Source organism: Oryctolagus cuniculus, chromosome 8 (assembly GCF_964237555.1).
Source record: "Oryctolagus cuniculus chromosome 8, mOryCun1.1, whole genome shotgun sequence".
In the NCBI taxonomy this organism is placed as follows: domain Eukaryota; kingdom Metazoa; phylum Chordata; class Mammalia; order Lagomorpha; family Leporidae; genus Oryctolagus; species Oryctolagus cuniculus.
In genome coordinates this window covers 43,891,162-44,035,340 of record NC_091439.1, presented here as the reverse complement: position 1 = coordinate 44,035,340, position 144,179 = coordinate 43,891,162, and the positions used below count along the sequence as shown (strand labels likewise).

Below are 144,179 nucleotides of genomic sequence, written 5' to 3'. Positions count from 1 at the left end.
GGACAGCTTCTCTTTCCTTCTGCTTTTCCTGCTCTGCTGCTTCTGTGTCTGGCTTCCTTCTCTATATGTTGCAGAAGAAGGAAAGCACAGGGAAAGGGCACAAAACTCACGAGATCCCTATGTGTGGTTGCTTGGTGCAACCTGGTCTGATAGTAGGTGCAGTGAGGCAGGCAAAGTCCAGGTGCCCTTTTTGAGCATAATTGTGAGGAGTTTTTTTTTTTTTTTTTAATTTCTATGTGACTTTGTGAAAGGGTTAATGATCTTGGTTAATTTTCAAAATGGCAAAATACAATCTTCCCTTTGATTACTCTGTAGTCACATTCCTGAAAATTTGGAGTGTGATAAAAGTATGCTGGGGGCAGCTGTTTGGTGCAGTGGTTAAGACTGTTTAAAATACCTGCATCCCATATCAGAGTGCCTGGGTCCAAGGCTTGGGTCTGCTTCTGATGAATTTGAATCTGCTTTTCACTAGCTTCCTGCTGATGTTCATCCAGGGAGCCAGCAGCTGATGACTCATTTGGGAGACACTCTGGAAGTCCAAGCTCCTGGCTTCAACATGGCACTGCCCATGCTGTTGTAGGCATTTAGGAAGTGAACCAGTGGATGGACGATATCTGTGTGTATGTGTGTTTGTGTGTGTGTGTGTGACTCCAAATAAACCTGAAAAAAAAGGTATACCAGAAATAGTTGGTGTTCATATGAATATACTTCTAAAAATTCATGGAAAGCTTAAAAGATGTTTATTTTGGTGCAAAACTTCTGAAAATGTGTATTGTGAAATACCATGCATGAATTTCTAAAATTTGGTTTTGGCACCAAACAAAACCCTATCTCTCAATCACATTTTCTATGATTTTTTGAAGTTTCCTCAAATGTACATTGTGTGAAGTTCTGGGTTCAGAAAATTAAAAGAGGTTTTTCACCTGTGGAACATTTGAAGGTTGTGGGGGAAGTGGGACAACTCTTTAGTCGGTGAGACTGTCTTGGGCATCGTGGGACGTCAAGCATCTCCACCTCCTCCCACTAAATGTCAGAAGTAGCACTCCCACCCCCTCAATCACCATGACAGCCAAAATTACCCCTCAAATTTCCAGAAACTCCCCATCAGGGAATAACACTGACTCCATTGAGACCTCTGCACTAGTAGCTGCTTCTTAGGTATGGGGGCAATTATTGCATCTTGTTCTCAACCCTGACCTTTATCTGCTTGTGAAAGGTAAGAGCCTGGCTAAAAAAATTACCATGAGGAGCTTCAGATTAAGCCCTATTAATTTTGCTATGCACCAAGAGTATAAATTCTCATTCAATTATGTTGGGTTAAATTTTTGTAAATGAAGAATCTCAGAAAAGTTAAAAAACTGATCTGAGGTCATTTAGCTAACAATTAGCAAGTACATTAAAATAATTAAATTAGGTAAGAACGATTGTAGCAAAGAGAAAGAGAGTGATGACCACAGTATAAAATGGAGCCAGGGATAAAGTCTATTTTCATAAAATGCCTAATATAAGCTTTAGTGTGCTACTTAAGGATGGATCACAAATTTAGGTTTGAAATAAAAGAAGGAAAATGTTCACCTACATAATTCACGAATGCGGAGAGATAAATGTAAGAGAATCATGATCACCTTTCTTTCCTTGCTTTCTGAACTCCTGTGGTTTTCATTGTCTAGTGCCCTCACTTACCATTAGTACTTGTTACCTTGAACTCTTTTTGTCTCCTTATGCATGACTTTTCTCCCCCAGCTTCACTGTATATGCCTTAGCAGAAACTGTGTTGCATTGCTTTGTACATTCTAGTATGAGTCTTTTCCCCATGTTGTTGTTATAAGAAACTCTAATATAAGGCATAGATGAATAAAGGAGATTTCCTAATGGCAGCACAAGTAGAGGTCAAAATTCCTTGTTTTTATATCCCTGTTTTCTGCCTGCACACATGCATGCACACTTGCACACACATGTGAACATGGGTGCTCTACACCACCTGGACTGCAAGCCCAGTAAGCACCATGGGACACAGTTTTCAACAAGGACTCAGCACTGGAAGTTTTAGCAGAATAACTAGTAGCTTACTCTTGTGGGGCATCCCCTCTCCCAAATGCCAGGCATACCTGTTGTCTCTTTGAGCCTTGGGAAAAAGTATTTTCATGATTGCTCATCCCTTGATGCTTCATCACACCCAGTTGGTTTTAACACTGCCCAATTCCCTCTAATTTGTCCTCTCATTAAATTTTCTCTCGATATACACTCATATGTGTACTGTTTGCTTCCTGAGGGGCTCCATTTGTAAGCTGAACAACTCACCACGAATCAGTGAAAGCCAATTTGCAGAAGCAAATTTGTTAAATTACCAAGATTGCTTGCCTGGAAATTTCCTGACAGCTTAACTGCTCCTTCTGCCACCTCTCACCTGGTGCCTAGCACTGCCCGTACTCCCCCATGGCTACCACTGCCTCTGGTCCCCTTCTACTGCACCTGCATGCTAGCCTACACTCCATTTCTATTACCATCAAAAGGTTTGAGGAGGAAATTAGTCAGTCAAATGCCTTTAAAGGAATTTGCATTTGGCTAATTGATTTTCAGAACTGATCATGCATTCAGAGCCTTACTTTTCCTGAAAACTGGTTGAAAAGGTCAGTGGATTTTAAGTTTTGAGAACTTCCCCTGAGCTCAATTTGAAAATTATTATAGATACCAGTTTCTGTGAAAGATAATGTCATCATTGATGATGGGCCCCCTCTCTGGGGCCTGTATTCCCCTCTGGGTGTTGTTTTATTCTATCTCCATCTCTTGCCCTGCTGCAAAAATACTCCACATTGTTGTAAATCAGTCTTTCTAAAATGTAAACCTTTTATTTGCTTAAACTCTTCCACTGGCCTCTTATTACCTGCAGGATCAATGTTAAACCCTTAAGGGTCTTCAAAATGTTAACTAAAAATGTGTATTATGAAAAACTATAGATGAATTTCAACAGTTTTTGAACCAAAATAAACTCATCTTTCAATTTCATTCTTTTTAAAATTTATTTATTTATTTATTTGAAAGAGTTTCAGAGAGAGAGAAATCTTCCATCTGCTTGGTTTACTTCTCAGATGGCTGCAAGAGCAAGAACAGGGCCAAGCTCAAACCAGTAGCCAGGAACTTCATCTGGGTCTTCTACTCAGTAGCAGGGTCCCAAATACTTGGGTCATCCTTTGCTGCTTTTCCCATGCCATTAGCAAGGAGCTGGATTGGAAGTGGAGCAGCCAGGACTCAAACTTGTGCCCATATGAGATGCCCACATCACAGATGGTGGCTTTACCTACTATCAACGATGTCATTCCCATTCCACAAACTTTTTGAAGCATGTTTGTGTGGTTATAAACTCTGCTGTGATACTCTGGTTCCTGCTTAGTGCAGGCAAGTGTTATGCCCCTCTCAATAAGCGTTACTATTAATTGAACAACTTGCAGTGCATCCTAAGCCTTTCTGGGCCTGGATTCACTCATCCTGTTCCTCCTGCTTGGAATACAATTCCCATCCATCCTCATGATACATATATCTTTGTTTTGATCAAAGCTCATTGGATTAGTGAGGTTTCAGTTGGTATGTGGAGGACAATGAATAATTCCAAGATATGGGTGGATTCCAACCATCACCATTGATCTCCCATCCATGAATCTGCAGATCAGTTGGACCAGCTCTGTTTTAGATTGTGGATCGGGATCACCCCTGCTCATGTCCCTTGCTGCAGCTACCAGAAGCTTATTTTTCTCTTGGTGGATAACAGGACACTTTCTGCTTTTCATTTTTTATTGGTCAATTGCAAGTCAGAGGTCCAAACAGAGTCAGTGATAGGGACATGGAAGGTATATGCTGCCTATTCAACAGTTGGAGCCATAGCAGTCACGGTCAGTGTGAGGGTAGATATTTTTGTTACACTGAAGTGGTGACATTAGAGAACAATCATTCAGGTGATCTTGATCTTGTCTATGAGTTGTGGGGAGCAACTCGGACTAGACTAAGTTACTGGAATTAAGACTTATTCTATGCATCTGCTCTCCCACAATATGGCGCTGAGAAGGGAGAAGCAGCTTCTACACAGCTGCCTCCAGTTCAACCAATAAACAGCAGGACCTGCTCCTGATTGGAGGAGAGCAGCGTACTCGGCGTGTGGGTAGCAGAGTTGGGATTGGTGGAAGAGGACTATAAAGGAGGAGAGAGACAACATGCACCAGGAACATCTAAGAGGAACATCTAAGGGGAACACCTGTGCAGCCCCCGAGAGAGCCGGCCGGCGGTGTGCCGCTCCCCCGCGGAAGTGGGGAATGTGGCAGGGGGAACCGCCCTTCCACGGAGGTGGAAGGGACGGTAGCCAACCCGGGAAGAACCAGCAGCAAACCCGGGGAGGGCCGAGCAGACGAAAGAACAGCGCAGGGTCCTGTGTCGTTCCTCCATGAAGAGGGGGAGCGACAATGAGTTTTACCTTCAATAAAATCTCTGCTCCTTTCTCTGAGAGCACTCCACAGGACAAAATTTGAAGATAACATGTATTTGGTAAACTTCCTTCTTTAAATGTCTTTCTCTATGGCATGGTAAAACCTTATTTTGTCCATCATTGTGTTTTCAAGGTTAACCACAGACCCTGGCCTACGTGAATAAATATTTGTTGCATTAGTCAATTGTTTAACCTCATCACTAAATATATTAAGCAAAAGAGTATAAATGAGTTTAGAGTCTAAATAAATCATGGAAATCCTTGGCTACAAATGGGAAAATAAGTCATAGATTATTACCACCAAATTCAAAAATAGAAGAGAGCCTCTTAGTACCTACCTGTCTTTAAAAAGCATAAAATAAAAATGTCTAAGCAAAGACTGATGTCTTGTGAGTGTGTGGGGCAAATGCTCAAGGCTGAGATAATCCAAGCATGGGCAGACTCCTTGTGGGAGAGAAGGAAGCTCACCACAGGGAAAGCGGAGTAAAGGTCTGTTAAGAAGAGGAAGCCCTTGGTGAACAAACAGTTCTAAGACTGTATTCATGGCATTTTGTAACACATGGATGAGGAAGTAACTATTTTTAAGCAGAGATCAGTCTGCTGAAAAAAAGGGACACCATTAGTTACATATTTTTACAGATAATTCAACGAAACTACATGAGTTATATATCTTTATAGAGAAGGCACTAAAATTAAAAATATCTTTGCATGTGTATTGAATATTTATAAAATGGGATTAAATAAATTTGTGAAATTTCATAACAATTAATAATTAATAATAACAATTAACAATTAATAATTATGTTTTCAACTGTCCGTAACATACTCTACATGAAAAGTGTTTATTCAAGAACTTTTTGTGAATATTAGTTATGATTTTTAGCCTTTTTTAAACCAAAGAATCATTTATTATGTTTTGGCAAGCCAAGACGGACAGTGAGCCACATGGAAAAATATTATTCAATCTACAAGAAAGAAAAGATTAAAATTTCAAATTCTTCTAAATTCCTTTGTTCTTCACAAGTCTTATTTTTCACCATTTCCCAGACCCAGCACAGGAGGAATAAGAGTGGGGAAAATTAATTTACTGTAACACTTTACACTAAGTTTTCAGTTGCCTTTTATTTTCCACAACCCTTGGAGCTGTTTTTTTCTCCACAGAGTTAGGTCCACTGGTGGCCAACAAAGATCTTAAAGTATAAAATCCAATTGCTTAACTAAGTACCATTTTCTTTTGGTATTTGGTTTTTAATCTTTCCTATTTAAAAAAAGGAAACTGCTGATATATCATCTAAACAACCTGTGGTAGAATGAGAAGGCCATGCCACGATGGCCGCTGGCAGGGGAGCATCAGTTACTCAGGAATGGCTTCAAAACCACCTGGTAACGGAGCCTGCCTGGCAACAGGCTGTGATTGGTTAGGGCATAAACCGCCCCTTGACTGGATTGGCTGCTTCAGCAATATAAGCTGCTGTACCAACTGAAATAAACGAGTCTGTGCACAGGCTGCTCGCCTCTGCCCCGCTTTCACCTGACTCCTGGTGTCTGTATGGTGACTCCACACCTCTTGCCCCCACCACGCTCATCCTCTCAGAATGAATCCACAGCAACAGTAACCTGTTCCCTAAATCCCTGAGTTTCTAGTAAGAGTTTGGTTACTCTTCATATCTCTGCATCCCAACTTCCCAGGCATTTCTCACCACACTTTGCTCGGATTCCCACCTCCTGAATGTCTTCTGCAATATCACCGACAGCCTCCTGGGCATTATGGGCTTAGCATCTAAAAGTTAGTGCTCCCCACCAGTCTGGCTCAAGACTTTTTCTTCTCTACAGGCTATTTTTGCATGATTTAGACCACCCTCATCCACCTCCTTGGCTTCAGTTTATACCTCTTTTCTGGCAGTGCCCAGATTCATCACAGTAATTGAGACCACCCCCGTACTCCTGCCCACCATCTTCAGGTCAGTGCAGTCAAGATCAAACAAAAATATCTACATGGTAGGTCCTACAGAAGTCAAATTCAATATATTTCCTATCACAGATGGTGTTATTGCCATTCCTCCCATCTGACCAAATCAGAAATGTGGAAATTCTTCTTGGCTCATTTTTCTCCCTTGTCCGTGACTTCCAAGTGTTAATCGAGTGAATTTGCTTTCTTAGTACTTATTAATTCACCATATATTTTTAACTGCCATTACCTAAGGCAAGGCTGTCAGTGTCTCTCACCTTACTGAGTACTACAGCCTTGCAACTACTTAGCTCACTCTTGCCCCTTCTCAGTTGTCCCCACACTATTATCTGAACTGCAACTGGGATTTTTTCTGTTAAGACAAATGTAATTTTATTACATCCCTGCTTATTTTCCTCATGATAGAACCAGTAAATCTTAATGTGGCAAAAAAGACCTTCAGAATACCAACCAAATGTCTCATTGATCTCATCATATAAGATCTAGGGCCCCCAAGTCACTTTCCACATAAAAATAGCTTCTTCAGACACACAGAATTGTTTCTATTTCCTAAAATGTGTTGAACTCTGTCTTGCCCTGATCTTAAATCTGCTGCTTTCTGTGTCTGGCACAACTCACCCCTCCCTGTATCCACTAACATCTGACCTCTTTATTCTAGACTTCCCTGCATGCACCACTGAGTTAGCCACTCATCTCCCTGTTAGTCTCTGTAAGTTCCTTTAAGCAAAGAATAGCATCTCATTCATGATGGTATCCCAAGAACTTACTAAATGATGAATATAAACAAAAGGCTAAGTAAGATTGATGATGAGAGAGATGGATGAAAATGAAGTTAATCTGCCTTTGGATAGTCTCTGGCAAGAAGAACAGTGTTCAAAATCTTGACAGCTTCTATAAAAGTTCTTTATTCTACCACTTACAAAGAGTAGCCTAAAGAAATCAATCTGCCTTTGCTTAAATCATTAAAGATGCCCAGAAATATCATTTTGTTGAGTTAATCATACTGAGCCAGTGTTTAAATTACTTCTAGGAAATTTAATAAAGTAGTATTCCTTTTAGTTGCTTGAGTAGCATTAAATAAATACTCCTATGCACTAAGTGGTCCTACAAAATAAAAATGAAAGTATTTGGAGGGATAATCAGGTAGTTGTGCAGTGGTCTGTAATGCCCCTGCATTTCACTAGGGCAGATGAGGAACCAAAGAGGCTCCCTATAGGAAGTTCTGGATGGTGTCTTGGCACACAGCCTGGCAGGCAATGCAACCCAGAGAAGGAATCAAGACTCCAGAGCCTATCAGCTTCAGCTGTAGACTTCATAGTTCTGCCCCAAGTGTGCTTTGCACCTGACCAAATCCTGCCTTCCTTCCATGTTCCTCTCACTTCATTTATAGCCATGCACCAAACCTAACTTTCTTGATTCTTTCAAGTACACTAGCTTCTATGTCCCCAACAACTTGTCCTGTTCCATACTGGAATACCCTCACCATTTCTTGCTACAAAATCTTTTCCTTTTATCTATTTTAATATTCTTCATGACTATCAAGAGCATATACTTTCTTTTTTTAAAAGACTTATTTATTTATTTAAAGTCAGAATTAGAAAGAGAGAGGGAGAGAGACACCTCCCAATGATGAGCTCTATTATCTTGCAGAAGCTTTCTGGATAAAACGAGGATAATGACAGTCTAATAGGGTTAATGTGAAGATATACTTTTTTAAATGCACACGGCTTGGCTGTTAGGGAACTGGTTGCACTTTTCCTTTTAAAAGTTCATCTACTCTTAGGCTAGCCTTATAGAACACTGACGGATCCAATTGTCCTAATTGGTCGAAATCACATGTGTTGTAAGCTGCCCTAATGCATTTCCTTATCTGTTTCTCTCTATAATTTTCCTTGATTCTGAATGTTATGTTACCTTTGTTCATTTACCTATAGTACCAAGAATTTGTTATCATCTGCTTTGAACTCCCGTGGAACTCATGCATAGTGGCCAAATGGTGTAGTTAGAAGAACAGGATCTGGAATCACACTACAGGTTTAAGATTTTCCACCTCCACTCACCAGTATGTGACTTTTAGCAAATTATTTAAATTCTTTGTGCTTCTGTGTCCTCACTTGTGAAATAAAGCTAATAGAACAGTTGTGAGGATTAAAGTAATTTAGTAGAAGTTAAACACTAAGAATAAAGTCTGTTACCTTGTGAGTACTGTACTTCCGTTATAAATAGTCATGCACAACTAATGCTTTCAGCATGCTTCCTTATTCTTTGACTGCTTTCATTTAGCAGTAAATCTTTGTGGACAAGGTACTATGCCGTAAACTTCTTAAACTCTTAAAAGCACCTGAACTAAAGCAAGGTATATAGTGGTTCCATAAATCGTGATTGTAGTTGATAAAATGTGATTTCATAACCTGAGTGTATTCACTCATCAACTCAGGATACAAATATGTTCACATATCTTTGTTATAATTCAGTTAATCAAGGTTCTTTCCTTGTGGCCTCAGAAATTTAAGGAGCCCAGAAAGAGTCAAGCTCCTTTTCTAAACAATAGACAGTGTCTTCCACATGGCTACTTGGGTCCTGAGTAGGTTGTAGCTGCTAATTTATCCCTATAGGGATATCCTGACTGGCCTGGATCTTTATCCAATTCTTAGTCATCACCCTTGAGACTTTATTCTGGTTGACTCTAGAGAGGCTTCCTATGTTGAACTTGCCTTGCGCAAAAATCAGTCCCAGGCTCTGAATCTTGGATCATTAGCTGAGGTCATTGCTCCTTTCCTTTAAGGTCCCAAGGGTGTTCTTTTGTGCCCTCAGCTTCTGATTAGGGTCATGTCATCACGATGAAACACATTTCTCTAACTCCACATTGTAAGGAGTGGGGTTTAGGGGATATATTTTGTCCTTTCCTTCCCAGAAGGTTATTGGGCTCCTTATTCAACTTCTTCCATCTTAGTTGAGCTCTGTACACCAAAGGGGCAAGGCCACATATCAAAAAACAAAAACAAAACTACTTAAAAGTTAAAAGAGTCTGACTCATACTTTGCAAGGGCAGGCTGTGCATTTTAGCCACTTAAACAATCTCTCCTGGCAGCCATCTGTCAGAAAAGAGCTGATCAATTGTTGATCAAGATGCCCTGGTAGAACCTGGAGACAGTGAGCTCACAGCTAGCTGCTGGAGTTCCTCCAAAGATTATTCTGCAGTCACCTTTAAGAGCCACAGTGGTTTTCATTCTTTCATACTTTTGTTAATTAAGGATTCAATCAATCACAAAAACACAAGCATTAGAAGACTATGAAATGCTAAAAAAGCAATCAATAAAATCCTATGAGAACAGACTAGATCTGTATGGTACTGTCCCAGTTTTAGCAGTGTGAAATTAAATGTAATTTTAGCCTCAATTCTGGGTCTTAAATTACTCAACATATGTACAAATGACTCTTGTGGGAAAAATATGCAAAGCAAAGGTTTTGTCTCAAATAGAGTCAGCACATTCTTCTCCAAGAGAAGACCGAATCACACACACTCCATTCACAACTGAAAGGTGCTGTTACTATTGTTACTCACATAGTACTCTCTTTTGTTAAACTGAACAGAAGACACTGCAATTTCTGAACATAAGAAATGAGTTCAAATATTTCTGGTTTGATGAAGGCTAAAATAGTATGAAAAGATTTTATTTTCTGTTTTTACTTGTGTGCAACAGAAAGCAGGAGTTTGTCTTACTATAGAAGGAAGGACTTGGCAACTCCAGACATGTCCCTTTCTGATTGGTCAAAGTTAGAGAAGGTCCTGAGGCTGTCTCTAGTTGTCACATCATCATTTTCTCTTCTCATTCTTGTGCTTCCTTCTCACATTAATGTTTACGTCAGGTTTTATGAGGATCTCTTGAGAAAGCCAACAGAAGAGGAGGTGGGGTGTGGTCTTTGGTGTGTTGGATGGCACGATTAATTCTGAAAAGACAATACAGGTACAGAGCAGACCCCAGCAGCCCCCTCAGACACCTAGAGTAGAGAGTATTATTAGGAAAGTAGGCTGGTGATTTCACTTTGTCTTATGACTCCTGCTCCCTAGCAGCCTACCCACCTCTTGGACTGAGTTCTGAGAATCTCTTTAGGGGGAAGGAGCAGATTTTTTTCAAAACTGGAAGCCTGGGGCTGGCGCTGTGGCTCACGTGGTTAATCCTCTGCTTGCGGCGCTGGCATCCCATATGGGCACTGGGTTCTGGTCCTGGTTGCTCCTCTTCCAGTCCAGCTCTCTGCTGTGGCCCAGGAAGGCAGTGGAGGATGGCCCAGGTCCTTGGGCCCTGCACCCGCATGGGAGACCTGGAGGAAGCACTTGGCTCCTGGCTCCTGGCTTCGGATTGGCACAGCCCACCAGCCGTAGCGGCCATTTTGGGGGTGAACCAGCCAAAGGAAGACCTTCTCTCTGTCTCTCTCTCTCACTGTCTAACTCTGCCTGTCAAATAAATTAAAATAAAAAAAAAAACTGGAAACCTTGCCCCTCTACTGTGATCCTCAGGAAGATGATAGCATTGAAGCAGAATAATACGCAATGATTCTTTTCTTTAAATTAGAAATTTTTTCTTTAAATGCAATTCCATGCGTATGTTTCATGTAGGTAGAGATTGCTATTCATTTACTTTATGCATTTAAGAAAAATTATTGAGCACCTATAATGTTCATGTGGTAGATAATAACCTTTAGATGCTAATAAATCCTACAGCTTTTCAGTCTAAGTAAGAAGACAACTCCAAGAAAAGAATAATGGATCATGACTGTCTCATTATAGCCAAATGGTAATATATGAAATTATAAGTGGTGAACTAGCCCATATTAACCATTATTTATGCCTGTAAGTCAGATATTTTTACCATGAACAACTTGTACAAAAAATCATAAGCTAGATCTAAATGCATATAATAACCACACTTCTGAATTTTATGGAACCAAGACAAACCATTTTGATTTAATCTGTAAGATATGAGCATTCGAAGACTACATTGAAGAAAAAGTTTTAGGTGTTAGGAAACAAAGGGAAGTTCCTCTAAACTATAATTATCAAAATAAACCAAGTGACCATGAAGTGTGAGAAGAATGACCCAGGAAAATAATGTCAGCACAATGGTGAGTAAGACTTTCCAGCACTTATCTCCCTGTAGAAACATCTAACCATGCATAAAAACATGACAGACACAGGATCCAGGTGAAAAAATTATAGAACCAGGGTGTAGCACCAAGAACACTGAACAAGGGTAATGTAACATCCAGAATCAAGGCAAAAATTACACTTTAGAGAAAAACAGATAAGGAAATGCATCAGGGCAGCTTGCAATACGTGATTTTCACCAATTAGGACAATTGAATCAATGTTATACAAGTTTAGCCTAAGAGCAGATAAACTTTTAAAAAGAAAAGTACAACCAGTTCCCTAACAGCCAAGCCATGAGTTGAAAGCTTATTTAAAGAAATAATGACAGAAAACATTCTAAATATGGAGAGGGAAATAAACTTCTACAACCATGAAGCCCAAAGAACTTCAAATAGATTTATAGGAAGAGATTTTCACCAAGATACATTATAGTAATTTCTCAAAAGTCAAAGACAAAGAGATAATTATGAAAGTAACAAGAGAAAGGTAAACAATCACATACAACAGAACTCCTAAAATTATTACCATATTTGTCAGCAGAAACCCTTAACCACAGAAAAAGTGAGATGGTACATTCAAAATGCCAAAAGAAGAAAACTATCATCAAGAGCACTATACTCAGTGGACAATCTTTCAGAAATGAAATAGACAAGGACATTCCCAAATAGATGCTATGGGAGTTAATTACCACTGTAAATTCCATCCAAGAAATGCTAAAAAAAATTCTTCGTGTTAAAATGAAAGGATACTAAAAACAACACGGAAATATATGTTGGTATAAAACTCATGATAGGGGCTGGAACTATGGCATTGCAGGTAAAGCTGCCACTGAGGTGTTGGCATCTCATATGGGTGCCAGTTTGAGCCCAGGCTGCTCCACTTCCTATCCAGCTCTCTGCTTTGGCATGAGAAAGCAGTAGAAGATGGCCCAAGTGCTTGGGCCCTGGCACCTGCATGGGAGAACCAGAAGAAGCTCCTGACTCCTGGTTTTGGATTGACCCAGCTCCGGCTGTTGCAGCCATTTGGAGAGTGACCAGTGGATGGAAGACTTCTCTCTCTCTCTCTCTCTCTCACTCGCTCACTCTCTTTGCCTCTGCCTCTCTGTAACTCTGCTTTCTTAATAAATAAATAAATAAATAAGAAATAAAATAAAATAAAACTTATGGTAAAGGTAAGAATTTAGTCAAATTCAAATACTATGATACTGTAATAATGTGTCATTTTGACTCTAGCATAATAATTAAAAGACAAAAATATTAAGAATAAACACAACTGAAATAATGTATTAATGAATAAGCAATATGTAAAAGATGAAAATTTTGACATTAAGGACATAAAATGTGGTCAAAGTCAACTTGTCAGATTAAAATGGACTGTTATACCAATATAATACATTTTATGCAGCTTCATGATAATCAGAAATAAAATAATTTTAGCAAATTAATGAAAATAGGAAAATGAATCAAAACATACAACTCCAAAAATATTATCAAATAACAAAGAAAAAGGAAGAATGGAGAAAAGGAAGTAAAAAAAACACATGACAACAGTCCTTACCTATTAATAATTACTTTCAATGTAACTGAATTAAATTCTCCAATCAAAAGATGAAGATTTAATTAATTAATTAATTAATTGGAAAAAAATAATGTTCTTCTACATGAAGTCTAAACAAAATTCACTTTAGCTTTAGGAACACACATTGGCTGACACTGAAGGGATAGCAAAGTTATGCAATGCAAATGGTAATAAATTTTAAAAACAGCTTAACAATAACTCAAAACCCTAAGGCTTGCTGACTTCTTTATTTAGTGGAGCATTAAACCTTTGACTACAAAGTAAATTTAAAATATCTCAAACATTGGAGCTGGTGCCTTGGCTCACGTGGTTAATGCTCCACCTGCAGCACGGGCATCCCATATGGTTCTAGTCCTGGTTGCTCCTCTTCCAGTCCAGCTCTCTGCTGTGGCCCAGGAGGGCAGTGGAGGATGGCCCAGGTGCTTGGGCCCTGCACCCGCATGGGAGACCAGGAGGAAGCACCTGGCTCCTGGCTTCAGATCGGTGCAGCGCCATCCGTGGCGGCCATTTGGGGAGTGAACCAATGGAGGAAAGACCTTTTTTTCTGTCTCTCTCTCTCACTGTCTATAGCTCTACCTGTCAAATAAATAAAAAATTAAAAATTAAATCTCAAAAATTATCAAAAATCAGGGTGGCTATACCGACATCAGTCAAAATAGACTTTAAGTGAAAAACTGCCATAAGATAAAAATAACATCATCATATATAAAGGCTAATTCTTCAAAAGAGTATAGCAATTGTAAATGAATCCATATGCACCTGATTGTAAATCATCTAAATACATAAAGCAAATTAAACAGAACTGATGGGAGAAATAGATGGTAATGCAATGGAAGAGAACATCATTACTTCATTTTCAACAATGTATAGACATAAAATTAATATGAAAAGAGAAGACTTCAAAAATATCATACAGCAAATTAATCTAATAGATATGAGGTTAATTCAAAAGGTTTGTGACATAATGTAATTAAAATACAGTTTTACTTTTGTGCAAAGAATGTTGAAATCCATGCATAGTTTTTATACAATATGCATTTTCCATTAATTTGTTGAGGGCCCTTTGTATATCCCAGAACATTGCATCCAATAATAGCAAAATACACATCCTTCTCCAGTGCACATGGGGTATTTTCCAAGATAATCAAATGCTAGGTCACAAAGAAAGTCTTAGCAAATTTTAGTAGACTGAATTCATACTGAGCATCTTTTTCGACCACAACAGTCTAAAACTAAAAATAAATAGCAAGAGGAAAACTTGAAAATTTACAAATATGTGAAAAATACATAACACATTCTTGCATAACCAGTAGCTCAAAGATAAAATCAAAAAGGAAAATAAAAAAATATCTTGACACAAATGAGAATGGAAACACAGTGTATCAAAACTTACATGATGCAGAAAAAGCAATTCTAAAGGAGGAAATTTAGAGCAATAAATGTCTATATGAAGAAAATAAAAGATTTCAAATACACAACAAAATACTACACCTGAAGAAGCCAGAAAAAGAACAAATTAAACCAAGCATGAGTAGAAAGAGGGAAATAATAAAGATCAGAATAGAAAAAAATTAGAGACTAGAAAAACAATAGATAAGATCAATTCAGAGTTGGTTTTATAAAAAGATAAAATTAACAAACCATTAGGTAGATAAAGTTAAAAAGAAGACTCAAATACACAAACTTATAAATAAAAGAAGTGACATTAAACTGATACCACAGAAATATACAGAATTTTAAGAGGCTACCATGACCAATTACATACTAGCAAATTAGATAACTTAGAATAGGTTTGTAAGTTCCTAGAAACATAGACCCTATCAAGCCTAAAACATAATGTAAACTCTGAACAGATTAATAATGATTAATGCGATTGAATAAGTAATCAAAGACCTCCCAAGAAAGAAAATTGAACAGGGTGTATGTTTGGCATGAGAGTTAAGTCACTGCTTAGGATGACTACTTCCCACGTCAGAGTGCCAGGTTCAAGTCCTGGCCCCTCCAATTTCCATCCATGTTCCTGCTAACGTTTTGGGAGACAGCAGAAGATGGCCCTATTATTTGAGTCCCTTCCATTGAAGAGGGAAACCTAGCTTGAATCCTAGGCTCCTGAATTTGGCCTGACCCCAACTATTGCAGTCCTTTGAGGACTAAACCAGCAGATGGAAGGTCTCTCTGTCTGTCTGCTCTCTACCTTTCAAATAAAATGAAACTAACTAAATAAATAGAAAGTTGCAGGAATTAGTGGGTTCTTTGGTGAATTCTATCAAACATTTAAGAAAGAATGTACACTAATTTTTCTCACATTCTGTTCAATGAATTGAAGAGAAGGAATCACTTTCAAACTCATTTCATGAGCTGGTAACATCTTGAAACCAAGCCAGATAAGAACTATAGGAAAACTGTAAAATAATATCCCTGATGAACATAAACACAAAATCCTCAGCAAAATACTAGTAAAATAAATTCAATAGAACATGAAAAGGATCATATCATGATTAAATGAAATTTATCCCTGGGATGCAAGGATAGTTCAACATATGCAAATCAATGTGTGATACACTACGTTAAGACAATGAAGGATAAAAACTATATGATCATTATGACTAATGTGGAAAAATTATATAACTAAATCAAGCAATCTTTCATGATGAAAACTCCTAACAAATTAGATGCAAGAATAATGCACCTCAAACATAGTAAAATCTACATATGACAAGTCCATCTCTATTACATCAGAAAAGTAAGCAGCCACCCTCAGTGATGTGGGGCATCTTCCAATCTGAAGGCCTCAACAAAAAAAAATTAGAAAAAGGAGGACAACTGGGCCTGGACATCTCATCTTTTGCTGCCTTTGTGCTGGTGTTTACACCATCAGTTCCTCTGGTTCTCCAGTCTTTGGACTTGGATCATTGGCTTTCCTAGATCTCCAACTTGAAAATGGCACATTGTGAAATTTTCTTAGTCCCACTAATTATGTGAGTCACCTCTAGATAGATATATACATGCAAATATAAAATGTATATATAATGCATATTATAATTCTATTATTATATAAATTATATGTCATAGAATGTGCATGCAGAGAATGTGCATATGTGTGTATAATTTATATTATAATTTTAGACAACAAAAATAGATAAATCTAGGATTTAACAAAGCTTCTGGGATATTCTTTTTCTGGGAAAATACATAGAATGGTGGGATCTGTGAAACTGTGTGTATCACACACACACATTTTCTACTATTTCTGTCTCTGGAAAACTCTGACTAATCTTAGAAATGCAAAAAATAAAATCTGAGGAATCTCCAGACTGACTTCCATAGTGGCTTAACCAATTTGCATTCCCACCAACAGTGGGTTAGTGTCCCTTTTTCCCCACATCCTCTCCAGCATCTATTGTTGGTAGATTTCTGAATGTGAGCCATTCTAACTGGGGTGAGGTGGAACCTCATTGTGGTTTTGATTTGCATTTTCCTGATTGCTAGTGATCATGAACATTTTTTCATGTGTCTGTTGGCCATTTGGATTTCCTCTTCTGAAAAATGTCTATTGAGGTCCTTGGTCCATCTCTTAAGTGGGTTGTTTGTTTTGATGTTGTGGAGTTTCTTGATTTCTTTGTAGATTCTGGTTATCAACCCTTTATCAGTTGCATAGTTTGCAAATATATTTTCCCATTCTGTCGGTTGTCTCTTCACTTTCCTGGCTGTTTCTTTTGCAGTACAGAAACTTCTCAATTTGATGCAATCCGAAATGTAAATTTTGGCTTTGACTGCCTGTGCTTCTGGGGTGTTTTCCAAGAAGTCATTGCCGGTACCTATATCTTGCAGGGTTTTTCCAATGCTCTCTAATAATTTGATGGTGTCAGGTCGTAGATTTAAGTCTTTAATCCATGTTGAGTGAATTTTTGTGTAAGATGAAAGGTAGGGGTCTTGCTTCATGATTCTGCACGTGGAAATCCAATTTTCCCAGCACCATTTATTGAATAGACTTTCCTTACTCCAGGGATTGGTTTTGGATCCTTGATCAAATATAAGTTGGCTGTAGATGTTTGGATTGATTTCTGGTGTTTCAATTCTGTTCCATTGGTCTATCCATCTGTTTCTGTACCAGTACCATGCTGTTTTGATTACAACTGCCCTGTAGTATGTCCTGAAATCTGGTATTGTGATGCTTCCGGCTTTGTTTTTGTTGTACAAGATTGCTTCAGCTATTCGAGGTCTCCTGTGTCTCCATATGAATTTCAGCATCATTTTTTCCAGATCTGAGAAGAAAGTCTTCGGTATCTTGATTGGTATTGCATTGAATCTATAAATTGCTTTTGGGAGAATGGACATTTTGATGATATTGATTCTTCCAATCCATGAGCATGGAAGATTTTTCCATTTTTTGGTATCCTCTTCTATTTCTTTCTTTAAGACTTTGTAATTCTCATCATAGAGATCTTTGAGGTCCTTGGTTAAGTTTATTCCAAGGTATTTGATTGTTTTTGTAGCTATTGTGAATGGGATTGATCTTAGAAGTTCTTCCTCAGCCATGGCATTGCCTGTGTATACAAAGGCTGTTGATTTTTGTGCATTGATTTTATACCCTGCTACTTTGCCAAACTCTTCTATGAGTTCCAATAATCTCTTAGTAGAGTTCTTTGGGTCCCCTAAATAAAGAATCACATCATCTGCAAAGAGGGATAGTTTGAGTTCTTCCTTCCCAATTTGTATCCCTTTAATTTCTTTTTCTTGCCTAATAGCTCTGGCTAGAACTTCCAGAAGTATATTGAATAGCAGTGGTGAGAGTGGGCATCCCTGTCTGGTACCAGATCTCAGTGGAAATGCTTCCAACTTTTCCCCATTCAATAGGATGTTGGCTGTGGGTTTTTCATAGATTGCTTTGATTATATTGAGGAATGTTCCTTCCAAACCCAGTTTGCTTAGAGTTTTCATGATGATAGGGTGTTGTATTTTATCAAATGCTTTCTCGGTGTCTATTGAGATAATCATATGGTTTTTCTTCTGCAGTCTGTTAATGTGGTGTATCACATTGATTGTCTTGCGCACATTAAACCATCCCTGCATACCAGGGATAAATCCCACTTGGTCTGGGTGGATGATCTTTCTGATGTGTTGTTGCATTCTATTGGCGAGAATTTTATTGAGGATTTTTGCATCTATGTTCATCAGGGATATTGGTCTGTAATTCTCTTTCAATGTTGCATCTTTTTCCGGCTTAGGAATTAAGGTGATGCTGGCTTCATAGAAAGAATTTGGGAGGACTCCCTCTTTTTGATTGTTCTGAATAGTTTGAGAAGAATTGGAGTTAGTTCTTCTTTAAATGTGTGGTAGAATTCAGCAGTGAATCCATGTGGTCCTGGGCTTTTCTTTGTTGGGAGGGCCTTTATTACTGTTTCAATTTCTGTCTCAGTTATGGGTCTGTTTAGGTTTTCTATGTCTTCCTGGTTCAATTTAGGTAGGTTGCATGTGTCCAGGAATCTATCCATTTCTGATAGGTTTCCCTGTTTGCTGGCATACAAGTCCTTGTAGTAATTTCTGATGATTCTTTTTATTTCTGTGGTGTCTGTTGTTACGTTTTCTTTTTCATCTCTGATTTTATTGATTTGGGTCTTTTCTCTTCTCTTTTTAGTTAGTTGGGCCAATGGGGTGTCAATTTTGTTTAACCCTACCATTCAACCCAGCCATCCCACTCCTTGGAATTTACCCAAAGGAAATGAAATTGGCAAACAAACAAGCTATCTGCACATTAATATTTATTGCAGCTCAATTCACAATAGCTAAGACCTGGAACCAACCCAAATGCCCATCAACAGGAGACTGGATAAAGAAATATGGGACATATACTCTATCGAATACTATACAGCAGTCAAAAACAGTGAAACCCGGTCATTTGCATCAAGATGGAGGAATTTGGAAAATATCATGCTGAGTGAATTAAGCCAGTCCCAAAGGGACAAATATCATATGTTCTCCCTGATCTGCGACAACTAACTGAGGACCAAAGGGGAAACTTGTTGAAATGAAATGGACACTATGAGAAACAGTGACTTGATCAGCTCTTGTCCTGACGGTTGATGTACAATGTAATACTTTATCCATTTTAGTATTTTTTTTTGTTCTAGTACCATTGGTTGAACTCTGTAATTAACACACAATTATTCTTAGGTATTTAAATTTTAACTGAAAGGTGATCCCTATTAGGAATTTGGAAAACATTATGCTGAGTGAAATAAGCCAATCCCAAAGGGACAAATACCACTTGTTCTCCTTGATAGGTGACAACTAACTGAGCACCAAAAAGGAAACCTGTTAAAGTGAAATGAACACTATGAGAAACGGTGACTTGATCAACCCTCACCCTGACTGTTGATGAGCAACTTGATATGTTATCCCTCTTAGTATTTTTTTTGTTTGTTCTACTTAATACTTTTGGTTGAATACTGTAATCAATACACAATTCTTCTTAAGTGCTGGAACTTAACTGAAAAGTGATCACTGTTAAATATAAGAGTGGGAATAAGAGAGGGAAGAGATGTGCAATTCGGGACATGCTCAAGCTGACTTACCTCAAACGGTAGAGTTAGAAACATACCAGGGGATTCCAATTCAATCCCATCAAGGTGGCATGTACCAATGCCATCTCACTAGTCCAAGTGATCAATTTCTGTTCACAATTGATCATAAGGATAGGACTAAGAACCAAAGGGATCACAGAAACAAGAATAGTGCCTGCAAATACTAGCTGATAGAATAAAAAAGGGAGAGAATGATCCAACATGGGAAGTGAGATACACAGCAGACCCATAGAATGGCAGATGTCCTAAACAGCACTCTGGCCTCAGAATCAGCCCTTAAGGCATGCGGATCCGGCTGAAAAGCCCATGAGAGTATTTCAGGCATGGAAAGCCAAGACATTCTGGGGGAAAAAAGACAACCTAAATGAAAGATCTCCACGAGTGAGATCCTAGTGGAAAGAACGGGTCACCAAAGAAGGAGGTACCTTTTGCTGAAGGGTGGAGAGAACTTCCACTTTGACCATGGCCTTGTCTAAATATGATCAGAGTCAGTGAACTCAGGGGGCTTCCATAGCCTTAGCAGCTCATGACAAGAGCCTAGCGTGATTACTGAGGCCATAAACAAGAGTGTCAATTTGTTAAGTCAACAACAGGAGTCACTGTGCACTTCACTTACTCCTCATGTAGGATCTCTGTCCTTAGTGTGCTGTACATTGAGATTTAATGCTATAACTAGTACTCAAACAGTATTTTTCACTTTATGTTTCTGTGTGGGAACAAACTGTTGAAATCTTTACTTAATGTATACTAAACTGATCTTTTGTATTTAAAGAGAATCGAAAATGAATCTTGATGTGAATGGAAGGGGAGATCCGGGAGTGGGAAAGGGGAGGGTTGCAGGTGGGAGGGACGTTATGGGGGCGAAGCCATTGTAATCCATAAGCTGTACTTTGGAAATTTATATGCATTAAATAAAAGTTAAAAAAATATATAAAATCTGAAATTAAGAACTCTTGGTAGATTTAACAGCAGATCAAATATATAGAATTTGTATATTCAAAATGGATTAACTGAAAATATTTAAGAAGCCCAGAAGAAGGAAGAGTGGAAAGAACAAAATAAAACAGATATAAGAGGTGTGGGACATGATTAAACAGTCTAACATACATATAACCAGAGTCCCAAGAAGAAAAGAGAGAGTTTAGGACAAAAAGAAGTAGAAGAAATAATGGTCAAAACTTTTTGAATCTCATTAAAAAATGCAGATTCAAGAAATTCAGCGAGCCCCAAATAAAATAAATACAAAGATAACTTTAGCTATTATTATTCTGGAAACAAACAACAAGAGAAATTTTTTAAAATAGAAAAAATAAATATTACCTCCAGAGGAAATAACAGTAAGAAATTCACTGATCAAAATCATGTGCTGAAAGACATTATTAAAGAACTAAAAGAAAAATAAAACAAAACAAATGTTCCAAATCAGAATTCTATACAGAGCAACAATATCTTTCTGGAAGTGAAGAAATAAGGACCTTTTCAGATAACCAAGGCTGACAAAATGATTTTTAGTAGATTTGTAAATCAAGGAATATCAAAGGATGTTATTTGCATTAAAGGATGATGGCTCCAGATGCATGCTTACAAATACAAGAACGGTTCAAGAAGAGTTTATAAATTATGTAGGAGTAAAACAATGTGACACTGGAGGAGAAAAAAGATAGGAGAATTAACTATTGTAAATTCAACTGTTATGATTTCTTTGCAGTGTGCTTGGGACATAGTAAAAGCTTATTGTTGTTATGATTACATTTTGTTAGTTTCCAAGCTAATTTCTAAAATAATGACATAAAATCTTTAACAAGAACAAGAACCTAAGATTCAAAAACAGAAGGTAATTAACTAATGCAAAAGAAATAGGCAACCAAAGTCAGTAAAGAATGAAAACATTGTATAACTTTGACTTTTACAATGCAAGGTTTAGTTGTTTTAAACACTGAGCCTCTACTTTGCATTTTTCATGTAATTTTAATATGCTATTAGAAATGACATCTACCTTACTACAGTCTCCATTTTCTTTCCCACTCTGTAGCAGTATGTCCACAACTTGGGTCTACTGTTCTCTGTATAATTTAAATTATACATGATTGTTCATTAAATTCTATCTTCTTAATTCACTTGACACTCATTTAGATTAAAAGTTTATAGAACCAAAGAGATATAAGATTAGTAAGCAGGTAGGCAGTGCATCTAACAGCCAAAAGAGGATTGAGCTCAGAAAGAATCAACCCAGCTCAAAGAACACTATTTTTCATCAAAATATATTTTGTTCCTCTGCCAAAAATGATCAGAAAATAAGTATGATGCCACCCTTATGATACTAAAAAGAACTTGAGAGAGAAAAGAATTTTACTTAAGATTTCATCAGAAGACAATAAAGTTAGATTTCCGAATTTCAGAACACAAGCATCATTTCTTGGGTTCATCATTTTATTCATTTTTCATTTTGTAAATGTAAATTTTAAAATTGTATCACAAATCTTAGAAGTACAGTCACTCGCATTTTCTTTCTGTTTCTAACACTAATTTTCTCACATTCCTTCACTACAAACCAGGACACCAAAAGGCTCAACTTCTTGTATTGCTTAACAGAACTGTTAGGGTCAGCAATTCTAGGCTCTTGCCTCAGACTCAACTGCGTCACCATCATCTTCTTCAAGGATAGAGCTCAGAAGTATTTTGTTTTAAGATATAAGAAACCACTGTTTTTGGCTATTTTTTAAAGCAAAACCTCCACCTACTGAAAATGTCCTTTTTCTATAAAAATTATCCTTTTTGAAGCACACAGCAGGGAAGACAGTGAACTTTCCTGATGAGAGCTGACCAACGGGTTATGGTGGATGAACGACTATTAAACATGCCTATCAGTGTGAGTATGTAATTATTGCAATTACATGCTTTCACAAATAGGTGCCTCAAATTGATCTCTGAATTGTTTTAATTCTCTAGGATTTGCTATTCTTCCATGCATTTTCAAATTTTCTGGAGGATTTCAAGATGTGGCCTTGAGAAGAATGGATGGTAGCCAATGCTCATTTTTGTGTCATTGCCTGTTTTTCTGAATAGGGTAGAGTCTTGGAACTAACTTATTTTCACTTGGGCTTTATTACTGACATTGTTATTCTCTTTAATTTTTCTTTCAAAAAATAAAGTTTTAGGGAAATTAATTATTTTATAAAGCGAAAGTCAGACACAGAGTTTTGTTATCAAGGTAAGAACAGGTGCCTTGAGAAGAGGAAGAAAAATCATGAATCTGTGAGAAAATTAGCAACACCTTCCCCACTGTCATGTGTTCTAGCAGACAACTCTCTTTTCCCGTCTTTCCACTAAGACCAACTCTGGATTAGAGTAATGCATTTTGTTTTTTTACCCACCAGTCTATGTGAATCAGAGTTTTTTTTTAAAAAAAGATAAAAACTGGTCTGTCAAGGTCACTCTAATAAACTTTACAGTTCCCAAGTGGGCATTGTTGCACGGTGGGTTAAGCTACAGCTTTTGACATCCACATTCCATATCTGAATTGCCAGTTTGAATCCCAGCTTCTGTACTTCCAATCCACCTTCCTACTAATGCGTCCTGGAAGGCCGCATATGATGGCTCAAGTGCTTGGGGCTCTACTACCCATATGGGAAGCACAGATGGTGTTTTGGGGTTCTGGTTTCAGTTTGGCCCAGCCTTGGCTATTACAAGCCTTTGAGGAGTGAACCAGTGGATGGGAGATCTCTTTCTTTCTCTTTCCCTCTGCCTTTCAAATAGAAGAAAATAAACAAACATTTAAAAAATAATAATAAAGCACCACACCTCCTCTCATGGTGCCAAACCCACTTAAGGGATTGCATCATCCAAGACTATTTTTAGCTTTACTTTCCAGACATTAGCGAAATCACCAACATTTAATCACAGAGCAAAGTTGGAAACACTTAGCTCTGACCTAACCATGTGTTCCAGAAGCTCTTTGGGATTAACCCAAGTCCTTGTAAAGGCCAATTCCTTGTGCAACTGACCTGCCACAATGCAGCAATAACGCCATCTACAGAGCAATGTTGGGGAGAATAAAGAATCATCAGATGGAAGAAAAAGAGTGGTACAATATATACATTTTTCCCACTCTATTTTCTGGATACATTTGGTAGGCTAATAATGTTTACATAAAACAGTGGCTCAATATTTTCACTTTCAAGAGTTAATTATATTTTAAAATAGGACAAAGGTACACATAAAGTACACAAGATAAATGAAGAATGACCAAATTACAATCCATATGAGTGCATGGATCCTGATAGATATGTGGCCTTGAAGCCAGAAGTCATGGTGGTGGCTTCTTGATTGCCTCTTTTGCAGATTTTGGCCCAGAAAATGCCATCTGTCTGGCCAATTACTTTTCGTTGACAATGATTCGTGAAGGGCCAGCTTACAGTCCAAGCTTCAGCCCTTCCAAACATTCAGGAAGTCATCTAAAAAAACTGCTATCTAGTCTCTTTTTACATAACCAAGAAGTGAGGATTTGGTTGCCTTCAACCTAAGCCTGACTCTGATGATACAGAAGTGAAATTAATTATGAATGGATCTGAGGCATGAGTCAGGAGACCTCTACTGAAGTTGGCACAGAAAACCACCTGCACATCTTGGCTATACTGACCTGCAGAAACAGCACAAGCAGCGGAGGAAGATGGGCCTCCTTCTCACTTACATCCTCAAAATGATAACAAAGTGACAGTTGCATGGAATGGGAGTAAGACAGGCATGTGTGATGAGCCTGTCTCCTAGATCCCAGGCCCATACTAGGTACCCCTGAAGCCAGATCTCCCCCCACACTTGGAAAATTTAGCTTAAGCTTTGAGATTGCACTTTGCAGTAAGGTCCATTCCACCCAACTAGATGGATGTAGACAGCAGAGCTCCAGCATCAGCCTTGCCAACAACCTGAAAGTTCTTTCTGTGATTCACCAAACTCCGTTTTGTTCCCTTTTCAGAGGCAGTTTCGTTATAAAGCACAACTGAGAGTGAAAAGTTTTTTTCAAATTTCAATCACTCATATATCACAGTTAAGCCTAGTACTTGCTTAATATTTCCAAAAATTTACTATTTTTCTTTCAATGTTTTCCTAAGCAAGTATATCTGAAAATCTATAGGCTTTATGTAACCATTATATTTTTCTACGACAATTAAGATAAATAAATGACAATTAAATTCTAAAATGTTCAACTGTATACCATCAAAAATTCTTCTTGTTGGCTTCTGTTAAGCACCCTGAAATATGGGAAGACTACAGGGTTTAGAAACAGGTCTGACTTTTTCTTAAATAAGATCACTTGATTGATTAGCTTGAAAGGCAAAGTGATAGGGGCAGGAGTGTGGGGTCAGGGTGGCAGGGAGAGAGAGAGAGAGAGAGAGAGAGAGAGAGAGTGCTCTTTCTTCTGCTGGTTCACTCCCTAATAGCTTCAATATCCACTTTGAACCCAAGAGCCAGGAACTCCATCCTGGTCTCCCACATGGATGGCAGGGACTGGGCGATCTTCTTTCTGCCTTCCCAAGCACATTAGCAAGAGGGTAGATCAGAAATGGAGTAGCCAGGACTCAAACCAATGCTCTGATATGGGATGTTGGTGTTGAAAGTGGCAGCTTAACCCATTGTGCCACAGCTCTGGCCTCAGGTCTGCCTGTAGATCCTACTCTACCTTTATGACCTTCACTGAGCTGCCGCCTCCTGTGAGCTGAGGGGAAAATTACCTCCCAGGAAGACTCACTTGGAAGGAATGGAAATGCACACCAGGTCATGACCACCAGGTAGCTCTGAAGATCATAAACTGGAGGGATCTTCTAGTTTTTCCATCCTTGTAGTACAGTAAGTGGCCTTCCTGGAAATTAAAAAATGATCAAGTTTTGAGACATTTAACTATATACTTTTTGACAATTATTTTCAATGAGACATGATAGGATTCACTCAGGAAAAATATATGGTGTAGAGTTCACGATAAAGTCATTGGCATCAGTATACAAATGTTGAAATCCCTTTTTGTTACTTAAGATTTTTCTACATATGTCATGCTCTAAGAATAATGTAATAAAAAAGAGAACTAGCAAGAAATTTCACTCAAATAAAGCTGACACATGATCAGTTACAGAAGCAGAGTCTAGACATATTCTAGAGAAAGAATGGGCAGTGAATACTGAGCAGGCATTCGGGTAGAATGAAAAGAGCAAAAAAAAAAGATGTATACATCTGTGTTCTAGGAATCCTGACACAGAGTATTAATGTTTTGGTCCACTTTCTATTGCTATGACAACATATCTGGGAAATTTATGAAGAAAAGAAATTCATTCAGCTCACAGCTCTAGAGGCAAAAGAGCCTGGAGCTGGCATCTGTTTGACCCTGCTGAGAATCTCCTGCTGCATCTACTCAGGGCAGAAATAGAAAGGAAGAGGGTGTGTGCACACAGAGAATGAGTGAGGCTTGAAGCCTGGCTCATTTTATAATACATTGCTCTTGTGAACATTAGTCTATTCCCTCAAAAGCAATAATTCATCCCACAAGAAAAGTATTAATACCTCCTAAGGGCTTAATGATCTTTTAAAGATCCTATTACTTCTCTACATAATTTTGTTGTGTATCAAACCTCAACAACAGTTTTGATGGGGACAAACCACACCCAAACCGTAGCAATTGTTTTTCAACTAGAAGATCCTTTGATTTACACCATAGTATGAATAGATTTATGTATTCAAATAGAAAAATTCACAATTGTTAAGAATTACCTTTTGGTGGTAAGCCTTTGGCACAGCAATTAAGGCACTGCAATGAGACAAGTGCATTCGATCTTGCAGTGACTGGTTTGAGTCCTGATTCTACTGCTTCCAATCCAGCTTCCTGCTAATGCACATTCTGAGAGGCAGCGGATGACGGCTCAAGTACTTGGGTTCCCGCCAGCCATGTGGGCGACCTGGAGGGAGTTCTGGGCCCCTGGCTTCTACCAGGCCCCCCTGACCTAGCTGTTGTGGGCATTTGGGAAATGAACAGTGTATTGATTCTCTCTCTCTCTCTCTCTCCCCCTAACATTCTGCCTTTCAAATAAAATGAAAATAAATAAATTTTTGTTAAAGATATGATTGTTCGGCTGGCACCACAGCTCACTAGGCTAATCCTCCACCTGTGGCGCCAGCACACCGGGGTTCTAGTCTCGGTTGGGGAGCCAGATTCTATCCTGGTTGCTCCTCCTCCGGTCCAGCTCTCTGCTGTGGCCTGGGAGGGCAGTGGAGGATGGCCCAAGTGCTTGGGCCCTGCACCCACATGGGAGACCAGGAGGAAGCACCTGGCTCCTGGTTTTGGATCAGGGCAGCACGCCGGCCGTAGTGGCCATTTAGGGGGTGAACCAAGGGAGGGAAGACCTTTCTCTCTGTCTCTCTCTCTCACTGTCTAACTCTGCTTGTCAAAAAAAATATGATTGTTCAAAGCCACCAAGTTTATTGCAATTTGATTTTAAAAATTACCTTTCAATTATGAGTCTCAGTTGTCTGTTTCCCCCACTCATTTGAGTAAAGGTTAGTTTTTTGTCCCTTGTCACATAAGGTATTTCTTTTTCTTTTGTCTCTATAGTATGATGTCCCCAGTCACAGACATTTTAATGTTAAGTACTCTTCCTTCAAATACTTGAAAAATATAATTATTTTTAACTTGGCAAAGATGTAGTGATGATGTATAGAGGGAGCTGAAGAAAAATTTAAATCTTGGAACAAAATATGTAAACAGTGATAGAACAGTGATATAAACATGAGTTATGTGAGAAGTCTATTAGAAACTCTAAAAACATAAAAGGTGAAATAAACAAGGAACACATTAAATGTCAGAGGATTCCATCTGTAGAGAAAATGAGTCAATGATTCTCGAAGTGGTTCAAATTGTAGTGACAAAAAAGTCATTAAGAGATTAGAAAATTTGATTGTATCCCAGCAGGTATCACTTTAAAGATGAATAAGATGAAAAAAAAAGAAGATGAATGAAAATTTGGATTCTCTGTGGTGGCTGTAGCAGAGGACAGATGACTGAGTTACTCATTCTCTAAGGTAGAACCACATAATCTGGGACATACATTTGAAATCGGAGATGACCCCCTAAAATCTATACAAAAATGTGGCCCTTTAGAGTTCCCCAGAAGTACTATCTGGGGTGCCACATATGCTCCCGGAAAATGGGGGGCCATATGATATCACTATATGCTTATTAATAAATCCCCAATATTAATAAGAATGAGGCCAGTGCCGCAGCTGGCTCAATAGGCTAATCCTCTGCCTGTGGCACCGGCACCCCGGGTTCTAGTCCTGGTCGGGGCACCAGATTCTGTCTCGGTTGCTCCTCTTCCAGTCCAGCTCCTTGCTGTGGCCCAGGAAAGCAGTGGAGGATGGCCCAAGTGCTTGGGCCCTGCACCCCCATGGGAGACCAGGAGGAGGCACCTGTCTCCTGGCTTCGGATCATCGTGGTACGCCAGCCACAGCGGCCATTGGGTGGTGAAGACCTTTCTCTCAGTCTCTCTCTCTCACTGTCCACTCTGCCTGTCAAAAAAAAAAAAAAAAAAAAGAGAGGGTTCTTGCTTAATATTTAGAGAAGAATTCTAAATACCGGCACAGATAAACAAGGCAGCATGGTACATTTTAGGCTTTTATTTAGTGAGAAAGATGCATAGGAAAGTGAGGGCTTTAGTTCAGTTTCAAGAGAGGGGAAAATCTGGATACTAGGGTAGTGTACATACCAAGCAGAGAGCAGGCCAAAAGCCATGTGCAGTAAGTGCCTTGAGCTGCTATCCACCACCTATCACCAAAGGCAGAGGCAGAGAGCCTTTTGGGACAATCCATGACTTTTATATATTTTCCACAGGGGAGTGGCTTGTGGGCAGGTGGGTGCTCAGGTATGGTCAGGTAGAGCCTGATGTCACATGGGGGCATGGTGAGGGTATTAGGGAGGGTGTGAGGTCACACACGGGCATGGTGAAGGTGTGGTCTTCTAGCTCACAAACCTAATCGATTTTAGCCTGTATGCCTGCCTACTTCACATTCTGCTGTCACAGGTCATAGTGAAAGTGCTGTGATCCTGGAACCAGCAGTGGGAGTTGGGTCCCAGTTCACAACTCATAAATAGCTAGGATTTTTTTTTAAGTCTGTTTTGATTAAACACATGAGGCTACAGTGTATGTGTTCTGTTGCTGCAAATTGAACCTAGCCAAAACAGGATTGACAGAACAGGAAAACAAATCAGTCGCAAAAATATGTAAAAACAAACAAAAAACTAAAGAAAAAGTTTTGAGGAAGAATGGTAGCCCATTTTCAGAGGTTTAGGATAAAATTGGCAATTATGTGGTTTCAATGGCTTAGTGGACTCTTGCCTAATGTTAAACTGAAGAAAATATGACTGCTTCTAGTTCCGTATGTCTATGCAGTAGCATGGTAGAAGAAATATTACCCACTTCAGCTCCCGACTCTAGCTTCTGGCTAATGTGAACTCTGAGAGACAGCGGTGATGGCTGAAGTAGTTGGGTCTCTGCCACCCATATGGAAAACCCGAACTGAGTTGAGTTCTTGGCTCCTGGTTTCTTTCTTTTTTTTTTTTTTTTTTTTCTTTTTTTTTTATTTATTTTTTATTTTTTTTAAACTTTTATTTAATGCATATAATTTTCCAAAGTACGACTTATGGATTACAATGGCTTCCCCCCCATACCGTCCCTCCCACCCACAACCCTCCCCTTTCCCACTCCCTCTCCCCTTCCATTCACATCAAGATTCATTTTCGATTATCTTAATATACAGAAGATCAGCTTAGTATACATTAAGTATGGATTTCAACAGTTTGCTCCCACACAGAAACATAAAGTGAAAAATAATAGATGATTTTTTTTAAATGATGATGAAATCAGAGCAGACCTATGCTCATGTTTAATCCCAGTGAGAGTCAAGTTGGGAATTGATAATTTCTTTTTTTTTTTTTTTTTTTTTTTTTTTTTTTTTTTTACAGAGGATCAGTTTAGTATGCATTAAGTAAGGATTTCAACAGTTTGCACCCCCATAGAAACACAAGGTGAAATATATTGTTTGAGTACTCGTTATAGCATTAAATCTCAATGTACAGCACATTAAGGACAGAGATCCTACATGAGGAGTAAGTGCACAGTGACTCCTGTTGTTGACTTTACCAATTGACACTCCTGTCTATGGCATCAGTAATCTCCCTATGCTCCAGTCATGAGTTTCCAAGGCTATGGAAGCCCTCTGAGTTCTCCGACTCTTATCTTGTTTAGACAAGGTCATAGTCAAAGTGGAGGTTCTCTCCTCCCTTCAGAGAAAGGTACCTCCTTCTTTGATGACCTGTTCTTTCCACTGGGATCTCACTCGCAGAGATCTTTTGCTAGAGTGTCTTGGCTTTCCATGCCTGAAATACTCTCATGGGCTTTTCAGCCAGATCCGAATGCCTTTAGGGCTGATTCTGAGGCCAGAGTGCTATTTAGGACATCTGCCATTCTATGAGTCTGCTGAGTATCTCACTTCCCATGTTGGATCACTCTCCCCTTTATTTACTCCATCAGTTAGCGTTAGCAGGTACTAGACTTGTCTATGTGCTCCCTTTGACTCCCAGTCCCTTCACCATGACCAACTGTGAACTGAAATTGATCACCTGGAACAGTGAGATGGCATTGGTACATGCCACCTCGATGGGATTGAATTGGAATCCCCTGGTATGCTTCCAACTCCACCACTTGGGGCAAGTCAGCCTGAGCATGTCCCAAATTATACATCTCTTCCCTCTCCCATTCCCACCACCATGTTCAACAGGGATCACATTTCAGTTAATTTTGAACACTTAAGAATAACTGTGCATCAATTACAGATCTAAACCAGTCATATTAAGTAGAACAGATAAAAAAAACTACTAAGAGCGATAATGTATTAAGTTGTTCATTAACAGTCAGGGCTATGCTGATCAAGCCACCATTTCCCATAGTGTCCACCTCACTCCAACAGGTTTCCCTCTTGGTGTTCAGTCAGTCGTCACCGATCAGGGAGAACATATGGTATTTGTCCCTTTGGGACTGGCTTATTTCACTCAGCATGATGTGTTCCAGATTCCTCCATTTTGTTGCAAATGACTGGATTTCGTTGTTTCTTACTGCGGTATAGTATTCTAAAGAGTACATATCCCATAATTTCTTTATCCAGTCTATCGTAGATGGGCATTTAGGTTGGTTCCAGGTCTTAGCTATTGTGAATTGAGCTGCAATAAACATTAGGGTGCAGACCTCTTTTTTATTTGCCAATTTAAATTCCTTTGGGTAAATTCCAAGGAGTGGGATGGCTGGGTCGAACGGTAGGGTTATCTTCAGGTTTCCGAGGAATCTCCAGACTGACTTCCATAGTGGCTTGACCAGTTTGCATTCCCACCAACAGTGGGTTAGTGTCCCTTTTTCCCCACATCCTCGCCAGCATCTGTTGTTGGTAGATTTCTGCATGTGAGCCATTCTAACCGGGGTGAGGTGAAACCTCATTGTGGTTTTGATTTGCATTTCCCTGATTGCTAGTGACCTTGAACATTGTTTCATGTGCCTGTTGGCCATTTGGATTTCCTCTTTTGAAAAATGTCTATTGAGGTCCTTGGCCCATCTCTTAAGTGGGTTGTTGGTTTTGTTTTGGTGGAGTTTCTTGATCTCTTTGTAGATTCTGGTTATCAACCCTTTATCTGTTGCATAGTTTGGAAATATTTTTTCCCATTCTGTCGGTTGTCTTTTCACTCTCCTGACTGTTTCTTTTGCAGTACAGAAACTTCTCAATTTGATGCAATCCCAATAGTTGATTTTGGCTTTGACTGCCTGTGCCTCCCGGGTCTTTCCAAGAAATTCTTTGCCTGTGCCAATATCTTGAAGGGTTTCTCCAATGTTCTCTAGTAACTTGATGGTGTCAGGTCGTAGATTTAGGTCTTTAATCCATGTTGAGTGGATTTTTGTGTAAGGTGTAAGGTAGGGGTCTTGCTTCATGATTCTGCACGTGGAAATCCAATTTTCCCAGCACCATTTATTGAATAGACTGTCCTTGCTCCAGGAATTAGTTTTAGATCCTTGATCAAATATAAGTTGGCTGTAGATGTTTGGGTTGATTTCTGGTGTTTCAATTCTGTTCCATTGGTCTATCCATCTGTTTCTGTACCAGTACCATGCTGTTTTGATTACAACTGCCCTGTAGTATGTCCTGAAATCTGGTATTGTGATGCCTCCGGCTTTGTTTTTGTTGTACAAGATTGCTTCAGCTATTCGAGGTCTCTTGTGCCTCCATATAAATTTCAGCACCATTTTTTCCAGATCTGAGAAGAAGGTCTTCAGTATCTTGATTGGTATTGCATTGAATTTATAAATTGCTTTTGGGAGAATGGACATTTTGATGATATTGATTCTTCCAATCCATGAGCATGGAAGATTTCTCCATTTCTTGGTATCCTCTTCTATTTCTTTCTTTAAGGTTTTGTAATTTTCATCGTAGAGATCTTTAACGTCCTTGGTTAAGTTTATTCCAAGGTATTTGATTGTTTTTGTAGCTATTGTGAATGGGATTGATCTTAGAAGTTCTTCCTCAGCCATGGCATTGTCTGTGTATACAAAGGCTGTTGATTTTTGTGCATTGATTTTATACCCTGCTACTTTGCCAAACTCTTCTATGAGTTCCAATAGTCTCTTAGTAGAGTTCTTTGGGTCCCCTAAATAAAGAATCATGTCATCTGCAAAGAGGGAGAGTTTGAGTTCTTCCTTCCCAATTTGTATCCCTTTAATTTCTTTTTCTTGCCTAATAGCTCTGGCTAGAACCTCCAGAAGTATATTGAATAGCAGTGGTGAGAGTGGGCATCCCTGTCTGGTTCCAGATCTCAGTGGAAATGCTTCCAACTTTTCCCCATTCAATAGGATGTTGGCTGTGGGTTTTTCATAGATTGCTTTGATTGTATTGAGGAATTTTCCTTCTAGACCCAATTTGCTTAGAGTTTTCATCATGAACGGGTGTTGTATTTTATCAAATGCTTTCTCGGCATCTATTGAGATAATCATATGGTTTTTCTTCTGCAGTCTGTTAATGTGGTGTATCACATTGATTGTCTTGCGCACATTAAACCATCCCTGCATACCAGGGATAAATCCCACTTGGTCTGGGTGGATGATCTTTCTGATGTGTTGTTGCATTCTATTGGCGAGAATTTTATTGAGGATTTTTGCATCTATGTTCATCAGGGATATTGGTCTGTAATTCTCTTTCAGTGCTGCATCTTTCTCTGGCTTAGGAATTAAGGTGATGCTGGCTTCATAGAAAGAATTTGGGAGGACTCCCTCTTCTTCGATTGTTCTGAATAGTTTGAGAAGATTTGGAGTTAGTTCTTCTTTAAACGTCTGGTAGAATTCAGCAGTGAATCCATCTGGTCCTGGGCTTTTCTTTGTTGGGAGGGCCTTTATTACTGTTTCAATGTCTGTCTCAGTTATGGGTCTGTTTAGGTTTTCGATGTCTTCCTGGTTCAATTTAGGCAGGTTGCATGTGTCCAGGAATCTATCCATTTCTGATAGGTTTCCCTGTTTGCTGGCATACAAGTCCTTGTAGTAATTTCTGATGATTCTTTTTATTTCTGTGGTGTCTGTTGTTACATTTCCTTTTTCATCTCTGATTTTATTGATTTGGGTCTTTTCTCTTCTTTTTTTAGTTAGTTGGGCCAATGGGGTGTCAATTTTGTTTATTTTTTCAAAAAACCAGCTCTTCGTTTGGCTGATTTTTTGTAATGTTTTTCTTGATTCAATCCTGTTGATTTCTTCTCTGATTTTAATTATTTCTCTTCTCCTACTAGATTTGGGTCTGATTTGCTGTAGGTTTTCTAGATCCTTGAGGTGAATTGAAAGCTCATCTATTTGGTGTCTTTCCAATTTCTTGATGTAGGCACCTATTGATATAAACTTTCCTCTTAACACTGCTTTTGCTGTGTCCCATAAGTTTTGGTATGTTGTGCTGTTATCCTCATTTACTTCCAGAAAGTTTTTGATTTCTCTTTTGATTTCTTCTATGACCCATTGTTCATTCAGGAGCATGTTGTTCAATCTCCATGTGTTTGCGTATGCTCTAGGGATTCCTGAGTTGCTAATTTCCAACTTCATTCCTTTATGGTCTGAGAAGCTGCATGGTATGATTCTAATTCTTTTGAATTTGCTGAGGCTTGCTTTATGGCCTAGTATGTGGTCAATCCTAGAGAAGCTTCCATGTACTGCTGAGAAGAATGTAAAATCTTTAGCTGTAGGATTGAAAGTTCTGTATACATCGGTGAGATCCATTTGGGCTATAGTGTCGTTTAAATCTACTGTATCCTTGTTGATCTTCTGACCGGATGATCTGTCTATTTCTGAGAGTGGAGTATTGAAGTCCCCCAGTACTACTGTATTGGGGTCTAAGTCTCCCTTTAAGTCCGTTAATAAATCTTTTAGATAAACTGGTGCCCTGTAGTTAGGTGCATATACATTGATAATTGTTATATCTTCCTGTTGAATTGATCCCTTAATCATGATATAGTGTCCCTCTTTGTCTCTCTTAACAGTTTTTGTGGTAAAGTTTATGTTGTCCGATATTAAGATAGCTACGCCCGCTCTTTTTTCATTTCTGTTGGCATGGTATATCTTTTTCCAGCCTTTCACTTTCAGTCTGTATGGATCTTTGTTGGAAAGATGTGTTTCTTGTAAGCAGCAAATAGATGGGTTTTGTTCCTTAACCCAATCAGCCAATCTGTGTCTTTTAACTGGACAGTTCAGGCCATTCACGTTCAAAGTGACTAATGATAAGTGGTAACTTTGCCCTGCCATTTGCCAAAGATAAGTTCTAATATATGCTTTGAATTCCCTGTGATCTTTTGCTGTGAGGTTTCCTTCCTTGGTTTCCTTCCTTTACCTTCTTTCATATTGATGACCGTGTTTCTGTGTTTCTGTGTGTAACACATCTTTAAGCATCTTTTGCAGGGCTGGACGAGTGGCAACAAATTCTTTCAATTTCTGTTTGCAATGAAAAGTCTTTATTTCACCTTCATTCACAAATGATAGCTTTGCAGGATATAATATTCTGGGCTGGCAGTTGTTCTCTCTTAGTACCTGGGCTATATCTCGCCATTCCCTCCTAGCTTTTAGAGTTTCTGATGAGAAGTCAGCTGTGAGTCTGATTGGAGATCCTCTGAGAGTAATCTGACGTTTCTCTCTTGCACATTTTAGGATCTTTTCTTTATGTTTCACTGTGGAGAGTTTAATTACAACGTGTCGTGGTGAGGATCTCTTTTGGTCGTGTTTATTAGGGGTTCTGTGGGCTTCCTGTACTAGGATTTCTCTGTCCTTCTCCAAACCTGGGAAATTTTCTGCTAATATCTCACTAAAAAGGCCTTCTAATCCTTTCTCCCTCTCCATGCCTTCAGGAACTCCTAGAACCCGAATGTTGGGTTTTTTAATAGTATCCTGAAGATTCCCGACAATATGTTTCAGATTTCTAATTTCCTCTTCTTTTCTTTGGTCTGACTGTATCCTTTCCTGTTCTCTGTCTTCTAAGTCCGATATTCTCTCTTCTGCTTCACCCATTCTGTTTGTAAGGCTCTCTATTGTGTTTTTCATTTGATCTATTGAATTCTTCACTTCAGTCACTATCACAGTTTCCTGTTGTACTAGTTGTTTGGTTTCATTTTGATTCCTCCTTAATATTTCATTTTCACGAGAGAGATTTTCTATCTTGTCCATTAAGGATTTGTGTAGTTCCAGAATTTGTTTTTGAGAACTTCTTAATGTTCTTATCAATTTTTTGAGATCTGCTTCTTGCATTTCTTCTATGTCATCATCTTCATAGTCTTGAATTGGGGTGTCTTTTTCATTTGGGGGCGTCATGGTGACTTCCTTGTTTTTATTACCTCGGTTTTTGCGTTTGTTATTTGGCATATTGGAGATATTTGGTTTCTTCACTGTGGTGGTTTTTCTTGTTATACTATGACTCTAGATTAAGTGGACTATCTGTTTTAGATGGAGCCTTAGGGCTTGAGATGGGTGTGGCCTGAGAGCTCTGTTTGGTGTGCCAAAGGTGACACTCCCAGGTTGGGCGTGGTAAATCTCTCTCTCTCTCTTTCTTTTTTTTTTTTTTTTTTTTTGATTCAAAAGGGAAGTAATTCCGCACAGCTGAACGAAGTTGGAGGTAGTTAGCAGGCAAATGATATACCCACAGGAGCCAGAGATCGGAAGCTCTTTCCCAAGATCCCCACAGGGAAGCTGTTCGGCCCTCAGAGTGGGCTCAAATTCTCCTTCAGCCTCCCACTGGGTTGCCAAAGTTACGGAACTGTAGCGTCTCTGGAGAGTGCTCACGTGAATTCCGTGAGTTCTCTCCCCCACCGTCTCTTTTTTCACAGTCTCAGTTCAGTAGCACCACCAATTTACTAGGTCCTAATCTCCTGTTAATTTGCCCCTCCCAAAGTCAGGTTTTTCTGCTAGGCTCAGGGCCGGTGCAGACCTGAGGTCGCTCTGCTTATGACGTATGTCCAAGGTGGTGCCTGCTCTTTGTCTTGCTCGCCCTTGAGAGGTGAGCGGAGAGAGAGAAACCCGTGTCCGTACTAGTCACCCTTTTTTTTTTTTCTCTCTCTCTCTCTCTTCCAGTTAGCCTTGTGAACTTCCCCCCCCCCGGGGGTCGTTCCTTCTAGTCTCCTCTCTCCGCTTGCCTGCCGGTGTCTCGGGCTATTGAGGTTCGGCTCACCTCGCGTTCCAGCGCTGGTGTGTTGAGTCTGCCGCTGATGTCCCGAACTGTGGGCTCCCACGCTCTCCACGCAGGTCCGCTGTGAGTCACGCGTTCCGGAAGAGTTTCTTCTGCTGTTTCCTCCCCTACTCTTCCTTGAACCTGCAGTATCTCCACTTTTATTAAACTATCTCTCCCCAGACTATCAGTGTGCTCCCTTCCTATTCCGCCATCTTGCCGGAACCCCCGGCTCCTGGTTTCAACCTGGCTCAGCTCTAATCATTGCTGGAAATTAGAGAATGAACCAATTGGTGGGAGCTCTCTGTGTTGTTCTGTATCGGCCTTTCAAATAAATAAATAAATAAAAACTTATTTTGGTGCAAAAATCTATATGATTGAATCATATTCTGTAGGAAGAAAATAAATAAGGCCTGTGATATTTCAGGCAGATCTTCCCTATTTCAGGATCTTGTATTACCAGTACATTCTATAGTTATTCTTGGGAACTACAAACAGGAAAGAGTGGAGAACTGGGTCAGTTCAAGGCCACCTGGAAAACCATCAGGTACTACATTTAACAAGACATTATTATAGTAGCCTAAATTTAACATATACCAACAAATAAAAGATAATTAATCCAAAATAGAAATGGGGAAAGCATTTGAACAGACATTTTCCATAGAAGATATACAAATGGCAAAAAGGACACATGAAAAATGCACAACATCATTAGTCATTGTAAATCAAAACTGCAAGGAAATACCACTTTACACCTAGGAGGATGTCTGTGATCAAAAAGACAGAACACAGTAAGTGTTGATGAGGTTATGGAGAAATTATAACTCTCATATATTGCTGTAAATAGTTTCACAGTTCCTTGAAAAGTTAAATATAGTTACCTTATGATCTAGCCTTCTACTCCTGGTTATATACCCAAGAGAACCGAAAGCATATTCAAACAAAAACTTGTACACAAATATTGATGGCAGCATTATTCACAGTAGTAAAAGGTTAAACAAAACCCAAAATGTCAAGCAACAGATCAACTGGTACAAATTGTGGTATATCCACACAATGGGATATTATTTATCCATAAAAGATGAAGTGAATACTGTCACATGTGATCATATGATGAATGTTATAAACAATATACTAAGTGAAATGAGGCAGATACAAGGTCATATATGGTGTGTTTCCATTTTTATTAAATATCAAGAACAGACAGATTCATAGAGACAGAAAGTAGATTAGTGGTTTCCAGAGGTTGGGAGAAAGCAGAATAGGTGAATGACTGCTAATGAATACAGGATTTCGTTTTGGGATTATAACAATACTATGAAGTTAGATAGTGAAAATAGCTGTCCAACTCTGAATATAATGGAATCGACTGAATTTCACACTTCTAAATGGTGAATTTTATGATATGTGAATTATACTGCAGAATGTCCAAGTCTGTATTTTTAAAGGCAAATCCTTTTGTTAAACATTACAAAAATAATTTTCTTCCTGTTATGCAAATGAGCTACATTTAACTTGATTTGCTCCTGTAGATTTTTCCTCCTTAACAAGCAGAAATTTGTTAAGTATTTCAAATTCTTCAATTCTCAGAACTCATCTCTTAAAATAAGTGAGTTCTAAAAACATTCAGAAATAGAATGAGGGAGAAAATTCCTATCAATCAGTAACTTCCACGTGCATCACTGTGCTGGTGCACTCAAGTCTTTTCTTAATTCTCACAATAACATTACATGCTAAGTTTTAATGCCTATTTAAAAATTTGTACATTCATTTAATACATTTTATAATTATACAATTTATTATGTTTGATTTATTTACTATGTTTATTGTACTCACAGAGAATAGAGCTCACATAGCAAAATGTGAGAAAAAGAAAGTAAAACTAAGAAATTCTAATGGAAGACTGCCAGTCCTAATTTGAAAATTGAACAATCATACTTACACAAAAATCATAGAGCAAATCAGAGACAATTCTTGAAAGATAACCAGAAGGGAGGCACCAGGAATCTGTCTCCTTATGTATAGGAAAGTTACATTGGCAGTACATGTCTATTTAACACTGTTACAAATGTAGGGTTTGTTGAAGTTTTGCAATTAGTTTCAGCTAACACAGTAGAAGCTGTCCATCTTCCACTCCAGCACTGTGGAAGGCTGCTGTGTATTTACATTCCTGGAGCAATCTGAATACAGTTTGCTAAACCCAGCAGGGAAAAAAGGAACCCTATCCTCTATGTGTTGGCATGTGTGCCTGACAGCTGACTGTTACAAAGAAGCAGGAGTCCTTTGTTGCACTACCTACAATTGTTGCAAGCCTCTCTTCTAGCTGAAGTACATTCCAGGAGATTTAAAGGGCTTGCACTCCAATCCCCCAGACCTCCAGACCACATTTTCTAGGATAGACCACATATTATGCCACAATTAAATATTTAAAAATTTTAAAAGATAGATATCATACAAACTATCAGAAATAAATAACAGAAGCAAGACTGAAAAGTTCACCACAGAATTGTGGAAATTAAACTACACACTCTTAAGCAACAATGGATTGAACAATCACAAAGGAAATTATAAAAGAGACAACTGGATTAAAAACAGCAAATCACAGTTTACAAGGCACAGTGAAGAAGTGCTGAGGGGGAATTTATAAGCATTGACACACTAAAAATCAAAATCTCAAATCTATGACCTAACTTTCAACTTAGGGAACTAGAAAAAGAAGAATGAATTAAGTCTAAAGATATCAGAAAGGAGTAAACACTTGAGCAAATACAAACTGATCATTCAATAGAAATTACAAAGACAATAGAGAGGATCAATGAAACCAAAAGTTGGCTCTTGGAAAAGATGAATAAAATTGACACAACGTTACCTTGATAGATGAAAGAAAAAAAGGAGGGAAAAAACGAGAGAATACTCAAATTACAAAAATTAGTAGTGAGAATGGGGCCATTACTATGATTCTATAGAAATAAAAAGGATTATGAGAGTACTACAACATTTTTATTAACAATATTTTTATTTAAGTTATACAAATTTCATATATTTCATATATACAGATTTAGTAACTTAACACTACAAACATTTATACACCAACAAATTAGATAAATTGGTTGAAATGGACAAATTACTATAAACTGAAAACAAATACTGAGACTAAGTCAAGAAGAAAGAATATCTGAACAGATTTACTAGTATGGAGATTGATCAGTAACCAGAAAATCTCTCATCAAAGAAAAGCTCTGGACTTGACTGGTCCTATTGTGGTAGAGGCCTTCCCAATGTCAGAAAAAAAAGTAAAAAGAAACTTACCCTGGGAATGCACTGTAGTCATTATCTACTTGCCTATGAATGCTTTAACTGTAGTTATTATCTGCTTATGCATAACCATTTGGGCTCTGCTTGCTAGTTCAGAGAATTGATGTTAACCCTTGCCAGACAGTGTATGTGAGAAACATCATCAGTAACAACATACACTTGTGCAGTACTGTAGCATTAAAATATCCAATCAAATGTAAGTATATAGCCATATTAGGGAGACAAAGAAGCTAAAAATGTATATAGGAAATACCCTTCTCTCTTAAGGGCTCAGGTTTTTTTGGATATGAATCCAACTGGGCCTTATGTTGGCATAATAATAAAAGACTGCTTCCTGGCCTTGGTGTCTCATCTCTGTTCACAAATCCCATTACAATAGTAGTGAATTCTGCCAAACATTTAAAACACTAGCACTAACAGTTTTTTAAGCTTTTACAAAAACTTGAAAAAAAAAAAATTTCCTAATTCATTCTATGAAGCCAATTCCACCCTGATGTGTAGGTAAGACAAAGATACTGCAAGAAAAGAAAATTATAGATCAATGCCATTAATGAACATTCTTGGGAAAAAACAAGTCCACAACAAAACACTCCACAACCAACCGAATTTATCAACACATTAAAATAATACACCATGATCCAATGAGATGTATTTCTGGATTGGAAATACAGTTCAACATATGAAAATGAATCAATGTAATATATCACATTAAAAGAGTGAAAGAGAAATGTCACATGCTCTTCTCAATCGATGCAGGAAAAGTATTTGGCTGGGCAAGCATTGTGGCACAGAAGCTTAAGCCACCTCTTGGAAGCCCCACATCCTGTACTGGAGTGCCAGCTTTAGTCCCAGCTACTCTGTTTATGATCTTTCTTCCTGCTCTTGCACTTGGAAGGCAACAGATGATGGCCCAAGGACTTGGATTTCTGTCATCCATGTGGGAGACCCAGGTTGAGTTTCTGGCTATTGACTTTGGCCTGACCCAACCCTGGCTGTTGTGGGCATTTGGGGATTTAGCCAGAATATGAAATATCTTTTTCATCTCTGTTTCTTCCTAACTTTCTGTCACTCTTCCTTTCAAATAAGATACATAAATAATTTTTAAAAACTATTTGGCAATAATCTTTCTCTTTTCTCATGGTAGAAGACATTATACAACCTAGGAATAGAAGGAAACTACCCCTGCATAACGAAAGCCATACATGAAAAACACACGGTGAACATCATGCTCAATAGTGAAAGGCTGAAAATTTTTCCTCCAAGATTAGAAACAACACAAGGATATTCATTCTTACGACTTACTTTAATTCAATACAATGCAGTAAAATCTAGCCAGAGCAATTAACCATGAAAAAGAAATAAAGGAGATCCAAATTGAAAAGGAAAAATGTAAAATTATGCCTGCAGATATTATCATATGTATAGAAAATCCTAACTTACACTGAAAAATGCTGGAACTAATAAATAAAATCTATAAAGTAACAAGATACAAAGTCAACACATAAAACAATTATATTTATACATACTTAATGAGCAACATGAAAAGGATATTATGAAAGCTTCATTTATAATAGCATCAATAAAAATAAAAAAAAACATAGTAATTACTTAACCAAGAAGGTGAAAGAAATAAAAATTACAGAACATTGCTGAAAGAAACATAAAAGGACACAAGTAAATAGAAATCCATTCCATTTGATTGGAAGATTTAATATTGTTAAATGGCAATACTACCCAAAGTGATCTACAGGTTCCAAACAATCCTTATCAAAGTCCTAATGCTGCTATTCGCAGAAATTAAAAAGCTATTCTAAAACTCATATAGTACATCAAGGAAACTTGACCGGCCAAAACAATCTTGAAAATTAAGAATAAAGATGGAAGAGTAATGCTTCCTCATTTGAAAACTGAACTACACAAAATGGAGGAATCTGGAACACATCATGCTGAGTGAAATAAGCCAGTCCCAAAGGGACAAATACCATATGTTCTCCCTGATCAGTGACGACTGACTGAACACCAAGAGGGAAACCTGTTGGAGTGAGGTGGACACTATGGGAAACGGTGGCTTGATCAGCATAGCCCTGACTGTTAAGGAACAACTTAATACATTATCCCTCTTAGTAGTTTTTTTATCTGTTCTACTTAATATGACTGGTTTAGATCTGTAATTGATGCACAGTTATTCTTAAGTGTTCAAAATTAACTGAAATGTGATCCCTGTTGAACATGGTGGTGGGAATGGGAGAGGGAAGAGATGTATAATTTGGGACCTGCTCAGGCTGACTTGCCCCAAGTGGTGGAGTTGGAAGCATACCAGGGGATTCCAATTCAATCCCATCGAGGTGGCATGTACCAATGCCATCTCACTGTTCCAGGTGATCAGTTTCAGTTCACAGTTGGTCATGGTGGAGGGACTGGGAGTCAAAGGGAGCACATAGACAAGTCTAGTACCTGCTAACGCTAACCGATGGAGTAAATAAAGGGGAGAGTGATCCAACATGGGAAGTGAGATACTCAGCAGACTCATAGAATGGCAGATGTCCTAAAGAGCACTCTGGCCTCAGAATCAGCCCTAAAGGCATTCGGATCTGGCTGAAAAGCTCATGAGAGTATTTCAGGCATGGAAAGCCAAGACACTCTGGCAAAAGATCTCTGCGAGTGAGATCCCAGTGGAAAGAACAGGTCTTCAAAGAAGGAGGTACCTTTCTCTGAAGGGAGGAGAGAACCTCCACTTTGACTATGACCTTGTCTAAACAAGATAAGAGTCGGAGAACTCAGAGGGCTTCCATAGCCTTGGAAACTCATGACTGGAGCATAGGGAGATTACTGATGCCATAGACAGGAGTGTCAATTGGTAAAGTCAACAACAGGAGTCACTGTGCACTTACTCCTCATGTAGGATCTCTATCCTTAATGTGCTGTACATTGAGATTTAATGCTATAACGAGTACTCAAACAATATATTTCACTTTGTGTTTCTATGGGGGTGCAAACTGTTGAAATCCTTACTTAATGCATACTAAACTGATCCTCTGTAAAAAAAAAAAAAAAAAAAAAGAAATTATCAATTCCCAACTTGACTCTCACTGGGATTAAACATGACAATAGGTCTGATCTGATTTCATCATCATTTTAAAAAATCATCTGTTATTTTTCACTTTATGTTTCTGTGTGGGAGCAAACTGTTGAAATCCTTACTTAATGTATACTAAGCTGATCTTCTGTATATTAAGATAATCGAAAATGAATCTTGATGTGAATGGAAGGGGAGAGGGAGTGGGAAAGGGGAGGGTTGTGGGTGGGAGGGACGGTATGGGGGGAAGCCATTGTAATCCATAAGTCGTACTTTGGAAATTTATATGCATTAAATAAAAGTTTATAAAAAAAATTAAAAAAAAAAAACTGAACTACAATGCTACAGTAATCCAACAGCATGTTATTGGAATAAAAATAGACATACAGATCAGTGAAATAGAATGCAGGTACCAGAAATAAACCCTTGTATATGTTGTCAAATGATTTTTGACGAGGGTAAACAGACCATTCAATAGGGAAAGAACAATTAAAAAAAAACAACAAGTTGGATTCTTACCTAAGAATGGATCAAAGACCAAATTTAAGATGTAAAATCACACAACTCTTGGAAGAATAGACAGGGTAAAGTGTTTAAAACATTTGGTTTGGTGATGATTTCTTGAATATGACACCAAAGGCATATGTAATATAAAAAATAGACAAATTTAGAAACATACCAGGGGATTCCAATTTAATCCCATCAAGGTGGCATGTACCAATGCCATCTCACTATTCCAAGTGATCAATTTCAGTTCACAACTGATCATAATGAAAGGACTAAGAGTCAAAGGGAGCACATAAACAAGTCTAGTACCTGCTAACACTAACCGATAGAATAAATAAAAGGGAGAGTGATCCAACATGGGAAGCGAGATACACAGCAGACTCATAGAATGGCAGATGTCCTAAATAGCACTCTGGCCTCAGAATCAGCCCTAAAGGCATTCGGATCTGGCTGAAAAGCCCATGAGAGTATTTCAGGCATGGAAAGCCAAGACACTCTGGCAAAAGATCTCTGTGAGTGAGATCCCAGTGGAAAGAACAGGTCTTCAAAGAAGGAGGTACCTTTCTCTGAAGGGAGGAGAGAACCTCCACTTTGACTATGACCTTGTCTAAACAAGATAAGAGTCGGAGAACTCAGAGGGCTTCCATAGCCTTGGAAACTCATGACTGGTGCATAGGGAGATTACTGATGCCATAGACAGGAGTGTCAATTGGTAAAGTCAACAACAGGAGTCACTGTGCACTTACTCCTCATGTAGGATCTCTGTCCTTAATGTGCTGTACATTGAGATTTAATGCTATAACGAGTACTCAAACAATATATTTCACTTTGTGTTTCTATGGGGGTGCAAACTGTTGAAATCCTTACTTAATGCATACTAAACTGATCCTCTGTAAAAAAAAAAAAAAAAAAAAAAAGAAATTATCAATTCCCAACTTGACTCTCACTGGGATTAAACATGACAATAGGTCTGATCTGATTTCATCATCATTTAAAAAAATCATCTATTATTTTTCACTTTATGTTTCTGTGTGGGAGCAAACTGTTGAAATCCTTACTTAATGTATACTAAGCTGATCGTCTGTATATTAAGATAATCGAAAATGAATCTTGATGTGAATGGAAGGGGAGAGGGAGTGGGAAAGGGGAGGGTTGTGGGTGGGAGGGACGGTATGGGGGGAAGCCATTGTAATCCATAAGTCGTACTTTGGAAATTTATATTCATTAAATAAAAGTTAAAAAAATAGACAAATTAAAATTTATGAAAAATTTTAGAATTATGCATCAAAGAAAGTACATGATGGACATAGTTAAAATGCAGGCCACAAAATGGGAGAAAATATTAGCAAATCATGTAACTGACAAGAAACTAATACCCAGCATGTATGAAAACTTGTAAAACTGAACCACAATGAAAACTGAAATAACCTGAATCAAAAATGGTCAGACCACTTGGAAAGACATTTCTTCCACAAAGATGCTTAAATGACCAGTAACAACATGAAAGGATACTCATCATCACCAATTATTAGGGAAATACAAGACAAAATTAAAATTATACACCACCTGCCTACCACGATGGCAACTATCAAAAAAAAAAAAAAAAAAACAGAAATAGCAAGTGTTGGATGAGGTTGTGAAAAAGTCAGGACCACTGAGCATTGTTGGTGGGAATGTAAAATGAAAGCTACTTTTAATATGAAAGTTCCTCAAAAATTCAAAACAGAATTATAAAATTCAGCAATTCTACTTCTGGGCTTATACCCAAAGAATTGAAAGCAGAACTTCAAAGAGATGTTTGTACATCCATGTTCACTGCAGCAGGGCTTTCAGTAGCTAAACAACCCAAGTACTCATCTACAGAAGAATGGATAATTAGAATGTGCTGTATATATATACACACAGTGAAATATTTTTAAACTTAAAAAGAAAAATGACAATATATACTACAAGGATGAACTCTGTGAATATTATGTTTACTGAAATGTCAGTCACAGAAAAAAAAATCCTTAACAATTCCAGTTACCTGAGGCAATTAGAGTAGTCAAAATGATAGAAACAAAAAGTAGAGTGGCAGTTGCCAGGGGCTGAGGGGAGGAGCAAATGAAAGGTTACTGTTTACTGGGTAGAGAGTTTCAGTTCCATAAGATAAAAAGTGTTTTGGAAATGGATGGTGGCAATGATTGTACAGCATTTTGAATGTCTTAATAATACCATACTCAACACCCTGAAAGGATTAAGATGGGACATTTTATGCAACATGTATTTTTCCATAGTTAAAAAAATTGATACTGAAAGCAATTTACAGATTCAATGCAATTTCATTCCAAATACCAACAACATTTTCTCAGATCTAGAAAAAAATGATGCTAAAATTCATATGGAAATACAAGAGATCCTGAATAGCTAAAGTAATATTATGCAACAAAAACAAAGCCAGAGGCATCACAATATCAGATTTCAACACATACTACGGGTGGGGCCAGCACTGTGGTGTAGTAGGCTAAGCCTCTGCCTGTGGCACCAGCATCCCATAATGGCACCCATTTGTGTCCCAGCTGCTCCTCTTCCTATCCAGCTCTCCGGTATGGTCCACGAAAGCAGCAGAACATGGCCCAAGAGCTTAGGCCCCTGCATCTGCATGGAAGACTTGGAAAAAGCTCCTGGCTCCTGGCTCCTGGCTCCTGGCTCCTGGCTCCTGGCTCCTGGCTCCTGGCTTTGGATTGGTCCAACTCTGGCTGTTGCAGCCATTTGGGGAGTGAACCAGCAGATGGAAGACCTTTCTCTCTGTCTCTCCCACTCTCTCTATATATAACTCTACTTCTCAAATAAATAAATCTTTTTTTTAACTTTTATTTAATGAATATAAATTTCCAAAGTACGACTTATGGATTACAATGGCTTCCCCCCATACCGTCCCTCCCACCCACAACCCTCCCCTTTCCCACTCCCTCTCCCCTTCCATTCACATCAAGATTCATTTTCGATTATCTTAATATACAGACGATCAGCTTAGTATACATTAAGTAAGGATTTCAACAGTTTGCTCCCACACAGAAACATAAAGTGAAAAATAATAGATGATTTTTTTAAATGATGATGAAATCAGATCAGACCTATTGTCATGTTTAATCCCAGTGAGAGTCAAGTTGGGAGTTGATAATTTCTTTTCTTTTCTTTTTTTTTTTTTTTTTTTACAGAGGATCAGTTTAGTATGCATTAAGTAAGGATTTCAACAGTTTGCACCCCCATAGAAACACAAAGTGAAATATATTGTTTGAGTACTCGTTATAGCATTAAATCTCAATGCACAGCACATTAAGGACAGAGATCCTACATGAGGAGTAAGTGCACAGTGACTCCTGTTGTTGACTTTACCAATTGACAAAAAAAAAAAAAAGACATACTACAGGGCAGTTACAATCAAAACAGCCTGGTACTGGCACAAAAATAGACACGTAGGCAAATGGAACAGAGTAGAAGCTCCAGAAACCAATCCACACATCCACAAACAACTTATCTTTGACAAAGGAGCAAAAATCAATCCCTGGAGAAAGTACAGTCTCTTCAGCAAATAATGGTGCTGTGAAAATTGTATCTTCGTGTGCAGAAGTACGAAACAAGACCCCTACCTTACACCTTACTCAAAAATCAACTCAAAATGGATCAAGGATCTGAATCAACAACCTGATACCATCAAATTACTAGAGGAGAACAATGGGAAACTCTGTAAGACATTGGCATAGGCAGAGGCTTCTTGGTAAAGATCCTAGAAGCACAGGCAATCAAAGCAAAAATAGACAAATGGGATTACAAAAAGCTGAAAAGCTTCTGCAAACTGTGAAAGTGATAAAGGATTGATACCCAGAATCTATAAACAGCTAAAAAACAAACAAACAAAAACAAAAAACAAAAAACAAAACCCTCAACTACAACAAATCAAACAATCCAGTTAAGAAATGGACAGGGGGCCAGCATTGTGGCGCAGTAGGTTAATCCTCCACCTGCAGCGCTAGCATCTCATATGTGCACTGGTTCTAGTCCCAGCTGCTCCTCTTCCAATGCAGCTCTTTGCTATGGCCTGAGAAAGCAGTAGAAGATGGCCCAAGTGCTTGGGCCCCTGCACCCACATAGGAGACCGGGAAGAAGCACGTGGCTCCTGGCTTCAGATTGGTACAGTTCTGGCCGTTGTGGCCATTTCTGGGAGTGAACCACCAGACAGAAGACCTTTCTCTCTGTCTCTCCCTCTCATTGTCTATAACTCTGCCTCTCAAATAAATAAATAAAATCTTTAAAAAAAAAAGAAATGGGCAGAGGATTTGAACAGGCATTTTTTTTTTTTTACAGATTTCGAAGTTTTATTGACAAAGATTTTAAAATTGCTTTACAGAAAGATTGTACTAAATTGCTATCTCACCAGAAGGCTATGAGAATGTCATTTGTACAAATAAGTACTATGATATGATTTGCTAATTTAGAGAGTAAATATTTGTTATGCTTATATTTTAATTTGCATTTCTTTATTTTTGAGTTTTTTCAATTTTTTTACTAGTTCCATTTTTCCTATTAGGTATTTTTGTTCATACTGTTTGTGATATGGTTTTTCCATTGATTTAGGTGTGTTATTTAAGGCTATTAATGTTTATTCACTATTTTTGTGACTACTATTTTTATATAATTATTTTATTCCAAAGTTTATAATTTGCTTTATTTTAATCCTCTCATGCCAAAGGTTTGACTCGTGTGATATTTAATAAAATCAGCTTGTGAATTATGTTACTGAAATTGTATATATTATATAGTTAGTATCCTTTAAAGTTTGGCAAATCACTGGCTCATGGAGTGAAATTCTCATTTTTTTTTAATTTCTAATGCCAGTATCTAAGCCTTTGCTTTAATATTTAAATGTTATTATATAGACTGAATAAAGTACTATTTAATGTTAAAGATTATATTTTTCTCATCTATACTCACCCCATCATAGGAAAACATAATACAACTTGCTCTCCTACTTAAATTTCAGTTTCAGTTGACCAGTCTTTTCCCATCTCTTCCTCTTTCCTGCCTCCCCTCAGCCTATGGTAACTGCTGTTCTACAGAGATAAATAGAAAGACAGAGAGAGAGAGAGAGAGAGAGAGAGAGATCTTCCATCTGCTGATTCATTCCCCGCAAGTGCCTGCACTAACCAGGTTGGGCCAGGCTGAAGACAAGAGCTCAGAACTCAACCCAGGTTTCTCTGTGGGTAGCAGGGACTGGTACAGTGCCACATGTTTTGCACATAAGCAGGAAGCTGGATTGGAAGTGGAGGAGCCAGGACTTGAATCTACGTTTTGATATAGGATGTGGGAATCCTAAGTGTCATCTTAAGCCCTTTGCCAACTGTTCACTCCTCTTTCTCTCTCTCTTCCTTCATACTTAAGTGATTTTTTTCTGGTAGAATATTTTGGTTCCTTGGTAATTACTTTTGGGTGTCTGTTATATATTTTTGCTTGTAGTTACCATGAGATCTATAGCCTTTGCTGTCCCAAAGCTCCCATAAGCTTTCTTCATCATTCTTCGTTCTTTTCTCTCTTTTGGTGGTTTATTTTAAAATAGCTTGTCTTCAAGATCACTGATTCTTTTTTGCTGTTTGATCTGGTCTATCACATTTTTCATTTTATTTAGTTTACTTCTCAGCTTCAGGATTTCTGCTTGATTTTTTTTTTTTTTTGATAGACAGAGTGGACAGTGAGAGAGACAGACAGAGAGAAAGGTCTTCCTTTGCAGTTGGTTCACTTTCCAATGGCCGCCGCGGCCAGCGCACTGCGGCCAGCACACCGCACTGATCCGATGGCAGGAGCCAGGTGCTTCTCCTGGTCTCCCATGGGGTGCAGGGCCCAAGTACTTGGGCCATCCTCCACTGCACTCCCGGGCCACAGCAGAGAGCTGGCCTGGAAGAGGGGCAACCGGGACAGAATCCGGCACCCCGACTGGGACTAGAACCTGTTGTGCCAGCGCCGCAAGGCAGAGGATTAGCCTAGTGAGCCGCGGCGCCGGCATCTGCTTGATTTTTAAAAGTTACTTCATTGTTTTAAGAATTATTATGAACTATTTCTATGGTTTCCATGGTTTCTTGAAGTTCACTGAGTTTCCTTAAAACATTTGTTGAAACTTCTGTGTCTGAGTTTATGCATATCCATTGCTTTATAGTCAGTTTCTGGTGACTTCTGTTGTCTGCTATGTGAAGTTATGGTTTTGTGATAGTTCTTGATGCTTGTTGATATGTGACAATGTCTGTGCATTGAAGGATTAGATATTTATTCTAGTTCTTGTAATTTGGTTCCCTTTATGCCTGTCCTTCCAGAAATTCTAAGCAGAGTAGTTATCTTCACTGAGACTGAGGCCTCTGCCACTATTTCAGCACAAGTTGGTGCCCTATATCTACAGCTGTGAATCCTCAGTTGGTGTGTTGCTACTGTTTCAACACTAAAAGGTGTCTGTCCCAAGCTTAACTTTGTTAGAAAACCACAGTTGGTGTATTGTTCAAGAAGGACTATGGTAATACCTTAAAAAGGAAAGTTCATCACCATAAACTTCCAACTGAGGCTAGGGAGGCCCCCAAAACATCACCCATAGTAATCAGCTTATGATCAGACACTGCAAGGGAATCTACCAGGTTCTAAATATCTTTTTTTTTTTTTGACAGGCAGAGTGGACAGTGAGAGAGAGAGAGACAGAGAGAAAGGTCTTCCTTTTGCCGTTGGTTCACCCTCCAATGGCCGCCGCGGCCAGCGCGCTGCGGCCGGCGCACCGCGCTGATCCGATGGCAGGAGCCAGGAGCCAGGTGCTTTTTCCTGGTCTCCCATGGGGTGCAGGGCCCAAGCACCTGGGCCATCCTCCACTGCACTCCCTGGCCACAGCAGAGGGCTGGCCTGGAAGATGGGCAACCGGGACAGAATCCGGCGCCCCGACCAGGACTAGAACCCGGTGTGCTGGCGCCGCTAGGCGGAGGATTAGCCTAGTGAGCCGCCGCACCGGCCAAGGTTCTAAATTTCAACCTGGCAGGACTGGTACTAGGTTCCAAGTCTGAGGTCTATACTTATTTCAATGTTCTTCTCCCAAGCAGGAGGCATCTCTTCATGCTGTGCTTCGTGGAATTGGGGAAAGGGAAGACAAAAATCAGTGTTGCCTTCCTATTTTCTTTAATGGGTCTTTATCATTATTATCCTAAGTCCTAAATCCAGAGACTATGATCTCTCAATTGATTTCTTCAACTTCTGTGTAGGAGGTCTTGTGTGTGCAAGGCTGTTCAAATTTCTGTTTCTCTGGTGAGATGATGTAGAACAGTTTTAATCTGTCTCCATCATACTGTAACTCCTGAAATTTAAAAAAAAATTTTTTTAAACTTTTATTTAATGCATATAAATTTCCAAAGTACGACTTATGGATTACAATGGCTTCCCCCCCATACCGTCCCTCCCACCCACAACCCTCCCCTTTCTCACTCCCTCTCCCCTTCCATTCACATCAAGATTCATTTTCGATTATCTTAATATACAGAAGATCAGCTTAGTATACCTTAAGTATGGATTTCAACAGTTTGCTCCCACACAGAAACATAAAGTGAAAAATAACAGATGATTTTTTAAAATGATGATGAAATCAGATCAGACCTATTGTCATGTTTAATCCCAGTGAGAGTCAAGTTGGGAATTGATAATTTCTTTTTTTTTTTTTTTTTTTTTTTTTTTACAGAGGATCAGTTTAGTATGCATTAAGTAAGGATTTCAACAGTTTGCACCCCCATAGAAACACAAAGTGAAATATATTGTTTGAGTACTCGTTATAGCATTAAATCTCAATGTACAGCACATTAAGGATAGAGATCCTACATGAGGAGTAAGTGCACAGTGACTCCTGTTGTTGACTTTACCAATTGACACTCCTGTCTATGGCATCAGTAATCTCCCTATGCTCCAGTCATGAGTTTCCAAGGCTATGGAAGCCCTCTGAGTTCTCCGACTCTTATCTTGTTTAGACAAGGTCATAGTCAAAGTGGAGGTTCTCTCCTCCCTTCAGAGAAAGGTACCTCCTTCTTTGAAGACCTGTTCTTTCCACTGGGATCTCACTCACAGAGATCTTTTGCCAGAGTGTCTTGGCTTTCCATGCCTGATTTTCAAAAGGAAATTCTAATGGCCAACAGACACATGAAAAAATCCCAGCATCACTAGTCATCAGGGAAATGCAAATCAAAACCACAATGAGGTTTCACCTCACCCCAGTTAAAACGGCTTTCATACAGAAATCAACCAATAATAAATGCTGATGAGGATGTGCAGAAAAAGGTACCCTAATCCACTGTTGGTGGGAATGTAAACTAGTACAGCCATTGTGGAAGACACTACGGAGATACCTCAGAAATCTGTAAGCAGATATACTATTTGTCCCAGCCATTCCACCTCTGGGAATTTACCTAAGGGAAAGGAAATAAGAATATGAAAGAGTTATCAGTACCTCCTGTTTATTGCAGCTCAATTTACAAGAGCAAAGATGGAATCAGTCCAGATATCCATCAACTGATGACTGGAAAAAGAAATTATGGTATGGATGCACTATGGAATACTACCAGCCTTAAGAAAAGAATGAAATCCTGTGTTTTGCAACAAAATGGATGGATGTAATTGGAAACCATTATACTTAGTGTAATAAGCCATTCTCAAAAAGACAAATACCATATGTTCTCCCTGAACTGTGGTAACTAAGAGAGTACCAAAAATGTAATGTATAGGAGTGAAATTAACATTTTGAGCTTTTTGTTTACAGCCCTGAACAGTGTTTTTCTGTTTTCTTCTTACTATTTGTTGAACTCTTTACTTAGTGTAGGGTTAATCTTACGAGTATAAAGTAAACTAAAAGTAGATTATTGTAAAAATAAAGAGAGGGATTAGTAGAATAAGGATGGGAGCATGGGTGGGAACGTAGGGTGTTCCTGAATCTGTATACATGAAATAAAATTAGTACAAGTTAAATAAAATTTTTATTTATTTATTTATTTTTGACAGGCAGGCAGAGTGGACAGTGAGAGAGAGACAGAGAGAAAGGTCTTCCTTTGCCATTGGTTCACCCTCCAATGGCCGCCGCGGCCAGCACGCTGCGGCCGGCGCACCGCGCTGATCCGATGGCAAGAGCCAGGAGCCAGGTGCTTTTCCTGGTCTCCCATGGGATGCAGGGCCCAAGCACCTGGGCCATCCTCCACTGCACTCCCTGGCCACAGCAGAGGGCTGGCCTGGAAGAGGGGCAACCGGGACAGAATCCGGTGCCCCAACTGGGACTAGAACCCGGTGTGCCGGCGCCGCTAGCCGGAGGATTAGCCTAGTGAGCTGCGGCGCCAGCCCTAAATTTTTAAAAAATAATAAAGAGAACTAGGGAAAATACTTCAAAAAAATCTTGAGTCAGAATAATAGTAAAATAAAAGAACTTGTTAGGAGACAGAAAAATACTTCTACTGAAATTTTCAGGGCATAGAAATTCAGTGTCCATCCCATTAGCTTCTCACTAAAAATATTAAATATTTTTTGAAAAAATGTCTGGCTGCTTCAAGCCTTTATCCCTGTAACATAAGGCCAGCTTTTTATTGACTTATTTGTGATTCCTGCTCCTCACCATCTCCAGCAGAGTCCCTTCATTCCAATCTAGCCAATTACTTTATAGTGTTGTATTGTTCTCTTCAACGTGCCCATTTTATTTGAATTTTCTTTCCCTTCCATACATCAATACAGACTGTAAACTTTCAGTGTGAACATTTGAGTTGCATGCCAAATATATTAATTACTATAGGCACCTAAAATTATATATAATTAATGTAATACCTAAGGCAGAGTTTCACTGTTTTGGTTAAGTGAGAAAAATTCCAATATCAAGTACAATCATGTTATAAGTATACTTGTATTCTAAACCCCAGTATAAATGGATTTATCTGCTTATTATCCTTTCCATTAAATCTTTACAGTCATGAGGCAATAAGGATGTATAATCTGAGGGTCCAGCACAATGGCACAGCGGGTAAAGCCACACTGCCTGCAGCACTGGCATCCCATATGGGTGCTGGGTTCAATTACTGGGTACTCTACTTCCAATTTAGCTCCCTGCTAATGCCCATAGGAAGGCAGCAGAAGGTGGACCAAGTCCTTGGGCCCCTGCACCCATGTGGGAGGCCTGACTGAAGCTCCTGGCTCCTGGCTTCAGGCTGGCCTAGCCCTCACCATTGTGGCCATTTGAGGAGTAAACCAGCAGATGGAAGATATTTCTCTCTCTCTCTGCCTCTGCTTCTCTTTCTCTGTAACTCTTTCAAATAAATGAATATTTTAACAAATAAATCATTTTTTAAAAAGATGTACAATCTGAGGAAAGTGGTACTACAATTTAGTGGACAAAATAATACCTGCTTTCTTTTAAAGTCTTGACTTTTATGCTCTCAGTGATCCAAAAATAAAGTCTTAAAACATTTTTATCTATTGATCACAATTTGCTTAAGTTATTCTAATTTGAATTTTTATTTACTCAATCCATTTATTTTCATTATGTAGTTAAACTCTCTTTTTTAGCCAAAGAAAGCTATAATTTATCTCATTTATCATCCCTTAATTATGTGTCTAATTAGTTTTTTTTTTTTTTTCAAATCATGTTACTGGAAAACTTTAGTTCCAATTTAGTAGACATTTAAATTAAACCTATATAGTAAGGTGCAAGGTGCAAATTTCCTAGGCAGAAAAATATATATAAACAAATATTTACAGGAGTAATACATCTAAAATTTCCACCCAACCTGATAAAATGGCAATTGTACATTTAGATTTAATGTTATTAATTTAAAAATTTTAAAGATAATTAAGATGATATATTTTACATTTCTGAGTTTTATGATTTAAACTCTTTAAGCACTGTAATCTCATTAAATCTTTTTCCTATAACTTCATTCTGTGAGTAAGAAAAGTAAGATTCAAAGAGATGAAGTGACTTACCCAAGCCAATTTAGCAAACAAACTGCAGAGTTGGGGATGTGAACCCAGGATAAGACCTTAGCTTATGTTCTGTCCATATTGCAAAATGACTAACTATATAGGTAATGGGAAGTAGCTCAGAAAAGGAATTCAAGACTGTTGAGAGCATCCCTCCACCAAGATTACAAAGCTCTTCTTTTTCCTAGGTATTTATTTATTTATTTGAAAGGCAGAGCTGTGGAGAGAGAGGGAATCTCAGAAATATTTTGTGCCTGGGCAGGCACTGTGGCACAGTGGGTTAAAGCCTTGGCCTGCAGTACTGGCATCCCATATGGGCGCTAGTTTGAGTCTGGGCTGCTTTACTTCCAATCCAGCTCCCTGCTAATTTGCCTGGAAAAGCAACTGAGATGTCCTGAGTCCTTGGGCCCCCGCACCCATGTAAGAGATCCAGAGGAAACTCCTGGCTCCTGGCCTCGGATCAGCTCAGCTCTGGCTGTTGCAGCCATTTGAGGAGTGAAACAGCAGATGGAAGACCTCTCTCTCCCTTTCTCTCTCTCTCTCTCTCTGATTCTTTCAAATAAATAAAATAAATATTTTAAAAATATTTTGTACCAAAAAACTTATCTTTTCGTTCTACTTTTCAATTTCAAATTTTGGAATGAATAAAATTTTTTTATATAATACATGCTTTTAGTAAACAATTTTGAAGTACACTGGTACACATGTTAGGAGAGACACAGAACTTACAAGGTCTAAGATACCAAGATACTGGAGTTGTGGCACAGTGGATAAAGCTGCCACTGAGACCCTGCCATATCATATGGGCACCAGTTAGAGTCTTGGCTACTTCTCTTCGGATCCAACTCCATGCAAATGGCCTGGGAAAAGCAGTGGAGGGTGGCACAAATGTTTGGATGGCCCAAGTGTTTGGACCCCAATCACTTATGTGGGAGACCTAGATGAAGCTCCTGACTCGCCTGGCCTTGGCTGTTGTGGCTATCTAGGGAGTGAACCACCAGATGGAATATCTCTCTGTCTCTCCCTCTTTCTCTCTAACTATGGCATTCAAATAAGTAAATAACCCCTTAAAAAAAAACACATAAGGCATAGCAGGAGAAAGTGCCGAAGACACATGCTACAATGTAAAGTGCTTTAGGAATTTTCGGAGTGATTATAATTTAATTTAAAATACAGTCAGTAACATTCTGACCTTCATATAGGAAGATGATGCATGAAAGGAAAAAAATAAAAAAGCACTTCTGCTTTTCTCCTCCACTAAATATTAATGTCTGTGAACTGAGTCAACCATTTATTTTTATCCTATCTGTGACATAGACAGGTGTTTATCAAAGACCTGCTAGGGCAAGGGCATTATCTATAATCATGGAAACACAAATGTTTAAACAATTCTTGGACATTTAGGATCTAATCTTTCTCCTACTGTATGTGAGAGTAACAATGACGTTACATCCCTAGAAGACTTTCTTACCAGCCAAGCCCTGAGCCCCAAAGGTAAAAGTGCAGCCTTCCCACCCTCCACCCTGGGAGATAATGAGAGAAGGGTATCTTGGGCTTCACCCACACCACATTTTCAACTGGGATGGTGATATGAGATGATCTTCAATCTTGTCTGTTCACGAAAGTCTTGCTGACAAATGCTTTCCATGCCACACCTCATACTTCTTAACCTCCTACTGTATCCAGCCCTATTATCTGTGCTTGACAACAAGAAGTAGCCCTTCACACTCATCCAAAGCAGCTCTGCTCCTCCCCCCATCCATCATCTTTTGCTTTCTCATATTTTCTTCCATATTAAAGTAGAACGGTCATTACATTTTCATGGAAAAAAAATCATTATTGTAGTGTTCTTTTTTTTGGTTCCTCTTCTCTGCTGATCTTTATGTCCCAGACAACCACTTTACCCTCTGGCATTGTTAGAAAATGCTATAAGTCTTGGTAAAGAGTGTAGGATATGCACTTTTACCTAGTCCTAGAAAGATAAAAGAACAGTTTTGGCATCAATTTATTTTGCACCAGTCTTTATGCTACATTCTTTTTATTTTTATTTTATTTTTTTATTTTTATTTTTATTTTTTTTGACAGGCACAGTGGACAGTGAGAGAGAGAGACAGAGAGAAATGTCTTCCTTTGCCGTTGGTTCACCCTCCAATGGCCGCCGCGGCCGGCGCACAGCGCTGATCCGATGGCAGGAGCCAGGTACTTTTCCTGGTCTCCCATGGGGTGCAGGGCCCAAGCACTTGGGCCATCCTCCACTGCACTCCCTGGCCACAGCAGAGAGCTTGCCTGGAAGAGGGGCAACCGGGACAGAATCCGGCGCCCCGACTGGGACTAGAACCCGGTGTGCCGCCGCTGCAAGGCGGAGGATTAGCATAGTGAGCCGCAGCACCGGCCATATGCTACATTCTTTATAAGTGTTTGTCATTCAACTCTTATGTCCACCCCAGATCAGATAGTGTATTTTTTGCTGTACAAATTAAAAAGCCGGCTTGGGAAATTTAGACAACTTTCTCAGTCCTTCAGCTAATTAAGTTGGGTAACTAGGACATGATCACAGTTTTAATTTGACCCTTGCACCTCTTATCCTACCCACTGCATTTGGTTATATTCATGAAGACAGGTGCAACAATCCTGCTTTTTTAAATCAAGATTTTTGACCCCTTAATCTATCTGCATAATTTATGAAATTCACAAAAATTATAGCAAAGTTCAAGGAAGTAAAAACTCTGTATTTATTAAATATCATTTTGTTTTAAAGAATAATAAATATATCTTGAGCCTTATTATTAAAATGTAATAGTTGTAAATTTTAACTTAGAATCTTTTACCTGTATATATTATGTTTGATATATGAATGACCTGGAAAAATGATAATTAAAGAAAGTTGTTATAAAAAAAAGAAAATTCTGTAAGTCAACATGCCCAGGTTGACCATTCACTTGTGAAATCTTATTTTATCTAGCTCAACTGTGCATGTACAGACACTCTCAATCATATCCTACTGATTGACACATTCTAATGGTTTGACTGTTCTGCACTATTTCTATACATTTTTTTTTTTGAAAGGCAGAGTTAGACAGTGAGAGAGAGAGAGAGAGAGACAGAGAGAAAGGTCTTCCTTCCTTTGGTTCACCTCCCAAATGGCTTCTATTTCTATTTCTATACATTCTAACATTCTAAATACTTATAGTAGGTGACTTTTTTTCAAAACCATTTTAGTTTACATTTCTATAAAATCCTCTATCACCATCTCCAGGAATCTTTATTTAGAATCAGCTTTACCTAGAAATTTTTTCCTTCCTCAGGACATTTTCAACCCTAAAACTAGTCTAAATTTTTCAACCTTCAGCCATATTTTCTTCATTGTTTTGTTGACTGTTTCAGAATCTTCTCTTAATTTCCATAATATTTGAATCTTTCATTGGACTCTTATCCTCTGCTGCCTAGTATTAATTGTTTATGTTTACTCTTTCTTTTTGAGTAGTGATAAACATCACAGGCACAAATCACTTGATGGTTCTATTGCAGGTTACCAAAGTTTGCATTTAATAAGGTTTCATTTTAGGGTATGAATATTATTTTATGGATATAAATATTTTAATTTTCACATTTTATAAATTCTAGCTTTACTATGTTTATAATATAGATTATAATAAAGTTATGAGCATATATTTATGTTCATGATGATTTTAATTGTTTTCAAAGATGAATCAACGTATATGGAACAGGCTCCACAATAAACAGAGCAAACTACCGTGCAAATACAAATTTGGCATACAGAAGTCATTCAGAAAATATATTTGTTGGATTGATAAGTGGATAGGGTACAAATCTGCAGACTTCATCATCCCTGAAAAAATGAATTCAGCTGACAGGATAAGGATAGTAAGAGGGCCAGGGTTGTCTGAGGGGGAAAGGAATAAACCAGAATGGTATGGCCAACTGTGACACAGCCATTCTTTCCCTTTCCTATAAACTTACAGAGAGGGAATATGCATGGCCTAAATTAAGGCTCTATTTAGGCATTCTGCACTGTACCAATCAAGATCTCTAATACCCTAAGTGGAATAAAACCTAAAGAATAATTTAGAGACATCTAAAGGACACAGTTGCTACTAAAGGCAGATGATAGACTCTATAATTAACAGTAGTCAAGAAAAATAAATAGAATGAGGAGATCAAGGACTTAAAATATGCATAAAAATATGACTTTACATGTTAACGAGGGTTCTGGTGTCATGAAGAAGCAACTAACAGTTAAATAAAAAAGTCAATATGGTTGATATGAAAGTATAAATTTTTAAATAAAAATACTGTAAACTGGCATCAAAAATCAAAGTGGATAAGTAACTTCCCTAGAAGTCTTCAAGTATGTTTAGAGGATGAAAAAATCATTAATGAGAAATTAAGTGAAAAGTGGCAGTGTTGAGTGCACATAATAGAAATTCTAGAAGAAAATAAAATAAATAGAAGAAAGGGGCAAATGTGGTGCAGCAGGTTAAGCTGCCAATTGGGACACAGACACGTCCCATATCAGAGTGCCTGTGATCCAATCCTGCCTCCGCTTCCTATTCAGCTTCCTGCTAATGCACATCCTGGGAGGCAGCAGATGACAGCTTAAGTACTTGGGTCACTGCCACCCATGTAGGAGACCTGGCTGGAGTTCCTGGCCTGGTCCAGCCATGGCCATTACAGTGGATGGAAGATATATCCCATTTAAGGAATTTAAGATCTCTCTCTCTCTCTCCCACACACACACACACACTTCCATTCTCCCTCCCTCCTTTTAAAATAAATAAAAACAAACTTTTTAAGAACCTAGAAAAATACAATAAAGGAAATGTTTGAATAAATAACTTAAAAAGTAAAGAGTCCTCAAGCTGAATCCTCAAACTCAAAGAGTACTGAAGGAAGCCAGCACACACCCAAACATGTGAGTTTGTGTTAGATCTAAGACAATGACTGAGATGCCAAAGAGAAAGATGATGTCTAAGACTGACATCAGAATTTTAATTAGACACATGGGTATCAAAAAGATAAAATATGACTGATTCAGATGCATTGAAGGAAATGTACTTAAAAATTTTTAAACTACCCTTAAAATATGAGGGCATAACCATCCTATGTCTAGGCATACACCTTTTTACAATTTGATCAATCTGGTTCACCGAAGTCAGGTTAATGTTATTTATTTTTTTTAAAAGATTTATTTCATTTATTTGAAAGTCAGAATTACACACAGTGAGAGAAGGAGAGGCAGAGAGAGAGGTCTTCCATACTCTGGTTCACTCCCCAATTGGCCGCAATGGCAGAGCTGTGCCAATCCAAAGCCAGGAGCCAGGAGCATCTTTCAGGTCTCCCACGTGGTTGCAGGGGCCAAAGGATTGGGCCATCTTCTACTGCTTTCCCAGGCCATAATAGAGAGCTGGATCAGAAGTGGAGCATGATGTTTTCCAGATTCCTCCATTTTGTTGCAAATGACCGGATTTCATTTTTTTCACTCCTGTATAGTATTCTATAGAGTACATATCCCATGAAATAAGCCAGTTCCAAAAGGACAAATATCATATTGTCTCCCTGATCGGTGACAACTAACCGAGCACCTAAAAGGAAACCTGTTGAAGTGAAATGGACACTATGAGAAACAATGACTTTATCAGCCTTTGTCCTGACTGTCAAGGAGCAACTTACTATTTTATTCCTTTTAGTATTCTTTTTGTTCTACTTAATGCCATTGGTTGAACTCTTTAATTAACACAAATTATTCTTAGGTGTTTAAATTTAACTGAAAAGTGATCCCTGTTAAATATAAGAGTGGGAATAGGAGAGAGAGGAGATGGAGTTTAGCACATGCTCACTCGGACTTACCCCTAATGGTAGAGCTAGAAACATGCCAGTGGATTCCAATTCAATCCCATCAAGGTGGCATGTACCAAAGCCATCTCACTAATCAAAGTGATCAGTTTCTGTTAATAATTGATCAAAATGATAGGATTAAGTGTCAAAGGGATCACATAAACAAGACTAGTGTCTGCTAATAATAACTGATAGAATTAAAAAAGAGAGAATGATCCTACACGGGAAGCAGGATACATAGCAGATTCATAGAATGGCAAGTGCCTTAAATAGCACTCTGTCCTCAGACTCAGCCCTTAAGGCATTCGGATCTGGCTAAAAAGCCCATGAGAGTTTCTCAGGCATGGAAAGCCAAGACACTGTGGCAAAAAAAAAAAAAAAAAAAAAAAAAAAACCTAAATGAAAGATCTCTGTGAGTGAGATCACAGCAGAAACAATGGGCCATCAAAGAAGGAGGTACCTTTCTCTGAAGGGAGGAGAGAACTTCCACTTTGACTACGGCTTTGTCTAAATAAGATCAGAGTTTCTGAACTCAAGAGGCTTCCATAGCCTTGGCAGCTCATGACAAGAGCCTCGGGTGATTACTGACGTCATAAATAAGAGTGTCAATTGTTAAATCAGCAACAGGAGTCACTGTGCACTTACTCCCCATGTAGGATCTCTGTCCTTAATGTGTTGTACTATGCAAATTAACGGTAAAACTAGTACTCAAACAGTACTTCATACTTTTTGTGTCTGTGTGGGTGCAAATTGTTGAAATCTTTACTTAGTATATACTAAGTTGATCTTCTGTATATAAATAAAGATAATTGAAAATGAATTTTGATGAAGAATGGGATGGGAGTGGGAGATGGGATGGTTGTGGGTGGGAGCGAGGTTTTTCGGGGAAAAGCTGCTATAATCCAAAAGTTTTACTTTCAAAATTTACATTTATTAAATAAAGTTTTAAATAAATAAATAAATAAATAAATAAATAAATAAAAAGCTATTTAGCTTGAAAAAAAAATAAGTGGAGCAGTCAGCACTCCAACCAGCACCCATATGGGATGCTGGCACTGGAGGCAGTGGCTTTACTCGCTATGCCACAGTGCCGGCCCCCAAGCTAATGTTTAAACCTCAGAGTCTTGGCCGGCGCCGCGGCTCACTAGGCTAATCCTCCGCCTAGCGGCGCCGGCACACCGGATTCTAGTCCCGGTCGGGGCGCCAGATTCTGTCCCGGTTGCCCCTCTTCCAGGCCAGCCCTCTGCTGTGGCCAGGGAGTGCAGTGGAGGATGGCCCAGGTTCTTGGGCCCTGCACCCCATGGGAGACCAGGAAAAGCACCTGGCTCCTGGCTCCTGCCATCGGATCAGCGCGGTGCGCCGGCCGCAGCGTGCCGGTCGTGGCGGCCATTGGAGGGTGAACCAACGGCAAAAGGAAGACCTTTCTCTCTGTCTCTCTCTCTCACTGTCCACTCTGCCTGTCAAAAAAAAAAAAAAATTAAACCTCAGAGTCTTATAGATTAATGGTTAATGTTAGTGTATTTAGGTTGGAAACTTGTTCTAATTATAGTGTCTTGGAGGTGGGCCTAGTAGGATGTCTTTAGGTCCTTGAGGATGTGGCCTTGGAAGGCCATTCCCATAAGAGCATTGGTTATATAAGATGTGCAAGCTTCCTGTGTCTCTCTCTGCTTCTGAATCCTCATGTGATCCTCCTTCTGCACACCTTCTGCCCTCAACAGATAGCAGACCAATGGTGCTGCCAGTGTAGGACTGAAAACCTCCAAAACTGGAAGCCATAAATACTAATTTAGCTTTCTTCCTACCTAAGTGGCTCCTCTCAAATAATTTAGCTATAGTAATGAAAAGCTGATGGATAAATAAACACCAGTTATCTCCAGTTTTCCCGCCCAGAACTGTCTACCCTACATCATCATGTTCATGTCTGGACCTAGGAGCTCCTTTGTAGTTTGGGGAGTGGAGACCACAGCAGATCAGAGGGCAGAAGGAGTCAGCCTACCATATGTATGTTCATGGCCCGTGCCATAACGAGAAGCATGTGCTGACTGCATTCCTCCACCTCAGGTTAGAGCTCCCATGAGGTATTTCCGTCCACTCAGCTCTCTTAATATTTCCCCCTTCACCATCCCTTCATCTCTCTTTTACTCTTTCACCTTATTCTTGTCTCTCATTCAGGCCTAGGAGTAAGAGAGTGTTGTTTTATTTTATTGTTAGAGATTATGTACTACAGAAATCTTTTTGGCTGTACTCTGCTCACTCCTTTTCAAACATCCAGTTGTATTCATCTCTCCTCAAGTTACTCAGCCTGAACATGCCTTCTGTTTCCAGACAGCGTCCTGAACAACAAACATAGTCTCAAGAGGTTTCACACACAAACATGCTTCAGAAAACACTTTTAAAAAAAGTGTTATGGAGGCACCTATCAAATATATGGGAAGTAAGGATGAGTAAATAACCTATTTTTAATTTCAGCAGTCTATTTCTAATTTCTAAGAGCTTTATTAATCAAATTCTTTTGCTTTATTAATGCACTGTATTAAGGGTTCCATGACAGTAATATCTTCTTAAATAACTTTACAAATATTTTTAAAAAGTTCATTCTAAAGTTCTCTTTAGTTCCCTGAGCTGTTCAATTATTCTCCAGCTAGCTTTCTATCTCTTTATCTTAATCACATTCCTTCATTTATTAGGGTTTTCTAAAGTGCCTAATTATCCTTGAGGAATGGAGAAAGGTGAAGCTAAACAAGAGCTCCGTGTCATGGGCTGCAGGCAGCAGGCTGCTGGTGGGACCTTGGTCATCACATCTGGGCACTTAAGTATTGCATGGGGGAAGGAGTATGAGTGATGTGGGGAAGGGGTGTGCCTCTAGTTTATGCAGCTACCTGTGCCCTTGGGACCCTTGTGAGTGATCCTGGATGTACAACTACCATTTTTGCATGAATTACTTCTGAGACTGCTTAACCATATGATTTTTTTAGGTATGATGGTACCCAGTTGATGGTAAGAAGTTTGGGACACGTGGTCACTAGATAGTAAGTCACTTAGTCTCTTCCGGGACCCAGTAGCATGTGAGGTGCTTCATTTTGATGGTAGATAGTTCTCTGTTGCAAATCCAGGAATACATCCTTTAACTCCTAAATTGAGACCTGTCCGAGGTCCCACATGGACTCTTGATCTAACATGGATTCCTTAGTACTGCGGGATTATATGGCCATATTATCCAGAGACAGGCTTTTCTCATATTGCTATCTGAACTTTTGGGTCTTCTAGATCATAAGGTCCAAGTGATAGGGCTGCTTTTATTATGAGCAGAGCCTTTCTGGGACATCCTGAGATCCAGCAGCCTATGACTTCACCAATACAATAATGAAGCAGATTGCCCTAAAATAGATTATAATGCCTTTCAAACTCAAAGAAGTCTACTGAGCATGACAGTAGATCTTGATGACAGTAGATCTAGATCTTGTCTTGATCTTGGTTGGAAGTTCAAAGTATAAAAACCTATTGTTTACTTTGAAAGATATGTCCTGGCATTTCCTGGAGCATAAAACCCCTAAAGAATTCACCAATGTGGCAGGCTCTAAGTTCTGTCTTCTTTCTCTCCCATTCTCTTGGGTACATGTATCCTGACAAAACCTTGCACTTTTTTCCTCATCAATTCTATGTAATATAAGGTCATAAATATAGTGAACCAATATGATCTTCTGCGTAACATCCATAAAGGTCATGTCTCTTTGGACCATACTGTGAAAGAACAGAACAATAAACACAATCTTAGTCGACACAATGGACTCTTTAGTGTTACCTATCCCATGCAATGTTAACTACTACTGATTATCCTTTAATAGGCATTTAAAACAATGTATTTGCCTGATCAATAGATGTTGCACTTACTCTAGTAAAGATACTACAACCAGCACAGCACAGCACTTAGAACTCCTAAAGTTTTAGTAGTCTACTGGCATTCCGCCAGAAATTAGAGTGATTAATTAAATGAGGCTTTTCCAAGGTTTTCTTACTATAGCAGATCTTCTTCTTTTTAATTTTTAAAATTTTTATTAATATAAAGAGAACAGAGTTTATCTAATTCATAGGTACAATTCTAAGATAACCCTAATGCCGTCCCTTGCCCACTCCCTCTATTAATCCCCCTCTTTTCCTTCCTTTAATATTTCCAAATACATAATTTCATTCCACTCTACAATCACAGGCTTAATGCACTAATAACCATAATATTCAACAAGCTAAAAGGATAAACACAACAGTTCTACAAGAGTATAAACAAGGGTTAAAAACAACCATCAAATCACAAGATATCTGTTTAATTCCTAAATATTTTTGTATTCAATATTAAACTGCTACATATCAAAGAAAATATTTGATATTTCTCTTTTGGGGATTGGCTTATTTTACTAAGCATTATTTTTTCCACTTGCATCCATTTTGTTGTAAAAGACAGGAATCATTCCTTTTTATGGCTGAGTAGTATTCCATAGTGTATCTATACACCATATTTTCTTTACCCAGTCACCAGTTGATGAATATCTTAGCTGTTGTGAATTGAGCTATTAAAAACATAGAGGTACAGGTAACTCTTTCATATGCTGATTTCATTTCCCTTGGGTATATTCCCAGGAGTGGGATTTCTGGGTCAAATGGTAGATTTATTTTCAGACTTCTGAGGAATCTTCATAATGTCTTCCATAAATGCTTGTACTAGTTTACATTCCCACCAACAGTGTATTAGGGTACATTTTTCTGCACATCCTCAACAGTATTTATTATTTTTTGATTTTCAGATGATAAATATGTCAAAGAAACACTATGAACAGTTGGTATTTTTACACTACAAAATGAAACTCCCCTATGTACTCTGAAAAATCAAAGTACATTTTGATACAATGGATCCATCCTTTTTAAAGTATACAATTCAAAGAATTTTGACAAATGCATCAAGTAATCATTACCAGAATCAAGATACAAACACATTCCTAACAACCAGCAATGCCCCTCATGCCCCTTGCATTCAATTGCCTAAACATAACCAGCTCCTAGCAAGCACCTACCTGTTTTCTACCCAATGCAGTTTTGTCTTTCTCTGGAATTTCATGTTAATGGAATCACAGAGTATACTGGATTTTCTGCCTGGCTTCTTTCACTTAGCTTACTTCTTTTGAAATTGATACTTCTTGTTGTGTGGATCAATAGTTAATTCCTTTTATATTGTCACATTCAATTGGATAGCTTTACCTCAATTTACCCATTCATCAGTTGATAAACATGTGAGTTGTTTTCAGTTTTGGTTATTATCAATTAAGCTGCTATGAATATTCATGTAAGGTATATGAATGTTTGTTTTAATTCCCCTTGGGAAAACATCTAGAAGCAGAATTTCTAGCTTGTAGAATAATTGTATAGTTTATTTTCCAGCAAATTGTTTTCCTGCTGGCTGTATCACTGGTATTCCCACCTGCCATATATGAGAATTCCAGTTGCTCAACATCCTTGCAATACTCTTTAAAGTAGTTATCCTAGTAGGTATGCAATGGTTTGTTATACCTTTGTTTTGCACATGTCTAAGACTAATGATGAGCAGCTTTTTATATGCTTGGCTATCTGTGTATCCTTTTATGTAAAATTTTCATTCAAATAATTTGCCAACCTTATTACTGAGTTGAAAGAGATCTTTACACAAAAGGTGTTATGTGTTCCTTACCAGATACATTATGTATATACGTTCTTGTAATATGCAGCTTATCTTTTCATTTTCATGAAAGTATCTCTCAAATAGAAGAAGTGTTAATTTTGATGGTGTTAATTTTAATAATTGTCTCTTTTATGTTTCCTGCTTTTAGTGTTCTAAATAATTTTGCCTAATGCAGGCCACAAGGATTTCCTTCTATGATGCCTTATGAGTTAACACTGGTATACAGAAAAAGGATCAAAATCTTATTGTAGTACTTGGGTATCCAACTATTTAAGGAACTTTTGTTAGAAAGGTTGTCTTTTCCTCCATTGAATTACCCCATGAATTCTCCCATTGAATTGCCACCTCTACCAAAGTAAATTGACCATATATTTGTGCACCTACTTCTCATATCTGTTTTACATTTAGCAAAATATCTACTCTTAGGCCAACTTCACATTCTATTGATTATGGTATTTTATGGTAAGAATTCAAGTAAGATATTATAAGACCTGCAACAGGGTTATTTTTAAGATGGATTTGGAGTTAGTAATTCATCTTTAATTAAACTAGAATGAATATTGCCGGTGTCCTGACCCATCCCATACTATGAAAAGAGGACGGGAGTGCTCTTTGTGGAGGGCAGAAATCATACAAAGCTTCTTCTTTTTTCAAAAGGTTTAGAGGTTTAGAGGCTTAGAGAGCTAAGCTGTGAAATAAAACTTTTCTGCTATTCCATAGGCATTTACCCAAATGCTAATAAATGGAAGTACGGATTTCCATGCCTTTCCCCAAACCCTATGTCCTGGATCAAAAGTAATCTTGGCCGGCGCTGCGGCTCAATAGGCTACTCCTCTGCCTGTGGCGCCGGCACACCGGGTTCTAGTCCCAGTCGGGGCACCGGATTCTGTCCCGGTAGCTCCTCTTCCAGGCCAGCTCTCTGCTGTGGCCCGGGGAGGCAGTGGAGGATGGCCCAAGTCCTTGGGCCCTGCACCCGCATGGGAGACCAGGAGAAGTGCCTGGCTCCTGGCTTCGGATCAGCATGATTCGCCAGCTGCAGCGGCCACTGGAGGGTGAACCAACGGCAAAGGAAGACCTTTCTCTCTGTCTCTCTCTCACTGTCCATTCTGCCTGTCAAAAAAAAAAAAAGTAATCTTTTCAATTTTCATTCTAAGCACAAGGGAAAGAAAAACTGGATGGAATAAATGAGTGACAGCCTATGGCAGAGAAAATAAGGGGCAAACAGATGCCTGATAAAGAGGTTATAAGAGTCAAGGGGCTGGGGGGAGGCAAGTTGGCGGAATAGGAAGGGAGCACACTGATAGTCCGGGGAGAGACAGTTTAATAAAGTGGAGATACTGCAGATTCAAGGAAGAGTAGGGGAGGAAATAGCAGAAGAAACTCTTCCGGAACGCGTGATTCACAGTGGACCTGCATGGAGAGCGTGGGAGCCCACAGTTCGGGACACCAGTGGCAGACTCAACACACCAGTGCTGGAACGTGAGGTGAGCCGAACCTCAATAGCCCGAGACACCGGCAGGCAAGCGGAGAGAGGAGACTAGAGGGAACGACCCCCGGGGGGGAAAAGTTCACCAGGCTAACTGGAAGAGAGAGAGAGAGAGAAAAAAAAAAAAGGTGACTGATACGGCACTGGTTTCTCTCTATCCGCTCACCTCTCAAGGGCGAGCAAGACAAAGAGCAGGCACCATCTTGGACATACGTCATAAGCAGAGCGACCTCAGGTCTGACCGGCCCTGAGCCTAGCAGAAAAACCTGACTCTGGGCGGGGCGAAATAACAGGACATTAGGACCTAGTAAATTTGTGGTGCTACTGAACTGAGACTGTGAAAAAAGAGACGGTGGGGGAGAGAACTCACGGACTTCACGTGAGTACTCTCCAGAGATGCTACAATTCTGTAACTTTGGCAACCCAGTGGGAGACTGAAGGAGAATCTGAGCCCACCCTGAGGGCAGAACAGATTCCCTGTGTGGTCCTTGGGAAAGAGCTTCCGATCTCTGGCTCCTGTGGGTATATCATTTGCCTGCTAACTACCTCCAACTTTGTTCAGCTGTGCAGAATTACTTCCCTTTTGAATCAAAAAAAGAAAGAAAGAGAGAGAGAGAGATCTACCACGCCTAACCTGGGAGTGTCACCTTTGGCACACCAAACAGAGCTCTCAGGCCACACCCATCTCAAGCCTCTAAGGCTCCATAAAAAACAGACAGTCCACTTAATCTAGAGTCATAGTATAACACGAAAAAGCACCACAGTGAAGAAACCAAATATCTCCAATATGCCAAATAACAAAAGCAAAAACCGAGGTAATAAAAACAAGGAAGTAACCATGACGCCCCCAAATGAAAAAGACACCCCAATTCAAGATTATGAAGATGATGAGTTAGAAGAAATGCAAGAAGCAGATCTCAAAAAATTGATAAGAACATTAAGAAGTTCTCAAAAACAAATTTTGGAACTACACAAATCCTTAATGGACAAGATAGAAAATCTCTCTCGTGAAAATGAAATATTAAGGAGGAATCAAAATGAAACGAAACAACTAGTACAACAGGAAACTGTGATAGTGACGAGAAATCATAATGAAGTGAAGAATTCAATAGATCAAATGAAAAACACAATAGAGAGCCTTACGAACAGAATGGCTGAAGCAGAAGAGAGAATATCGGACTTAGAAGACAGAGAACAGGAAAGGATACAGTCAGACCAAAGAAAAGAAGAGGAAATTAGAAATCTAAAACATATTGTCGGGAATCTTCAGGATACTATTAAAAAACCCAACATTCGGGTTCTAGGAGTTCCTGAAGGCATGGAGAGGGAGAAAGGATTAGAAGGCCTTTTTAGTGAGATATTAGCAGAAAATTTCCCAGGTTTGGAGAAGGACGGAGAAATCCTAGTACAGGAAGCTCACAGAACCCCTAATAAACATGACCAAAAGAGATCCTCACCACGACACATTGTAATTAAACTCTCCACAGTGAAACATAAAGAAAAGATCCTAAAATGTGCAAGAGAGAAACGTCAGATTACTCTCAGAGGATCTCCAATCAGACTCACAGCAGACTTCTCATCAGAAACCCTACAAGCTAGGAGGGAATGGCGAGATATAGCCCAGGTACTAAGAGAGAAAAACTGCCAGCCCAGAATATTATATCCTGCAAAGCTCTCATTTGTGAATGAGGGTGAAATAAAGACTTTTCATAGCAAACAGAAATTGAAAGAATTTGTCGCCACTCGTCTGGCCCTGCAAAAGATGCTTAAAGATGTGTTACACAGAAAACACAGAAACACGGTCATCAATATGAAAGAAGGTAAAGGAAGGAAAACTCACAGCAAAAGATCACAGGGAATTCAAGGCATATATTAGAAAAAACTTCGGGAAAATGGCAGGGCAAAGTTACTACTTATCAATAGTCACATTGATCGTTAATGGCCTGAACTGTCCAGTTAAAGGACACAGATTGGCTGATTGGGTTAAGGAACAAAACCCATCTATTTGCTGCTTACGAGAAACACATCTTTCCAACAAAGATCTATACAGACTGAAAGTGAAAGGCTGGAAAAAGATATACCATGCCAACAGAAATGAAAAAAGAGCGGGCGTAGCCATCTTAATATCGGACAACATAAACTTTACCACAAAAACTGTTAAGAGAGACAAAGAGGGACACTATATAATGATTAAGGGATCAATTCAACAGGAAGATATAACAATTATCAATGTATATGCACCTAACTACAGGGCACCGGTTTATCTAAAAGATTTGTTAAGGGACTTAAAGGGAGACTTAGACCCCAATACAATAGTACTGGGGGACTTCAATACTCCACTCTCAGAAATAGACAGATCAACAGGACAAAGATCAACAAGGATACAGTAGATTTAAATGACACTATAGCCCAAATGGATCTAACAGATATATACAGAACTTTCAATCCTACAGCTAAAGATTTTACATTCTTCTCAGCAGTACATGGAACCTTCTCTAGGATTGACCACATATTAGGCCATAAAGCAAGTCTCAGCAAATTCAAAAGAATTAGAATCATACCATGCAGCTTCTCAGACCATAAAGGAATGAAGTTGGAAATTAGCAACTCAGGAATCCCTGGAGCATACACAAACACATGGAGATTGAACAACATGCTCCTGAATGAACAATGGGTCATAGAAGAAATAAAAAGAGAAATCAAAAATTTTCTGGAAGTAAATGAGGATGACAGCACAACATACCAAAATTATGGGCCACAGCAAAAGCAGGGTTAAGAGGAAAGTTTATATCAATAGGTGCCTACATCAAGAAATTGGAAAGGCACCAAATAGATGAGCTTTCAACGCATCTCAAGGACCTAGAAAAACTGCAGCAAACCAGTCCCAAATCTAGTAGGAGAAGAGAAATAATTAAAATCAGAGAAGAAATCAACAGGATTGAATCAAAAAAAAAATTACAAAAAATCAGCCAAACGAGGAGCTGGTTTTTTGAAAAAATAAACAAAATTGACACCCATTGGCCCAACTAACTAAAAAAAAGAAGAGAAAAGACCCAAATCAATAAAATCAGAGATGAAAAAGGAAATGTAACAACAGACACCACAGAAATAAAAAGAATCATCAGAAATTACTACAAGGACTTGTATGCCAGCAAACAGGGAAACCTATCAGAAATGGATAGATTCCTGGACACATGCAACCTACCTAAATTGAACCAGGAAGACACAGAAAACCTAAACAGACCCATAACTGAGACAGAAATTGAAACAGTAATAAAAGCCTTCCCAACAACGAAAAGCCCAGGACCAGATGGATTCACTGCTGAATTCTACCACACATTTAAAGAAGAACTGACTCCAATTTTTCTCAAACTATTCAGAACAATCGAAAAAGAGGGAGTCCTCCCAAATTCTTTCTATGAAGCCAGCATCACCTTAATTCCTAAGTCGGAAAAAGATGCAGCACTGAAAGAGAATTACAGACCAATATCCCTGATGAACATAGATGCAAAAATCCTCAATAAAATTCTCGCCAATAGAATGCAACAACACATCAGAAAGATCATCCACCCAGACCAAGTGGGATTTATCCCTGGTATGCAGGGATGGCTTAATGTGTGCAAAACAATCAATGTGATACACCACATTAACAGACTGCAGAAGAAAAACCATATGATTATCTCAATAGACGCCGAGAAAGCATTTGATAAAATACAACACCCGTTCATGATGAAAACTCTAAGCAAACTGGGTTTGGAAGGAACATTCCTCAATACAATCAAAGCAATCTATGAAAAACCCACAGCCAACATCCTATTGAATGGGGAAAAGTTGGAAGCATTTCCACTGAGATCTGGTACCAGACAGGGATGCCCACTCTCACCACTGCTATTCAATATACTTCTGGAAGTTCTAGCCAGAGCTATTAGGCAAGAAAAAGAAAAATAAAGGGATACAAATTGGGAAGGAAGAAGTCAAACTATCCCTCTTTGTAGATGATATGATTCTTTATTTAGGGGACCCAAAGAACTCTACTAAGAGACTATTGGAACTCATAGAAGATTTTGGCAAAGTAGCAGGGTATAAAATCAATGCACAAAAATCAACAGCCTTTGTATACACAGGCAATGCCATGGCTGAGGAAGAACTTCTAAGATCAATCCCATTCACAATAGCTACAAAAACAATCAAATACCTTGGAATAAACTTAACCAAAGACGTTAAAGATCTCTATGATGAAAATTACAAAACCTTAAAGAAAGAAATAGAAGAGGATACCCAAAAATGGAAAAATCTTCCATGCTCATGGATTGGAAGAATCAATATCATCAAAATGTCCATTCTCCCAAAAGCCATTTATACATTCAATGCAATACCAATCAAGATAGCGAAGACCTTCTTCTCAGATCTAGAAAAAATGATGCTGAAATGTATATGGAGACACAGGAGACCTCGAATAGCTAAAGCAATCTTGTACAACAAAAACGAAGCTGGAGGCATCACAATACCAGATTTCAGGACATACTACAGGGCAGTTGTAATCAAAACAGCATGTTACTGGTGAAGAAACAGATGGATAGACCAATGGAACAGAATAGAAACACCAGAAATCAATCCAAACATCTACAGCCAACTCATATTTGATCAAGGGTCCAAAACCAATCCCTGGAGTAAGGACAGTCTATTCAATAAATGGTGCTGGGAAAACTGGATTTCCATGTGCAGAATCATGAAGCAAGACCCCTACCTTTCACCTTACACAAAAATTCACTCAACATGGATTAAAGACTTAAATCTACGACCTGACACCATCAAATTATTAGAGAGCATTGGAAAAACCCTGCAAGATATAGGTACCGGCAATGACTTCTTAGAAAACACCCCAGAAGCACAGGCAGTCAAAACCAAAATTAACATTTGGGATTGCATCAAATTGAGAAGTTTCTGTACTGCAAAAGAAACAGTCAGGAAAGTGAAGAGACAACCGACAGAATGGGAAAATGTATTTGCAAACTATGCAACTGATAAAGGGTTGATAACCAGAATCTACAAAGAAATCAAGAAACTCCACAACATCAAAACAAACAACCCACTTAAGAGATGGACCAAGGACCTCAATAGACATTTTTCAGAAGAGGAAATCCAAATGGCCAACAGGCACATGAAAAAATGTTCAAGGTCACTAGCCATCAAGGAAATGCAAATCAAAACCACAATAAAGTTCCACCTCACCCCAGTTAGAATGGCTCACATTCAGAAATCTACCAACAATAGATGCTGGAGAGGATGTGGGGAAAAAAGGACACTAACCCACTGTTGGTGGGAATGCAAACTGGTTAAGCCACTATGGAAGTCAGTCTGGAGATTCCTCAGAAACCTGAATATAACCCTACCATTCAACCCAGCCATCCCACTACTTGGAATTTACCCAAAGAAAATTAAATTGGCAAACAAAAAAGCAGTCTGCACATTAATGTTTATTGCAGCTCAATTCACAATAGCTAAGACCTGGAACCAACCCAAATGCCCATCAACAGTAGACTGGATAAAGAAATTATGGGACATGTACTCTATAGAATACTATACAGCAGTCAAAAACAACGAAACCCAGTCATTTGCAACAAGATGGAGGAATTTGGAAAACATCATGCTGAGTGAATTAAGCCAGTCCCAAAGGAACAAATATCATATGTTCTCCCTGATTGGTGACAACTAACTGAGCACCAAAGGGGAAACTTGTTGAAGTGAAATGGACACTGTGAGAAACAGTGACTTGATCAGCTCTTGTCCTGACAGTTGATGTACAATGTAATACTTTTTCCATTTTGTATTTTTTTTGTTCTAGTACCATTGGTTGAACTCTGTAATTAACACACAATTATTCTTAGGTGTTTAAATTTTAACTGAAAGGTGATCCTTGTTAGGAATTTGGAAAACATTATGTTGAGTGAAATAAGCCAATCTCAAACGGACAAATACCACTTGTTCTCCTTGATAGCTGACAACTAACTGAGCACCAAAAAGGAAACCTGTTAAAGTGAAATGAACACTATGAGAAACAGTGACTTGATCAGCCCTCACCCTGACTGTTGATGAGCAACTTGATATGTTATCCCTCTTAGTATTTTTTTTTGTTTGTTCTACTTAATACTTTTGGTTGAATTCTGTAATCAATACACAATTCTTCTTAAGTGCTGAAACTTAACTGCAAAGTGATCCCTGTTAAATATAAGAGTAGGAATAAGAGAGGGAAGAGATGTGCAATTTGGGACATGCTCAAGCAGACTTAACTCAAACGGTAGAGTTAGAAACATACCAGGGGATTCCAATTCAATCCCATCAAGGTGGCATGTACCAATGCCATCTCACTAGTCCCAGTGATCAATTTCTGTTCACAATTGATCATAAGGATAGGACTAAGAACCAAAGGGATCACATAAACAAGAATAGTGTCTGCAAATACTAGCTGATAGAATCAAAAAGGGAGAGAATGATCCAACATGGGAAGTGAGATACTCAGCAGACTCATAGAATGGCAAATGTCCTAAACAGCACTCTGGCCTCAGAATCAGTCCTTAAGGCATGCGGATCCAGCTGAAATGCCCATGAGAGTATTTCAGGCATGGAAAGCCAAGACACTCTGGGGGAAAAAAAAACCTAAATGAAAGATCTCCATGAGTGAGATCCCAGTGGAAAGAATGGGTCATCAAGGAAGGAGGTACCTTTCTCTGAAGGGAGGAGAGAACTTCCACTTTGACCATGGCCTTGTCTAAAAATGAATAGAGTCAGTGAACTCAGGGAGCTTCCATAGCCTTGGCAGCTCATGACAAGAGCCTAGGGTGATTACTGAGGCCATAAACAAGAGTGTCAGTTTGTTAAGTCAACAACAGGAGTCACTGTGCACTTACTCCTCATGTAGGATCTTTGTCCTTAGTGTGCTGTACATTGAGATTTAATGCTATAACTAGTACTCAAACAGTATTTTTCACTTTATGTTTCTGTGTGGGAGCAAACTGTTGAAATCTTTACTTAATGTATGCTAAACTGATCTTCTGTATATAAAGAGAATCGAAAATGAATCTTGATATGAATGGAAGGGGAGAGGGAGTGGATAAGGGGAGGGTTGCGGGTTGGAGGGACATTATGGGGGGGAAGCCATTGTAATCAATATTCTGTACTTTGGAAATTTATATTCATTAAATAAAAGTTAAAAAAAAAATCTCAGCAAGGCATGTGAAGGACAGCTGCAGTCCTAAGGTGGTTTTAGGTTTTTTGGGAACTACACTCTGCTTAAGAAAGTCGGAGCTTCCTGGTGGTCCTGCTAATGATTGCGGTATTCCTAATTTTAGGGAAGAACGCTTAGTCTCATTATCCCCAAAATGTCCTTTGCTTTGTAGAATTTTAATTAAGCAGAATGTTAGTGTAGGCGAAAGGGTTAATGCTTTATGCAAGGTTGAGCTGTTTATGGGAAAGAATTAAAAGACAACAGGCTCCTTGGTAAATACTTCCCACTAGAATAAAGATAAATGTTATTAAAGCTTAAATTCAACATATGCTACAAATACTGCAATGGTTAGGATGTCAAAACTATAGAGCAGATCTAAGTGAACCTTTAAATAAGTCCAATAAAGAAATTAGAGTTAAAGAAAGAACTGCAAAGAGGGGATACATTTTTTAAAAAAAGGGCCTGCTTTGAACTTGGATTAGGAAGGTACTATTCTAGCTTGTGTAGCCAATTTCTGCATAGCTCGACAGCACTCCAGGCCTTGCCTTGTGTGGGCAGCCTGTTATCTCGCACCTGTCTTTGATTGTAACCCATGCTCTGAATAAGCCCTTGAAAATCAAAGAAATTGTACTTAGAAAAAAAATGGACAACATACTTGTTATTATGAGAATAAAAAGAATCATTATTTGACTTATGATATAAAAATAAAGGCTGGTGCTGAAGAGCCAGAGCCATGCCATCAGCCTTGGGAAAATTTTTTTTGTCTGTTCTACTTAATATGACTGGTTTAATTCTGTAATTATCACACAGTTATTCTTAAGTGTTGAAAATTAACTGAAATGTGATCCCTGTTAAACATAAGAGTGGGAATAAGAGAGGGAAGAGATGTATAATTTGGGGCATGCTCGGGCTGACTTGCCCCAATTGGTAGAGTTGGAAACATACCAGGGGATTCCATTTCAATCCCATCAAGGTGGCATGTGCCAATGCCATCTCACTATTCCAAGTGATCAATTTCAGTTCACAATTGATCATAATGAAAGGACTAAGAGTCAAAGGGAGCACATAAACAAGTCTAGTATCTACTAACACTAACCGATAGAATAAATAAAGGGGAGAGTGATCCAACATGGGAAGTGAGATACTCAGCAGACTCATAGAATGGTGGATGTCCTAAATAGCACTCTGGCCTCAGAATCAGCCCTAAAGGCACTCGGATCTGGCTGAAAAGCCCATGAGAGTATTTCAGGCATGGAAAGCCAAGACACTCTGGCAAAAAGATCTCAGTGAGTGAGATCCCAGTGGAAAGAACAGGTCTTCAAAGAGGGAGGTGCCTTTCTCTGAAGAGAGGAGAGAACCTCCACTTTGACTATGACCGTGTCTAAACAAGATAAGAGTAGGAGAACTCAGAGGGCTTCCATAGCCTTGGAAACTCATGACTGGTGCATAGGGAGATTACTGATGCCATAGACAGGAGTGTCAATTGGTAAAGTCAACAACAGGAGTCACTGTGCACTTACTCCTCATGTAGGATCTCTGTCCTTAATGTGCTGTACACTGAGGCTTAATGCTATAACGAGTACTCAAACAGTATATTTCACTTCGTGTTTCTATGGGGGTGCAAATGATTGAAATCTTTACTTAATGTACACTAAACTGATCTTCTGTTAAAAAAAAAAAAAAAGAAAGAAATTATCAATTCCCAACTTGACTCTCACTGGGATTAAACATGACAATAGGTCTGCTCTGATTTCATCATCATTTAAAAAAAAATCATTTATTATTTTTCACTTTATGTTTCTGTGTGGGAACAAACTGTTGAAATCCTTACTTAAGGTATACTCAGCTGATCGTCTGTATATTAAGATAATCGAAAATGAATCTTGATGTGAATGGAAGGGGAGAGGGAGTGGGAAAGGGGAGGGTTGTGGGTGGGAGGGACGGTATGGGGGGGGAAGCCATTGTAACCCATGAGTCGTACTTTGGAAATTTATATTCATTAAATAAAAGATAAAAAAAAAGAGTCAAGGGGCTGTGAAGTTAAGAAGAGGGGAAAAAAAGGCAATAATCGGGGTATCTCCCTATGGATTCACAAGCTATGTGAACTATTTCCAGAGCTCCTGTGTTTGCTAGTAGGAACTTCTCAGTAACAGAGGCACACCATATTGCTCTTTTGAACTTTCATAACACAGCAAAGGCTTACCTGTTTGAAGGATTAAAATAAAATGCACTCTATTTGTTTCTTTTTTTCTTAAAGATTTATTTATTTATTTTAAAGTCAGAGTTAACACACAGAGAAAAGGAGAGGTAGAGAGAGAGAGAGGTCTTCCATCCACTGGCTCACTCCCCAACCGGCCGCAACTGCAGTAGCTGCAGGAGCCTCCTCCAGGTCTCCCATATGGGTGCAGGGACCCAGAGACCTGTGCCAACCTCCCCTGCCTTCCCAGGCCATATCAGAGAACTGTATTGAAAGTGGAGCAGCCGGGACTAGAACTGGAATCCATATAGGATGCAGGCACTGCAGGCAGTGGCCTCATCTGCTATGCCACAGTCCTGACCCCAAATATTTCAGTCTCTTTTTTTAATTTTTTTTTTTATTTTTTGACAGGCAGAGTGGACAGTGAGAGAGAGAAACAGAGAGAAAGGTCTTCTTTTGCCGTTGGTTCACCCTCCAATGGCCGCCGTGGCCAGTGTGCTGCGGCTGGCACACCACGCTGATCTGATGGCAGGAGCCAGGTAGGTGCTTCCCCTGGTCTCCCGTGGGGTGCAGGGCCCAAGCACTTGGGCCATCCTCCACTGCACTCCCCAGCCACAGCAGAGAGCTGGCCTGGAAGAGGGGCAACCGGGACAGAATCCGGCGCCCCAACTGGGACTAGAACCCGGTGTGCTGGCGCTGCAAGGCGGAGGATTAGCCTAGTGAGCCGCGGCGCCGGCCTATATTTCTGTTTCTAAAACAGCATTAACCCCATGTGAGCAAAAGGGAAAAAAAGCTTTCACAAAAAATGTCTGGAAATTTTACTGTAATGTTTTATTGTGGTATCTAAATGTGTTTAGATGATGCTCTGCAATATTTAAGAATCTTAAAGCCACTAACCTTAATATTGAAATGGTCAATAGCTGTTCCTTTATTTAGTTTTCATTATCACATTTGGATCAAGTATAACATGAATAATGACTGATAAATAAATATAACTCAAACAGTGTATAGTGAATCTGTTTTGAATAATTTAATGTTTAATGACAATCATTGTTTTGGTACACGATAACTATACATAACAGGTAGACAGCTTACATAAGGAATCCATAATTAGACTTCTTCCATACAAACCAAATAATGGGTCTCATTCTTTGCTCTGACACTTTTCCTGTATCATACTGACAATTTTCCTAATATCACAAACTGTTTTATCTTTGTCTTTTTCATGCACGCTTCACTGACACATAAAAAATTAAATGTCTGTATCTTTAGGATAACAACTGCCTGAGTTCCTTGGTTCCCAAATCTTGAAAATTCACCAGTGAAATCTCCTGAGAGTTCCTGGGCTTCTCTTCCTTTCTGTTACCTGGCTGGAAGAATTCATGTTAGAGACAGGAGCAGCATTTTAGCTGTGAATGGACTTAGGGAACTGCAGATGTTGAAGGGCAAAGATAGGATCCTGTGTTGGTGGCCTCTGGGTCCATGATGGCTGGGGCATCAGAAACAGCCCTGAGGAGAGAAGGTTGGAGGTTAAGGGAGACTGGGGGGTGGGGAACACTCTACCTGACATTTCCTGGGCTTGGAATCATTTCACTCTGTTATCTCTGAACTCTGCATAAAATCTTACAAAAAGAAACTTTCACCCCGCCAGTGAAAATAGAGACTTAACACTATAAATATCTGACATGGATTGGTCTAAGTATATTATAGTCAACCCATAAGGCTCCCCAAGCATCCTTCTTTTGGTTATAGAAATCAGCGACAAAACAGGCACAAGGAAGAAACCTGGGCAGGGTTGGGTGTCTCAGAAAGAAAAGGCAACAGAAAGGGGAAGCCAAAGAGCTTCCATAATTCTCCAGAATGTGAAGGTGTTTTAGAACACAAAGGTGCTTGTGAATACCAAGGGCTTTTCTGCTTCTGCCTCATTTTGTTCTTGCAGCTCTATGAAGTAGAAAAAGTGTCACCGCCAGTTAACAAAAGAAAAATAGAGGCTTGGAAAAGGATCTATGACTTCCCAGTCATTACAGAAACAGTCACCATGAGGGCTGAAAGAAGCTCCAATGCAGGCATCCACCTCTAAGTCTCATTTATTTGCTATTATTCTGCTTCTCCACCTTCTCTGATTTTATGATTATAGCACAGAGCCCATTTGCAAGAAACTATAACGCCTAACTCTAATAGAGCACTAAAAATTACATTACAGTGCCCGATTAACAACTTAATATCCAAGGGAGAAGATATGATTTTAAAGTAAATTTCTCATTCAATTTAGCAATAAACAGAAAGTCACATAATACTGACTGCATGGGGAAAAACTGTTAATCAATAGAAATGAGTTCTGTATGGCTTGGTTTAGTAACTTTTCAAAATTGTAATTTCATGTATAATGCCATTTTCAGTGGAAAAATGATTTGCTCTCTTCGTGTCGACCGCTGAAGAATAAAAAAAATCTTTGAACTTTGTTCAGAATCACTTCCTCTTTGGAATACAAATGAATGGCATTCATTATGAAGATATTGATACAATTAATGGCCACTGCTTATAGCAGAATTCTTAGAAAGTTCAGAACTAAAGAGAGTAAGATGTCGTTTGAGATTTCTTTTCTCCTCAGGCTGTTCACATAATTTGACTTCAATGTTGCCATCACTGAATGCTTCTCCTTTGCTCTCTTCCACTGGGTTCTCTCTCTTGGAAAACTTTGCTTTCTTCTGCATCAAGGCAATTTCTGGATTTTCACGCCTTCGTGCTGGAGAGAAGGTTTCTTTTACAATGCAATAACAAACTGCAGACAAAAAATTCTTCTTGAAGTTTTCATTCATAAATGCATAGACAATGGGATTGCAGATGGAGTTGGAAAATCCAATTATTTGCACTATAGCAAAAATCATCTTGATTGTGACATCATCATATTCCTTTTCAAGATTACCTGAAGTAAAGAAACACTTTAGAACTCATATTGGTTTTAATGAACATAGAATACAATTTCAGCATATCATCTGTTTTTACCAAAAACTTACCCTTGTACAAGGGGTTAAAAATGTGGAAAGTTTTCAAGAGCATTTTGAGAGAGGCACTTGATGTCTCAACAAAAATAACCTTTAGGATGAGTCTTCATAGTTAGACAATCTAGGCTTATAAGGATAGCCTGGTGCCTGGCACATATTAGGGTCATAATATTTTTTAAAAAGATTTATTTTATTTATCTGAAAGGCAGAGTTACACACAGAAAGAGAGAGAGAGAAAGAGAGAGAGAGAAATAGAAAAAGAGAGTTTGGTCTTCCATCTGCTGGTTCACTGCCAAATGGCTAGAACAGCTGTGCTGTGCTATGTCAGTCAGGAACCAGGAGCTTATCCCGCGTCTCCCATGTAGGTGCAGGAGCCCAAGCTCTTGGACCATCCTCATCTGCTTTCACAGGCGCATTATCAGGGAGCTGGATCGAAAGTGGAGCAGCTAGGACTAGAACCGGTGCCCATATAGGATGCCAGCGTTGCAGGCAGAGGCTTTATCCACTACACCTTAATGCCAACCCTAGGAGGCATAGCATTTGAACTGGATGACTCCAAGCTTCATGTAAACTGTAAGTCACAGTCACCTTTCAAATGTTCATTTGCATTACAGAAACACAATCACGTCGAGGGCCATGTTATTAGAGAGAATGCATTGCAGGTCAGACTGAAACCAAAGTGTATGATTAAATTCATATGATTCCAGTCAGAGTTTTAAATAGGGAACATATATAAGATGTTACACCTTCCCAGTATTTAAATAGCTGAGGGAGAACAGAAGGAGAAACCTGGGAGAAGAATCTCAAAGCTTTTCTTTACTTTGTAATTAGTAAAGGTTTAGTCATATTGTTCATAATTATTTACCCCGCAATGAACTGTTGATCTTGAAAAAAAGATGGGAACATTAGGTATCTGATATTTGATTATTCAAATGAATAACAACAAGTTCCACTAATTCATTGTCCATTCTAGCAGGAAATGAACTAGAATGTTTATCAAGTGAGAACGACAAGTACTCACTGTATTCATTCATCATGTGAACAACATGGAAAGGTGCCCAGCACACTGCAAAGAGAGCCACCACTGTCACCATCATAATGACAGCCCGCTTCTTCTTCCTAGACCCAGAAGCAGGTATTGTATTGGTTAAACTGATTATAGAGCTATCGAATAAATATAGAGCCTAGTCTACTTAACCATACTTTTTCACATATAAAAGTTTATGATAGGCGAATTGTGGACCATTCATCATGTTTTCCCATTGCTATTACCCTCATCCTTATATTTCTTACATCATGAATATTTCAAGGATAGGGTACACTGCAGGTCTGGCATGCCACTGAATGCTTGGCATGGATGATGTTATTCACCTTCCCAAGGAACCATTTGGTAGATGCAAAAGCTGCGATGCACACACAGTTGTAAAATCAGAAGGCTACTAAAAACATGTTCCTGGGATTTGAATTTAGGCAGTCTAACTTCAGTGACTAAGCTTTTATTAGCTTTATATTGGAGAACATGCATGTCTGTGATAGCAAAATAGCAACACTATGAGAAGCCTCATAGTAGAGTTAAAATGCAATCCACTTTCTACATCTAAATAATATGATTAACCAGAGACTTAATTTTATCAAACATTCTTATAAAGGAAATTTACATTTACAAGGGATCTATACATTTGCATGATGCTTTAAGTTTACAAAAGCTCCCACTCATTCTCTCTTATTTCAAAATGATGGCTTTTTCTTCTGAGGAGCTGGGAGCACTAACTCAATAGCCCTGAGGTCCCTGTACACTAAGAGGGAGGCTTTCTTTATACCAACTGAGCACTAGAGGTCACTGCACACTTGAAGAAATCATAAAATCCCATCAAATCACTAGACTTCATCTAGGGTTTTGTTTATAATAGGCACTCGTCATAGATAATAAAATAAACTATATGGACCACATGAACCATAGCAGCACACTATGTTTTAAAACTGCAATTCATGAAGAAGATCGGAAACAAAATAAAAATAAAATATATCAATAATAAGAATTTGAAATGAATGGCATGCTGTGACTCTCAGAGGATTAGCCAGCATACAATCTCACGTACTTTGGCATCATCCTTGGTTGGGATGAAGTAAGAACGGATGTTATGGTCCCTGGGATATATAAGGAAAGCAGAGATCTTGGTAACAAGACTGATCTATATCTGATGGCGATGAATGGCAGAGAGGAGACCGACACAGGACCGCAGAGTCCTGACAACAGCCCACAGAGCTTCCTTCCATGTTCTATTTATATACAGAAGAAAATGCAACCCTGTTCTACATTCCAAGTAAGTTCCTCTCTCTAGCTATCACATCCCCTTTGATTTAGAAGCTGATGATCTTATCCCTTTTTCCTGCCACACAAAACCCTCAAGGGTTTCAAGTCAGTCCATGCTGTCAGCATGAATTACAAATGATGCTCTGAATAAATTATTTAGGAGTTCTGAGATCCCTTGCAACCATCCCTTCCACAAAAACTCATTAAAACTATTTTGAACACAGGTGAATCTTCCATTAGACATACCTGGCTATCTTGGACATTTCTTTCCCATGGATAGTTCGAAGCACTGAGCCATCCCCCACTCTTTTCTTTATCCAAAGTTCATAACCGATTTTACTGTACAGAATGAGCATCACCATAAGGGGCAGGAGGAAGAGAATAACAAGGATGAAGGTGGTATAGATTTTCTGGTGCACAGGGCTGGTCCACTCTTCCAAGCAGCAGATGTGTTCTTTTTCATATAGGAAGTCATACTTAATCTTTGTAAAAAGAATAATCCAATTAAGAACCAGTAGTTAGCATCAAAACACAGAAAACAGTCAAGTGTTATTGTAATGCAGCATTTTTAAGTCATTTCAAATTTGCCATGGGTATGTGCAGCTTTAACTTGTTAACCAGAGAGTATATTTCTAGAACCCCCACAGACACCAAAACCTATAGATGCTCAAGTCCCTTAGCAAAATGGTATAATATTTGCATATAACCTATAAATATTCTCCCACATACTTCAAAACATCTGTAGAGGGGCTGGCACTGTGGTGCAGCAGATAAAGCTGCTGCCTGCAATGCCAGCATCCCATATGGACGCCAGTTTGAATCCCTGCTGCACCACTTCTGATACAGCTCCCAACTAATACGCCTGGGAAAACTGCAGAAGATGGCTCAAGATCTTGGGCCCCTGCAGCCTCATGGGAGACCCAGATGAAGTTCCTGCTCTTGGCTTCAGATTGGCCCAGCTCCAGGAATTGTGGTCATTTGGGGAGTGAACCAATGGATGGAAGATCTCTCTCTCTCTCTCTCTCGCTCTCGCTCTCTCTCTCATTGCCTTTCAAATAAATAAATAAATAAATCTTTATTTTAAAAAAATCAGTAGATTAGTGATAAATTTATCAAAACTACTGTCCTTTTTATCACTCTGGAACTTTCCAGATGAATACTTAGATTTTAGAGATATTACTGCCTATAACCCCAATTTTATTACTAATATCCAATATTCAGTTTTATCACCAATATTCAATTTAAATTGAATGAGGGGGAGAAACTTTCTGGTCACTCATCAAAGGTAAGAAAATTCTAGGTATTATTTACAATACAACTATTTACAACAATACAATCAATAAAACATATTGTAAAATAATTTCAAGCTCCAATTTCCCTAGGAATAGGATGTTAAGATTAAACTCTTCCTGACTCCACGTAGGCAGAGTCTACAACAGGCCCATGACGATAGAGGTCAAGTACTGACACATCCCAAAGCCTAATGCCAGACTGGTAGTCTCCACACACAGGATTACATAGACCTTGGGACAAGCCCAGACTTTCCAAGTACACTCAGATGGTTTCATGGAAACCAAATTCAGATCCTCTATTTCCAAGTACATGCTTCTTTAAAGTTCTCCTGCCTAAGTCAGTGCTGCAGGTTGAGGCATCAGGCTGAGGTTCCATTCTTACTTCCTCTTTCATAATCATCCTCCTAACTTAGACATTGGACTGCACATTTTAATAACAAAATTAGTGCTATTCTTGTGACTGAAAGTGACCCAAGGAATTGTTGTCTGAATGACTGGAGAAGCTATAGGGTGTGCTCTAGGTTTCATCATAATATTTTATCTTGAGGATAAGAAAGTCCTCAGAGGACATTTTTATAGGTAGCAAGGGATGTTAGAAAGTTGCTTTTTGCTTTCACCTACAAGCTTACAGCTCATTCAGTATACCACTTAAATTTTTAAAAACTGAAGCTACTTTTAAAATGCACTCTTACTTGACAGCTCACTTTTTGATGGGCATAGCATGCCCAGGAGGGTTTCACAGTTGCCTATTTCTATTTCAAAAGTTACAAAGGAACATGTCATTAGATAAATTATCTCAGCAGGTATCAGAGCAACCCCATAATGTCTTTGAAGACTACTAACTGTGCAAGACCACCCAAGCAAGACAGCTTAAGGTAATCACCAATGGACAGGCTGAGCCACTTAAAGCCCACAGTCCTGCCTTAATTGTGAATCTTCATGCGTGGTTGGGCCCATGTAATGAAGGTTTGAAAAAGGGAAGAGGTCAAATAAGATGATCTTCTGAAACATTTCCAATCTGAATTTAAGTTGTCAGGGAATAGGAAAGAAATAGGGGGAAAAGGGAATTATGAAGGAGAAACAACTAACAAGTAGACAATTTATTATGAATTTCTATGCCACTTAAAATAACAAAAGAATCCAGAGCAATAATTGAACTCTTAAAATATAGCAAAACATTAAAGGTAATTAAGAAAAGGCTTCTCACTTGCAGGTAAATGTAGGAACTGACCTTGGTACTTTTAGTAAGTTTTATTTTAAGCATTAAGGTCTTAATACCAAGGAGGTCTAGATTAAAGTGGAGGGGAAAAATTTCCAAAACAAATTATATTATTCTATCTGAAAGACCACCAGTGAAACAACTGAGGTTATACAATTTTTTTTTCTTTTTGACAGGCAGAGTGGACAGTGAGGGAGAGAGAGATAGAGAAAAAGGTCTTCCTTTGCCGTTGGTTCACCCTCCAATGGCCGCTGCGGCCGGCGCGCTGTGGCCGGCGCACCGTGCTGATCCGATGGCAGGAGCCAGGTACTTCTCCTGGTCTCCCATGGGGTGCAGGGCCCACGCACTTGGGCCATCCTCCACTGCACTCCCTGGCCACAGCAGAGAGCTGGCCTGGAAGAGGGGCAACCGGGACAGAATCTGGCGCCCCAACTGGGACTAGAACCCGGTGTGCCGGCGCCGCTAGGTGGAGGATTAGCCTAGTGAGCCGCGGTGGCGGCCAACAATTTTTTGTAATGCTCTTGCTGGAAGGAAAATTATTATAATTAAGGAGTATAATGATTATAATTAAGAAGTATAGGAGACTATTTCAATAATATGATTATCAATCCCAGTCCTCAGTCTACCTCAAGTTGTTGCACATGCCACATGGGTGATCCTACGATGACTGCCACCAACCAGACCACACCTGCAAAAAATGAAAATTTTCATCATATAACTGAAAATTATCAGTATATATAATATACAGATACTTATTTCTGTAACTGTGAGCACTCCCTGTATTCAGTGCACTCTGTAACCTCTGCCCAACAGTAACACAATGTTTTCCTCATGGGCTCTTGCTTCCATTCTCTCACTATCTTAAAAACTGCTGCTGGAATAGTCTTTCTAAAAAAACATTTGTAAAACACATAGAGGTACATTTGCTGATTCCATTTCCCTTGGGTAAATTCCCAAGAGTTGGATGGCTGGGTCATATGGTAGGCTTATATTCATGTTTTTGAGGTATCTCCATACTGTATTCTACCGTGGCTTTACCAGTTTACATTCCCACCAACAGTGGGTAAGGATACCTCTTTCCCCACATCCTCTCCAGCAATTGTTTTTTGTCTATTTCTGTATGAAAGCCATTCTAACGGGAGTGAGGTGAAACCTCACTGGGGTTTTGATTTGCATATCTCCGAAGGCTAGTGATCCTGAGCATTTTTTCATGTGTCTATTGGCCATTTGGATTTCCTCTTACAAAAAATGTCTAAGTCCTTTGCCTATTTCTTACTGGGTTGTTTTGTTGTTGTTGAGTTTCTTGATCTCTTTATAAATTCTGGTTGTGCACTTACTCCTCATGTAGGATCTTTGTCCTTAGTGTGCTGTACATTGAGATCTAATGCTATAACTAGTACTCAAACAGTATTTTTCACTTTATGTTTCTGTGTGGGAGCAAACTGTTGAAATCTTTACTTAATGTATGCTAAACTGATCTTCTGTATATAAAGAGAAACGAAAATGAATCTTGATGTGAATGGAAGGGGAGAGGGAGTGGGAAAGGGGAGGGTTGCGGGTGGGAGGGACGTTATGGGGGGGAAGCCATTGTAATTCATAAGCTGTACTTTGGAAATTTATATTCATTAAATAAAAGTTTAAAAAAAAATTCTGGTTGTCAATCCTTTATCAGTTGTATAGCTTGCAAATAGTTTTTCCCATTCTGTCAGTTGCCTCTTCACTTTGCTGATTGTTTCTTTTTGCAGTACAGAAGCTTCTCATTTTGATGTAATCCCATTTGTTGATTTTGGCTTTGATTGCCTATGCCTCTGGGGTCTTTTCCAAGAACTCTTTGTCTATGCTAATGTCTTATAGGCTTTATCACAATTCACAATAGCAAAGACATGGAACCAACCCAAATGCCCATCAACTGAAGACCAGATACAGAAATTATGCAATAAATATACCATGGAATACTACACAGTAGTAAAAAATGAAATCTTGTCATTTACAACAGATGGATGAAGCTGGAAAACATCATATTTAGTGAAACAAGCCAGTCCAATAGGGACAAATACTGTATGTTCTCCCTGACCTGTGATAACAAATAGAGTACCTAAATTTAATCTGTAGAAGTGAAATTGAGACTTTGAGAAACAATGACATTTAATAGCCTATGCCTAGACTGTTGAGGAACAGTTTTGTTTTTTGTATTTTTTATTTCCCCCCTTTTTCATTTATTTTATCTTATTTTACTTACATTTTTCTTATTTCATATTAATTGTTGAACTCCTTCCTTAACATAGAGTTAACCATATGTGTATAAAATTAAATGAAAATAGATCTCAATTAAAAATAAGAGTCAGAATAAGAGAGGGAAGAGGAAGGGAAGCAGGAGTGTGGGCACAGAAGGAAGAATCACCATGACCTTAAAGTTGTAATTGTGAAATGTATGAAGTTTGTAACTGTAAAGCAGTATAATTCTGCACAAATTCCTATGGACTTACTTTTAAGGGAACAGCTTAAAAACTTGCCATGGGACCACAAATCCCCTTAAGCTAGGTAGTAAAAACAGCATTCTAAGTGTTACAGAGATCATATGGATAGGATTAAGTGTTAAAGCAATCATATAGATAGGATCAAGTGTTCAAATGATCATATAAACAGGATAAATGGTTGGTAATAATAATAGACAGAATTATAAAGGAGTGAACTTCCAACATGGGAAGCCATCCATATAGCAGACTCATAGGATGACAAACACCTTAATTAGCACTCTGACCTCAGAATCATCCCTTTTTTTTTTTTTTAACAGGCAGAGTGGACAGTGAGAGAGACAGAGAAAGGTCTTCCTTTGCCATTGGTTCACTTTCCAATGGCCTCCGCGGCCGGCGCACTGCAGCCGGTGCGCAGCGGCCGGCGCACCTCACTGATCCAAAGCCAGGAGCCAGGTGCTTCTCCTGGTCTCCTATGGGATGCAGGGCCCAAGCACTTGGGCCATCCTCCATTGCACTGCCTAGCCACAGCAGAGAGCTGGCCTGGAAGAGGGGCAACTGCGACAGAATCCAGCGCCCTGACCGGGACTAGAACCCGGTGTGCCGTCACCGCAAGGCGGAGGATTAGCCTAGTGAACCACAGTGCCGGCCTAGAATCATCCCTTAAAGCATTCTGGTCTGTCTGAAAAGCCCAGGGGAGCATTTCAGGCATAGAAAGCCAAGACACTGAGGCAAAAATGTTCTACATGAAGGAACTCTTCTTTCCCATTGGAAAGAAACAGCCACCAAAGAAGGATGTACTTTCCTCTGAAGGGAGGAGAGAGCTTCTACTTTGCCTATGGCCCTGTAAAAATACTGAAGAAGTTTGTGGAATCAAGAGGCTTCCAGGGCCTAGGCAGCTCTTGTCAAGAGCCTTAGGTAATCACTGATGTCATACAGAAGAGTGTTAACTATTAAATAAACACAGGAGTCGCTGTGCTCTAACTTCCCATTCAGGACCTCTGTCTTCAAAAAGCTGTATTATGAGACTTAATAGTAAAAGTAATTCTCAAAGAATTACTTCATTTTAGTGTATTAAATGGAGGATATTCTTATGTCACACAAATTATATATAAGTACTCACAAAAGATGTATCATTCTTGGGTTCCTCTTTAAAGATAATTAAGTTTCAAAAAAAAAAGAAAAGAAAAGAAAAGAAAAGAAAAGCTAAATTACTACTGGTATGTAGTGACTTTGAACAGTCCTTGTCTGGACTGTTGAGAAATAGCTTTTGTTCTTGTTTTTGTTTGTTTGTTTGGTTTTGTTTTTAGGGATTTTATGTTTTTGTTTGTTTTGATTTTTTTCTTTCTTTTTCTCTCTCATACAAAGTGCTGAAATTTTTACCTAGAATAGAGTTAGCCTTCTGTGTATAAAGTTAAATGAAAATAGATATTAGTGAAAAACAAGACTGAGAACAGGAGCGGGGAGAGAAAGAGTGGTGGGAGTGTGGGTGGGAGGGTGGGTACAGTAGGAAGGATTACTATGTACCTAAAGCTGTATTTATGAAATGTATGTAAATAAAAATGCATTTGTACACTTGAAACTCTTTAATTATGTTCTAGGAGAACTACTTATGGCATAAAACTAAATCCCAAGGCTTTGTCCATGGGATTCTCTACAATTTCATTTGCCTCCCTCTCTCCTATTTCAGTTCATCCCACTCCAGTACTTTACTGAAAGACCTAACAGCATTTGATTCAATGAATGTACTGTGCTACTCCATGCCATCTACCCTGCTTTTACTATCGATTGGCCAGTCCACACCCATTGTCTACCTATATATTCATCTTGCAGGTTGTGGCTCAAGAGTCACCTTCTCTAGGGAACCCTTGCAGGCTATACCATTCCCAAGTGAACATGTGCCCTCCAGTGAAGCACCTTTATTACTCTTGCTCATTTCTTCGTAACTTCCTCTGAACTCCTTGAGGGCAAGGACAATGGCATTTATTATTTGTTTGCTTCTTCAAATAAGATTTCAAGGAAAATTCCCAGTCCTCAGCAAGAGCCCATCCATGTTTCTTAAATGAATAACTTCTAAACATGACAAAGACCAGCCTACACCATTTTTTTAAAAAATATATTTTTTATTTGAAAGGCAGAGTTATAGATAGTCAGCATCAGAGCCAGTGATAGAGAGAGGTCTTCCATCAGCTGGTTCACTCCCCAGATGGCCACAATGGCCGGAGCTAGGCTGATCCAAAGCCAGGAGCCAGGAGTTTCTTCTGGGTCTCCCACATGGGTGCAGGGGCCCAAGGACTTGGGCTATCTTCTGCTTTCCCAGGTCATAGCAGAGAGCTGGGTCAGAAGTGGGGTGGCTGGGACTTGAATTGGTGCCCATATGGGATGTCAACACTGCAGGCGGCAGCTTTACTCGCTATGCCACAGTGCCATACCCATCACTTCTTTTTAAAATCCAAAATAAGCCAGTGTCAAAAAGACAAATGTCATATGTTTTCTGTGATGTGTGGAAGTTAATACAGAATACCAAAAAACTGCATAGGAATGAAATGGTCATTTTTGGAATATGATTGTCATTTTAGCACTTGTTTACACCCCTATGGAACTGCGGTCTTCCTACTTTTTATTCATTGGATATGATTATTGGTGAATTAAGCCTGTGAGTATTTGTCTTTGCAGAAATTAAAGAAGAGAGGGAGGGAGGAAGGAGGATCGGTAGAGAAGATGAGTGAGAGAAGTGTGGTTGTTTTCTTAGAGCTGTACCTCTCATATGCATAAAATTGTTTTTTTTTAACATTAATCAAAATTTTTAAAAATCCAAACTGCAGTGTTCTTCAACATCAAAATATGGGAATTGCTTTATCTGGAAAATAAATACAAATAACTTCAGAAACTAGGTGCTCTTTCCACATTCCCTATCCTCTACAAGTTGAGAGGAGTTGCTCTAATGATGTGCTCTTGACAAAGTAAAAAATAATTTGGGGCCAATGCTGTGGCACAGTGGCCTAATGCCCTGGCCTGAAGCACAGGCATCCCTTATGGGCACCGGTTCGAGACCCAGCTGCTCCGCTTCTGATCCAGCTCTCTGTTATGGCCTGGGAAAGCAGTAGAAGACAGCCCAAGTCATTGGGCCCCTGAACCCATGTGGTAGATCCGGAAGAAGAAGCTCCTGGCTCCTGGCTCTTGGCTTCAGATTGGTGCAGCTCTGGCCATTGTGGCCAACTGGGGAGTGAACCATCAGATGGAAGACCCCCCCCCCCCCCGCCTCTCCTCTGTCTGTGTAACTCTTACTGTCAAATAAATAAATAAATCTTTTTAAAAAATGAAATTAAGTTCCATGGGGCATTCAACCTATGAATCATCACAAACCAAGAGGAAGACAAAACCAAGAACACCAATTTTGATTTAGGGGAAATTTTCTCAGCTCAAATTCTACTCGTTCTTTCTATATTGGGTGGAATTATCTAGCAAACAATGCATTGTTTTTGGATTTCCAGGACTTGAGTCTCAAATTAGCCATAATTAAGATTTATTATAAAGAAATACATAACTGGCAGTGTCTAGGTAAAGTCAACAAGATCCAATGATCCTGGATCAGTGAGCACATAAGTCAGTTTCCTCTCTCTCTCCCTCTCACCCCTTTCTTTTCTTTCTTTCTTTCTTTCTTTTTTTTTTTTTTTTGAGAGGCAGAGTGGACAGTGAGAGAGAGAGAGGGAAAGGTCTTCCTTTGCCATTGGTTCACCCTCCAATGGCCGCCGCGGCTGGCGCACCGCGCTGATCCGATGGCAGGAGCCAGGTACTTCTCCTGGTCTCCCATGGGGTGCAGGGCCCAAGCACTTGGGCCATCCTCCCCTGCACTCCCTGGCCACAGCAGAGAGCTGGCCTGGAAGAGGGGCAACCGGGACAGTATCCGGTGCCCCAACCGGGACTAGAACCCGGTGTGCCGGCACCGCAAGGCAGAGGATTAGCTTAGTGAGCTGCGGCGCAGGCCTCTCACCCCTTTCACACTCTCTCTGTCATCATATACAATCATGCAGAGTTGTTAGGTCCAATCATTTTTTTAATCATTAGTACAAACTCTGGAGGCACAGAGTATAACTGACCTAACTCACTGCCAACCCTCCTAGGCCCCTAACTGTCCAGTGTCAGCCTGTCTAGGGCTGGATGGACATGATCGTGCCATCAGTGGTCACTTCTGATCACTCTATTTGAAAGACAGAGTTTCAGAGAGAGGTAAAGCCAGAGACAGAGGTCTTCTATCCACTGGTTCACTCCCCAAATGACCATAATGGCCAGAGCTGAGCTGATCTGAAGCCAGGGACCTGGAGCTTCTTCCAGGTCTCCCACACGGGTGCAGGGGCCCAAGGACTTGGGCCATCTCCCACTGCTTTCCCAGGCCATAGCAGAGAGTTGGATTGGAAATGGAACAGCTGGACCCAAACCAGTGCTCGGATGGGATGCTCAGATGGCATACCTCCGCTGCAAGGTCTGGGGCATGACATACAGACTTTCAGGACTGAGTGCCAGTGTAACACAGGTGGCAGGAAACAATGGACAAGAGGCCCTGGGAGGAGATGGGTCTACTTTATTTTAAAGCCTTCTTGTCTTCCTATGACTTTTGTGAGTAGGAACCACTTTGACCGTCTATTAACAACTTTGCTTTTAGATGCTGAAACCCTCTTTCTTTAATTCTCTTTTGGTTTTTAATAACTCCTCTCCTGCATGCATTCCTTTCCTTATCCACTTTTCACAACCACAGGCAGTTTTCAGATGTTCTGATGCTAGAAGGATTTCAATTATTAAAAGGTCAGAAATCTTTGAATTATTTTGCAGGGAAGATGTGTCACAAATTTGAAAATGATTGACCAACACTCACAATTCCCCCCTACTGATTTACCAATTCATTTCAAACTAAAAATGAATTTGGCATCGCAAAGCCTTTGGAGGTTCTTATGGTAACTAAAATCCAATCAGTGCTGGTTGAATTCTTACAGAAGAATTAAATGTTTATTCTTTTTCTCCAGTAGGATAGAAAAAAAATGCTTTCTTTGATCATTACATTAGTTGCTTACTATCTTCTAATTACTTGGCTATAACTAATTTAAATCACAGTGAAGCACAATAGGTTTTTGATGACTCAATTGTAATTACTGAAATAAAAATGTTTCCATTTTTCTGTGCAAGGCTTTAGGACTTTGCTTCAAATTTGTCATTTGCCATAAAATATGTGTTCATCATGACTTGCTGAATCAGAAACATGGCAAGCTGAGGATCCACAAATGCCTGAAGCAAAATTATGAAGTGGGTGGTATTATCTTTGTCAAGCATCTCCTGAGGTTAGTACCTAATATCCTCACACATTCTGTGACCTTGTGGTATTATACACTTACCACCAGGCCTATCTTTGGTCAGCACTCCTATTTTCTACATTTTAAATTACATTTCTTGTCCCACTGTCAGCATATACCTCCCTTGGTTAGCTTAGAGCCTTCTGATCCCAGGAGGGAAGTTTAGTAATCATACTGAAAGTTAATGTGGGTTGGTGCTGCAGCTCACTTGTCTAATCCTCTGCTTGTGGCACCAGCACCCCGGGTTCTAGTCCCGGTCGGGGCGCCGGATTCTGTCCTGGTTGCCCCTCTTCCAGGCCAGCTCTCTGTTGTGGCCAGGGAGTGCAGTGGAGGATGGCCCAAGTGCTTGGGCCCTGCACCCACATAGGAGACCAGAAGGAAGCACCTGGCTCCTGGCTTCGGATCCGCGCAGTGGGCCAGCCGAAGCAGCCATTTGAGGGGTGAACCAATGGAAGGAAGACCTTCCTCTCTGTCTCTCTGGCTCTCACTGTCTAACTCTGCCTGTCAGAAAAAAAAAAGAAAGTTAATGTGGGGTCAGCACTGTGGTGCAGCTGGTTAAAGCAGGGCTTGCGCTGTGGTATAGCGAGCAGGTAAAGCTGCCACATGCAGTGCCAGCATCCCATCTGAGCACTGGTTTGGGTCCAGCTGTTCCATTTCCAATCCAACTCTCTGCTATGGCCTGGGAAAGCAGTGGGAGATGGCCCAAGTCCTTGGGCCCCTGCACCCGTGTGGGAGACCTGGAAGAAGCTCCAGGTCCCTGGCTTCAGATCAGCTCAGCTCTGGCCATTATGGTCATTTGGGGAGTGAACCAGTGGATAGAAGACCTCTGTCTCTGGCTCTACCTCTCTCTGAAACTCTTTCAAATAAATAAAATAAATCTTGTTTTTAAAGAGAAAGGAGAGGCAGAGAGAGAGAGAGGTCTCCATCTGCTGTTTCACTCCCTAGATGGCCACAATGGCCAGAGCTGCGCTAATCTGAAGCCAGGAACCAGGACCTTCTTCTGGGTCTCCCACGCGGATGCAGAGGCCCAAGGACTTGGGCCATCTTCTACTGTTTTCTCAAGCCATAGCAGAGAGCTGGATCAGAAGAGGAGCAGCCAAGACTAGAACCAGCACCCATATGGGATGCTGGCGCTTCAGGCCAGGGTGTTAACCCGCTGCACCATAGCACTGGCTCCTAAAATAAATCTTACAAAGTAAAGTTAATGTGGCAATAACACTAGTGGTGGGTTATCATAGATTTGCTGAATAAAGTTCTTAAAAATTTAAAACAAACTGAAGAAGTACACACAAAATCATAGATTTTCAGTACCAGTGTAGGTCTAAAGGAGTCCAATAAAGAGAGAACTGAAACTCTCAAATTACACCCCAATGTCCATAAGCTAGACAAGAAGCTACTCTGCTCTGTGATAAATATGGTTCTTTTTGCTCTGCAGTGAAAAACAGCGTTGGCACTGAGAAGGGCACACCTGGTGGCCTCACCTAGCATTGTGAAAGCCCTTTGGTTGGTGTACTGCCACTTCATTTTAAAGGGGTGAACGAGTCCTTGGTGCCTTTCCACAGCAATGCAGGTCATAGTGAGAATTTCTGTTACAACAGCAGTAGACTGGACAAAGGGAACCATCTTGCAAATGAAGGCACCTATAGCGAAGAAAGAAGAAAAGTCATATATCAGAAAGAGTAAAATTTTTGTCTCTTTATAATGATCACAGTTAATTATGAGTTCTTGTTCAAAAGTTTCTGAACTATAATTATAGACACATTATAACTAGGATTTTAAGTTTCTAAATGTGTAACTGTGCACAATAAGGCAAATCAGATACATGAATATCTAGACACTGATGCTACATTTTCAAAAAATCAATGCGACTTTTGCTTGGGGAAGATCAAAGTAAGCATGAACTGAATGCCTGGTATCTAAACTACAAAAGTACCTCTGATCATTTTCCTGTTTTGGTACCCTGTCAAATTACAACAGAAGAATAATTCCCATCAAAAACTCCCAGATTTCTTTTTATTTTCTAATCCTTCTTTAACTTCCTGCTCAAGACTATATAAACTGATATTAACTGATTTTACTTCCTATAATGCCGAAATGTCAAGCTCCTGAATCTATCCTGCTCATCGCTCCAAATTAAACATCTCTGACTACAAGAGAACACTGAACTCAGAGAATATAAAGAATTAAGACAGCTCAGATGTCATGCAGTCCAAGTTTGCCCCCAAAGCAGGGGTGCTTTCTTCAATTTCTCTCAAAAAGGTTCTGCCAACTCTACTCAGATACCTCCAGAGGAAGCCTACTTGCTTGCATATTTCCTGCACAAGCATTTACGCAGCTTCTCCTTCTCATTCCAAGTAGGCATACTGTTCCTTAAGGTAACACTCTTATATCCTTTTTTTTTTATTTTTTTAAATTTATTTAATGAGCATAAATTTCCAAAGTACAGCTTATGGACCACAATAGCCTCCTCCCCCCACCCCGTGTCTTCCCTCCCATCCACAACGCTCCCCTCTCCCACTCCCTCTTCCCTTCCCCTTCACATCACAATTAATTTTCAATTATCTTTATATACAGAAGATCAATTTAGCGTATGTTAAGTAAAGATTACCACATTTTGCTCCCACACAGAAACATAAAGTGTAAAATACTATTTGAGTACTAGTTATAGCATTAATTAAACACCTAAGAGTAATTGTGTATTAATTACAGAGCTCAACCAATAGTTTTAAGTAGAATATAAAACGCATCTTTTGCATTGTTGTGGCTTCCCCCCGACCTCCCTCCCTCCCGTGGCCCTCCCCTCACCCACTTCCTCTCCCCTCTCCCCCCTTCATCACGTTTCATTTTCAGTTACCTTCATATACCGAAGATCAATTTAGTATATACTAAGCAGGGATTTCAACAGGTTGCACTCACACAACCGAACCAGGTATAGGGTATTGTTCGACTAGTAGTGTTGTTTTTGAGTTTCATAGATAAACATATTAAGGACAGAGATCCTGCGAAGGGAGCATGAACCCAGTGACTCCCGTTGTTGATTTAACAATTGGCACTCTTATTTATGACGTCAGCAATCACCCGAGACTCTTGCTATGAGCTGTCTAGGCTATGGAGGCCCCTTGAGTTCAGCAACTCTGAATTTGTTTAGTCAAGGCCATATCACAGTGGAGGTTCCTTCCTCCCTTCAGAGAAAGGCGCCTCTCTCCTTGATGGCCTGATCCTTCTGCTGGAGTGTTGTTCGCCAAGATCCTTCATTTAGATTGTTTTTTGCCACCATGTCATGGCTTTCCATGCCTGCGAGACTCTCATGGACCTTTTAGTCAGATCCGAATGTCCCAAGGGTTGATTCTGAGGCAGGAGTGCTGTTTTGGGCATTTGCCATTCTATGAGTCTGCTGTGTGACCTGCTTCCCCCGCAGGATCATTCTCAACCCTTTTGATTCTATCTTTCATTATTTGCTTACACTGGTCTTATTTGTGTACTCTCTTCGACACTTACCCTATCTTTTGGATCAGTTGTGTATTTATATTTGTCTCTTTACCAAGTGTGCTGGCATTGGAACCTGCCTCCTTGGTAAGATTGAGTTGAAATCCCCTGGCACATTTCCAGTTCCACCATTGGAGGTAGGTCTGATTGAATATGTGCCGTCCTATATATCTCCTCCCTCTCTTATTCCCACTCCCATGTTCCACAGAGATCAATTTCCTATTAATTTTTAAACGCTTAAGAATGGTTGTGCATTGATTGCAGAGTTCAACCAGTGGTCTTGTGTAGAGCATACCGAGCAACAACAACAACAACAACAAAAATACTAAAGGAACAAAATAGTAAGTTTTTCCTCAACAGTCTAGACAAGGGCTGCTCATGTCATTGTCTCTCATAGTGTCCATTTCACTTCAATGGGTATCATTGTAGGTGCTCGTTTAGTTGCCATCAATCAGGGAGAACATGTGATATTTATCCCTTTTGGACTGGCTTATTTCACTCAGCATGATGTTTTCCAGCTTCCTCCATTTTGTTGTGAATGCCCGGATTTCGTTGTTTTTTACTGCTGTATAGTGTTCCATAGAGTACATATCCCATAGTTTCTTTATCCAGTCATCCGTTGATGGACATTTAGGTTGATTCCATGTCTTAGCTATTGTGAATTGAGCTGCAACAAATATTGAGGTGCAAATGGCTTTTTTCACCCCTTTAATTCCATTTGGGTATATTCCAAGGAGTGGGATGGCTGGGTCCTGTGGTAGTGCTATGTTCAGGTTTCTGAGGACTCTCCAGACTGTCTTCCATAGTGGCTTTACCAGCTTGCATTCCCACCAACAGTGGATTAGTGTCCCCTTTTCTCCACATCCTCGCCAGCATCTGTTGTTGGTTGATTTCTGTATGTAAGCCAATCTAACTGGAGTGAGGTGGTATCTCATTGTGGTTTTGATCTGCATTTCCCTGATGGCTAGGGATCCTGAGCATTTTTTCATGTGCCTGTTGGCCATTTGGATTTCCTCTTTTGAAAAATGCCTGTTAAGGTCCTTGGCCCATTTTTTTATTGGGTTGTTTGTTTTGATTCTGTGGTGTTTTTTGATCATTGTGTAGATTCTAGTTGTTAATCCTTTATCTGTTGTGTAGTTTGCGAATAACGTCTCCCATTCTGTTGGTTGCCTCTTCGCTTTCCTGACTGTTTCCTTTGCTGTTAAGAAACTCTTCAATTTTAGGTAATCCCATTTGTTTATTTTATCTTTGATTACCCGTGCCTGTGGGGTCTTCTCCAGGAATTCTTCGCCTATTCCAATATCTTGAAGGGTTTCCCCTATGCTCTCAATTAGTTTCATGGTGTCGTGGCGCAACTCTAGTTCTTTGATCCATGTTGAGTGGATTTTTGTATAAGGTGTAAGGTAGGGGTCTTGCTTCATACTGCGGCATGTGGACATCCAGTTTTCCCAGCACCATTTGTTGAAGAGGCTGTCCTTGTTCCAGGGGTTGGTTTTAGGTCCTTTGTCAAATATGAGTTGGTTATAGATGTTTGGATTGATCTCCGGTGATTCTATTCTGTTCCATTGGTCTATCCATCTGTTTTTGTACCAGTACCAGGCTGTTTTGATTATAACTGCCCTGTAGTATGCTTTGAAGTCTGGAATTGTGATGCCTCCGGCCTTGTTTTTATTGTAAAGGATTGCTTTAGCTATTCTGGGTCTCCTGTTTCTCCATATGAATTTCAGCATCGTTTTTTCTAGGTCTTTGAAGAATGACTTTGGTATTTTGATTGGTATTGCATTGAACTTGTAAATTGCTTTTGGGAGAATGGACATTTTGATGATATTGATTCTTCCAATCCATGAGCATGGCAGGTTTTTCCATTTTTTTGTGTCGTCTTCTATTTCTTTCTTTAGTGTTTTGTAATTTTCATCATAGAGGTCTTTGACCTCCTTGGTTAAATTTATTCCAAGGTACTTTATTGTTTTTGTGGCTATTGTGAATGGGATTGATCTTAGTAGTTCTTCCTCGGCCCTGGCATTGTCTGTGTATACAAAGGCTGTTGATTTCTGAGCGTTGACTTTGTATCCTGCTACTTTACCAAACTCTTCTATGAGTTTCAGTAGCCTCTTATAGGAGTTTATTGGGTCCTCTATATATAGTATCATGTCATCTGCAAACAGGGATAGTTTGACTTCCTCCTTTCCCATTTGTATCCCTTTAATTTCTTTTTCTTGCCTGATGGCTCTGGCTAAGACTTCTAGGACTATATCGAATAGCAATGGTGAGAGTGGGCATCCCTGTCTGGTGCCAGTTCTCAATGGAAATGCCTCCAACTTTTCCCCATTCAATATGATGCTGGCCTTTGGTTTATCATAGATTGACTTAATTGTGTTGAGGAATGTTCCTTCTAGCCCCAATTTGCTTAGGGTTTTCATCATGAATGGGTGTTGTATTTTGTCAAATGCTTTCTCTGCATCTATTGAGATAACCATATGATTTTTGTTTCTCAATTTGTTAATGTGCTGGATTACGTTGATTGACTTTCGAATATTGAACCATCCCTGCATACCAGGGATAAATCCCACTTGGTCCAGGTGAATGATCTTTCTGATGTGTAGTTGGATTCGGTTTGCCAGAATTTTATTGAGTATTTTTGCATCTATGTTCATCAGGGAGATAGGTCTGTAGTTTTCTTTCTCTGCTGTGTCTTTTCCGGGCTTAGGAATTAAGGTGATATTGGCTTCGTAGAAGGAATTTGGGAGGATTCCCTCTCTTTCAATCGTTTGGAATAATTTGAGAAGAACTGGGGTTAGTTGTTCTCTAAATGCCTGGTAAAATTCGGCAGTGAAGCCATCCGGTCCTGGGCTCTTCTTTTTCGGTAGTGCGTTTATTACTGATTCAATTTCTTCCATGGTTATGGGTCTGTTTAGATTTTCTATATCTTCATGGCTCAGTTTAGGAAGGTTGCATTTGTCCAGGAATCTATCCATTTCTTCCAGGTTCCCCAATTTGTTAGCATACATCTCTTTGTAGTAGTTTCTGATGATTCTTTTTATTTCTATTGTGTCAGTTGTTACATTTCCATTACTATCTTTGATTTTACAGATTTGGGTCTTCTCTCTCCTTTTTTTGGTTAGTTGGGCCAATGGTGTGTCAATTTTGTTTATTTTTTCAAAGAACCAGCTCCTGGTTTTGTTGATCTTTTGTATTGTTTTTTTTGGTTTCAATTCTGCTTATTTCTTCTCTGATCTTTAGTATTTCTTTCCTCCTTTTGGATTTGGGCTTGATTTGCTGCTGTTTTTCTAGTTCCTTGAGGTGCATAGAGAGTTCATTTGTTTGGTTCCTTTCCAGCTTCTTGATGTAGGCACTAATTGCTATAAACTTTCCTCTTAGCACTGCTTTTGCTGTTTCCCACAGGTTTTGATAGGTTGTGTTATCATTTTCATTTGTTTCTAGAAATCTTTTGATTTCTCTTTTAATTTCTTCGATGACCCACTGTTCATTTAGGATCATGTTGTCCATTCTCCATATATTTGCATATGGTGTAGAGATTCTTGGGTTGTTGATTTCAAGTTTCACTGCACTATGGTCTGAGAAGCTGCATGGTATAGCTTCAATTTTTTTGAACTTGTTGAGGCTCCCTTTATGGCCTAGTATATGGTCAATCCTAGAGAATGTTCCATGTACTGGGGAGAAATACGTGAACTCTGTGTCTGTGGGGTGGAGGGTTCTGAAGATATCTATTAGGTCTATTTGGTCTATGGCGTCAATTAGCTCAGTTGTTTCCTTGTTGAATTTCTGTCTGGTTGATCTGTCCATTGGTGAGAGTGGGGTGTTGAAGTCCCCTGTTACTATTGTATTTGAGTCTATATCTCCCTTTAAATCCTTTAGTAATTCTTTCAGGTAGCCAGGCTCCCTGTAATTAGGTGCGTATACATTTATAATAGTAATGTCTTCCTGTTGGATAGATCCTTTAATCATTATATAGTGCCCTTCTCTGTCTCTTTTAATAGTTTTTATGTTAAAGTCTATTTTGTCCGATATTAGGATGGCCACACCAGCTCTTTTTTGATTTCCATTAGCTTGGAGTATCTTTTTCCATCCTTTCACTTTCAGTCTGCATGCATCTTTGCTGATGAGGTGTGTCTCCTGAAGGCAGCATATAGTTGGATCCTCTTGTTTTATCCAATCCGCTAGTCTGTGCCTCTTTGTCATGGAATTAAGACCATTCACATTCAGTGTGATTACTGTTAAGTACTGTCTTTTTCCCTTCATGTTTCCTGAAACGAGCTGTTTACGTATTTTGAACTTTGTTTGTGGGTTACTCTACATTCGCTTTTTTTTTGCAGTGAAGTTCTTGTTTTTGTATTTCTGTGTGCAGCACGTCTTTGAGCAAGTGTTGTAGGGTTGGACGCATGGATACAAATTCTTTCAGTTTCTGTTTGTCGTGGAAGATCTTTATTTCCCCTTCATTCACAAATGATAGCTTTGCAGGATATAGTATTCTAGGTTGGCATTGTTTGTCTTTTAAAACTTGGAATATATCATGCCATTGTCTCCTTGCCTGTAGTGTTTGCGATGAGAAGTCTGGGGTGAGTCTGATTGACTTACCCCTGAATGTGATTTGTCGCTTTTCTCTGGCACATTTTAGGATTTGTTCTTTGTGTGTCACTGAACTGAGTGTTGCCACAATGTGTCGTGGTGAATTTCTCTTCTGGTCTACTCTGTTTGGGGTCTTGGTTATCTGTTGTATTTGTGTGTTGTTATCCAGCTGTCTTTGTTTAAAGTTTTCTGATATTATTTCATTGACGACACCGTCTAATCCATTCTCTCTTTCCACCCCCTCAGGGACTCCTATTATCCGAACATTACACCGTTTGATTGAATCTTGCAGGTCTCCGACTGTGTTTTTTAATTTTTTAATTTCTTCTTCCTGCGATTGAACTGACTGTATTATTTCTGGAAGTTTGTCTTCGAATTCTGATATTCGGTCTTCTATTTCATCTGTTTGATTTCCGAGGGATTCCATGGTGTTTTTTATATGGTCAATTGAGTTTTTCAGTTCTAGTATCTCATTCTGGCTTCTCTTTGAGATCTCTAATCCTTGGGCTTGTTTTTCATTCAGCTCTTGACACTGTTTCTCATTATTTCTAAGTATTCTGATTATTAATTTTCTGAATTCTTTTTCTGGCATGTTTTCAACTTCTTCTTCTTCTGCCTCTGTTGGTTTAGCCTGCTCCATTGGCAAATTTATATTATCTTCTATGTTTTTTTGGTTTTTGGTTTTGTTTTTTGGCATTCCGTCTGGGTGATTTTTCGGGTTGATTTCCCTCTACTATAGGCTGCTGTGAGTCTCTACCAATATCCTGTGTAACCAGGCTGCTCTACACAGCCCGCAGGTAAACAGACAGGATGGCTGCTCTCTGCCCACTGCAGCTCTGGATCCTGTGCTTTTTCCCCACCAGGAGGCGCTATTCAGTAACTTGAGTAGTCGGGTCTCAGGGCTTCGGGCTGCCCTCCCTCGAGCACCCTCAGCTCCACCTTTGGGCTCCGCCTCCGAAGGTTAGTGTGGAGGCAAAGATAGTTCTCCTTTAAGCCCGAATGTAAACAAACAAAATGGCTGCTTCCCGCCCGCTGGAGCTCCGGGGAGGCGCCAAGAGACACTGGCTTACTCAGTCTCTCAATTTCTCAATTAGTGTCCCTGAATCGTGCACTCTCTCCGCCGGCGCCACTCACTCTGTTCCCGTTCTCTATTTCCTCTCCCACTCAGTCGTGCACGTCCCAGTGTCCGTCCCAGGATGTGTTGGGGGAGGGGCGGCGGCAGCTGTGCCGCGGTGCTGGGCGAGTGCCCCGTCTCACCTCGGCCTCCAGCGCTGGTGCGTACAAGCTCCTGCTGGTGTCCTGAGTCCCAGGCGTCCGCGTCCTCCCCGCGTGTCCACCCCAACACCTCAGTTTGAGGAAGGGCTTAAAAACTACAAATTTTCATCCCTCTTTGAACTTTCCCTTAGTGGAGCTTCGCTGTGCTCCCTCCCTCTCTATTCCGCCATCTACTCTTATATCCTTAACTGAAGTCTTTGCTCAGATGTCACCAGGGTGGTTATATGTCAAGTTAACATTATGTGTTCAGTTGACTGGGCTAGTAGATACCCAGACAAGTGGTAAAATGAACTTTCTGGATGTGTAAATCCACACACTGAGTTGAGAAGGTTGTCTTCACAATGCAGGTGGGGAGTCAACCAATCCAATGAGTAACCAAATACAACAAAAAGGCAGAGCAAGACTGAATTTGCTCTCTGCTTGACCTGAGAATATCATCTTCTCCTAACTTTAGACAGCAGGGCTAGTAGCTCTTAAGTCTTCAGACTGAGATGTGGACTATGTGGACTTACTTCATTGGCTTCTCCAGTTCAGGCCCTTGGGTTTGAACTGGAGCTACTTCATTGGGCTTTCTGGGCCTCTAGCTTGCAGACAGTAGATTGTTAGACTGTTCATCTATGAGGTACTTCCTTTTAATGTCTATGTCTGTCTGTCTGTCTCTCTCTCTCTCTCTCTCTTTCCTGTTTCTCTGGAGAACCTGAATATAGTCCCCCTTTCAATGAGGCCCACATTTCTAACAACCATATTTGTAATGGCAGCCTGTCTTATTCCATCTCTTCCCATTCATCATCTCTCTTATTCTACTCACTCTTTTTCCATAACTCTTTTACCCTTTAACACATTGATAGTATATTTAAATTTTACTAATATCTTCCTATTATTATTTATTAAAAGTGTTCCTATCCTTAGTAAAATGTAAACACCCAAAGAGCAAGAATTTTTATTTTCTTCACTGTGTATTCTCAGCATTTAAAGTAGTGCCTAGTAGACCCTTGACAAATATTCGTAGAAATGAAGCGAATGAATGCCCAGGAGGCTTTTAACCTCCAAAAGCACCCCACTCAACTTTGGAGAAGGTTGAAAATTGTAGAAAGTGGGAAGTGTACAATTCTATCCATTTCTATTATTTTTCAGAGAGTCTCAGAATGAACCAACTACCCTTCCTAAACAGCTGATCCTCATACATTTGAAAGAAGCTTTCATGTCACTCCTAAGTCTTTTCTTTCCTAGTACCTTGAATCGTCCCTCACTTGAAAGGCCTTTTGGATCTTTTTTTTTTTTTTTTTATCTTTTATTTAATGAATATAAATTTCCAAAGTACGTCTCATGGGTTACAATGGCTTTCCCCCCCATACCGTCCCTCCCACCCACCACCCTCCCCTTTCCCACTCCCTCTCCCCTTCCATTCACATCAAGATTCATTTTCGATTATCTTAGTATACAGAAGATCAGCTTAGTATACCTTAAGTAAGGATTTCAACAGTTTGTTCCCACACAGAAACATAAAGTGAAAAATAATAGATGATTTTTTTTTAAATGATGATGAAATCAGATCAGACCTATTGTCATGTTTAATCCCAGTGAGAGTCAAGTTGGGAATTGATAGTTTCTTTTTTTTTTTTTTTTTTTTTTTAACAGAAGATCAGTTTAGTGTACATTAAGTAAAGATTTCAACAGTTTGCACCCCCATAGAAACACAAAGTGAAATATACTGTTTGAGTACTCGTTATAGCATTAAGCCTCAGTGTACAGCACATTAAGGACAGAGATCCTACATGAGGAGTAAGTGCACAGTGACTCCTGTTGTTGACTTTACAAATTGACACTCCTGTTTATGGCATCAGTAATCTCCCTATGCACCAGTCATGAGTTTCCAAGGCTATGGAAGCCCCTTGAGTTCTCCGACTCTTATCTTGTTTAGACAAGGTCATAGTCAAAGTGGAGGTTCTCTCCTCCCTTCAGAGAAAGGCACCTCCCTCTTTGAAGACCTGTTCTTTCCACTGGGATCTCACTCACAGAGATCTTTTTGCCAGAGTGTCTTGGCTTTCCATGCCTGAAATACTCTCATGGGCTTTTCAGCCAGATCCGAGTGCCTTTAGGGCTGATTCTGAGGCCAGAGTGCTATTTAGGACATCCACCATTCTATGAGTCTGCTGAGTATCTCACTTCCCATGTTGGATCACTCTCCCCTTTATTTATTCTATCGGTTAGTGTTAGCAGATACTAGACTTGTTTATGTGCTCCCTTTGACTCTTAGTCCTTTCATTATGATCAATTGTGAACTGAAATTGATCACTTTTTGGATCTTTTAACTCCGTGGACCACAGAGAAGGGAATCCACCATGCTCATGCCCTATGCTAGACAGAAATTGTGGAACTATATTGCCACCCTGGATCTGAACACATACTTCTTTATTTTATTTAAAAATTTAGCTTTAAAGATTGTATTCATTTAGGTCATTTCAAAGGTACGGAAAAAGAGATAGAAAGGTGCAGAGATAAGAGAGCTCTCCCTTCTGTTGATTCAGTCTCCAAATTCTTACAACAACCAGTGCTGGGCCAGACTGATGCCAGGTGCTAAGAAGTCACACTGGGTTTCTCATCTTGTTGACAAGGACCCAATTACTTGAGTCATCATCTGCTGCCTCCCAGGGTGCACATTAGCGGAAGCTGTTGTTGGGAGCAGAGACAGGATTTGGTTTTTGTTATTTTATTTTAAAACTCTATTTATTTTAAAGGTAAGGAACACATTCTTCTTAAATATGTTTATGAAAGTCTTCTGTGCTGGCCTTTGTGTTACTTCTGTTGAATGTGCAATTTACTTGAAATGAACTGAAACAACAGAAATTTGTGTTCACTCCAGATTCTTTCACTTCCTATCCAATAACTTAGGGGGAAAATATATTTAAAGATCACTCTAGATACTCCTTTTTAAAATCCTTTTTGGGAGTTCCAAATGGCAACCCAAGATCCAATGTTATATTTTCCCATTCCCTATTCCAGTTTTCCAAATCTCAAACCTGTTCAAAGTTAAGGCTTGTGCTTGTAGAAAGCTTTTATTTTACTGTTGGAAGTGACCAGTACTACTGATACAAAACAAAACTCCACAATATCCCCACAGCACTCCCGATACCACTTTCAAAATCAAATTTGGCCGGCGCCGTGACTCACTAGGCTAATCCTCTGCCTTGCGGTGCCGGTACACCGGGTTCTAGTCCTGGTCAGGGCGCCGGATTCTGTCCCGGTTGCCCCTCTTCCAGGCCAGCTCTCTGTTGTGGCCAGGGAGTGCAGTGGAGGATGGCCCAAGTCCTTGGGCCCTGCATCCCATGGGAGACCAGGAGAAGTACCTGGCTCCTGCCATCAGATCAGCGCGGTGCACCGGCCGCAGTGTGCCGGCCGCGGCGGCCATTGGAGGGTGAACCAACAGCAAAGGAAGACCTTTCTCTCTGTCTCTCTCTCACTGTCCACTCTGCCTGTCAAAAAATAAAAAAATAAATAAATACAAATAAAAAAATCAAATTTGATCTTCATTAAAAGCCACTATTTCTTCTCACTAGTGAATTTAAAACTCAAATCTAGACTACTGAGCTTTATCATCTCCTAGACAAGAATGCCATGTCATTCCCTCTTCATAAAATGCCATTACAAACTGAGGATACTTTCTGTATGGTTCTTTGGCCAGTACCACATCAGCCTCACCTGCATCTTTCCATTCCATGAGGAACATCAATTCTCTACTGCTGTCTAGGATACCAGTTATTTGATAAGAATCAAGACCTCTGGCAAAGCCAGTTGTTTTGTCAGCAGCATCTCTTTCTTTGATTTATTATCATCAGATTCACTATCAGAGAAAGATTTTCATTTTGTGCCATCTTTCTCCTTACCAGCTTTTTAAGAACTAAGAAATGATTCCATTAACTGTGAACAATATAAATCTTCCTCAGGTTCCTAGGAACTGTTGGCATCTGGAAATCCCTTCCTCTTCAGGAAATACTCAGCCTTCCCATTCAGTACATGTCAGTCTGGCATTCTTCCACCACAAATTCTTCTTCCTCTTTGACTTTTTTTATTCTTTCTATTGTGCTTCATTGGTGGTCATATTTTATTGCAGACTTGAAGTGCTATGATCCAATTCCTCCAGTTTGGTTCAGCAGGTCGGTCTCCCTTGTTTAGAAAGATAGTTAAGATGCCAAGAGAGAAGATTTACTTTCAATGTTATTAATCTCACTGCTTGAATATCTATTATACAGTGAGTGATTAGCTAACTTCAAATCCTGTTTTGGATGGAATACCTGAATAAATGAATATATGAGTAAATTACTAATCTGTATATTTCTCAGAGGTTTTTCATTTCTTCTCTTGCAAATTTGATCATATTTTTTTCCCTATTCTTCCGACCAAATTGTTTAGAAAAATGTTGGCTGTTCAAGGCTAAAGGAACATGGGAAGAAACTTTTCACAAAATGTACATGGGTCCAGTATCATTCTATTTCAAATATAACTATCCAAATAAATAAGAATTTTTGTTGCAGTGTAGATTATCTCATTACAGTGTTACCCCTTTTAATTATATTTATTTTGCCTATGATAACAGCATAGTTGACTTGTTGACTGATTCCCTGATACCAAGTTACACTCTGACCCTGACTCATCAGATCTATTAGGTAGCCACTCTGAGTCTCAATTTCATCATTTATAAGATGGGGTTAATAATCATCTGTCATAGGACTTATGTATTTCATAAAATAAGAAAAAACAGCCAGCACAGAATGTGTTCTTGCATAAATGGCAGCTCTCTCATCATTGGATAGCCCAAGTAAAAGAACTGAGGTAAATTAAGTACACAAGGCTGATGTAGTCTTTGTGGCTAATCTAATCATTAAACCCCATTTAATTTAATTGCCTAATATTTTGGATAAAGATAATGCAATTCGAAGGAGTTAGATGAAACGTTCATGTCTGCATAGCTATGAATTGACAGAAAGAGCATGAGTCCAGGTCATCTGGCTCCAGTTCTTTCTGTTCCATCACTCTCATTTATCTTAATGCACCCACACAATGAGGGAGTTTTCTTGTTTACAGGTTCACAAATCATCTACTTAATAACTCACTTGAGAATTCTGCATTAAGCTGTAGTTCGGTATTCTGTCATCTTACCCATGTAATAAACACAGACAATATTTGCCCAACTCATTATTTCTAACATATCTCCAACCAACTTTAAATAATTACTGACAGTGTTTCCCTGATTGGACCTCCAAGTTTCTTCAATGTTCTGGCATATAATTTATCTGGGGTGTAGATTTGAGTTCTTTCAAAAACAGGTAGTGTAGTGATGCTGCATAAATGCATGGCCACAGTTTCTGCTCAAGCCAAAATAGGCTGAGGATGGGTACACCCTCCCCAAAGGAATGTGGCAAGAGGAGCAGGGGGCTAATGGAAATTAATTGGTACCTGGAATATTTTCAAGACTTTGTAAATTTGCAGGAGCATCTAAATGGGCTTGCCCCTGAAGATTTACAACACAGCTCCAATCCCTATTTTAGACCACCAGACTAAATTCCTTTTCCCAAATCCTTAAGTTGATGTATAACCTAGCCTACGTGCCTGCTGACTTGTGGACTTGATGGTATCCTCTAAATAAAAGTGGGAGCACATGGCTATCCAGGGGTGCACTCTTAGAATGGAGGCTCCCGTGTCCTGTCTCCTCATTTGAAAAACCCTACAGGTAGATGCTCTCTTACTATCTACTCGCCTATCTTGGGTTTTTATTTCCATTCTAATCATCTTTGTCCTTTTCAATGGGGAGATCATTTTTCAAGTTCTAGAAGCCTAAAGCAAAACAGGCACTGAAGAGTTTTTGGTTTTGTCTATCCTCCACCAAGTTTCAGTCACAGAACTTCCCTTTCTTTCTCAGCTCTTTCTTACCTCTCTCTGTGGTTCTTCAGTTAGCCTGCTCTACACACTAGCCTACCCATTCACATAAACTACATAGGTCTAATCTATTTTCCAAGAATGTGTCCTTTTTTGACATTGCTTCCCACAAATGGCAATTTTTAAAATGGGTTCATCATAAATGCCTTGTGCAGGACACTGGTTTCTTCGGCTTTCTCTTTCTTTTCCTCATAGGATTTTCTGATTTTAATATAAGAGTTATGTTTTTTAAGGCCTGCCTGCAATGGAAATTGCTCATATTGTAATGATCTAGAATCTAGCTATATTCCTCTTAATGCTATTGGTTCTGGAACGTTGATCTCCCACACTGTGGGCAGGGAAGAGACAGCTTACTGAAGAAAACAAGGTAGGAATAGGCAAGCTTCTCCCCAGGTTGGAAAGAGTGATATGCAGCCGGAAGGAAGGTTTGGGAAGGGTGTGGTCATGTGCTCCCCAGACCACAAGTGCTCACAAATCTCCGCTTAGGATCTCTGCTCTCCTCTGAGCAGTCTTGGACCCATGTCTGCTATTGTTCCACTCCACCAGCTTCACACTAAACCTGTGAACCTCCAACATCCTTCCAAGATGCCTCCTGCTCTTAAGCTACCTAGTTATCTACAGTTGCTTGTAATCAAGTAACTTCTTTGATATACTTCTTTTTTTTTACCACCTTTTTCCTAGAAGGTAGGTTTCCTAAAATGTAGCATATATATTTATACCATCTTGATGATATTCCTTCTGTGTATACTGTTAACTCCTACTACAGTAATTTACCTCCATTTCTTCTAACTCTTGCATAAGAAACCACAATAGATTTTTTTTTACATACTAGATAGGAAACATATGCTTTGGTTTAATACCTACTTTATTTATTTATTTATTTATTTATTTATTTATTTATTTATTTTGACAGGCAGAGTGGACAGTGAGAGAGAGAGAGAGAGACAGAGAAAATGGTCTTCCTTTGCCGTTGGTTCACCCTCCAATGGCCGTTGTGGCTGACGCGCTGCGGCCAGTGCACCTCGCTGATCCGAAGCCAGGAGCCAGGTGCTTCTCCTGGTCTCCCATGTGGGTGCAGGGCCCAAGGACTTGGGCCATCCTCTACTGCACTCCCAGGCCATAGCAGAGGGCTGGCCTGGAAGAGGGGCAACAGGGACAGAATCCGGCGCCCCGACCGGGACTAGAACCGGGGGTACTGGCGCTGCAGGCAGAGGATTAGCCTATTGAGCTGCAGCGCTGGCTAATTCCTACTATTTTTTTTTTTTTTTGACAGGCAGAGTGGACAGTGAGAGAGGGAGACAGAGAGAAAGGTCTTCCTTTGCCGTTGGTTCACCCTCCAATGGCCGCCACGGCCGGCGCACCGCGCTGATCCGATGGCAGGAGACAGGTGCTTCTCCTGGTCTCCCATGGGGTGCAGGACCCAAGCACTTGGGCCATCCTCCACTGCACTCCCTGGCCACAGCAGAGAGCTGGCCTGGAAGAGGGGCAACCTGGACAGAATCTAGCGCCCCGACCGGGACTAGAACCCGGTGTGCCGGCACCGCAAGGCGGAGGATTAGCCTAGTGAGCCGCGGCGCCGGCCATACCTACTATTTTTAATTTTTATCTCTAACTTATCTTTTTCTTAAAATATAAATCCTTTGCTTGTAATGAGAATGGTGTTCAATATCTTATCATTCTGCCTACCTCACACAGAGATAGTCTAAATAATTCAAATGATTCAAAATCTCATCATTTCAAACTATGATGCTGGGGAACTGAAATCATTTTGATTAGTGTTTATAGTCTACCTAGTGTCATAGTGACTTTAAAAGGAATCTACATGTAAGGACAGGGTGAAAGCAATGAAGTATCCATTTGTAGAAGATATTAAAAACATTGTTCTATTAATTTAGAAAGTGACATTATGAGCTAAAATTGCATAAAAGTCTCTAATGATAATAACCACTCTGTGAAGAATTTGTTTGAAGGGTGGTAAAAAATAAAAAGAATAGACATTTTCTATTTTATAAAAGAAAGGCAGGGTGAGTGTTGTGACACAATGGGTTAAGCAACTGCTTGGGATGCTGCACACATCCCATATCTGAGTGTTGGAGTCCCAGTTGCTCCACTTCCCATCCAGCTTCCTGCTACTTCATCCTGGGAGGCAGAAGATGATGGTGCAAGTGCTCAGGATCCTGCCATGTTTGTGGGAAACATGGATGGAGTTCCAGGATTCTGGCATTGGCCTGCCCAACTTTGGCTGTTGTGTCATTTGGGGAAGTGAACTAGTGAATGGAAGTGTTTCTCTCTCTCTCTCTCTTTCTTTCTCTCTCCCTCCATTCCTCCCTCCCTCCCTCCTCTCCTCCCTTCTTCCCTCTGTCTTGCTCTGCCTTTCAAATAGATGAAAAGAAATAAACATTAAATATAATAAACAAGCTTAAAATAAAAGTGCTACTGTATGCAACCACTATCTGAAATAGTGACCTGATAAATTATGTGCTTCATAATCAGCTGGCAATGAACACATTTATCAAATCCTGAACCCTATTCATTCCCTCATTCCCCCTTAACCACATCCTATAGTGGGAGAGTTAACACGTGAAATATAAGTAAAATTGTAATCATTCCACAAGTCATGATTAAGACGCACGGGGGAAAGAACTCTGGAATTCTTCAACAGAAGGTTCCTGGCTGGTGGTTTCTAATCACTGTTTTAAGTACTGTACTTCTACATGAAGCTTCAGGAGCTGCAGAGAATGGAAGGGCAGACCCAATGCGGAGAAGGCTGGTGGGCTCAAGCTCCAGCCCTGTTTCTACTCCAGCAGCTCCAACTGCATCTAGTTTAATTTGCTGGGATTCCAACATGCAAACCATCTGCAACTTTAAAGAAGAGGTTACAACCCCCAAAATGGACTTACACAACATCCATCAAAAATCTGCCAATTTAAACTGTATAGACTGAAGATGAGAATCATAACTACTAAATATTTTGAGAGAGGCATGTGGTTTTTTCCTCTTCCAGAATCCCAGCCCTCTGATAATTATTTCTATTTAGCATAAGACCATTACAAAGCACTCTTAAGTTATTCTGTGATTTGGGAACTTTATTGCTCTATGCTGGTACTTCCACATGTCTGTGGAAAAATGGAATCAAAAGATAGCTTTATGTTGGTGCAAATCTTTTTGAAATTCATAGCTTTTTTATAATTCATAGCATTTTTTCATGAAATTTAAAAAACTGTATTTATTTTCATTTTTATCTGAAAAATGCACACACACAGGGAGAGAGAGAGAGAGAGAGAGAGAGAGATCTTGCCTAGGCTTGTTCATTCCCCTTTTGCTTTGCTTTTCTGGCATCAACTGACATGACCATATTCCACTTTTGAAAGTTGAACCATCTTTGTACACCTGGGATAAAACTCACTTAGTCATTGTGTAAAATCCTTTCTATGCATTTTTATTTTACCCATTAATATATTGAGGATTTTTGTGTCTAAATTCATGAGAGATACTGTTCTGCAGTGTTTTTTTTTTTTTTTTTTTTTTTTTTTTTTTTTTTTTTTTTTGGTACTGTCTTCATCTGGCTTAAGGTAAGGGCAAAAAAAAAAAAGTCTCAGGGCTGGCGCTGTGGCATAGTGGGTAAAAGTGCTGCCTGCAGTGCCAACATCCCATATGGGCGATGGTTCAAATCCTGGCTGCTCCACTTCTGATCCAGCTCTCTACTATGGCCTGGGAAAGTAGTGGAAGATGGCCCAAGTCCTTGAGCGCATGAACTCATGTGGGATACCCCGAAGAAGCTCCTGACTCCTATTCAGATCAGCACAGCTCCAGTCATTGCAGCCAACTGGGGAGTGACCCAGCAGATGCAAGACCTCTCATTCTCTCTCTCTCTCTCTCTGCCTCTCCTCTCTCTGTGTAACTCTGACTTTCAAATAAACAAATAAATCTTTTAAAAAAAGTGTCATACCAGTGTCTGCTAATAATAAGTGATAGAATTAAAAAGGAGAGAACAATCCAACATGGGAAGCAGGATGCACAGCAGACTCATAGAATGGCAAATGCCCTAAACAGCACCCTGTGCTCAGAATCATTCCCTTAAGGCATTTGCATACAGCTAAAAAGCCCATGAGAGTTTCTCAGGCATGGAAAGCCAAGACACTGAGGCAAAAAAAATGACCTAAATGAAAGATCTCAGTGAGTGAGATCCCAGTGGAAAGAATGGGCCATCAAAGAAGGAGGTACCTTTCTCTGAAGGGAGGAGAGAACTTCCACTTTTGACTATTGCCTTGTCTAAATAAGATCTGAGCTGGTGAACTCAAGAGTCTTCCATAGCCTTGGTAGCTCATGACAAGAGCCTCGGGTGATTACTGACATCATAAATAAGAGTGTCAATTGTTAAATCAACAACAGGAGTCACGGGGCACCTACTCCCCATGTAGGATCTCTGTCCTTAATGGGTTGTACTATGCGAATTAATGGTAAAACTAGTACTCAAACAGTACTTAATACTTTGTGTATCTGTGTGGGTGCAAACTGTTGAAATCTTTACTTAGTATATACTAAGTTGATCTTCTGTATATAAAGATAACTGAAAATGAATCTTGATGAAGAATGGGATGGGAGAGTGAGTAGGTGATGGGATGGTTGCAGGTGGTAGGGAAGTTATGGGGGAAAAACTGCTATAATATAAAAGTTGTACTTTCAAAATTTACATTTATTAAATAAAAGTTTTAAAAAAGTGTCATAAAATTAACTGGGATGCATTCTCTGCCATTTTATCTTCTTCAAGTTTGTACAAAATTGACATCTTCTTTTTTAAATGTTTGGTAGAATACTACAGTGAAAACACCAAAGCTGGAGATTTCTTTCTTAGAAGCTTTTCAGTTACAAAGTCAATCTCTTTATCTCTTCTTCTTAAAAACCATTTGTAATCAAAGAATTGTGTGAATGTGTTTAAATGTGGAAGGCTTATTACAAGACAGTCTCTGCCCACCTCCCAACACCTACTTGGATTTTTTAATTTTTAATTTTCAAAATTTTTGTTTATTTGAGAGGCATACACACAGAGAGAGCTCCCATCTGCTAGTTCACTCCCCAAGTTTCACTAACCTGGCACTAGGCCAGGGTCAGATATGCAATCTGGGTCTCCCATAAAGGTTGCAGGAATCCAACTGAGGCATCACTGCTGCCTTCCATGTCAGAAAGCTGGAGTTCAGAACCAGAGCCAGGATTCAAATGCAGATACTTGGCCTGCGCCACAGTTCACGGGGCTAATCCTCCACCTGTGGTGCCGGCATCCCGGGTTCTAGTCCCGGTCAGGGCGTCGGATTCTGTCCTGGTTGCCCCTCTTCCAGTCCAGCTCTCAGCTGTGGCCTGGGGAGTGCAGTGGAGGATGGCCCAGGTCCTTGGGCCCTGCACCCGCATGGGAGACCAGGCTTTGTGTATATGGGCTACAGTTGTCCCTCGGAAAGCTTGGATTTAGGATGAGTAGATTTCTGCATTGTGGGCCTCATAAATAAAAAATCTTGAGGTTTATACCTGGTTGAGCACAGCTCATAGTAATCCTGTACTCTTCAGAATGCTTCCTTCAATTACTGTATAAGAACTATCTATGCTTATGTGTGCCAGGAAACAAGTACACAGGAGTAAAATTACATCTACTTTGAAATTTTTCTTCTAATTTGCATTATTCTAATAACTAAAATGCTATTTTAGATAACTGAATTGTTTTCCACTCTCCACTGAGAACAAAAATTAGACTTTCAAATATTAGAATAAAATGATCCCAGGTTAAACATTAGGACAATAATGTAGAAATCAAAAATAATGGGCTCCATTATTCCCAGAATGTAAAAATAGCCCATTGTGAAATAACTAGATAAATCACCTGACAACAGTAAGAGTTTTAGATAACTACAGCAAAGTAGATGTTAAAAAACAGTACTGAATGGGCCAGCGCCATGGCTCACTTGGTTATTCCTCCGCCTGTGGCGCCGGCATCCCATATGGACGCTGGGTTCTAGTCCCGGTTGCTCCTCTTTCAGTCCAGCTCTCTGTTGTGGCCCGGGAAGGCAGTGGAGGATGGCCCAGGCGCTTGGGCCCTGCACCCGCATGGGAGACCAGGAGGAAGCACCTGGCTACTGGCTTCAGATTGGTGCAGCGCACCAGCCGTAGCGGCCATTTAGGGGTAGAACCAACAGAAGTAAGACCTTTCCCTCTGTCTGTCTCTCTCACTGTCTAACTCTATCTGTCAAATTAAAAAAAAAAAAAAAAAAAAAAACCGGAGGGGCAGGCATTTGGCAAGGCAGTTAAGATGCTCAAATCCCATATCAGAGATCAAGTCCCAACTCTGCTCCAAATTCCAGCTTCCTATTAATGCACACCTTGGGAGGCAGCAGGTGATGGCTCAAGTACTTGGGTGCCCACCATCCATGTGGGAGGCCCAGCTTGAATTCCTGATTCCTAGCTTCAACTTGGCCGAGCCGTGGCTGTTGGGGATGTTTGGAGGATGAATCAAAAAGACGGGAGCTTTCTTTCTCTCCACCTTTCAAACAATTAAATGAAAAGTTTTTTCTAAAAAAAAAAAAAAAAACTAAATAAAAAGCACTGAACAAAATAACAATTCAAAATGCCTTAAGAAAGAACTAAGTATTCAAGGTGTTTCAATGGTTTGGAAGCATAAGTACGATTTCTCTTAAATTACTTTGCTGGAGCAGGCATTTGGCCTACCAGTTAAAATGGCAGTTACATACACAACAAGGATATAAAAATTTTAGGGTACATATCAAACACATGATTATAATCACTATGTAGCAGGGTTGAAAAATAAAAGCAGGGCATGGGGGTTTTAAAGTGTTTGTGTGAAACAAGAGATGATTATTGTCTAGATGATAATGAAACATATTAATTAATTCAACTCTATGAACCTGAAATCCTGAGAGAGTCTGAAAGCAAAAGTAAGAAAATAGGGAACGCAGAGGAGAAAAAGAAAGACATACATACAAAAGCATTTGCAAGAAGGACAAGGTGAAATAACCATTTTTAAAGTCGCAATTAAGACTTCAAACCAGCATATCCTTGCTTGATGGTAGTTATGTTTCCAGCAGTTGCTTCCAAGAGGATATTTAGATCCCTTCCAGACAACAAGGACAAGTGCACCGGGAATTCCAATATCCAGCCCCAGGTTCCAGGGCCTATCAAATACTAGTTCTAGAATAAACAGAATTGGCTTATTTATTTATTTATTTGACAGGTAGAGTTATGACAATGAGAGAGAGAGAGACAGAGAAAGGTCTTCCTTCCATTGGTTCACCCCTCAAGTGGCCGCTACAGCCAGAACTGTGCTGATCCTAAGCCAGGAGCCAGATGCCTCCTCCAGGTCTCCCATGTAGATGCAGGGGCCTGAACACTTGGGCCATCCTCCACTGCCTTCCTGGGCCATAGCAGAGAGCTGGACTGGAAGAGGAGCAACCAGGACTAGAACCTGGTGCCCATATGGGATGCCGGCGCCACAGGCAGAGGATTAACCAAGTGAGCCACAGTGCCGGTCCCCAGAAGTGTTTTCAAACTGATTCCTAGATCCCGCTCAGATATTCTGATTTATGGTGTATGCCTTGAATGTTAGGACTTTGGAAGATTCCAGGTGATTTTAATATGCAGCAAAGTTTGAGAAGCACCGAGCTGGAGAAAGCCTTCACTTAAAGGTCTGCCTTTCTAATAACACTTCCCACTGCAAGGTCAGGGGCTTTGAGAAGTCTGCCACACTGCTTTTTATATTTTATAGTCTATCTTCCTAGTCACGCATGCGTTTGTTCACTTACTCTCTAGACTCTTTGAATATAGGCTATGCAAAGAATACACACTTGTCCTTGCTCTTCTTCCTGGAAGGAGTGCAGGCATAAAACAATAAATACATACATAAAACAATAAATACACAAATAAACACATAATTACAAAATAGTACTCCAAAGAATTCTGTCTGAATATAGACAAGGATAATAGGGTCAAGATACCTTTAAAAATGCTAGGTTAAAGTTGAGACAGGACCAAAGAAAAGCAATGACAATGGGCAATACACAGAATGCTATTTTGTATTGCTTATTGTCTATATTACAGGGGAAACCTGAAACAGGGTGCTGTTAAATGTTAACATCTAGGTCTCCAAATCAAAAAGGGGAGAAATAGCCCTTGATTCACAGTGTTTGCCAATTTCTCTGGGTAAATACTCCCATGAAATGGCTGATTTTCAACTGTCAACAGGGTATCAATGACCTGGGAGTTGGGAAGAAATGTACACTACCAGTTCTCATGGGCTGGCACAAAATAGCTCAATCCATTCAAACAGATAATAAGTAAAATGGGTGCTAATTTACACATAGGTTTTTTACTTGCAGTTTCTCTTTTGTTTTTTTTTTCTTTCCCCTTCTTTTCCATTCTTTGTCTCTGTATGTTTCAATCACTTTCATTTTTCTTTGACCAACTCATTAGTCATGAGTTTGTGTTTTGTAGATGATTAATCTACATCTCTTTCCCTGCCCTGATCTTATTTACTTCTGGACTTTTGCAGCCATCTGCAAAATTCTCTCTCTGCAGTTTCATCCTTTGTCCTTGTTTATGTCTTAAACATACCATAACTGGCCTAGGTCATGATTGAACCATAGTGATGATGAGGTTCTAAGTTAAAAGGCTAACTTCCACTCTGGTAACATTTTGGGTGTTTGCCATATGCTCAGTATTGTTCTAATAAGCATTAATGCATGAAGTCCTCATGGCAGCAATAAAAGATAAGTGGCAATATCTCCATCTGTAGGAAGCAACAGAAAGTAATAAAGTAGCTTGCCCAAGGTCCTATCTAGTAAGTGATGAAGCCAGTCTGAGCTGTTAGCCAACATGAAAAGCAGCCCCCAAACCACAAGCTCTTCATGAGCAGTGAGGAGAAAGTGCCTTAGGAAAGAACTAAGTATTGAAGGTGTTTCAATGGTTTGGAAGCATAAGTACAATTTCTCTTAAATTACTTTGCTGGAGCAGGCATTGGCAGTTGAGATGCCTACCTATGTTACATAGCACAAATGCCTGGGTTGGATTCTGGCTCTGGCTCCAGATTCCAGCTTCCAGCCAATGCAGACTCTGGGAAGCAGCAGTGATGGCTCAAGGAGTTAAGTCCCTTTCACCCACATGAGAAACCTTGATAGAGTTCTCATCACTGGGCTTCAGCTGGCCCAACCTTGACCGTGGTGGGCAGTTGGGGAATGAACCAGTGTACGGGAGCTCTCTCTTCCTTTCTCTCTCTTTTCTGACTCTCTGCCTCTCAAGTAAATAAATTACTTTACTACTTGCCAAAAAAATTATGTGTCTTCAAAACATACATGAGGGACTGGCGCTGTGACACAGCAGGTTAAAGCTCCAGCCTGCAGCTCCGGCATCCCATATGGGCACCGGTTCTAGTCCTGGCTGTTCCTCTTCCGATCCAGCTCTCTGCTGTGGCCTGGAATAGTGGTGTAGGATGCCCCAAGTCCTTGGGCCCCTGCACCTGTGTTGGGGACCCGGAGGGGGCTCCTGGCACCTGGCTTCAGATTGGTGCAGCTCTGGCGATTGTGGCCATCTGGGGAGTGAACCAGTGGATAGAGGACCTCTCTCTCTCTGCCTCTTTTCTCTCTCTGTAACTCTGTCTTTCGAATAAATAAAATAAATCTTTTTTAAAAAAAAGTACAAGGAAAATACATGTTATGAACAAACCATGTATTTATTTCAAAACTTTCTGAGTCAAATAAACTTATTTTACTTCCATTATAATTCTATTCTTTACCTGTATAAATAGTTGGACTTGGAAGATAGTGAGTTACCACCATTTCCCTTCTTTTCCGCATCTCTCTCTATCCTCTTGGCATAACCCTGCTTCTTTCCCTGTTTTTCTAAACAGCATTTGTTTTCAAATATTGTTGCATAGGATTTCTCTACAACTTCTTTGAGCAGTGAAGCTCCTGTATTACAAGACAGTAATCTCTGCACTTAGCAGTAAAAAAAAATTAAAATATATTTCCCAGAGGAGTACATGACATTTGTTTCAGTAACTAAATTTTCTACTTATTGCAGTCACCAAAAGAATCACAGAGCCATGAGGCCCCAGGCAATAATTCTGTTAAGATGAGAGCCATTCTTCCACTCAGTGATCGCTTGCCATCTTCAGGCACGATCTAATCTCAATAGTCTGCTTGTGGCAGAGTCTCAACCCCACATGGGCATTACAAGATAGAAAAACTAATTGTTTTATTAGTAACTAACCATGGGTAAATCAATTTTCCATTAGTTGTGTACCTTATAAATTGCAATATTAATTCCTCCAATTTGGTAACCCAGTGATGAGAGCTGGCTAAAGCATAGTACCACCACTGTGTGGCAGTGGACCATGCTCACACCTCTGCTGAGTTCTCATGCATTTAAGTTGCTTCTGATCAACCAAACTGATCATAGCCTGATTCCCCTCAAGGGGTTTTGACAAAAATCATCACACACACACACACAGATAGATATGTGGGTAGGAGGCATCCAAAAGTTTTACCATAGAATTTTCTATTCTAATACATTTCAGGATTTTTTACACTGTGAAGTAACCAAATGCCTTCATGATGCACTAATAGGTTGCCTCAGACTAGTGCTGCCTCTGCTCCAAAACGAGCTTCAAACTCTTTAACATAACACAAAAGGCTCTACATGACATATGTCTTCTGGCTTCATCCCACACCACTTCAGGCATATAGAATCAATTGCATTTTCCTGACAACTTGATTTCTGTGTGCAATAACTCTACTCAACAGGGCTTTATATAAACTTTGTATATATATATATATATATTATACATATATAAACTTTGGACTTATCTATTTTGAAACACAGAAGCAGGGAAAGGGAGGTAGAAGGGGAGGAGGAGGGGTATAGGGAAAAGGAAGGAGAGGAAGACAAGAGAGATAAAATGAGAAAGATTTTCCATCTGCTGGTTCACTTCCCAAATGTCACAACAGCCAAGGTTGATCTAGGTCGAAGCCAGGAGCCAGGAACTCCATCTGGGTCTCCCATGTGGATGGCAGGGGCCCAACTATTTGGGCCATCATTACTGCCTTCCCAGGCACATTAGCAGGGAGCCAGACAGGAAGAAGAGCAGCCGGAACTCTAACCAGTGCTCCTACATGGAATGCCAATGTTAGACTCAGTGGCTTAATCTGCTCTGCCATAATGCCAGCCTCCTGGAGATAATATTTCTAAGTTGTTTTCATGTGATTCTCATGTTGGTGGCCCACAGACCACATTTGAAGTAGCAAAACAAAACAAAAAAACATATACAACAAGATGGAGACTTTCTATGTTGCCTCTAGAGAACTTTATTTCCTAGGAGCAAGTATTTTTGTTACCAAGGTAATGAGCTACAACCTGGCACTCCAGCCACTTGACCTATGAAGTGTTGCACTGGAGGCAGAATTGTTTATTGGAAAAGGAGCAGCTTCTCCTTTCCTTATTGTCCTTTCTCCTTTGCCTCCTACATTGAGCTCTTGCTTCCTTTTCAGATCAGTATTGTCTGATCCAAAATAAGATATTTTCTTGCTGCCAATGAAACAGCCTATTTTACTTTCCTCTGTATATCCGGAACTTTTCAAACAAAAAGCCAGTAATTACCATGGAATGAAATATTGTGCATTGCCTCTACCTAGAGCTGAACCTGGTGAAAGAAAAATGTATAAAAGCCATTCAGAGCTCACATAGCCCAGTATACAGTTTGGCTCCTAAGTCTCTGAATTTTTTATGTTAAAGATTTCCTTAAGGTTTTTTTTAAGATTTATTTATTTATTTGAAAGTCAGAGTTACACAGAGAGGAGAGACAGAGAGAGGTCTTCTATCTGCTGGTTTACTACCCAGATGGCCACAATGGCCAGAGCTGCGCCAATCCAAAGCCAGGAGCCAGGAGCTTCTTCCAGGTCTCCCACACTGGTGCAGGGGCCCAAGGACTTGGGCCATCTTCTACTGCTTCCCCAGGCCACAGAAGAGAACTGGATCAGAAGTGGAGCAGCCATAACTCAAATCGGCACCCATATGGGATGACAGCACTGCAGGCGGCGGCTTTACCCTCTATGCCACAGCACAGGCCCCTTCCTTAAGGTTTTTAAAGAAAGGTGATCAAATTCCTTTTTCATGTAGTCATTTTCCCATCCATCAGTAACATCTTTTAAGTCAAGATTTTCTGAAAATGATAAAAAAAAAATGTGTACTTCTTAATTTTCTCTCTTTAAAAGAATATATATGTTTATGGGGCCAGTGCTCTGGTGTAGTGGGCTAAGCCAGCACCCCATATGAGTGCCAGTTCATGTCCCAGCTGCTCTTCTTCCTATCCCGCTGTCTGCTATGGCCTGGGAGGGTTGTGGAAGGTGGCCCAGTGCTTGGGCCCCTGCACCTGCGTGGAAGGACCAGAAGCTCCTGGCTCCTGGCTTCAGATCAGTCCAACTCTAGCTGTTGCAGCCATTTGGGGAGTGAACCAGCAGATGGAAGACCTTTCTGTCTCTCCTTCTCTGTGTCTGTAGCTCTATCTCTTGAATAAATAAATTCTTAAAAATAAAAGAACGTATGCTTATTACACACCTTCATCTACAGAGAGAAGGACAAGGTCAGAGACACTTTAACTATGGACAAAGTCTGTTTTGGGCATGTTTTTTATGAGAAAGACAAAGTCCCAGCAAGTTATGGATTTTCTGGATATTAACATATTGCTCTTAAAGTTTTATGGAGGAGCAAGAGAATCAGAATAGCTAACTCAATATTGAAGGAAAGAACAAAGGTAGACTGCATCGCTTTTCAATGTGGAAAGTCAGGACTTCAACAGAAGTCAGCTTATGAAGAGCCCTGGCAGCTCTGCCAGCCAAGAGTTGGATCACTGGAAATGGAACTGCCCTGGAGTCGAAGGGATGCCAAGGTCAGAGCCACAGATCTTGCTGGCTCCAAGCTGAAAGCCCTTCACTCGGCCCAGCTTCCAAAGTAACCACTGTTGCTGAGGGGATGGCCAAGTAGGTTCAGTAACATTGCAGGCAGAAGATGCCACCTGCCTTTACCTGGCCAGCTCTCCTCCCAGGCCAGCTAGGTAATGAAAGTCAACAGGGTGCCTTCCCCAAGGAGGTTCCCACCCCATGTGAAGAGATGGATAGGTCTGGGCCTCATAACTGGCAAGGCCTTAAAGCCCACCTAATTACTATCAGGCCCCTTCTGTCAGGTTCTATTTGCCTCTCAATCAGAAAACTTATTCGTGTTTAGAGAGCAGCTCTCTTAGATTCTCCAATAATGACTCTGCTCTTTATTCTAGACCCTGTCTAGCCCAACTGGGTCCTCATTCTTTTGTAATCATAGCCTCTATTCTAACATCAATGGCTCTGCTCCCAACCTGTGTGTATTGATGGTCCTCTCCCCCACATAATGTTGTATGATTGTTCAGAATTTCTCTACAGACAAACCCCTTTACCTGCAAAAGATGAATGACTTTTCTATCGATCTTGTTTGGGGTCAGCTTTAAATCACGTCCATCAAACTGTCCTCACAAGGGTCCAGAGACCACCCACCTCATTTCCTCTCCTCTACGAAATCCTCTCATTACTTGGTTAATGCCACTCTTAGGATCATTGGTTGCTATTCTCACCCTGTCTTTTATACTACCATGTATGTTTAAGTGTTTACAGGAGTTGATAATGGAACAAACCAAGGACTTCACCAACCAGGTGGTCAACCAAATGCTGCTACAGGGATGTACTTGGCTCCCCACCCAGGAGACAGTGGCTTGAGACATCACCCCATGCCGGCAAAGAGTACCTCATTGCCCCATGTCAGCAGGAAGTAGTTCTGAAGACAGATCATCATCCCTCTACCACTTCTGGACTTTTGGGGCTAATGTAATCCCATACAACTCTTGCTTTATAAAACCCAAAAGGGGGGAATGTTAGTAAAATGGCGCAGTCTTATTTAAGGTACAATCTATGTCCTAGGCACCATCTCAGGCTCTAGCCCCTGCCACATTGCTGGCAGCCAGGTGACCGACCCATGGCCCAACCACCAGTGTCAGCTCCACCCCACCCTAATATGATTTGCTGCTCCTACTTCCCTGCCTGCCCCCTGGCAAAGTTTTAAGAGGACCTATTCCTGAACACGTGGCACTCTTTCTCTCTGTGTGTCTCTTGATCTCTCTCTCCCTCTCTGTCTCTCAATCTCTTTCTCTGTCTCTTGGTCTCTCTCTCTCGCTCTCTCTCTTATGCTTTCCTTCTCCCTCTTTTCCTTCTTGGCCCCTTCCCTCCGGTCTTTTGGCTTCCCCCGATAAACCCTTTCCCTTAAAAAAAAAAAAACAAAGGTAGGTAACTGACACTTCCTAACTAACTGTAAGGCTTATCATAAAGTTATAGTAATCAAGACAATGTGGCATATAGTAATCAAGACAATGCAGTGTGCCGGCCGCAGCGGCCATTGGAGGGTGAACCAATGGTAAAGGAAGACCTTTCTCTCTGTCTCTCTCTCTCTCTCACTGTCCACTCTGCCTGTCAAAAATAAAAAGTAAATAAATATAAAAAATCTAAAAACAAATAAATATAACAAGAATGAAGTTTCTTACTGTATGAGTTTCCCTAGCTCCTGTCTCTCTTCCTCTGTTCACTCCTTAACTAAGGGAAATGCTTGCTAAGTATTTTCCTCTACTAGCAATTAATTAGCCAGATTGTACAGCATCAGTGAGAGTAGGTATCAAGAAATTGGGATGGGATATTTGTATGAGTAAGATACATATAGAGATGATGGAGCCTAGATAGACAGACAGATAGATAGACAGATAGATAATAGATGAAAGTAGGAATAAAGGAAGGGAGGGAGGGAGGGAGAGAGGGAGTAAGGGGGAAGAGAGGGAGGAAGAGGGGAAGGAAGGGGAGGAAAAAGAAAGGAAGGAAAGAAGGAAGAGAGAGAAAGAGAACATAAAGAGAAAAGCTTGTGCTAGAATAGAGGGGAGGTCCAAAAGATAACTGGTTAAACTTGTTCATAATCAAGGAAATTCAGCTGGATAGGATGAGGCATTTGAAACAAAAGAGAGGAGGGATCTTGAGGTTCTGCATTACAAGACAGGGATATCAGTCACAATTTTGTGTTAATACTGGTCTACTGTAGTCTGGGGTGGTCTGGAAAGACACAAAGACCTTACAAAGTGAGACAGAATTTTGCACAGTGCCAATAATTATAACAGAAAGAGCTGAATGAAATGGGAGAAAGAGATTTTATTCTTCTGAGCTCTTAGAACATGAACACTGTTGCTAACAACCAATAAAATGCACTGTAGCTACAAATACTTAATATGTTTAAGTTACATTCAATCAACCAAATAAAAATTTGTGTCTCAGCTGGAAAAGAATAATTTTTAAGTAATTAATGAAATCTGAATATTTGTTTAAAAGATATTTAAAAATGCACATAGAAAAACTGAATTAAAAATAAATTTACTTTAGTGCAAAATATTTTTGAAATTCATAGTTTTTTCATAATATACATTGTCCATGGTCTTTGTGAAGATGTCTCATTTGCATGATCTCAAATTGCTTTGCATTCAAACTGATTTTTAAATTCCGTTTTTCGGCCAGCACCGCGGCTCACTAGGCTAATCCTCCGCCTTGCGACGCTGGCACACTTGGTTCTAGTCCCGGTCGGGGCGCCGGATTCTGTCCCAGTTGCCCCTCTTCCAGGCCAGCTCTCTGCTGTGGCCAGGGAAGTGCAGTGGAGGATGGCCCAAGTGCTTGGGCCCTGCACCCCATGGGAGACCAGGAGAAGTACCTGGCTCCTGCCATCGGATCAGCGCGGTGCGCCAGCCGCAGCACACCGGCCGTGGCAGCCATTGAGGGTGAACCAACGGCAAAGGAAGACCTTTCTCTCTGTCTCTCTCTCTCACTGTCCACTCTGCCTGTCAAAAAATAAAAATAAAAAAATAAATTCCATTTTTCATGAACATTTTAAATACTGTTACAAATAATTAAAGTTTAAAATTATTTTGCACTAGAACTGGTCACTGTACTGTCTCCTTCAATTTGACACTATCTATGGCATAGGCCACCTGGAACACCATGATTTATTTAGTGTACAAAGAGTAAAGAGGAAGGCAAAAGATGAGGTAATAAAAATACAGAATAAACAGACAAAAACACACTGTTGCAGTAAAAGCAATCAGGATTTGCTCACTGCTGGAGAAGAGCAGCGTCACAGTCATGGCAGAGCCTTGGGGAGACACCAGTTCTTCATGCTGACTTTCCAGACCTGCTGCTTTGGGCACCATTCGGTTTCCATGAGGCCAACATACTACTGTCCTCAAATGCAAAAGAGATCCTTCTTTTCATTCTTCCACAAAATAGTTTGTCATGGCTCCAATTACTTGAGGTAAATTGAATTTTTGTTCTTTGCAACCAAAAAAGGACAAACATAATACTCATATATCCAAGAAATAATCTCACTCTTATGTATGTCACTAAAATAAATACATCTGATTCCAAAAAAGCTCCAGACATTATTACACTGACAAGTGAAATAATATCCACTAATTCATTCCAAAAAATTTTGAGAGTCTCCTACAGGCTATTGAGAATTTCTTATGTGCTAAGCCACAAACTGAGTGCGCAACAAACAAAACAGACCAGTCTTAGACCTTATGGAGTATATATTCTAGTAGAGGAAGACAAAAAAAGAGCAAGCAAACTAATCATGTCTCCAAAGTCATCAAATGCAGACACATTATCTGTTCAATACTGAAAATCTAATTGAATGTGTTCACTGAATTAACCAGCTGCTTTACTATTTTGCAAACAAAATGAGATCTCTATTTTATACCTGATGATTTTATTTACAGGTAATATGAAGTTTTTACAGGATCTATATCTTGCTCAGAATTTTGTTTTATTTCATTAAGTCCTGGGGGAGGAACTGCAGGGGGCAGAGAGAGAGGGCCTGGCCCTTGCTGATGTCCCCTAAAGCAATAAGCCCCCATCAGGGCACCAGATGAGTGACCGCAGAGAGGCTAGCATGGGAACCACCCAGGCGAGCCAGGCTGAAACTGTGCCCTGCAGAGCCACGAGCAAAGATTGCTCTAATTCTCTAAATTTTGAGCATTTATTGTGCAGAGTCGACAACTGACTCACTAACACCTTCTGTTTGAGCAACTATTTTCTTATCTGTAACATGAGGGTTGTATTATGCCTGGCACATGGTAAGCTCCATGTTGAGAGACTGGCATCCATTTCAACTTTATTATTCCCCCTTCTGTGATACACAGAGCAAGGCTCAAGTGTTCAAGATTGACCAGATCCCACCACACTACTAACAGCATCATGGGAAAAAGACAACAATCACAGAACTGACATCACTGCTTCACAGTGGCCCTGACCTTGGTGGCCAAACTGAGGTGTCCTCATACATCTTTCCATGCCATGAGCTAGATAACCAGAATGTCCACATGATAACTAGCTGCACGTGCTCACAATGGAGGGTGAAATATGGAGGCTGGAAGAAACCTTAAATTACAAGACAGGGGCATGAGTTAGTAGGACAGCTTTGTATTAATACTGGCACGGCATCATTGTGCCTAGCATCGTGGGTGGCTTTGGAAAAACACAGAGCCTTGTAAGGAGCTACAAAATCAGTGTCAGTCTGAAAAATTCTTTCTTTCTTTTCTTTCCTTTCTTTTTTTTTAACCACCTTATCCTTTTCTAGAAACATAGCACTGCATCTGAAATAAATGAAGTACTTTTTTTTTTAAATTTTTTTTTTTTTTGACAGGCAGAGTGGACAGTGAGAGAGAGAGACAGAGAGAAAGGTCTTCCTTTGCCGTTGGTTCACCCTCCAATGGCCGCCGTGGCCGGCGTACCTCGCTGATCCGATGGCAGGAGCCAGGAGCCAGGAGCCAGGAGCCAGGAGCCAGGTGCTTTTCCTGGTCTCCCATGGGGTGCCGGGCCCAAGCACCTGGGCCATCCTCCACTGCACTCCCTGGCCACAGCAGAGAGCTGGCCTGGAAGAGGGGCAACCGGGACAGAATCTGGAGCCCCGACCGGGACTAGAACCCAGTGTGCCGGCGCCGCTAGGCGGAGGATTAGCCTAGTGAGCCGCGGTGCCGGCCATGAAGTACTTTTTTGATGTGTACAGAAATGCTAATTTTCATGAAAACTGTTCAACATTTCAATATTAACCAAAAAGGGATTTCAGTATTAGCCATTTTGTATAAATGTATACTTCATGTATTAGAGATAATTTGAGTTTTTTTAAAACTGTATACCATCCTTACTGGATATAAATCTATTCTACATACAAATGGCCGTAACACCTTAAACAGTGATAGCTTGAAGCTGTGAACAGCAACAACAGCCTTTACTCATTGGGTAACTGCTAAATGCCATATCATTTTTACAACCGGGGTCATTCACTCTCACAGCAGCCTTGCAAGGTAAACACAAGTTTCCCAAAATTTACAGATAAGGAAAGTACAGCAAAGAGAAATTAAATAATTGTCCTAAATTCTCACTGTGTTTACCAAACTGCAACATTTACAGGTATTAAATATGTCTCAATTCCATATGGGAAACTTCTGCAAATGTTAATGCCTTTTCAGAAATGTGTTAAAAGAGACTTTCGATTGAGATTTTATGGGTGAAAATTTATGAATACTGTATACTTCAGATTGAAATCACACAGGATATCCTAAGAATTGGATATGCATTAATATTCTTAAAATACAGCATAACATAATACTAATTGACATCTTTGTCATAAAGGCTGCTGCTGCATTGACCACGGGGGGGCAGCAGGAGACATTATTTTTATGATTTCTCTGCTTGTTCTGCTAACAGCAGATTTGACACCAGGCAATGTAACTTACAACTGAGTTAACACAGTAACTAATAAATGGTGGAACAAGATTAGAACCTAGGACTGAGTCCACCATATGTGTTCATTTCCACTACACAAAACTGTCTTTTTATCTTTCTATTTCTTCTAGGATATAAGAACACGTTATCTTTTAAGATTTCTATTATACTTAACAGGTCAATGCTCTCCCTGTGAGATGGGAAATGTACCTCTCAGAAACCCAGCAACAGGAAGAATGAATTTAGTTTTGCAAAGAAAGATAAAAATAATGAGTTACTTGAGTACTTTAGAATTAATCACTTGGCATCTTGATTTTACAATAGGAAAAGAAATGGGTTTAGCTTCTGTTGAATCTTTTTTAGAGATGCAGACTGAGAGGACCTGAAAAGAAGTCCTGAAGCCTATTCAAGGCTTTCTAATAATTCCTCAGCAGAGAGAGAGGGTCCAGTCCCAGCACCAGGGGACACTGGCAGGATGGAAGCTGGTCTATCTTGAAGTGTACAGGGGCACTTTAAAAAGTTCATGGAAAATGGAATTAAAACATAAGTTTAATTTGAAATCTATGGTTCCATGAAACTTTTGAAGCACCCACATATAAACATAATGGGAGCAGCAGAGGGAGATGCCCACACCATTTCAGATGAGGAAAGGTTAGACAAGGAAACGTTCTTTGATCTGCTTCATCCTGAAAACCCTAGTTCAGGGCTTAGGCGATAGGGGAAGACATCAAAGATAGAGGACATAAGCTCAGGGAGTTTATAGTTCCCATTAGCTGGACTCAGTACAGTAGAAATATGAGGCAGACTCCATGAAACAGATCTGTTTGCCCCACATGCCTTCCTCCAGGAGGACTTCCTGTCTGGTGGTCAAGTGTGCCCAAAGTTTCGAGGCTAAGGGGAACATAAGCTTTCACACTTCCATACAGTCAGTCAAGAGACAATGGGCCCAAATGGATCAGTACGTTTATTACTTATATATACAAGAAAGCAAGACCAAAACAGTGTCAGCTTCCTCTGTCCCTTGTCCCACAGGCAAGACCCCAAATCTGAAGGGCAAACTGACAGCCAGCATGGGTAACGGGTCACTCTGCTGGGGAGCAGCCATCTGTAAACCACAGCCAAGCAATCTTACAGATGTGCACACCAGCCTGTAGCTGCGCCTTCAGTGGATACAAGGTGGAAGGTCCTGGGCTCAACCTAAACCAAACTAAGCAGAGTTTGAGAACCAGTCAGTCTCCATGAGACAGGGTTAAGAAACTGTGAGGAGGTGAGCCAGTGGTTAAGCCTTCCCTGTGTGGTTTCTGTGGAGACACGTGGGGTGCCAGAGTGCCTTGATGGAGCGTCCCCTGTATTTTCCCATAGTGAACCTACTCTGTCCAGGTCATTCAGGTAGGAGTGATTCTGCCCTCCCTCTCTGACCCCCTCCATGATCCTCCTCCCTGTCTCCCCCAAGGCACCCATCACTATGGGGCACACGACCAAGGCATCAGCAGAGGATTTCACAGCTTGGACCACAATGATTGGTTCTATCAGAAATAGAGACTAAACTGGAGGGAATCCTCCCAGAATTTTCAGAAAGTATCTTCTCTCACGTTCTGAGCTCAGGAATTTTATTTTAAATTATTTACATTGTGGTAAAACATATAACATGAAACGTATGATTTTAGCCTTTTTAAAACAAAGTCTATTTCTATGAAAGACAGAGAACAATCTCCCACTCACTGGGTTCACACTTCAAATGCCTGCAATAGTCAGGAACTGGGACTTCAATCCTGGTGCACTGTGTAGGTGGCAGCTACCCAAGTACTTGAGCAGTAACCTGCTGCCCCTCTGAGTGAGCATTGCAAGAATGGGAAGAGGGGCTGGGACTTGAAGCCAGCCACTCCTATACAATATGGGTTGTGGGCTTAAGCTGAGTTTCTCTGCTTGTAAACAAGAATTCTAATAAGCCAGCCATCGGCCAAGGAACATGCTGAGCTATGTTCTAGAAAAGCAAATTAAAAATAGGATTCTGTTTATGCGTCCTAAGTGTACAGTGAAAAAATTTCACTTTCTTATTGCTAAATTCTTTCCTTTCATTATTTTAAATGTAAGCCACTGCTGGTCTAGGTAATTGTGATCTTTCCATGAATCCCATTGCTGCTACTGTCACCCTCTCACCTCTCACGAGAATTTAGTGATTTTCCTGACTTACTGCATCTTTTCTTTCAAAAGTGTGCATAAAATTGATTCTATAGAATGTTACCCAGAGGCTAACCCTGTGGCACAGTTCCTGGTTTTACTTCTAAAGTACAATCACTGTTGGGCCTCTCTTTGATTTCTTATATATATTTCTCCACTTTAAAGACACTACTCTTTATCTGTAGCTTTGATTACTCCTGTTAAAAGATTTTTCTAAAGCCCACAGTACTTTCAATTTTACATTGATTTCATCACATTTGAATTTCCCTAGCAACTCTGAAATATTACAGAAAAGGGAAAATTATGATAATAATTGTAAATGATGCTTTCTAATCACAGAAAGAACAATAAAATGGAACTTTAGAAATTTCAGGTTGAGTCTTTCACTCTAAACTACCCCCCAAAATTAAGATCTTTTCATCAAATAAACATTCAACAATTTCCTGTAACCCATTTCACAATTTATCATCTCTGAAGTTCAAAACTACACCTAACTTTTCATGCTGTGTACAGTAAATGCCATTTCTTTCTCTCCCTTCTTTCTAGTAAAATCCTGGTCATATAATGTAAAATCCTTTTAAAAAAATAAACCTGACTTACTAAAACAGAGATGGGTTCTGTTCTGACAAAGCTAGGGAGTCTCACCTACTCCATCACACACTGACACCTGTCATGGACCCTGAGTAAACCGGGTTGGAAAACTTTATCATGAGGTGTGCTCATTTACAGCTGGAATTCTAGGCTCTAGACAAGAGAACAGTTTCTAGTCTTTCCTTGTATGCCTTATATTCCTACCTCTTCATCATGTTATGCCTTTCCAAATGGCATTTGCAAAGATGTAACAGACAACACACGGGATAATTGCCTCTGAGTTCCTGTTGGACTCCTTCTTGTACAACCCACTTCTGCATTTTCCAGGCTAGCTGATTCCCATTGCTCCTTTTCAGACTATCATGCCTATACTGAGCTGGTACATGTGGTTAGCACTGTGCCATTTAAAAACTGCACATCCATTGTTTCCTTCAGCCTTTTTAGTGGCCCTAATGTTGATGCTGTCAGCATTTACACTACATCAGTGGTTCTCAAACTTGGCTGCAGTCTTTTTTAATTTGGGGAAATTTTGAGAATGCTATACCAGTCATCACACTCAGACTGATTAAACTAGAATCCCTCAGAGTGAGAACCAGGTATGTGTGTTTTTAACAACTGCTCAGTGGATTTCCACGTATTACCAAGATTGAGAAGCACCACCCAATGGAGAATTCTCTCATCAACTTCTAAGAAGTTAATTTTCTTATCCAAGCAAGTATTCTTCATATGTGTAAGTGTATAAGGCTGTGCATTTCTCCCAGTGGTGCTGCCATTACTTAGGATATTTTTGGAACTCCTCTTCTGGAATTGCTTTAAGTCCATTTGTCAGCTACCATTTGGAAAATTCTTTTCATTGCCCACAGCAGGATTGTGTGAAAAGCCACAGAACTCTATGTGCACCCGCAGAGAAAACCATTCCTTGCCTTGACTCTAGCTGTACCCACGGCAGGGTGAAAGTCAGCACAGAACCATGCTGGCTCCTAACAAGACCACTAATGCAACACTCTCCTCCAAGTACTCCACAGTTCAACTTAGCAATGCTCAGTCACAAAGGAGGCAACGATTAGACACAGTTTTCTACCTTCTCAGATGTCTTCAGAATTAACCCCCTTCTGCCTTAAGTTTTCATTGAAATCAAGATATCTTGAGTTCTACTCTCCTAGACCCTCCCTAGACTCTTGGACTGAAACCCATCAGGTTCTGGATATTCTCCAATCTTACCCAAGGCTCCCTACTACCCAAGGTTTGCATTTTGCACCCTGCAACTCTGATATCTACAAAATCTCCTGAATTCCCCATCACTCCTTCGGCTGTTTCCGTCCCCTTCTTGACCTAACAGAATCCTGGCTGCTCCACAAGGATACAGCTTTCTCAACACCTGCAATATCCCCCAACCCATGATAGCTACCTAGGAATTGCTGAATATAAAAAAGACTCATAGCATCATTAATAACAGCTTAGACTCTGGGCAAAAAAAATATGAGAGACTCAGATGCTGATATCATGTGTAAATGACTTGTCCTCAGATCTGGTGAAAGACTATGGCTTAAGATAATGATTACATATTGATTTCAGATTCATTAGCCAAGCAATTGGAATCCTAATCATAGCCTCCATGCAAAAATTAATGATAAAAGAAAAGACATTGCATACTAAACTTCATCAGACACTCACTTGAAAAAATAAGAGCAAGTGTGAAAATCATCAAAAGGTAGAACATAAAGACAAATACAGAACAAACAAAAAAGACATAGAAGTTTATGGAAACATAGAAGGCAGTGTTCTGCAGCAGTGGTCAGAAGTAAAACCAATCAATCCTCATTAATTAACCGAATTTGTTCTGAATTCAACTGGGATAAAGAGAACACATTTTACGATGGAATGTGGAGGAGCATGCAGATATGTGAAGAGAGAGAACACAAGGAGGGATTGTAAGTCAAAATGAGAAGAAACAGGGGCCAGCATTGTGGCATATGGGTAAAGTAGCCGCCTGGAGTCCCAGCTCCTTCACTTCTGATCCAGCTCTCTGCTTTGGCTTGGGAAAGCAGTTGAAGATGGCCCAAGTGCTTCCTGCACCCATGTGGGAGACCTGGAAGAAGAAGCTCATGGCTTCTAGCTTCGGATCAGGCCAGCTCTGGCCTTCGCGGCCATGTGGGGAGTAAGCCCGTAGATGGAAGATCTCTCTCTCTCTCTCTCTGCCTCTGTTTCTTTGTAACACTGCCTTTCAAATAAATACATATCTTTTAAAAATGAGAAGCAGGCTGCAGATAGGGATAGGCAAATTTGGTTGCCCTAAGAGGGCAAAAGAGAAAAATCACTGCTGGTATCTGAACAAGTAGATCAGAGGAGAGAACATACAGAACTTCCCAGGCCTGACTCCCAAATATCATGGCAACACAACCCTATATTCTCATTATGGATGAAAGAAAAGTCCGAAGCATATGTTAGCTACAGCATTTGGGTCACAGAATCACCAACTCCTTCTAGCCATGCTGGAAGAAGTCCTGGGGAGTGATGTGAGAGTCAACTGGCAAATAAAAGACAAGCTGCTAATGTAAGGGTAACACAAGGTGCATAAGAGGGCTTATATTCCAGCTGCCTTCATGTTAGGCAACTCTTAGATGCTGTGGATCAGTTCATATATATAAGTTGAATGTTTAGAGATAAATTTTATCACACTTGTCACAAGGATCCTCAATGTCATTGATCACTGGTGTGTAGGAAAATGACTGTTCAAATCTTTTACTAGGCCTACTTTGTAGCTGCTGATTTTCACGAAATAAATACCCCCATTGGGGCCAATCTGAACGATGACTAGTGGGCTCTGTGAGTCAGTACACATTTAACTGGTCTAAACTGGCACTGGCACAGACACCTGTTTAAAGCCCTTCGGAAGACTCCGTGTAGCCAGGCGAGAGAACCATTAGCTACTTGAGTTCTTGTCAGACTATAATATGCAAATGGATTACCTGGTGATCTAGTGAACAGGTGGGTTCTGACCCAGGAGGTGTTGATGATCCCTAGCAAGAGATACATGTGGTCTGATAGAAAGCCAGTCTTTTACAGCCCAACCACTGTCAGGGATTTCTGACAAGGCGAGACTTTGCAGAGAAGTCACAAACTCAGAGTCCTGAATTATTTTTCTTTTACCCAATTCCACTTTACCTGTTCAATTTCAGTTAGAAGCCAACAGAAGTCCGTACTCTCAGCGTTTCTCCATGGGGGGTGGCAAGTGGAGAAAGAAACAATATCAACCTCTAGAGAAGATGTGACACCACTAGAGCCCTGCCCCCAGGGCCACAGCCACTGCCACCACCACCTCAGCCACCCCTGCAGGCAGCTATCCAGCCTCTATGGAGAGGGGAGAGTCTTCTTTTTGCTACTTCTACCTCCTGGTGATCTTCACCTTCTCCCTAAAGGCATCTGAATGGCATTCACATTTTAGGTTTCCCATCATTTCAATATAAATTCTCTTCCCCAGTTACACTAACCCACCTCTCTGCCTCATTTCCCACTATTCCCCACACATACACTGTTGGTGAACTGCCTTACACAGTGTTCTTAGAACCCATCATCTTTCTTTCTTTCTTCTCAACTGTGGATATGATCCCAGAACACACATACTCCATTCCTCTCTGCCGAAAGCAGTCTCAGCTGTTCTTCAAAGCACAGCTTGAATAAACACCACCCACTTAGGGACTCCTTCCTGATTTCCATGTGCCTATGCCAAAGCAGATCCTCTTCTATAAAATCCTATTCTTGCTCATCAAAGGTATCTCTTATTCTCTGAGGCCTTCAAGAGTGAAGACGAGATTTATTCATTTCTGCATTCCCAGGCTACAATGGTTTGCCATAAAGAACATTGTCAGTAGCTTTATAACATAAAAAACTATATGCGCTAATTTTCCCTGTTAAATTACATTTCTCTGGAACTCCCTTTTTTAATTTATCAAGGAATTCTGTAATTATTATTCTACTCTATAACATGTAACTTGATTCTCTTTCCATACCTAGCCCCAGCCTCTCTGCAGGCTCTCTCCTCTTCTTTGGTCCTAGATTAACATTAAGACACTCCAGTTAAACACTCCATGAAAATAACTAATACTGTAGGATTTCATGGTTTGACTAAATTTTTCTAAAGCGTTTTCACAGACACATTTTATGCTCTCATTAACCCTACAAAACACACAAGCAACACATTACCCTCTCTTGGTATTTCCAAGCTCAAGTGAAATGTTCCCCCACGAAGAGGATGTAAGGAGAAGAGAAATCTTGAGACCAACCTTGGCAGTGCCTACAGAAGCCTTGGAGATTCACTCTGTGGCCCTCTGGGTACCATTCCTCAGAACAGCTGGCTGCTAACATGTCTGCCTCACCGTACTGTCCAACTTCTCTAATCCCTAATGCTTTATTGAACACATGAAACTCAGGCATGCAGAATTAATGTGCATTAGAACCAAAGTAGTCTTCCAGGTCTTCGGACACACTTCATTTAGTCATGTTCACCTTTTCCAATGATGCTAAAATCATCCAGCAGTACACACAGACTTCACACCACTGCCTTCACAAACAGGTACAACATAACTGTTGCTTCTCTTTCTTAAAAAACAAGTTTGTGATGATCAAAACACTGTTCTCCCACTAATTCTATTGAGTTGGTTGCACTGGACAATTTTAAAATGCCCAAACGCAAAGACTTAATCTGAGTGTATAAGAAGTCCCATAACAATTTACAATATCCCACATTCTGTGTCATTTTCAAGTCAAGGCTATTGTGCTCCATGTTTAATGTTCTTTTGGGAAATACTTACATTATAAATGAGACGGGAACAGGAGATTTTAGTATCTTGACCCAGGAACAATAACTCAATGTAGGTTAACAGGTAAGAAACAAACAAACAAAAAAAAAAACCCAACCAACCAAACAAACAAAAAACACGCCAGAGAAATAAGTGCGGATCCCACTTAGAATGGCGGTGACAAAGCAGCCCTCTGAGAGTTCAAAGGTTGTAAATGACAGAGCCTGAAGGAATAAGGTCTCCTTTGTCTCATATTCCCAACTACTTTCTGAGAATTTTGAAGTATCCACAAGGATACATACATCTGTGTAAACGGGGCACATCCCCCAGCTCCTCACCAAGGTGCTCTGTGAGCAGCGGTGAGGATACCTCAGGAAACACTCTAGCAGTCTCTGAAAAGAGCTGATTTGGAGAAGCACAGCACCTATTCTTTCCCCTAGTGGTTACACACTCCTAACCCAGTGGCTCTCTCCTGCTGCCTCTCTAAGGAAAGAGAATAAATTCTGGTGGGGATATGCCTTCTGTGCCCTTTTGTTTGTGTGACTTCACATGACTTTTCAGAAGAGCTAATCCAACACATTTTTCCACAAATGGATTCTATTTGTTTTAAAAAGTTTGTGGGTCCATATATATTCTTGTACTTACTGGTAGCCACACAAGCAACTGGAAAGCCACTGGAAGTTAGGGGAATGAGAGAAATGAGATTTTTAAATCAAATTTAAAAAAATTATTTGAAATGTTTTACTTTCATTTTAAAAAATAGGGGGCAAAATCTGGCAATGATGAGAATGGGAGCAGAAATAAGTGGGAGAGAGTGCGACTCCTCACCTCACTTTCGGGACGTTTTCAAAATCTTTCTCTGACCCGTGCCTCTCCGGGACAAGGAGGAAACGCTGGACCAAATGAGAACTGACACCCCCCCACCCCACCCAAAATAACTTATCTCCAAGTGACCACAGGTGGGAAAGTTCTAAGAAAAGGCACAGGATGCATGTCTTACGGAGGGAAGTGTCAGAGAGGAACAAGGGTGGTGTGTGAGCGCAGAGTGTGCTGTTGGGGACCCCAGAGCGCGGGTTCCTGGCCAAGGAGCGTGGAGCCAACTCTTACCCCCCAGCCAGTTGTCGGAGATGTTCTGGAGCATGGTGACCGGGATACAGAAGAAGGCGATGAGCAGGTCGCTGAGCGCTAAGGAGCAGATGAAGATGTTGGTGACGGTGCGCATGGCCTTGCTGCGGGTTACCACATAGACCACCAGCGCGTTGCCAAAGAGCGCCAGGGCGAAGATGAGCACGCCGGTCAGCACCAAGGCCAGCTTGGCGCGCCCGGGTAGCTCGGGCGTGTACACCAGCGGCCGCAGCCCGTACAGCGCGATGAACTGCTCGCGGGTAAGGTTGTGGTCCCGCAGCAGCTGGGAGAACCGCTCTGGGGTGATGTTGAGCGCCTGCATGCCGTGTTTTCGCCACGGGCCGTAGCACCGCTCCCTAGTGCCTGTCCATCCGCGTCTGGGCGCAAGGTACACGGCGGGGTCACCAAGCCGGCAGCCGCTTCACTCCCGCGGCGGCGCCCAGCTGCACCTGCAGCTTTGGAAGCAGGAAAGTGGAGACGGGATCCAGCGGGAAGTCAAATCACCGCACACTGAATCCCACTGACCAAAAATGTTTGCGGTTTAAAGAAAGTTCTTCTCCCTCCCCAGGTGAGCGCTGCGCCCCTGCGAGGCCGGGAGCGCCTCTGGTTTCTGGCCAGGCAGTACCGGGCGCTCGCTCTGGGAGAGGCGGAGGGTGGGGCTGACCTGGGCCACCGCCACTGAGCTCCTGGCTCCCGCAGTGCGTGCACCGCTTCCGCGCCCCTCCCTACAAGCAAGGGAAGGCAACCGCAGTCTCCACCTTTCTGATATAGGCACCTTTCTGTTCTAAGAATGCCTTTGAACAGCCCTTTTTCTCCACTTTTGAGGAACAGTCTTTTTTTTTTTTTTCATACAATTTGTTGAAGCCTTTACTTAGTACCGTTAATTCTATGTGTATAAAGTTAATTGAAAATTGATCTTAGCAAAAAATAAGAATGGGAATAGGAGAAAGAGGAGGTAGAGGGGTGGGAGGGTGAGTATGGTGAGAAAAATCACTATGTTCCTAAAGTTGTATTTATGAAAAGCATGAAGTTTGTATTCCTTAAATAAAAGGTTTCTGGGGGGAAAAATGGATAGTGGGCTCTCCCACGGTCTCATGGTTTCTCTTTTTGAGAAATAGTATGGGCCACAGCTACCCCAGGCACAAAGAGGTTTTATTCATTTTCTGTAGTTTAACATAATTTTTGCATGTAGAAAGTTGCCAAGAGAGTAGGGTGAGGTCTTGTGGAGGTTGCCCCGTTGGTTACGTGCTGCTACCCGGAATTGCACGTAGGTACGATGCGGCTGTGGAGTTCTGCCTCACTGTATGTAACTACCACCAAAATTAAAACTCTTAAATAGCCACAAAGATCTCCCTCCTGCAACCTCTTTATAGGCAGTCCAGTCCCTCTTTCTACCAAATGTAACTCCTGGCAGTTACTAATCTGTTCTCCATCTCTAGTCTTTTCCCACAGGGTATGTAAAAGGAATCATATCCTATGTAACCTTTTGATATTTTTTTTCATTCAACATAATGCCCTTTAAATTCATTCACGTTGTTGCCTGCATTAACAGCTGTTCCTTTTGTGTCTGGCAGTGCAGCACAGTCTACTTAACCATGCACCTATTGCAGGACATTAGGGTTATTTCCAGACTGAGCTTTTTACAAGTCAAGCTGCTGTACAGAACCATGTGCAGCGTTTTGTGTACACAGTCTTTTTAAAAATTATTTATTTATTTGAAAGAGTTGCACAGAGAGAGAGAGGGAAAGAGAGAGAGAAAGATCTTCCATCCACTGGCTCACTCCCCAGATGGCCCGAATGAGTGGGTCTGGCCAGGCTGGAGCCAGGAACACCATCAGGGTCTCCCATGAGAGTGGTAGAGGCCCAAGCACTTGGGTCATCTTCTGCTGCTTTTTCTAGGTCATTAGTAAGAAGCTGGGTCAGGAGCAGAGCAGCGGGGACACAAACCAGTGCTCATTCGAGTTACCTGCAGCTAGCATGGACTTTACCCACTGCAGCACGATGGCAGCTGGCCCCTATACAGTTTTCATTTAAATGTAAAAGGCCAAGAAATTCAGTTGTTGAGTCTGTGATGTGTATGTTTAATTTGCAAGAAATTGCCAATCTACTTTCCAAAATGGCTTTAACACTTGACCTGTCTGCCAGCAATGCATCAGAGATTCAACATCTCCATATCCTTGCCAGCACTCAGTAGTGTTATTTTCTTTTTCCTTTTCTGCCATTCTAATAGGTGTGCAGTGACACTTCACTGGGGTCTTATTTTGCCTTTCCCTAGTGGCTACGATATTGAACTTCTCCTGTGTCTGTAGACCATCAGTGCCTCCTTCAATGATATGTCTTCTGAGGATTTTGTCCATTTTCTCCTTGAATGATCTGGTTCATTTGCTGTCAAGTTGGGGTTCTTTTTAGTTTTAAGACTGGTTTCTCTTACTTTACTCTTAGTTTTCAAAATTATTGGAGCATCTGTAGTCTCCATGCTTAGTCATACAATTTTACAAAAAGCTTGTCTATGTGTACAGAATCCTTGCTGGGATTTTGATTGGAACTGACATCTTTACCACGTTGAGCAGATTGTTTCTCCAAATATGTGGGGCCCTCAGAAAGTTCTTGGAAAGTGCACATTATTAAAAAAAAAAAACTAGGCACAGAATTCAAACTTTTTACACTAAAATAATCTTACCTTCTAATTTCATAATGCATTTTTTAAAAGATTAATTTATTAATTTGAGAGGTAGCATTACAGAGAGAGAGAGTGAGAGACAGAGAAAGGTCTTCCATCCAGATTGGTTTACTCTCCAAATGTCTGCAATGGCTGGAGCTAGACCAATCCAAAGCCAGGAGCTAGGAGCTTCTTCTGGGTCTCCGATGTGGGTGCAGGGACCCAAACACTTGGGCCATCTTCTACTGTTTTGACCAGGCCATACCAGAGAGCTGGACTAGAAGAGGAGCAGCCAGGATAGGAAAATTGGGATGCTGGCACCACAGGTGGAGGCTTAGTTTACTACTTAGTGTACTTAGTGTACTACACTACATCACCAGCCACCATAATTCAAATTTTACTTCCTTTTTGAAGCACACTTGTATTTTAATCTTCTTTGGTTTATTTCAAAGGCATTTCTAGTTTTCATCATATAAGTCCTGTACCTAATTTGTTAGATTTGAACCTGAGTATAGTCATGCATTGATTAATGATGTGGATATGGTTTTGAGAAATACATTTAGGGAATTCCATCACTGTGCAAATATTGTATCAATCCTTTAATGTGGCTTTTTCATGAAAACATTAGATGTATAAATGTATGAGGTTGCTGCTGCCAGATGTAACACAGTATCCTGTTTTACAGTAAACTTTTACTTATTATTATAAGCAGGAGTATACTCTAAAATGAAGATTAAAAGTATTAAATTATGCATACATAAGTCAGTAGCATCAGTACTTATTGTCATTATTAAAGATCATGTACTGCACATAATTGTATGTGCTATATTTTCATAAGAGTGGCAGTGCTGTAGGTTTGTTTACAGCAGGATCACTACAAACACATAAAATGCATTAAGATACTAAGTTACAATGGCTACCATGTCACCACATGATGGGAATTCTTCGGCTCCATCATAATCTTATGGGACCAGCATTGTATATGTGGTCCATCATTGATTGAAATGTCACTATATCGTCCATGATGGTAGCTTATTTGTTTGGAGCATTTACATACAGAATTTTATTTGTGTTCATGACTACCATATAGAAATGTGATTTATTTTGTATGATGATACTGAATCCTGCAATGCTAATAAGCTCAACATTCAGAGGCTTATTTTTGTAAACTTCTTGAGAATTTTCTACGTAGACACTCATGTCATCTAAGAAGAGGGGCAGTTTTATTTTTTCCTTTCTGACTCATGTATATTTTATTTCCTTTTTTTTCTTTATTGCAATGATTATAGAGAATCCATTACTGTCTTGAATGACAGTGATGAGAGTGGACATCCTTGCCTTTTCCCCAGTGTTAAGGGGAAGTATTTAGTTCTCTTTTGTAATTAAGCATGACATTAGTTGCAGAAGTTCCTTATAAAATTGAGAAAGATCCTCTCTAGTCCTAAATTGTTTAGAGAGTTTATGAATGGCATTGGATTTCATCAAACATTTATTCTGCACCAACTGACATAATCAGGTGGTTTTTCTTCTTCAGTTTGCTAATGTGGTGGATTATATTAATTGACTTTTGAATACTGAATCAACCTTTAATATCTGAAATAAGTCCCAGTTGGTCAGGGTCTATAATCCCTTTTATAATTGCTGGATTCTATTAATTATACATTTTCATAATTTCTGAGTCTCTCTTAAAGGATATTTATTATTAAGCTTTTTCTTTTTGTACTTATCTGATTTGGTTATACAAATAATAATTGATTCCTAGAATGAATTAGGAAGTGCTCCCTCTGATTTTGTTTTCTGGAAAAGATTGTGTAAAATTTGTGTTAACTTTTCTTTAAATGTCTGCAAGAATTCTTTAATAATGCCATCTGGACCTGGAGGTTTTTTTTTTTTTTCAGAAGTTAACTCTTTCTTCCTTCCTTCCTTCCTTCCTTCCTTCCTTCCTTCCTTCCTTTGACAGGCAGAGTTAGACAGTGAGAGAGAGAGACAGAGAGAGAGGTCTTCCTTCCGTTGGTTCACCCCTCAAATGGCTGCTATGGCCGGAACTGTGCTGATCCTAAGCCAGGAGCCAGGTGCTTCCTCCTGGTCTCCCATGCAGGTGCAGGGCCCATCCTCCACTGCCTTCGGAGAGCTGGCCTGGAAGAGGAGCAACAGGGACAGAACCAGTGCCCCAACTGGGACTAGAACCCGGAGTACCGGCATCGCAGGCAGAGGATTAGCTTAGTGAGCTGTGGCACCGGCCCTCAAATTATTTCATCTATCAAATTTCAGTGTATAGAATTAGTAATAGCATTCTCTTATTATCCTTTTAATATCTGAAGTGTTTATGATTCGCTAATTTTTATCTCTTCCTCTACCATCTTGTTAGAGGCTTGGCAATCTTAATGATGTTTACAAAGGACCAGTTATTAGCGTTAATGATTTTCTCTATTGTTTTTCCACTTCAATTTCATTAATATTTCCTCTTTTCCTTGTTGTTTTCTTCCTTATACTTGTTTTCAATTTATTTTGCTGCTCTTTTTATAGTTTCTTGGAATGGAATCGTAAATTATCCACGCAAGTCTTTTCCTGCTGTCTAATGTAGGCACTTAGTGCTACAAATTTCCCTCTTGGCACTGCCATTGATATGTCTCACAGGCTTGGATACATTATATTTACATTTTCACTCAGTTCAATGTATTTTTAATGCATTTTAAATTTTTTGTTGATCCATCAATTATTTTAAAATGTTAGTTTTCAGTGTTTGATAATTTTTCTATCTGATTTCAGTTTGACTCCACTGTCGTCAAAGAACATAATCCATATGATCATTGTCCTTTTCAGTGTGTTTTATAGCCAGGGATATTATCTTTTTTGGCATGTTCTCCATGGACATTTGAAAGGAATAGATATTGTGTTTTATACTTTATCTTTTCAGTTCTAAAATTTCTTTTTGGTTCTTATTTCTGTCTTCCATTTTATTGTTGAGACTATTTACTTGTTTAAAGTCTGTAAAGTGTAATTTGTTTACTTGTAAAGTCTATAATTGTTGAAATGATTTTATCATGGCTACTTCAAAATCCATACCAGGTAATTCCAATACCTCTGTTATCTTGGTGTTCATATTGACCAATATCTTTTTGGACTGAAATGTTGCTGCTTATTGGTTTAATGAGTCATTTTTCTGCTAAAACTAGGAAACTGAGATATTAGGTTTTGAGATTCTGGATATGAATTAATTCTCATTTTACTAACCTTCACTGAGACATTTCTGGTAAAGAAATAGAGGGTAGCACTGCATTACTGCCAGACAAGAATGGAAGTCCAACAACATAAAAATTTAAAATTTTATTTTGAAAATTTACCTGCCTGCTTTTGTAATAGAAGGGCTTTTTTTTTTTTTTTGGTAATGCAAGTTGATAGCTCCTGATATTGAGAAAGAAGTTACAAAATTTCATAGAATATGGTTTTTATCATTTCTACTCCATTATTACCACCATCACTGCTTTCCAGTCTTTAGCATTTAAATAATAGTGTAAGTATTATAATGTACAGCTACTTCCATGGATTGAAAGGTGTTACCCAAAATTAATGTCTACTGGCATGTTACTATAAAACAGATGCCTCATCTGGTAGTGTTGTAAAGATTTTTAGAAAGAACATAACAATGTCAAACTGCTATATAGAAAATTCTGAATCAAAAAGTTATAAATAAAAGATAATATTGTAACTATTGAAGGAAGCCTAAGGGAAGAAGTACTGATATTGTTAGCACAATAATAGCCCCTTTCTCTCTCTCTCTCTCTCTCTCTCTCTCTCTCTCTCTCTCTTTTAGATTTAAAAGCAAGCTTTATTAGAATGAAAGACCTCCAGCCAGAGTGGCATAGAAATAGAAGGGGGAGTACAAGGGAGGAAAAAACCTGAAGTGGTCTGTGGCAGTCGAGTTTTTAAGCACAATGTTGACTGATATTCAGTTACAAGGCAGGGACAAAGCCCATCAAAAGACCTGATTTTTCACCCTTTATTCTGTAATAAAGCCTCTTGTAAGAGCAATGGTTCACATCTATAAACCAGTTCTCTGGGTTGGGAACTGAAGATTTGGGTTCAAGAGGGCAACTCTCAAATAATATAGGTGGCACAGGGGTAGACGACAATTCCTCCTTCACTCTGTACATTGGTGTTGAGAGCAAACAAGGCAGGCCAGCAACAGAACTGCATGACCCAGAGGAAAAATCTCAGAACTGTCTTAGAGGCCAGAGTAATTCTGGTATTACCATATCTAATCCCTTGTGCTGTGTGGATATATGTTGCTATATGTGGATGATCCTGTACCTGGTGGGGAGTCTGCTTGCCTTTTTACATGCGGAAGGTTGAGAGGGTGTTGCACACCATGCTTCCTGGGAAGGACCCCAGGACCTGACTGCTGACAGGTGGCAGGAGCGCCAGGCACTCCCCCCTCCACCCTGCTCCCTGTTAAAGGGCCCTGTAATTGCCAATCAGGTAAACAGTTCCTGGGTGTGGCCCAGGCCCTTTAGGACCACCTAGAAAGCTATCCTAGCTACATGACCTTCAAGCTGATTGGAGAAGCATAGCCGCACCAATATCAATTCTGTCCTATAGAATTAGTGTTGCCCTGAATAATTGTCGTGAGTGTCTACTGTCATGCAGCTCGACAGGCCATCTTAGTCCATGTCCGTTGCTCTAACAGAACACTTGATCCTGAGCTATTTATAAAGGAAAAGGTTTACTTTGGCTCTGGAGTTTCTGGATGATGCAAGTCTAAGACCATGGCATATGTTTAGCTTCTCATGAGAGCCAAGTGCTGCTTTACTTCACGGCAGAAAGCAGAGGGCAAGTGAGCATGTGAGGAAGGGAGAAATGGGAGCCAAAGTCCTTTAATATTTAACTCATTCCATGAGAAAGGCATTAATCCACCCATGAGGGCTCTACCCCCATGACTCAAACACCTCCAACTAGAACTGACTTCCCGAAAATGCCATAGTGAGGAATACAGATTCTTTTTTTTATTTATTTTTTTATTATCTGACAGAGTTATAGACAGTGAGAGAGAGAGACATAGAGAAAGGTCTTCCTTCCGTTGGTTCACCCCAAAAATGGCCGCTATGGCTAGAGCTACAGCTAATCCAAAGCAGTAGACACTCGTGACACATACATGATCACAAGGATGTAATAACAGTTCAGGGGCCAGCACTGTGGTACAGTGGGTTAATGCCCTAGCCTGAAGCCCTGGCATCCCATATGGGCACCGGTTCGAGACCTGGCTGCTCCACTTTCTGTCCAGCTCTCTAACATGGCCTGGGAAAGCAGAGGAGGGTGGCCCAAGTCCTTGGGCCCCTGCACCCACATGTGAGACTGGGAAGAGGATCCTGTCTTCAGATCGGCACAGCTCAAGCCATTGTGGACAGAAATCTGAGGAGTGAACCATCGGATGGAACACCTCTCTCTCTCTCTCTCTCTCTCTCTCTCTCTGCCTCTCCTCTCTCTGTGTAACTCTGACTTTCAAATAAATAAACAAATCTTTTAAAAAAGGAGAGTTCAAGGCCGGCGCCACAGCTCACTGGGCTAATCCTTGCCTTGCGGTGCCGGCGCACCAGGTTCTAGTCCCGGTTGGGGCGCCAGATTCTGTCCCGGTTGCCCCTCTTCCAGGCCAGCTCTCTGCTATGGCCAGGGAGTGCAGTGGAGGATGGCCCAAGTACTTGGGCCCTGCACCCCATGGGAGACCAGGAGAAGTACCTGGCTCCTGCCATCGGATCAGAATGGTGCGCCGACTGCAGCACGCTGGCCGCGGCGGCCATTGAAGGGTGAACCAACGGCAAAAGGAAGACCTTTCTCTCTCTCTCACTGTCCACTCTGCCTGTCAAAAAAAAAAAAAAAAAAAAGTTCAGCTTTCAGGGAGCTCATTTTCTCTCTTCTTTACAAATATGTTATTTGGGTTTTTTTTTTGGATAACATTTTTTTAACTTTTATTTAATGAATATAAATTTCCAAAGTACAGCTTATGGATTACAATGGCTTCCCTCCCCCCCCATAACGTCCCTCCAACCCGCAACCCTCCCCTTATCCATTCCCTCTCCCCTTCCATTCACATCAAGATGCATTTTCTATTCTCTTTATATACAGAAGATCAGTTTAGCATACA

The 144,179-nt window shown here is 40.0% G+C and overlaps 1 protein-coding gene across 1 annotated transcript; it reads right to left on the bottom strand.

The window, feature by feature from the left end:
* Nucleotides 1-77,610: 77,610 nt before the first annotated feature.
* Nucleotides 77,611-135,965, bottom strand: QRFPR (pyroglutamylated RFamide peptide receptor). Its single transcript, XM_051819817.2, has 6 exons — nucleotides 135,364-135,965; nucleotides 94,004-94,162; nucleotides 85,330-85,391; nucleotides 82,439-82,674; nucleotides 80,900-80,997; nucleotides 77,611-79,799 (listed from the first exon to the last, which is right to left on the bottom strand). The coding sequence occupies exons 1-6, from the start codon at nucleotides 135,701-135,703 to the stop codon at nucleotides 79,399-79,401; spliced, it is 1,296 nt and encodes a 431-aa protein (XP_051675777.1). The 5' UTR covers nucleotides 135,704-135,965; the 3' UTR covers nucleotides 77,611-79,398.
* Nucleotides 135,966-144,179: the final 8,214 nt, after the last annotated feature.

Bases quoted from the DNA above. Each gene is read 5' to 3' on its own strand.
- QRFPR (XM_051819817.2), bottom strand. From the start codon at position 135,703: ATGCAGGCGCTCAACATCACCCCAGAGCGGTTCTCCCAGCTGCTGCGG. The intron at 82,675-85,329 runs GTAGACTGAGGA...CTTTTTACAAAG, and splicing joins GGCATGTGCAACAACTTGAG to ATTAAGTATGACTTCCTATA. The intron at 79,800-80,899 runs GTGAGTACTTGT...TCTTTACTTCAG, and splicing joins TCACATGATGAATGAATACA to GTAATCTTGAAAAGGAATAT.